This window comes from Periplaneta americana, chromosome 5 (genome assembly GCF_040183065.1).
Source record: "Periplaneta americana isolate PAMFEO1 chromosome 5, P.americana_PAMFEO1_priV1, whole genome shotgun sequence".
NCBI classification, from domain to species: Eukaryota; Metazoa; Arthropoda; class Insecta; order Blattodea; family Blattidae; genus Periplaneta; species Periplaneta americana.
This window is the reverse complement of record NC_091121.1, coordinates 93,018,129-93,162,307: the sequence shown is the minus strand read 5'-3', so window position 1 is coordinate 93,162,307 and position 144,179 is coordinate 93,018,129. Positions and strand designations below refer to the sequence as shown.

The following is a 144,179-nucleotide window of genomic DNA, read 5'->3' as shown; positions in this document are numbered from 1 at the left end:
TCCTTTCAGCCTTAATGTAGGACAAAGAAACGAACTTCACACACACATTTATTAACACTCTTCCCTTAAATACCAGTCCGTAGTCGGCGCTTTGAGGAGCTAAAATCTTGAACTGTGTCTTAAAAATTAAGAGCCAATGAAATGGACTTTTAGAGAAGAGTAGCTAGAAATTCAAGAAGGGAAAAGCTAAGAAATACAGTAATAAGGGAGATAATGAATGTAGGAAAGGAGGTAGTAGAATTTATAAATTAAAAAATGATTACAATTTCACGGGTATGTAATGAAAATGAAACCTGGAAAAATACGGAAGGAAGTGATGCGGTGGGAACCAGAAGGAAAGAATAGGAAAGGAAGACCTACTGAAAAATGGATGGAAGGGGTGAGACGGTGTGTGGTAGCCTTAACTTTGCCACTCTGCCTTTGTGCTTGAAAAAATGCGTATATTGACGAGCGTTTGTCTTGAAACAAACGTCCTTTGTAGAACATCTTAGGTCTGCGTAATAAGATTAACTGTCGAGTTGTGTCTCATACAAATGGCTGTTCGACTTGAAAGACCTTGATCAGAGGCAATCAATTAGGAGAACACAATTTCAATGTGACAGTCGTTTGGCAGAGTGGAAGCATCAGCAACATCCGGAAATGGAGACTGGAACAGATAGCTTGCTTGCTATACGAAGGAAAAGATAACTTTGAATGCGCCTGGTTTCAACAGAAGGACATTTTTTTTTGATTATGCAAATTTTAGATTTTCTCGGAAGACATGACAATCACAATGATAATCAAAGAGGAAAAAAAAATACAGGAAAAGTAAACAAAAAACACGCACATCCTCGTGTTCTTGTAAGGGATCTCGAAGCTGATGCAATATTTGTATCAACTCTATTGGTCACTTGTCTCAATTCAGAGTATGCAGTTCCACTTACAATGCGATACATTTTAGGAAATGAGTCGGAAAAGATTTCTTATAACACAAACCAAAGGAAATATATCTTTGGGGCGCGGTAAAAAAGGCATAAATCAGAAATTGGGTGGTAATGGGTGAATATAAAAATGTACGGTAGACTACTCTTAGACGGTGTAAAGGAACTTCAGGTATAATGATGATGTAAATATTTACTTCGTTATTTTCACGCAGTGAGACGTTTTCAGCGTTCTGAAAATATTTTTCGTCTGTTTTTCGCCAGTCTGTCAGTTCGTGTAAAGCGATTTTTATTACACTGATTTGTTGAAATTCAGTATTATTAGCAATTGTCTGAAATGATGTATATGAAATGTCATTATTTCAACAAAATAATTAATATATTTTTATTGGAAAAATAGTGCAACATGGTAAAATACTGAAATTATAGGTTGTAACTTTTTCCTTCTTTTATAATTTTATATAATACAAAATGATGTATGAACGAATATAACCTACATATATCCAGAATTAGCTGATTCAGAGAAATTAGGTGTTGTGTAATTGGAAATGAAGTAGTACGACACTTTTGTATATATACATTTTTTCTACTAAGAGGTAAGACATTAAAAAGCATCGAATTTGTCAATGACAGGTTATCGTATTTAGTACTTCCCAAGGGTAGATGGTGCGATATAATAGTAATAAATGCTCACGCCCCTAAAGAAGAGAAAGACGACTTTATGAAGTATAGCTTCTGTGAGGAATTGAAATACACTTTTGATCAATTACCTAGATGACTTATCACATAAAAATGTTATGGGGGATTTTATTGCCAAAGTGGGATGAGAGGATATTTTTAAACCTACTATTGCTAAAGAGTGCTTACACGTAACCAGTAATGATAATGGAGTTAGTTTAGTCAATTTTGGCACAAAAAATGTAATTTTGAAAAGAACAGTATTCCCGCATAAGGGTATACATAAATATACTTGGGCCTTTCCAGATAGATTGACACACAACCAAATAGATCACATCTTGATAGATACTACTAATAGTACAGTAGACATTCGATCCTTCAGAGAGCCAGACTATGATTCTGACCATTATAGGCCAGGACGAAATTCAAATATAAACTGCTGCGCCATTTATACCCGAACCTACGCTTTCTGAAGTCGAAATTGATAGAAAAGCTGAAAAGTACAAGTCTCCAGGTATCAATCAAATTCCAGCAGAATTAATACAAGAAAGTGGAAACGCATTATCTAGTGAAATTTATAAGCTAGTACTTGCTATTTGGGGAAAGGAAATTATACCAGAACAATGGAAGGAGTTCATAATTGTACCTATCTTTAAAAAAGGGGAAACTACTACTGTAGCAACTTTCGAGGAATATCACTTTTATTAACGTCGTACAAAATTTTGTCCAATATTCTTTTAAGAAGATTAATTCCATATGTGGAAGAAATTATTTGGAATCATCAATGTGGTTTTAGGCATAATAGATCGACTACTGATAAATTTTTTTTAAAATTCGACAGATACTGGAGAAAAAATGGGAGTGGGCTATAAGGGCACAGTACCATCAGTTATTCATAGGGTAAAAAAAATATGATTCGCTTAAGAGAGAAGTATTATACAGTGTAATATTCTTATGGAATTTTGTATTCCCAAGAAACTAGTTCGATTAATTAAAATGTGTCTCAGTGAAACATACACCAGAGTGCGTACAGGCCAGTTTCTGTCTCACACTATTCCAATTCACTGCAGGCTAAAGCAAGGAGATGCACTATCACCTATACTTTTTAACTTGCTCTAGAATATGCCATTAGGAAAGTCCAGAAAAACAGAGAGTTTGGAATTGAACGTGTTACATCGCTGCTTGTTTATGCGGATGACGTGGATTTGGTAGGAGAAAATTCACAGACTGTTATGAAAAACACGGGAATTTTTAAAAGCAAGTAATGAGATAGGTTTGGAAGTAAATCCCGGAAAAAAGTGAAGAATGTGATTATGTCTCGTGACCAGAACATAGTACGAAATGGAAATACAAATATTAGAAATTTATCTTCTGAAAAGGTGGAAAAATTCAAATACCTTGGAGCAACAGTAACAAATATAGATGGCACTCGAGAAAAAATTAAACACAGAATAAAAATGGGAAATACCTGCTATTATTCGATTGAGAAGCTTTTGCCATCCATCCTGCTCTAAAAAATGAACGTTATAATTTATAAAACAGTTATATTATCGGTTGTTCTGTATGGTTGTGAAACTTGGACTCCCACTTTGAGAGAGAAACAGAGGTTAAGGGTGTTTGAGAATAAGGTATTTAGGAAAATATTTGGGTTTATGAAGGATGAAGTTGCAGAAGAATGGGAAAGATACACAACGCAGATGTTTGTGATGGGCAGAGCATGTAGAGTGTATGGGTGAATCCAAAAATGTATATAGTGTGTTAGTTGGAAGACCTAGGGAAAAAAGAATTTTGGGGAGGCCGAGACGTAGATGGGAGAATAATATTGAAATGGATCAGAGGAATTTGGGACATGATGGTAGGAACTGGATTAATCTTGCTTGGGATAGGGGCCGATGACGGGCTTATGTGATGGCGGCAGTGAACCTCCGAGTTCTTTAAAAGCCATTTGTAAGTAAGTTAATAGTACATTATGCAACGAGCCTATAATGATAGTAATTAAGACGCGAGGGTGTTTATGAAACGAGCGCACGCGAGTTTCATAATTTTCATACGAGCGTCTTAATTACCTTTTTAGGCAAGTTTCATACGACTTTTTATGCTCGACCATATTTCTAACTTGAAATTATTCATAGCTTTCACGTTATCTTATGTGAATGGGAAGGGAACTGACCTTGTGCAATCTCGTGAATTGTGAGATGTGCGCAGACGCGAAAGTATTGATTTTTTCCCAGAAACGAATGTCGACGACCTTGATGTAATCTTGTTAAACTTGATATAACCTTGAAATTGAACTCGACATTGAAAAACAAGATGACAAATTGAATTTATTTGAATATTATTTACAATTAACGCTAATTATTATAGTAACAGAACATAACCTTCTGCGACAGTATTGGATTTCCAGCCTGCGTGACGTTTTGCTAGTTGTCTTTCGATTGCATATCCGAGAATAATCGAAAACCTGAACTTTAATGAATAGGTGTACTTTAATGACATGCATTAAAGGATTGCTACCAGGTGTATAATTACTACATTTCGGCATGGTCGAGCATAAAAGATAGGATATGTTAAGTTCCATATTTTCAGGTAGTGGTAGAGGAGCCGGCTAGGATGTCGGGTGAGGATTGTTAGGCTATTATCTGTTGCAGACTCCTATTATAGAAGCTGAATAGATAATGAATTCCGAGAGCGAATATTTGATTTTGTATAGGCTATAAGGATGCGAAAGTATACGGCCTCGAATAACTTTGCAATTCTTTTACTTAACAGAGTTTTTACTTCAGTATATTTCTACGTGATATGTAGGCTATAATGATACCCATTTTATATGCTTATATTTCGTTGGACGTCGTGTACGCAGTAAATAAAATAACTTCAGTGCTGCGCGGGAACAAAGGTTATAGATTTGAATCCCATTTAAGACATGGATTTTGTTTCAAATTGTAACAACTTTTATTTATTTTTTCGGTTAGTTGGGCTTGAAGCAAAGTCCGGTATCGGACTAGAGAAGAAGAAGAAGATGGCTAAGAATATTCTATTTTATTATGCATCTAAACTTATATTATATACGGTAATATCTTCGTTTGAAAGTCTGTCTTTTTAACTTGTTTTTGGAAGGAAATAATGCTAATATTTTATCTGTATGGGCCTCTGAACTTTTGATAAATATGAAGTATGGTAAGCGATCAACCATAGAGACTGACAATGAAGCAATGATTGCGTAAAATTCCCTAAGTTTGCTAGAGTGAAAAGACTGTGGTGCAGTTCTGATACTGGATGGAATCCACAGTTACCACCGTAGGGCTCTAGTTTCTATGACATACCTTATTTCTTTCCTGGTCTCTTTTTACAAACTTGAGTTAAATGTAACACATTTATAGCTTTTCTGAACACGACTACACGCTCTTTATTGGTCACATAAATGCATATTTTACCATATTTTATATTTTGTTATTTATTATGTCATTGAGCCCAAAAGACTATCGACAAAGTAAATAGTAACAAGTAAAACACAAGGGAAACAATAACAATATTAAAACACTATATTGCCTAAATCATAAAATTAATTAATGTAAAATGCCTTCTGGATCAGACAACCAGAGACAAGTCGTTTAACGGCATTCTTTTCAAAATAAAAAATTTCACTTTGCAGCTTGTTGCATATCGTCGTTGTTCCTGTAATAATTCCTATGAGCAAAATATAAAATTTTTCAGTAGGAAGAAAAAAACAAATTTATTCATTCTATGGCAGTTGTACATAGGAGACTGTGAATTCTTACATTTTCGAAAGAAAAAATATATTTACATACAGAAGATTTTAGTATTTGCTGTATCACTATTTTAGTTATTTAATAGAACAAAAATCTGAAAATCGATAAATATGTCACATAGGAGTTATTGCAGGAACAACGACGATATTCTAAGAGCACTGATCAAATAATTATTCATTGTCTTCGACAGTCTACATTTAGGGATGTCAAAGTATTCCTTCTTCCTAAGATCATAAGAATGTGAACAACTTGTAGCCTCATTAGAATTTATGATTTCCTAGCCATACATGACTGCTTCAAGGATATATAATCCAGTTATTGCCATAATTTTTTCTTTATACTGTTTACTGTGAGCCGTAGAAGATGAACCAGTTATGGCTCTTATTGCCCTTTTTGAACTAAAAACACCTTCTGTATGTGACAACTATTATCCCAGATTAGTAAACCATATTTCATAATGCTCTGAAAATGTGCGAAGTACGTTGTTCTAAGATAATGACGTGGAACATAACGTTTTAAAATTTCTCAATAAATAAACCACCCTTGACAATTTGACAGCAATATAGTTAATCTGTTCTTCCCAGCTTAGTTTGGGGTCAAGATCAATCCCCAACATTTTCAATCTATTAGTTGTATCAATGGATTTCAATGAAAAGTGAAGGATTCAGTTTTGGACTCATTTAGTAAAAACCCATTCGAAGAAAACCAAGATCTGGCCAATGGAAAAGCTATATTTTTTAATTTTCAAATTCATTTTAGTCTTTTGATTTAGGTTTAGTATTAAGTCATATTTGACTAAAGAAATGGTACTGAAGCATATTTCTGATCATATTACAATTGTTTTAACAGTTCTCTGGCGTTATCCCCATGTTCTGTGTCAATAATGGTAAGAGATTTTATTTGCTTTAGGTTATTTAAGAAATATTTGTGGTTAAATTAAGTTTGAAGGTAATTGGATTTACTAGCAGTAAGTTGTCAAAACAAAAAAATCAAAAGAATGTTAGGAATATGGCCAGATTGTTGCTGGTCGCTCTCAACTTCATCCTCTTCACCCTCCCGAAATATGTGATGCTTAAGAGGTTCGAACTTCGCTGTTGCCAGGCAGTAATTCATAGCAGTCAGTGATCCTGTTAATAGGCATATAATTAGTTCACGCAGAGGATAGACGGACATTTTTTTATCTTTTCCGCCTTCTATTTTTATTGGCTGAACAGTGCGCTTTGGCCAACACAAGGAGTTAATATTCAAAAAACAATTTTGTAGATTGGCAAATAAAAAAGTTTTCTAAGTAATTTTTGGACAAAATTTGTTTGGGTCCCGCGCCGTGGCGTCGCGGTCTAAGACATTCCGCCTAGGACTCACGTTACGGAATGCACGCTGCTTCGAGTCCTCATGGGGGAAGAAATTTTCTCATGAAATTCCGGCCAGTGTATGGGACCGGTGCCCACCCAGCATCGTGATGCACTTGGGGAGCTACGATAGGTAGCGAAAATCCGGTTTCGCAAACCAGCTTTAACGGCTGGGGAGATCATCGTGCTAACCACACGATACCTCCAGTCTGGTTGGATTATCATCCACCTTTGCTTCGTCATGTGGACTTGAGGCCAGCAGCCGGCTGGTCGGTCTTGGCCCTGCAAAGGGCTGAAGTGCCATGGATTTTATTAGTTTGTTTGGCGTCATTTTTCCAAGTTGTTATGTCATATTTTGAAATTTTGAGGACATAAATGCAGACAAATTTCCAGAGTTTCTAGATCATAGAAATCCGAGCTGTCTTACGAGTTTAAATACAGTTAAAAAATTGACGTTTGTTTGTTGTCAATTTGACTTCCTGTATGTACTGTCTTAGATGGATATCCTACATGTTTTGTCTATTGAGAAAATTATAGCAATACCATTTATCCTACTTAAAATAATATCAACAATATCGATGGTGAGTGAATCGTCAGATAATTGAAACATATTTTGATGTTTTTTTTACTAGGTTATTTTACGACGCTTTATCAGCATCTTAGGTTATTTAGCGTCTGAATAAGATGAAGGTGATAATGCCTGTGAAATGAGTCCGGGGTCCAGCACTGAAATTTACCCAGCATTTGCTCATATTGGAAAAAAACTCAACCAGATAAATTGCCCCAACCGGGAATCGAACCCGGGCCACCTGGTTTCGCGGCCAGACGCGCTAAACTTTACTCCACAGATGTTGAGTATTATGCTGTCCCCAGCCAATTTGTAGTAAATAAACATTTATGTATGTCAAAAGAAAAGAAGTGCCCAGACAAAAATACGGGAAGTCACGTTTGTGTTCCTGTCATATAGACAGAGAAAACCCCAAAACATAACTGGAGTTAGGCTACATCTCGATGGGGATACAATGTTGTGACTTTTCCGTTGATTGGAGTTTAGAAGTATTGCTACGCGTTTTGCATCTAGCTGCCACGCAATAGTACACTGTATAAATACCTGCACCACGCATTTCATCCGGGAAACACTAAGAATAGAAGCATAATGAAGCCATTCGGATGATGATCACTACGCCCTATCATCAACACACTTTTATGGTAGTCTAAGCTGTTAAGGAAGTTGCTATGACATTGGTCACCCCTATTTGGTGAGGTCGCTACATGTCAATTGTATCTTTGCCCTCTCCTCTGTTCGTTTGTTTACTTCGTTTAAATCTCAGACTGTGAATCCAAAAGGGGCATATATCTTTGTCATGTTAAATTAAATCATACTTCCTCCTCTGTCCGTCAATAGCAGGAACTAGACAGCTGATAACGTCAGTATATTTTTCATTAGGAACATCATTATCATCGACTAACATCTTATACCCGGTTTCTGGTACATCTCAGTTTACAGCGAGTTACGTAAAAGCTGTTATAACTTTAACTGTACTGTTAACTATCAAGAATTTCCAAAAAATTAAATGTATATTTGATCAACGCTTGCAACTAACAGTTCAGATAACGTCATGTTTAATATTTCTCGTCCTCCATAGATGTCTCCATTAATATTTTGTTAATGGTTCTTAGTTATTTTTGTTTCCAGAAGTTTTGTGTACTATCTCAAAGTAATAATGGTAGGCTATTTGGTATTTGACATGAATATCGACTGGAGAAAAGTCTAGACTTCTACTATAGAAATTGTAACCTCAATCAGCTGTGGCGACTGTGGCAGCCATATTGCTAGACATGAGAATGTGTATGTCAGTGCTTTCATTTAGTGTTCAAATGGACTTTTTGGAGTCCGAAACAGTCTTAGCTTAGTAAAGCACTCAATAAAATGTTTCTTGTCTGGTGACAGAGAATGTGGAGTCGATGAAGAAGACGAAGTTGAAGATGATAAATCCAATTTCTCTGTCTGTTCCAATAAATTTTTCCAATGAAATTGTGTTTCTCACTGGCGAACTTATTTTTACGGTCCTCTTAATTGTGGTCGAGTGGCCAAAATTTGTATAAGTACTTCTTTTCACATTATTAACATGTTGAAAGGGGAAAAATAACTTTATCTGCCACCATCAGAATGTTTGCTTGTAAGCCGCTGATACTCTGCTCTTAAATTTATGTAGAAAATTCCTTCCTCATGAGGACTCGAATCAGCTCTCATTTCGTAGCGCGAATCCTAAGCATGATGGCTTAGACCAGTGGTCGTCATCATTCACTGAAACGGGTAACGGGTAAGAGTGTACCGTAATGTGCACCGTCGTGCAGAAGGGAGACGGACCAAGCATACCCGCCAGCAACCACGGATGCACGCTAGTGGAATGTCTTATCCGCGGGTAAGAGACGCTAGCCCGAGTGTGCACTGTGTTGATGACCGCTGAGTAAGACGACGTCACTACAGACGGAACGACTCGGAAGAATATAAGGAGGAAATTTCCAGGCGAGAAAACGTCATTCTGTAAAGATCTTAACAACAAAAGTAGTAGTAGAAATAGTATACCTGCTATTAATGATAGTTTTACTGGTGATACATAGTTAATTTGGCGACGCTTTCAACTGCAGATGTTATTCAGTATCGAAATTCAGCGTGAATGAGAAATAGTCTAGGCCTACTAAATTTTCGTATAAACGCATAGCACTGGCATTCCAGTTTTACTTCTCTCCCAGACGATTTCATCATCCTTTAAAATCCAAGCCCCTCGGTCGAATTTTAACCCGCAAACCCCGGATCCCACTGCCAGCTCGGTAACCGTTAGACCACCTACAAAACAAGCTCGAGCGTATTAGATAATTACCGAAGGCTTATACTGCAGCCTGAGGCTTATTGTGCTTACCACTGTGAATGATATTTTGTCACTGAACGGTCGCGATTTTGTACAAATTATAACACACTGGAAACTTAAGCCTGGCTGCGGTAATGATGATAATGATATGTGAATAAATGACGGCAAAATGAGTCCGAGGTCCAACAGGGAAATTTACCCAGCAATTCTGCTTCAATTGGTTGTGGGAAAATCTCGGAGAAAACTCAACCAGGTAACCTATCCCAAACAGGATCTGAACCCGGACTCGCTCGTTTGACGGTCAGATATACTAACCGTTACTTCACAGCGGTGGACAACATTCTTCCTTAATCCGAGTTAATAATGTGATATTGACTTATGTTGTAATTTTTTATGACTGATGTGCTCAGGAAAATGAAATGTTCTTACCAGATCTTACTGGAACATAACAGGTTCCTTTTCCTAGTTTTAATGGTTTCGTTTCGTTATGATTAACCAAAGTGAGAAAAAATTGAGGAAACAAAAATTTCGAACGTTGCAGACAAAAATTAATGCCGAGATGTTTTATATGTCAACAAAAGTTGTTCGAAATAGACTCCCAGCTTGTAACCTTATTATGAAAGATAGTAAGCGCGAGATTGTAGCATTCAGAACTTCAGCTAATAGAATTTAGTCATGTCGCAAATGTGAACTTATTGAGTAACGATATTTCTTCTCTTAATCAAACTAATAACAAATATCAAAATATGATTAATTATTATTCAGTCAATATGGCTTAAGCATTGCATTACATATGAAATAAAAACATATGAGAAAAATATATTGATGTGTTACATCCTATTTAATCTTGATACAAACGTGTTCGCCCCTAATGGGGCATCTTCAGGTACAAATATAAGTATCATCTAAAATCAATTACAATACAAGCTTACATTTAAAATTACCTTGACTAGAATAAAGTATGACATGGTGACTATGTTATCTATATCAACATTAATTGTCCTGTCAATTGTTGATATAGATAACATACACGAGGCTTAGCTGAACATTTTCCAACGTGAATTGTAAATTAATCAAACTAGGTAAGCACGTTTATAAAGTAAAGACATACGTATACAGGGTGTTAAAAAAGTATCCAATATTTTAGGAGGCGCTAGTATGCATCAAAACAAGAAAATAATGTCTAATAAGCATGGGTCCTATAACACATACTTTCTGAGATCTGAACACTTGTTCATAGGAGGTGTTCATGTGATGTCTATTCATGGCAATGCATTCCTCTGCCCCTCGGCGTAAGTAATCACGCACTCTTTGAAATTTGTTTTAATGCGTTACTAAGAAAGTCCTGATAACGATCCCCAGTTAATCTCTGTGGTAGCACGTATGGCCTTATTAATCTATCACCAAGAACGCCTGCCCATAAGTTGATTGAGAATCGGTGCAGATGCCTTGTCCCTTCAACTGCATGGGGATTTTCATCAGCCTACACATGCTGATTACAAAAATTCACATCATCTCTGCTGAACCACGCTCATATCCGCAACCTGATTTTCGTTTTCAGTATTCCTTGTGACGTATCACTATTCCATGCCAAGGGCGTAAATTACGGTATGATTATCTGGTAGTCTGCTGTATTGTAGGACAGAAAAATGCATTGCCATGAATGGACGTCACATTGAACACCTCCTATGAACAAGTGTTCAGAGCTCAGAAAGTATGTGTCGTAGTACCCATGTTTATTAAACATTATTTGCTTGTTTTGATGCATACTATCACCTCCTAAAATATTGGATACTTTTTAAACCCCTGTATTTTAAGTTAAGTTAAATTTCTATACCCGAAAACTTAGCGAGATCTCTTTATATGCAGGAAGTAATATTTGTATTTCGGTATATGTAGGACAAGAATTGCATTAAAAATTGCCTTTCGTGTGTGTTGGATCTGTAAACATTTTGAATACGGAAACAATATTACCTTCCTAGTAAATAGTTATGAATATAGGCTTATTTGATTATATCCTAAGTAAATATTACTGGTCCACTTGTTTTGGATACTACAGTGGTTTATGTAAGATACATCCGGAAAGTTAGAAGCGTCGTTTTATTATGTATATAGCATACAATAAACGGAAGTTTCGTTGACATTAAAGAAGACCTCGTTACACTTCCGGTTCGTGCACACTACCTGAACCAGATATGACACATTTCCACAATTCCTCGCTTCTTGCGCAAGATTGTCATTTTGAACGGTTTTTGTTTACGGTATGGCTATCTGGGGGTTCTACTGTTATGTAAATTAAATTTTTACTTCGGGAACATGCAATTAGTCTTTAAAGCCAGGAGCGAAGCGTTTTGTTTCGTACAGAGGAGAGCTCGTCCTCTGTACGAATGACTACCATGTTTGTCATTAGAAAGAAGGTGCATAAGTTCAAAAGTAGGGGTCACCTAGGCTCCGGATTGAAGTTATATTTATGTTGCATATAAATAGACATATACAGTGCTCGAAATGCCGGTATAATTTATGAAGATAAACTTAAGTTATACCGTCCTCAGTTACATAGATCTTTGACAGATCTATGTAACAAAATAATATAAACATATACAATATATTGAAATATAGTTGCACTGTACAGCCATACATGCAAGTTTAGGAGCAATGTTTCCTTATAGCTCCTCTTCGTGGTATGTCTTCCGACTTCTTTTTTCAATGAGCCGTCACCTCCCAGTTGTGACATCAGTATGGCGTCTTCCTTTCTCTTTCCAGATCCTTACATGTCCTTCTGGGCGAAAGAGATGGAGGGGGTGTTCATTATTTTGGAGAAATATTAAATTTGGTATGATCTCGAACAATAGATAACTACATCATTCATTCTAATAAATACGCGCTCACATTCTACCGTTGAAATGATCACTGTGTTCACTATATTAGCGTAAGGAAAGATTTCAGATCACTGATTTTGAACTGATGCAGATTGTGGTTCTGAAGACACATCAACATGGAAATCACGAATACATTGCTGTATATCTTTCGGCGTCATGTTGACAATTCTTCCCAGACATGTAATGTAAGTCTCCAGAACAAATATCTGGATCAGTCGGTCATTTTCCATTATCGATAATTTATAGGTTTTCCATAAACTCTCTGAATTTCGTTTCTGTTTCTTTTTCTCAGTTTTAAAGCAATTTGCGACTATTGTTATTGTTTGTATGCGTGTTGCTCCAAGGGAGTGATGGCACTGTATGCAGACATGTGAAGGGCCATCACGACCGATGTAAACTGGTGGAATAAATATATATCATATCATATCATATCATATCATATCATATCATATCATATCATATCATATCATATCATATCATATCATATCATATCATATCATATCATATCATATCATATCATATCATATATCATATCATATCATATATCATATCATATCATATATCATATCATATATCATATCATATCATATCATATCATATCATATCATATCATATCATATCATATCATATCATATCATATCATATCATATCATATCATATCATATCATATCATATCATATCATATGCGTGTTGTCAGACTATTACTGAGAATTCGGTAAAACTGGCCTTCATTACTTTTTCTTTTTCTTCATGTAAGGAAAATTAGACCCATGTTCATTATAAAAAAATGTAAGTCGTCATTTTAAATCCTTTGTAAGTGGTTTTATCTTCACTGTCTCTATTTCGATCATTGTTAGATGTCTCAAGAGCTTCACATTCAGGTCGTACAGCTTGAATAGATACGGCAATTGAAACAATCCACCGAACTCTTAGTACTAGCCGGTAGCTTTTAATCTTACACTTAAAGAACTTCCACATTTCTGCAGTTTATATTGGCCTTTTTTTTCTTCTTTGGTGAGGAGGAATACAAAATGTAAAGTTCGTCCAAAAAATGTTTAATGTGATCAACGTCGTTAATTTATTGAATCAGTCATTGACTGTCAACTCGAAACGATGTTTACCAAAGTACCAGAGCAGGACATCCGGAAACATCTTCAGAAACATTACTGCAGCGCTATTGTTTCTTCTCAACATATTTGAAGCAAACTAATTTATATCGATATGGACAAAAATCACAATCGACTTCAATAGTTACGGAATAAGAGGGTATTAAACATTTGGGGAAAAAATATCAGAAAACTATGAACTTTCCACAATATGGCTATTTGCTCTGAAAATCTCCAGAGTTATTTCACTTCCACTCTGTATTTTTGTTAACATTTGTTAACGAAATAGCATAAGTATTGAGAAACTCTTTAAATATTCTGTCTCTTTTTCATTGTCAAATGATATGAAGCGGAAGAACATACTTCTAATAATACTGTATGTCTGACACACTTCGTCGTACATGATGAAGGCTGACTTAGCATGTATTTCGCAATTACCATATTGGCCCGAATATAAGCCGCACTTTTTAACCAATTTTCAACTGCAAAAAATGAGGGTGCGGCTTATATTCGCTACCTACGCTTTTACATGTCATGTGCTGTTTACAAATTCCGGTATGCCCATTTGCAACAATATAGCTAACGTCTGTAAGCGAAACTGGCGGCATTTCATGATTCAACAATGCGAACTTTTACCTGGCGTTAAAATTATATTTAATTATTGTTTTGTAAGCTTGTATAGTTCAGCTCAGTTTCAGTAAGAAGTTGAATACTGGTAAAAAAGCCTATTTCACGCCGATATGAATGATCATTTAGAGCGAAAAGCATCATTGAGTCAAGGAATTCGGTGTACTTACTGTGCAAGCTTCAAACTTGCAGTTGTGCATTATGCCAAAGCCACAACCAACAGAGAGACCAGAAGAAAATATGGGTTGGACGAATCTAATATGCGATGTTGGGTTGCTTCAGAAGAAAAATGGTAAAAAGCAGTTTCAGCGAGAAAATTGTTTAGGGGATCGAAATATGGCAAATATCCGGAACTTGAAGCTAGGATTCTTTCCTACGTGCAAGATAAGAGGAAAGATGGGATGCCTATCTCACGAGAAATAATTCAACTGAAGAAAATAGTGACAGTGAAAGTGCGAGTAATGAAGTGAATACTGGCAGTGAAGACAGTGAATAAGACAATAATGGTAAATTGTTGGGTGCCAATGTGCTGTACCATACATTAGGAAAAAATGTTTACATGTGAATACAAGAAAATAAATGTTTCTTCCCTTAATCAGGGTGCGGATTATATTCGTGCATAAACCTTTTTTTCCCCGAATATTAAGGGTGCGGCTTATATCCGGGGCGGCTTATTTTCTGGCCAATGCGGTAAATACAGTAAATTATACAGGAACTACGAATGTATACAATGTGTTGCACGTATATATAAACATGTTGTAGTACTTCACAACTTGTGTAGCCTTTTTTCTAAAAAAAATATTTATATGCTAAAAATGTTATATTTTTCCACGTAAAATTATAATGTGCATCTGAATATATTTACAATCAGCATATTTGTGGAAGGATACTGGCTCTAACCCTTACCACAGAGTAGAATGGTCCAGGTTCACTTAACATAATGAGGTAGGGTACCCTTGACCGAGCTCTAGTTATAACTGATTAAATTGGCAAAGCTTTGTATAAGTCACTCTATATTTCTGTCGTCGATTTGCAAAATGGGACATGTAGGGTAAAGTTGCCTATTTCCGTGATACCCCTAATACCGTAAATTGAATGTCAGTCAAAGCTTTGCCGTTCGACTGTAGCGCCAGACATCTTTCTCGAAAGATTGCATCTTTCGCCTACTTTTGAGACATCGGTGAACTTCCTAGCAAGATATCAAATCCCATGACATTCAGTGAAAAAACATATTATGGAATTAGGAATATCATCAAATAGGCAACTTTACTCTATAGAATCACGAAGTGTTGGAAAATCGCAAAAGCTAGGTATAACTAAGATAAAAAATTAAAATGTTCACATATTTTTTTATAATTAGAGCACTATGGATACATACATTCAGGATTCATGGACATTTTAATTGTTTAAGTCTGTTATGGATTTTTTTTTTTGCGATTTTCCAACACTTTGTTATTTTGAATGTGTCCCCTTTTGTAAATCGACGACAGATTTGATATGCATAATTCCGGACAGATTGAGACGTAATTATTGAATATAATAAAATAAGTACAATAATTTAGACGAAATATCTGAACACCAACAGGAGGGTACAGGTATTCCCTTAGACGCATTTTCCGTGTCAGGCATTTTCAAAACATGTTTTCGAGAAAACATCTAAATCTGTTTTTTCCACATTCCAACACTTTTTCCCCATATTCCTTATACAATGAGAAATTAAAAGGAAAGATTTTAAACCAGAACACAAACAGATGAAGAATTCTCGTCAAATAAGTTTGGAATTCGATCTCTGATACATGTTGTGGAAAATCTGCTGTGGGGTTGGCTTACTCAGTGCACTTGGGTTTCCCCAGCTAATCTTATAACAATACTGCATTATTGCTCTATCAACATACGATGCCTCTGAATAGCCTAGTAGTTGTAAAGAGACGTTAAATAAGTACCTAACCACTACGAGCGATCGTGCTTTCGTAAGAACAGAACTCTCAGTGTCACATGAGGAAGGAAGTCGAACTTCGTCAACCTGAACTCACTTCCCTTCTGCGTATGTTATTAATTATTCCAAAGAACTTCCTCGTTGCTGGCATTGATATGCATTGCGCTACATACATCTAACGACAAACTGCAACCTTCACTTCCTAGTTATGTGACAATGCGATTACTCGTGGGAACTTCAAGACTGTAGAGTTAGTGTGTAGCCTGTAGGCAGTTTATATGGCGTTTCTTCAATTAAATTACTGAGACTCTTCGGATGACGATATGATGGAAATACACAAATGATCATGTGAAAGTGAGGGAGGTAATCTAATTAAGAGGGAAACCTAAAACCACCGGCGTGTTATAGACTTAGCAAGCGCCTGGGCCGCGATCGGACTTGGATTCGTATAATCGCAGACATGCGCAGCCGGGGCAGATCTAGGTGCAACAGTGACGTAGAATTTCAAAATACCATGCAGCCATACGCATAAAAGATATTCTACGTCACTGTTGCATCTCGTTTGAAGGCTAGAATTGTCCCGGCTGGGCATGCCTGGTATAGTGCTTGGACTGATCACCTGTTTTTTCTTTCTGAGGTTTTCCCAGCTGTAATGGTCCTCTCACACCTACGCGTCGCGGCAAGTAGCACTGCGCTAATATCATAAATATCATAAATATTTTCTCTAGTCTGTTCGCATTAGAGCGACGCTGTACTGAAAGTCACTGCGTACCTAAACAAAATGGATTACAACTATTTTTAATTGGCTTATTTTACAGCGCTTTATCAACTGCTATAGTTGTCTAGTGCCTGAGTGAAATGAAGGTTAGCGAATGAGTCCAGGGTTCAACACCGAAAGTTACCCAGTATTTGCTCTTAATGGGTTGAGAGAAAACTCCGAAAAAATCTCAATCAGGTAACTTGTCCCAACCAGGATTTGAATCCGGCCCACTCGTTTTACGACTAGACATGCTAACCGTTACTCCACAGCGGTGGACCTTTGAAATAATTGTCTCACTTGTAGTGTTTTCTAGCGTATTTGTTTCTCTCCAGGTATTATCACTATGGGTGCTATGCATAGATATTTCGCTAGCCCGCGCTACGAGCGTGCTAAACTAGCCCCGGCTATCGACTGATTACTTATGAATACGAAAAACGTTAGTTCGCTGATCATCCACCGGAAGCCCGCACTAAGAATGTCTATGAATATGACCCTAGGTTATTAAAATAGTAGTGGGAATACAAGAGTGGTAAAAGGACAGCTGTTCTACGCAAGCGCAGTCTTCCATCACTGTTTTTCATACTCCTCTCTGTATCTCTCTCTCTCTCTCGCACAGAAACTTCAGTCTCGCTTCAGAACTCTCAGTTAAAGTGTCACAAGCTTAGGCCTAATCATTGTAATTAAGTTCTTTTTTTTTTCTTCAACTATTTGAAAATTTCCCCAAGTTAAAGTTTACTTTTGAGATGTACAAGGTAGAAAAGTAATCCAAATATCCTGGAAGAACTGAAGATTAGAATTCGGATAATCATTGTCTCCATTTATCAATGGAACACAAGTGAGTTATATGTAACTTCTTAAACAAGTGTGATACATGTTTGGAAGAAAACATCAGACAGTTTCAGCATCTCCTTCCTAAATTTGGTTGAGGAACTGACAATTTAACTTATTATATTTAATAATATTTCACACTAATAGTCTGAGCGTTATCGGATTACCAATGCTAAGCTGCGTATCACCGATAATAATCTCTCTGCGTAACCCCAGTCTTCAAGCGGCTAAGCTGAGAACCGGATTACCGCGTTGCTGTTTCTCTGCAATCTATTCACTGAGTATACTGTATATATCAAAATATGAATATTTAGAAAAATAATTTCACGAGAGTAATGTTAAAAATTATTGCAGTTCGAAGCATTATACTTCCAAGTATCGCGCACGACATGATCGGAATCTGATAATCTGCAATTAACTATGCATGAGAAAGCAATCTAATTGTTTGCCCTGTGGCTGTTAAAAAATCGTGATTGATTTCCATGGCCCTTTTCAATATTCTCTTTCATTTGAAGGTTTGCATGTGGACCAAAGTTCATAACGTCGGCATCGGCTAAGAATGAAGACCTCATAGGCTATCTCACGAAAACCAAACTTAACAAGAGAAACAAAAAACTGTCTGTAGATTTCATTTTTACATTTTTTAACATAATTGGCCAAATTATCTTTTAAATATGAAAGAGAAACAGTTGTTTTTACACTTTTTACGGATGAGTTACAACATTATCTTCCGATTAAACCAAATAAACATTTTTTGATGAAAATTGAGATACGAGGTTTTCATTCTTAGCCGACGATAGACTGTTTGCTTTTCAAAACCAAGTTTTTGTTTGATGATAAGACAACTTTTCTATAAATTATAACCATATAATCATCATTTATATCTGCCTAGACTCCGTCTGTCTCTAATCCTAACTAATCCATGCGGCTAATATTTAATTTCATCTTAATCTTATTGATGGAGTAATCACTGATGTTTTTGATAATTCAGTGCAATATACCTAGTTTCGTGCTTCTAATATATCATTTAACTTATTGTATTCCATAGATCTTACATTAGCGTTGAAGCTTTAAGTTGTGTGAGCAATTGAATAGCTAGTTACAAACTTTTTTGAGATGAGATGAGATGAGATGTGAATGTTTGTGTTTCTGTTCTACAATATTACGATTGGTTTATAATTTCCAATTTACGTTAAGTTATAGATATTATAAATAAAGTACACTACTTACATAGATAACGTTGTTTATTTGCTCTCACAGCGACATTTTTATTTAACCTGTTGTCTTATTGTTGCTGTATCTAAATAATTAGGTTTTATAACTTTCCCTTTCTCTGATTGAGGTTCTGGCTGATATGTATATCTATTATCAGGCAGTACATCTCACTTGACGATGTGTATCAGAGGAAGAACAATTGTTAGTATGCATCTGAAGTCTGACTATAGCGCTTTCAGAATAAGAAGGCATATGGCCTACGCCAATCGGGTGCTAGCAGCAATACGGCATTGTCACACAGTGCACGGTGTACGAGACGTGGAAGACAGAGACAACAGATAAGGACAGAATATATCAGTATCAGTCGCTGCTGGGTGCAGCGAGCGGACGGGTCGAGACTTGTTCCTTCATTGTGTGTAATGTTTAAATATAATTACTCTTACTGAAGTAATTTTCATCCCAATTTTTTTTATTCTTCGCTTCACAGATCAGTAGATCTTGGAGTTACTAACTTGCGAAATAAAGTGACAGATACGTAGAAATTTACTTTGCTAATGTCAGACGTAGAATGTCTTAATTTAAAAAAGGAATGCTGCATATTGTATTGCACTATCTGACATGTGGAAATTCTCTCCTGAAAAAATTGAGGACGAGAAACTTTACCCAAATGTTCAGACTTCCTTGTACAGCAGTGCTCAATTTATTATTGTTTATTTCTCCGGTGGAAAGATGAGATACAGTTTGTTTGTAGAGGCAGCCTACAAATCTAGCGATAATAAAACGTAAACATGTTTCTAGAAACATAATTTAGTATTGATATTGAAGTTGAAAAGTAATTTATTTTTCCTCTGCTAAATGAAGCCTATATAATTTAATTTAATTTAATTCTCTAGCTTATACCTTACTTAGAGCCCTTACACACGAGCGACTTTTTGCCGCCAAGGTCTACTGCAAAAAGCAGTTGACCTTAGCGGCTTGTCGCCGAGATGGAGTCGGTAATGTATTTAAATGGAAAACGCCGGTTGCTTTACACACGAGCGCTGACCCCGACGGCAGACCGACTGCAGCCGCTGTCTTGCAGTCGGTCCCCGCGACCGGCGGCAGCGTTTTCTGCTTACACACGGACGGCTTTTAGCCGCCAAGGTCGGCGACACGCAATGTTCAAAACATTACATTTAGCTGTATATAATTAATAACTTTTCTCCTATTTAACAGATTATCATGTAACTTTGTACAGTAGTTACAAGTAGTACATTTTTTGTATACAAACTCTTATTACGTTTGTATAAACGAAACTACCCGCTATAAAGGGTGCGTTTAGAGAAAATCAATAACTTTTCTCCTATTTAATAGATATTCATGAAACTTTGTACAGTAGTTACACGTAGTATATTTGTCTTTTATACAAACTTTGATAACGTTTTTATAAGGGAAACTACACCTTATGTATTGCATCTAGAGAAAATTATTAACTTTCTCCTATGTAACAGATTTTCATAAAACTTTGTGCAATAGTTTCAGGTAGTATATTTGTTTTGCATACAAACTGATTATTTTGGTACAAGGGGAACTACACTTACGGGGGATGTATTTAGAGAACAATTAATAAGTTTCCTTCTGTCTATCAGATTTTCATGAAACGTTGTACAGTAGTTATAGGTTGTATATTTGTTTCGTATACAAACTCCGATTACGTTTGTATGAAGGAAACTACCCCTTATAGGTGCTGAATTTATAGAAAAATTAACAACTACTCGTATTATTAACTTTTCTCCTATTTAACAGATTTTCATGAAATTGTGTACAGTAGTTACAGGTAGTATATTTGTTTTGTATATCAACTCTTGTTACGTTTGAGAGAAAGTGGTGCATTTAGAGGAAATTAATAGTCTAACTTTTCTCCTATCTAACAGATTTTCATTAAAATTTGCACAGTAGTTATAGGCAGTATATTTGTTTTGTATACAAACTCTCATTATACTTGTGTAAAAGAAACTGTCCCATTGTAGGGGTGAATTTAGATAAAATTAATACCTTTTCTCATACGAAACAGATTTTCATCAAAATTGTACGGTAGTTAAGGGTAACATATTTGTTTTGTGTACAAGCTCCAATTATATTTGTGCAAAGGAAACTATCCCATTATAGGGGTGAATTTAGACAAATTTAATAAGTTTCCTTCTATCTATCAGATTATGATCAAACTTTGTACAGCAGTTAGAGGTAAAATATATATTTTGCAACAAGAGGCAAAGCTTTCTCAGGAGTTAGTGGAATAGGCTTTATAACAGCTGACATGTACGCTCTTTTTATTTTGTGACACGTTTCGGTGTAGTAATTGTAATTTCCTTCACAAAATTAGCAGCATCTTTCTTTCCCTGATCTGTCAAGCTTATCTGTGTCAGAAAGAGAACTTACTCCTTTTTTGAGACTGCAGTGTGTGTGGTAATTTAACGACGCTGTATCAACCATTAGATATTTTAGAGTCGATAGGATTGGTGATAGATGTTATTTGACGACATGAGACCGAGGATTCGCCATAGATTACCTGACATTCGCCTTACAGTTGAAAAAACCTCGGAAAAAACCCAACCAGGTAATCAGTCCAAGCGGGAATCGAACCCACACCCGAGTGCAACTCCGGAATCGACAGGCGAGCACCTTAGCCGAATGACGCCGGTGGCTTGCAGTATGTTTCTAGCTTTCCTTCTCTCAGACCTCTCAGAAGATTCAGAAAAAATTTTCCAAGGTCTGCATCGTCTGTCACTTTTTCCAACAGATGATCGAATGATAGCCCTGATATTCTGAAGTAGTGAAGAAAATTATCTTCATAGGCACGAAGCTCGTGAAAAAGGCAGTGAAATTGGGGATACTGCGCTCATTGAAAGACAATCCGATGTTTCCAATATTTTCTACATTTAACACGTCTTTTTTCTAGGACGGAGAAGAAATAATACAATTAGTTCTTCCTCGACGTGCATTATTACAATACGAGTGAAAAATGACACACCTTTTGCAGCTCGACTGCCGCCGGAACCGACGACACACACCGCCCGTGTCGACTGCAGAGTCGCCCATGTCGACGGCTTCTGCCGTCGAAAAACCGCTCATGTCGGCGGCAGACCGACTGCTTTTTGCAGTCGACCTTGGCGGCAAAAAGTCGCTCGTGTGTAAGGGCCCTTAGGGTCCAAGATTCTATATCCTGATTATGAATCCGGCTATAATGCAACGTAAGCATAATAATTGTGTATTCATACATAATTCAATAACTTATTCATACTGAAACTGTAGATTATTTTATTTTTCTCTGTAAAACTAAGTCTATCTATTTTAATTTTATTCTCTAACTTTTTCATATCTAGAGGTCCAAGGTTCTATATTCTGGCTAACAATCCGGCTAGAAGAATATAAGCATATCTGTTCCTATGTAAGTCTAATTCAGTACTCATATTGAAATTGAAGATTACTTTCTTTTACTTTGTTAAATCAAGCCTATCTAGTTTAATTTAATCCTCAGGCTTATACCTACCTAGAGGTCTAGGGTTCTATGTTCTATTACTCTGGCCTGTGGCATATCCTACGAGTGAAGGTAGTTATATAGAAGTGAATGTGAAAACCGTAATCCAGTAATATCGTTAATATATTGAAGGTAAATTTGTATATTAGAAAAACGTATAAAATGTAATATATTATATATAATGCGAGGTTTTTAAAATAGAAATTGAGTTTTGGAATTGTAAAAATCTTCTCGTTTCTAGCATGCCTGTATTTATTTTAAAAGTGAAATGTAATCAAATTGCTTATCTTATAAAGTTTTTTAGTACTCTTAAGTAAGAACGTTGTTAATACTCTTCGTATAACTCATCGAAAAATAGGCAAGAGTGTTTATGTTTACAATATCAAACAAATATCTCATACGTTTAAACAATATTTCGTCTTATACCACTTATAATATTCCAATGAAAGGTGAAAATCGTATCTGTGGTTATTCTCAGTTTTCTTCTTGCTTTCCACGTTCTATAATGGCCCTGCTAACACATACTACTACTATAGTCTATTTAAAATATCATACGATGAAGTAATACACGGTTCTGAAAATCGTCCAAATAATTAACACGTTTGTTTTGCGTTATTTTCCAGGAGAGGTAAATACTGGCATACCACCTATTTGAATTGTTTCTTTGCCCTATCCCAGAATACATGATAACGTATGTACTTCTAAACCACACGCCTCTGCAGTCAGATTCTTTTTTTATGAAAAACTGACACGCACTGCATCATAAGTAATATATATATATATACAGAAAATACAACACTCCTTGCCTGTGAGTGTAGAACTATCCCTTTGCGTATAGCAGATGAAACACTAGAGCCACTTGCAATACCTTCAAGAGACATTGTTACGGTAAGTTACACACTATGCAAAAGAAAACAATCCATGTCTGAATTCTAAAATAAACAGAATCTATATTCATTTACAGAGAGGGACTTCAGAGCAAAATATGCTGTATAATGTAGGTTGGATATCTCTGTTTAGTTTTAAAGCGATAACACGCGAACCAGTTGACATACAATTGCCATTCTTGTACAATTGAGTTCAGAATTCGTAGCTCTATCGAATGGCACAGCTTAAAATTCATTCCTAGCCATAAGTATTGTGCGCGCAAGAAAGAAATTAATACGCGACGCTTTAGCGAGACTTCGCGACGATTTAACTAGGCAACACCGCTTCACTGTTACTGGCTAGTCGAGATAGACCGGCCGGAACTAGCTCCGCCTTATATGCCTTCTTATTCTGAAAGCGCTTTAGTGTAATGTCACAGTCTAGTATATACAGTCACGAAGCTTGAGTTGTGAGGGTGCTAGGAATAATAGACTGTGCCGGTACTATTTTGCATTGTCTGTAATGAGGCGATATTAGCGATCCTAGTGGTTAGCAACTATCTATGGATGCATATTTACTACGTATTGAGCTTCGTGAAAGTATAAACTAGACTGTGGTAATATGTAGCTAATCGGCGATGTATGCAATGGAGGGGAAAAGGAACTGGCCACCCTGCCCCATTATCTCCTGACCTAGTTGCCTCATAAGTAGTGTCTTCTTGATATCACTTCTGAGGTTAAGAGTAGTGACAGGTTGACTAAACAATAACGTTTCCTTTTATCCTTGCTTTAGTTTGTTGTTTAACTATTACGCGATCTTTAGCTGCTATTAATGATTTTGTTCTGTTTAATTAAATTTAATGTTTTATTTTTATAATTCTGTTGAATCTGTGAAGTAATAGTTACAACTTAGCTTCCATTTGTGAAATAAATATTTTGTTTCATATTATAGCACACATTTGGATATCTTTGTTTGTCTCAAGGCAAATGGTGAAGACGAATGAACTTAAAGAAATATCTGTAAAGCGTTGTGAAGATTCTTGACTTCTTGAGGTTCCTTTTCTTTGAGATAGACAGATTGAAAGTAAAATTATTTAGATGTCCTTTGAATTTGACTGAAACTACGAGTATTATATATCTAACATAATAATTTCCTTATATAGGCCTATTATTAAGTTTAGCATGCTTCGTTCTTTTTACTGCATTGTTTATAAAATGCAATTAATTGTGTATCTTCTGTGATAATAACCCAACAGATAGTAAAAATACAAAAAAAATCTATTTCTCATACATGACGTCAAAAAAGTCTCATTTAAACTTCAAAAGCAAGTTTAGTGCCACTTCTGGTGAATGAAGTAGACCATGCAGGTTGTGGGTAGTGAACGGATGCAGTTTCCTTCTGCAGGGCAAACCAGGTTACAGCGGAAATTACTTCAACACAAATCATGTTTCGGATAAACACACGGCAGTTGTTATCACGTAGGCCTATGTTACGAAACACTTGCTCTGAAATTCATGGAAAAACCTCTTTCAGGGTTTGGGCTCCATTAAAAGGGGAAGACGGAATAGAAAAGGGAAAGTTCCTCAAAGATTCGACTATTACGCCCAGAGTATGATGTAACATAACCTCAGTGATTCATCTTCGATTATAACTGAAATTGCAACTTTCCCAGAGTACTCCATGCCTCGTGTCTTTTTCCTTATTCCAAAGAAGGAACAGCACTAGGAAGACTCTTTGTCTATTCATTGTTTTACCGGCTGCTCCCTTGATAATAGCCGTGATGGTTGACCGATCTCGTATGCATTATCAAATAACAATGTTTAGATGAACACAACTGCAAGTTGCAGTTACCCATTACGTCATAGCATGGAAATCTCATCAGGCTCATGAAAAAACATGAGCGCTGTTTCCTTACTTCAAATAGCCGGAAAAAAGAGAGTTTCTTACTGAAAGGATCCCAGTTTCGACCGTGGACAGATCCTGTAGAATTCTCGGTGAAGAGACTGTTGGGCAAGTTTCCTCAGTGTATTTTGGTTTCAGCGACCATTTTCATTATATTATTACTTCATTATTACTGTATATAGTCCACCGCTGTGGTCTCATGGAAGCGTCTTCGTTCCCGAATCCAGAATCCAGCGTGCCGGAGTTCGATTCCCCGCTTGGATCAAGTTGCCTGGATAACATTAATTCGGGGTTTTCCCTCACTCCTATGGATAAATATCAGGTAACTTTATCAGGCGCTTGGAACCCCATTCATTCTCGCCACTTCCTTTAATTAGTATTGATGAAATCTCTGATTATTATTTGTGTTAGTGTGAGAAGACTATGCAGACAAAGGTCTAGAGCTGGCGATCTGGACGCATTATTGCAAGACTTGGTTCTAATTTCGATGGAACTGATTACGTTGAATTTTCCCGAGGTTTTCTCTAACTAAAACTCGAATGTGAGGCAATCTTATGACGAATCCTCGGACTCATATCGAAAAATAACATGTTGCTATCCCAATTTCACCTACGTTAGATGACAGCTTAGTTGATACAGATCGTGAAATAACCGATTAGTATGTTGATAGTCAACTACTTTTAACAGATGGAAACCAATACTCCAGAGCGAATTCAACCAGAAAGTATCTACATGAAATATCATAATTTACTAGAAACATAAAAGTAAAACATTAATTTGAAGACTTCTGAATTGAATTGAAACAATAGGGAGTAATTTAATATAGATTACAACAATTTTTGGTACATTATTTGATGTAGAACTACGTCTTTCCTCTCACTAGTTATGGGGGAGGGGGAACCGTCATATAAAAATGCAAAAAAAAAAAAAAAAAAATGCAACAACCATCACTCCTGCTGTCCTAGTATTCCCCTTGTTCTTTTTCTGTTCCCCTTCTTCTCCTTGTCTTTCCCTTGTTCTCACTGTGTTTATCATTTCTCAGATATTCCCCATATTCCCTTTGTGCTATCCTTGTTCTCCTTGTATTCCTCTTTTTCTCCTTGTTTCCTTGTCTTCTTGTACTGCATTCATCTTGTTCGCCTTGTCTTGGTCTTCTTCTCCTCCTCACCTTGTTCTTCTTGCTTTCCAATTGTTCCTCTTGCCTTCCCCTTGTTCTCCTTATATACACCTTATTCTTCTTGTCTTCCCGTTATCTGTGCATTCCTCTTATTCTCTTTGTTTCATTTTTTCGCATAACCTATACGTAGTTCTACGCAAAGATATGCAGCATACAGTAGTAAAGCTATACACCCTTCGATAGGTGATCGTACCCACACGTAGTTTTACATAAAGATACTATGCATAGCAAAGTTATGCACCTGTTGACAGGTGATCTCACACGTAGTTCTATCACAGTATACGTATTCAATACGTATGTTATGGTTTACGTAAAGATATGCAGCATAGAAAAGCTATGCACCTGTCAACTGGTGATCGCGCTCACACGTACACTAGCTGCACGTAAATATATGCAGCATAGTAAAACTATACGCCTGTAGATTTTTCTTACAAAAGAAACCTTGTAGATAGAAAAGTTATAAATATGCTTTATTCAATTAATGTTTATTCTGAATGCTCGGGACGTTACGCTGAATCAATAGGGATCTAGTCGTTTGCAATACAGTTTGTGGCAAGTTCAGGGAAATGCCTTTATGTTACTCGTATTAAGAATTAGGAAGATTACTGTAACTGCACATAATTATGTTGTTAATTACTGTATAACTGTATTGATTATTTAGTTGTGCGACCATGGATTATTTTATATTTGAAAATAGCATGATGTTTAGACCTATAAGGTATGCTAACAAACATTCGACAAAATTTTACTTGTACTACCACAATTAGGCTATGCAATATTGTGTAATATGTTTTAATGAGAAAATGTAAAAAAGTCTATACATTGATGTAACGATGTCGTATTTAATCTTCTTAAATTTCTCTTACGTCTGAATTGGTTAATTCAAGTTGGTTTTCTTATTTATTACAATTTCAGTCATTCTGTCTCGATGTTTTTCTCTAGTTCTCTCTAAATCTCTTGGTAGTTTCTTATATAGTTTATTCCATGGTACAAAATTCCTTTCCTTGTCTAGAGAATTTCATTTTCCAATTTATATTATGGTTCGATATCAATGTGCTGAACGCAACGGATAAGATGTGGAGCTTTAATTATACATAAAAGCCTATGTTGTGAACTACAATTTCTCGTAGAACATAATGATTGTACATTTTAAATTAGATGAGGACAGGCGTTGTTCTGACATCTAGTCTCAAGAGTCTATTTTTCCGGCTATAACAATATATTAGTGCTCAAATTCTCCACGTAACGTAGGTCAAGGCACTATAAGTGTCATAATATAATTAAAAAGAACACTGAATTCTGGATTGTCGCTATGCGTTAATAGTCAAAGTCTATTATACCTGAATGACTACGTGTCTTGCATTAGTATAAGTAAACCTGATGAGAAAGAGTGAATTATACTTTGAAAAAGAATAAAGCCTCTGGAAACTCTATTCATGTGCAGAATCTTGTTTACCACTGATTTAGTGTTCGCTAAAGAAGCGTTAAATTCCCGCATTGTATCGTGTTTTCTTAGAATTGATGATGATGTGTTGTCGTGACCCACTTTAGTGCGACAACCTCATGGAGAGAGCGACACATGATACGGTATGTCGTATGTCTTCTTCTGCTGGATTGGTGTCAACTTAAGTCAATATAGAAGGAACAAAGACGAAGGTAAGTCCAACCTTCCAACCTTCGAAACGTTGTAATATCGTATACAACTTACTAGCAATGAAATACATCTAAGCTATTTTTCTGGATAATCCACCATTTTCTCCGTAATTTACGATTGATTTAAAGGCAATACTAGATAAGATTATAACACATACCTACTCTTTTGTGATAATAGATATTATCACTATAAATGTAGTACATACAGAGAGTTCCTGTGCAGACCGATTCCACTCCAACCTCTATCTAACAAAATCTGGTGTCGGGCGACGGACAGTCGTACGCCGGGGTACGGAAAGTTCCATGCACGCTCCCCTACGCAGACCGCCTCAACTCTACCCCTTACCTCTTAGCTTCCTCGGGACAGTCGCTCCGCAGTATCGTCATTAAGCCGACGGACCATTCAGCGTATTCCGAATCTCAATAACGTCACGCTGCAGCGAAATTGGAACAAAACAGCTGGAAGGTTCAATGGCCATCTTGGCAGCTCTACAATTTGTTGTATGTGCTACGCTAGCAAGATTTTGCGAAATTTCCATACTGTCATCTCGTTCAAAGAAAAGAGAGCATAAGCAATTTATTTCTTGAACCAGTAGAAATAACTGGTCCGTTGACATTTTCGTTCATAAGCCATTAACATGTATTTTTTACGTTATGCTCATTCCATCAATACAGCGGAACACACCGCCATGACACAACAGTGCACGATGTCATTTGTCTGCTAATTCCCGCCCTATACAAGAACCAATCAGATTTACTGATGGCGGCTGATGGATACTGCCACCACCTCTGCAAGCTGATGGAACCTGTACGACACCGGTGGGGCATCAGTGACGTCATCGTTGAAATTCGGAACACCAAGATGCCATCAAATTGCTCAGCGCTGAGATTCGGAATACGCTGATTGCTACCTGGGACCAGTCTGCATAGGAACTCTGTATATTGCAAGGCGTCACGGTAGCTCTGTCGACAGCGTGCGGCTTACGATGATCGTGGATCCGAGTTCAATTCTCGGCGATAGTGGAATTGTATTTGTGGTAGACAAAGCCAAGATTGTGAAGTCTTCGTCTCGTCATTCTACCAACACTTTCTACAATTCCTCTTTCATTAACGTCATCTCGAAAAGTAGGGCACCTCTTCTGTTTGCCTAACGCCGAATCGATCGTCCGCCATGGTGGGTATTTCTCCAGGTTTGTCCAAAGATTGGTGGCTGGTAGTGGTGGTGGATTCTAGACGACTCATAAATTTGCATGAGAAGCACCGAATCCCAGTAGGTATGCCAGATGTAAGTCTTATCACTTTATGTATATAAATATTATTTTAGTTGAATGAACTCGATAGACTGTGTAACATTTCCTTGATAAGCGTATTAGAGTTATCTCTCTGCAGGGATATAGGATATTTTACATATAATAGATGGTTTGTAATTTCTCTTCTTAATTAACATGCTTCGGCCTAGGGACACAGAGTAACCAGTATGAGGTTTAGAGTACACGGAGTATAAATGACGTCATGACCCGTGTGGAGTGACTGCAACAGCACAGGTGGGTCCGTAATGTGCATTATCGTTGTGTGTATTGCTGCTTGCCTGCGGTACGTGTAACAGGCTTCGGCGTAGGGACACCTGATTGAAGGTTACAACTCACGTTAATATTTTAATGGTAGACATTTATTGTCTACACTAGGAATGTACTGTATATACTGCATCTGTACAGGGTGAAATATATTTTGTGCCGTACTGTGACGGACTGTTTACATGTTGAGACACGAAGTAACGGCGCGCTCCATCTCCCAGTCCACCCGACCAACACAACACTGAACGTCCGTGAGTTCTGAACTTCATGCGTTTCTGTGCCCAGGACCGAAGCTTATTAATTACAGATGTTGTAGCCTATAAGTATGTCGTCTATACTATAATTTTATTATGTCCATAGTGTAGGCTAACTGGGTATCCTTTCTTAAGCAATCACATCCAGTTAATGGATGTAATTCATCTATCGCTTTCATATTAGTTTAATTAACGCTAATTCTTTGTGAATTATCTTCAGTTTTATAGACTTCCCCAAAGAAATAATGGGAAGAGGGATAATAGCTACCTATTGCAAGATGGCAAACTGAAATCCAAGAAGGAGAAGTGGAGAAGAAGGCAAAGATGATTATATTGTCTTTATATTTCAATGACTGAGGAAAAGATAATGATCCTGAATATGCAGTAAGAATCCACAGATATCTGACCGTGAAACTAACGGGCCCCGGTTCAAATCCTGATTGGGACAAATTACCTGGTTGAGGCTTTATCTGGGGTTTTCCCTCAATCCGTTGTGAGAAAATGCTGGGTAACTTTCGGCGCTGGTCCCTGGACTCATTTCTCTGGCATATCACCTTCTTCTCATGCAGACGCTAGATAACCATGGCAGTTGGTAAAGCATCGTAAAATAACCCATTAAAAAGGAGCTCCAATTTCCCTTGCAAGGATGCGTTTTCGCATAACTTTTAAATCAGAGGTTCCCAACCTTTTGAATGTCGTCGCTCATATAAACTATTATTAATATTGGAATTAGATTTTCGTAGAGGAGTTGCAAAATATTGATTGTATTTTTTGCGTGTTTTGGTGGTCGTGCGGCTGAAGTGTTTGAGAAATACAGGTATATATTAAGTCCAGTGTTTAATTAACTTTTATAATATAATCACTTTTCATTTGGTGTATTCTTACCCTTTTATAAAGAAAGTGAAAAATCTCTATGAATAATTTTATACCTTCATTGTAATTTACTTACCATTTATCTTGGTCAATCTCAATTCAGGTACGTACACTATGCGGTTTTTTCTTTTGTTAGGAGGGAGGGAGGAAACATTTCACGCACTACGACCTTGAGGTCTATTGTACACCCCTCTATATGGGGGTGATTTACGTGTCTACCGATCCTCTACGTGCACCGATGTAACCACTTTACCTCCTTAACGACCGGTCCCTACAGCCAACAGAGTCATGTGCCACGCCTGCTTTGGCAACCACCGCAAGGCTCCCTTAACGGTCCGAGGCGGAAATTCTCCCCCGAGAAGGTCTGACCCGGGTTCCGTTGCAGAAACTATCCATCATCACTTGAATACAATCCACAGAGGCCGGTCGAGAGAGCTAGCAGCTTCGGAGGGCCGCCTGTAGAGCTATCTGAAAACTAGAAGAACTAACGGGATGATGAATGAAAGCATGATAGGGGAGGGAAGGAAGTGGCGAAGATGAGTGAGATTCCAATCGCCTGATAAAGTTACCTAATATTCATCCATAGGAGTGAGGGAAAAAACCCGAAAAAACCTCACCCAGGCAACTCGTCCCAACCGGGAATCGAATCCCGGTCCGCTGGGTTTGGAGTTAGACTCGCAAACCCCTCAGCCACAACTTGGACACACAATGCGGTTATAATAAATATTCGAAGCTTTATTGACATCATCGGAGGTTATAAACCTAATACAGTTTATTATTTTTTTAGACTTTCTTGATGTTGCTGACCTTTAATTCCCTTTATTACATACCACACTCAACCATGGCGTGTACGATTACAATTTGAGATCCTAGCAAACTACCTTGATTCCAGGCTGTTCAACTGGCCTCTGAAATAAAGTAGTCGTTCTTAGTATCCGAATAAAACAATGAGTAATATTTCTATAGTAACCGTTACGCAGAAACAAAGGCTCATAAATTTTATTCACAGGAAATGCACTTCTAATATATGCAAATCTACGCTTAGAAGTTACGGGCGCTATTCATCCTTTATTACTGAAACAGATGTTAGATTCACTAAAGTAATTCAGACGTTATATTATACTGTGTTCTAAATTACTGTTATGTAACTGGCAGCTCTTTATTTCGCGTTCCTTTTAAAGGGACAACCTTTTCGTTAGTAATACGGCTATATGGAACAATAATTGACTGAAAATAAGAAAGAAAAAGATTGTCATAAGAAAACTTATCCAAAATTTTATCCACCACATATCTCACAGATATTTTGTATCTTACCACGATAATTACTGGTGGGCAGTCCGGTAACTCACGTCTTTTCCTCGTTGTTGTACAGATGTCTTCAAATATGGTCACAACTATCTGGACTCTGGCTAGTCTGCAGTGTTGAATTCCATTTCTGGGATAAGTAGGGATTGAAGGGTTTTTGGAAAAACAACCATAGTCCAAAAACATTAATTTTCAGGGAAACAAAAAACTATCTGGCATGGGGCTGTTGACACTTCAAGTATGCAGTTCATCATGCCATTTCTTAATGTGTTATAGAAACCTGGGAAAACTGAAGTACATTTATATCTTAACATACTCGTATGTAAATGTAGGTACTGTGGACAATAAAACATTTTCTGTTCTGGCTGAAGTGTGCCTCTCCTTTAATCTTCTTTTTATTTATTATATCCTGTTTCTTCTCCTTTCGTTGCCTACATTTCTTCCATGAAGTTATTTCTGTATCTAAAGATGACTCCATAACTAATATAACCAATGTTTTTCTTTCTGGCGAAACGCGCCAGAACGGCGTTCCGGTATATAATTTTTTTGGTATTTTTCATCATGGAACCGAGAAATATGCTAATAATTATGTTTTTAACATGAATTTCGCGTAGGCCTTGAAAGTCTTAAAGTTGGACGAAAAGGAGGTTAAACCGACAAAATTCCCATGCACTGGACATAAATCATCTCCCCATTCACTATAATATTATATTCTATAAGAGTCCCACCACTTTTTTCTTCAGAAGAAAAGCACCGAATACGACAATTGACGAGCTGAAGTATTTTTCTCTGAGGTGGCTCTTGCCGCGTACATAAGAAGCAGTACTGCCAATCAACTAGGGTTTAAAATTGTATGGATAAATGTTTCAAGATGACATGGATGGGATATTTGAGTCATGCATTGAGTATATCCTCACAAGATGTCCCTCACTGTACATTATTGTAGCTGTTTAATCAACTGTCAGAAGACAGGTTTGAACCTCATAAATGCCATCAATAAGACCACTCATGAGGCAACTAAGCTAGAAGATAATGGGGTAGGGTGGCCAGTTCATTTCCCCCTCCATTTCATACATCGCTGACGAGTAACTTATTACCACAGTCTAGTATATACAGTCACGAAGCTTGAGTTGTGAGGGTGCTAGGAACAATAGACTGTCCCGATACTATTTAGCATTGTCTGTAATGAGGCAATATTAGCGATCCTAGTAACCACTATCTATGGATGCATATTTACTACGTATTGAGTTTCGTGACACTATATACTAGACTGTGATATTACAATAATCAGACATCAGAATTATACAAACAATTGTTCTTCCTCGGACGCAATATCATCAAGTGAGATGTACTGCATGCTAGTAGAAATACATATTGGTTGAGAATCTCAATCACAGATAATACATGACTGTATTCTTTTGTTTCTGGCTCAGTGAAAGTGAAGGCCTGATGGCCTTATGGAATGGAATGGAATTTAAGTGAGGGGGGGGGTACGTATGGCCTAGCATTGCGACCTGTTGAGATCTATTGCGCTAACCCTCGATATGGAATGAGTTGCGTGCCACAGATCCCCTACGCGCACCAACCCAATACATGGCTCCCTTAACGACCGGTCCCTACAGCCAACAGAAATTCATATATCACTCCTGCTTCGGCAACTTCCCCCAAGGCCCCCTGTCGGTCCGAGGTGAAACTCCTCCCCCGAGTAGGTCTGCCTCGGGTGCTCGTTGGAGAAGCCAACCAACGTCGCTTAGCTACAATACACGGAGGCCGGTCGAGAAAGCCAGTAGTTCCGGGAGGCCGCCTGTAGAGTGGTCTGAAAAACAAGAAACGGGATGATCAGGAAAGGATGATGGGGGAGTAAAGGAAGTGGCGAAGATGAGTGGGGTTCCAATCGCCTGATAAGGTTACTTGCTATTCATCTATAGCAGTGAGGGAAAAACCCCGGAAAAACCTCACCCAGGCAACTCGTCCTGACCGGCAATCGAACCCGGGACCGCTGGGTTCGAAGTTAGACTCGCTAACACCTCAGCCACAACGGTGGACCCTGACTCCGCCCTAATAAATAAATACCAAACATCTAGATTAAGATGTGAAATATTTAATTTAAAATTTATGTTACTGATTGAAACTGACATGTCGTGGCGTAATAATTATACTGTAAGTGCAGTGGAGATAAACTGACAATAAGTACAGATTAAACATGTTACAAGTTTGTGACAAATTACGTAATGATAAAATTAAGAGTGATTTATGACTAATTCAACATTTGTTACTACGAGCGATGTCTGTTCAGAAAATGTTAACATGTCATTACGTAAAGTACTGCGGTGTTAAACTTATGAATTATAACTTCAGTGGTCCACAATTTCCCTCCAAACAAAAGTTCCTTGCTGTTATTTCGTGCAAAAGTAGTCTTAGGTTGGTGACATACGTAACTATGAAAAGGAGTAATATTGAACTCCAGGAAGATAGGAATCAAGTGTCATTAGAGTTGCACAGAATTGCTGGATGACTATAGCTATCTGTCATTCATTCTCGTTATTATTTTATTTCTCATTATCTGTGTTGTTAGGGAATTTCAAATGCTGGGGAAACCTGACGCATGGCGGAAAATTATAGGACGTTCGCTTTTGTTCGTAATACTGTACAACCTTTGTAAAGTCAAGGACTGGAAATAATGTGTAATTGTTCAGGTGTCAAGTTCATGAAAATTTAACCTTCCTCACTGCATTGTAAATAATAGTTAATAGTCACATTTAAATTTAAAATATGCAGAAAATTTTTATTGGTTTTTAACGCTATTTTTATGCCTGTGACTTTAAATAATATTCTGACAAGTACAAATGTTAACTTATTTTAGCAGACATCGCTTATAGTAACAAGTGTTGAATTAGTCATAAATCACTTTTTATTTTATCATTACGTAAAGTACTGCGATGTTAAAAGTCGATATAGAGATTTTGGCGGAAATACCAATTTTTTTTCATCCTTGATACCGAAAAAATGGCTGAAGGCATGTCGTTTGTCAACCCGTCCATCTGTGTAACCTATGGCAATTCCTGATAATTATTGGACGAATTTTATTCATATTTAGTACAGTACTCAAAGAAATTTGTTGCATATTATTTTATTGAAAACTTATTAAGAAATGTGCAAATTTATTTTTGTGCAAAATATATTAAATGTCTCTTCATAAGTTTGCAATGAACTAAAATGCAACTATTTCTTTGAGCATTGTATATACTAGTAAAATTTTCCGGGAACAATGCACAATAATAGTTTCTGTAAAAAGTTGTCATGACTATTTGAATTCAAAAACATAAATTGGCGAAGAACTCTAAATCGACCCAAAGATTCTATTCATTATTGTTTATCGTAAAAGATGAACAGAAGAGTCAAATGAATAAAAATTAAATATTACAATCATCATTATCCTTCATGCATTAGACATCACTGTCTGTAGCAATTTAAATTATCTTATTCATGTCAGCGTTTTTTGTGTTGACCATTATCTCTTTTACTGTATATGCTGGTTTATAATTTTTAAAATGAAATAGCAGTGTTTCTAGTTTCATGTCTTTGAACCTGGGTTATTAACCTTGTACTATTTTCTTTAATTTTGCCAATCAGATTATATATTCCCGATTCTTCCCTAGTCGTCGTTTCTTTTATGTTTAGTTTTCTTAAACCCTGAAACGTCTATTAAAAACTGTATTTCATTCACCTGAATCGTATTTTTATCTCTTTCTGTCGTGTCCATGTTTTATTTCCATATAATAATAATAATAATAATAATAATAATAATAATAATAATAATAATAATAATAATAATGACACTAGTACTAACTTGTAAAATATGAATAGGCCCATAAAATATAAATATTACTTCATGAAACATAAATAAGTAGGAGAATTTTCTTCCTTTATTTTGTAGAGATTTTCTTATAATTCCATTTACATAATTAAATCTTCCCATCTTTTTTTCGGTCAATTTAGTTTATTTTTTAACCCTTACATCCTAAGCATTTGAATGTATCAATCTGCTCTACAACATTATTCGCAATTTTATTCAGTGCATATGTTGATTTCTGTAATTTGTTTATGAATTAGAAATAATCATGTGATAATTCATTTTTTGTGCAGAAATGAATTAGTCTATATGCAGAATTATTCCTACTTTTCGTTGCGAATTCTGACACAGTTCTAAAAGTTCCCAGGTCTCATCAGATCAACATCTGTTGCCTCTATCCTTAAGGAATTGCGCTTCATTATTATAGTACTGGAATTAAATTTCGGGAGGGATTTACTACGATCCAGCACTGCGACGTTTTAAGATCTATTGCGCTTTAATTGTTAAAGGACTTGTATCCCTTTTTCAAAACACATTTGTTACGAAAGTATTGAGTTGATATTAAATTATTTCAATTATGTATGTGATCTGAATAATACTTAAAAGAATGTATTGTAAACAATATATCATTCGTAACATGGTAAAGGAACTGAATTTGTAGACGCGTAGAAATGAGTTGTAATGAGAAAACGTGCCAAATTCGTGGAAATCATTTTCTGTTATGCTGTGGTATCGAAGGAAAATCATTCTGACATTTTAGATAGAATATTTTAAGATTTCTGATATCGGAAAAGTACACATTTTATTGTCCTGCGTCTATCCAAGAAAAGCTGTATGTATGAATTTTGTTCATACCCATTACTTATGAATGAGTTTATCCTGGAGATTGCGCAAATTATTTTTATTGGAAAAAAAGGTATTGTATTTTAGTCTTTTTTATAGAAAGATAAAGAAATTGTCATTGATGCAGCAATCGAGACACAATCGAAAACAATCTTTTCAAAACAGATAGCCTCGAATAGTTGAGTGTGTTTTCGGCCTGCCTCTTTGTTCTATGGTCTGTATGCAGCATTTTCCCAGCTAGACCTTTGAAGACTTTTGCTCATATTCAGTAGTATGAGTTTTTTTTTGTTAGGAGGAAACATCCCACGCACTACGACCTGAGGTCTATTGTACACACCCCCTATATGGGATGAGTTGCGTGCCCACCGATCCTCTACGCGCACCGACCTAACCACTTGACCCCTCTAACGACCGGTCCCTACAGCCAACAGAGTCCATCTACTACTCCTGCTTCGGCAACCCCCCCCAAGGCCCCCTTAACGATCCGAGGCGGAAGTCCTCCCCCGAGAAAGTCTACTCCGGGTTCCGTTGCAGAAACTATCCATCATCACTTGAATACAATCCACGGAGGCCGGTCGAGAGAACCAGCAGCTTCGGGGTTTCAATCGCCTGATAAAGTTTTACCTGATATTCATCCATAGGAGTGAGGGGAAAAAACCCAAAGAAACCTAACCCAGACAAATCGTCCCGACCGGGAATTGAACCCGGGCCCGCTGGATTCGGAGTTAGACTCGCTAACTCCTCAGCCACAACGGTGGACGGTATTATGAGTTACTGATCCGATATGTACACTACGATAATGAAACAATGTTTACATGAGAATGAGTAAGGAAATGGAAGTGGTCAAAGATAACTGTCTCGCAATCGTTAGGTAATGTGTAGTTCTTGCCTGGGATCGAGCTTATTTCTTGACCCACTTGATACATTTGATGGATAAATGATGAGCTTAAAGAGTTTTAGAATTGTGTTTTCTGTTCATCCACTCTACGGACCTTATTAGTTTGTTATGTGTAAAATACTCAATACTTAAATGAAAAAGAAAGAAGGATATTTATTGTTCAGAATATATAACTCATTATAATTTCACCTGTTATTAACAAACCTGTAGTATTACAACGACACTTTCTCTTAAATCGTTCAGGCACATTCCTGCATAATAATTTACGTGGAAAAATACTAGTCAATATTCTATCCCTTTACTGCAATACAAGCATTAATTATCGCTGAAAGTTTATCTAATCCTTTCTACATTGACTGATTTTGATACCCGAAGAAAGAGTAAGTAGGCCTGCATACTGAAAACAGAGATGTAGTCTCACAATTAAATACAGAATAAAACAAACACTGGCAATTGTCACCTCTATAACTAATATAGTAACAGTTCTATCACCAAATTAGGGGCCCAAGTTTCAATTTTATTATGGACTGGAAAATACACAATTAGATCTCCTTTCGAAGGAACTCAGTCCGTAGCCATTGTTTTAAGCCGTGGTCTTGAGCCAAGTTGGTCACATAACCAAGAAGTCTTGCTGCATGTTGGTTCATATTTCTCATAAGAGGGCTAAAGAACTCAAACTTACAGAGTAAAATAATGACTATTTCATTCATGTAGCCTACCAATGCACCAGTGAATTTAAGATTCAGCTGGATTTCAACCAATCACAGCAGTATTGTCGATTTCATATAATCTATTTCGTCTTGTTGCTGATGATTCGCAATTATTTATATAAATCAACGAGGAACACCTAGGTAACACCAACTCAAATAGGCCTAACAATCAATATAGATTGTCTGAGTATTAAGTACATTCAGTAAACTTATTTTTAGGGAATGCCTATTACATAATTGTAAATTAATTAAATTTTCATCATTAAAGATTTGTATTTACAATGAAGAAGAATATTTCCATTATTTCGTTGTTTGTCATGTAATATAATTAACACTAGATAACTCTAATCGTATTTGTAAATAGCTATTTGAATCAGTAATCAAAAAGGGCTCTAGTCCATTTTTTGATAGAGTCAGTTAAAAACGCAATTGTATTCGTCATACTTGAATACACCTTTCTGTTAAGAAATGGCTTTATTCCATGAATTCATTAAGATGTACAGAAACTGCACAATTTTCACAGCGTATTTGAAAAGACCCCATTGCTAGAATAAAGCCATTTTTATGGATATCAGATTGCTGTTGTGATTTCGGACTAAAAACCTTTCTAAAATGACTGATTTATTTTCATTTATTACGAATAAAAATGAAATATTATACGATATAAGGAAATAGTATGCGTAATTATCTTTATTTTATTAATTAATAATAATAATAATAATAATAATAATATTATTATTATTATTATTATTATTATTATTATTATTATTGTGAAGTATTATTAAACATCACTTGAGGTTGTAATATTCTGTGGATAAATTCACGAGCGATGGCGCTTGTAAATTTATATACAGAATGAAAAGCTCCTGTGATAATTATTATATATGATAACGACAAATTACATCACTGATAATCAGAAATTAAGGAACATTTTTAGCTCATTTTTAAAAGGCAATTCGAGATTGGCTATGCCTCATGGGGTGTGAGTTTGTTATACATTTAATATGTGCAATTATACGTGAAAAGGAAATATTTAACACGATATTGACTCGGAAGTGGGTTATTTATAGTTAGACCTTTTTGAGAGTAGCGTGATTGACAACAGCGGAAGAATTCGTTCATTACAGAATCACTGTGATCATTAAGTTTTCACACCAACAAAGATTGGTAAGAATGATCAGAAACTCATTATGACATTAATTAAACTTATTCATTATTTAGAAGTAGAATGTGAAAGAGATATAGAGTAATTATCTTTCACGCGAGCTGTTGTAGCTTGTACATGATATTGTTATAAATTGACTAATAAATCGTTTGAAACAATGAAGTACAATGTTTTGGTTTTGAAAGTATTGTTTGTGTTTTCTCAAAAAATTTAAGTTAGAGATAAGATTACTAGTGCGATGTTTTGGAGCTTATTTAATGCTAATACATGTTAAAATGTAGGTGTAGTCGTATACTTACTTTTCACATTCTCAATTACAAGTAGCGTTAAAATTCTTAATAGAACACTGGTCTTTACAGACTTGCAAAGAAAAGGCATATTTGATTCACATCAGTCATCCATACACTCTATTATTACCTAGAGTGGACCTAAGGTTCATTCAGCTTTCATCAGAAATGAGTGCCAGGAATATTCTCTTGGGATTAAAAGCATGCAGGACTGATATCCTTACTGATACTACTGCTAATTGTCCAGAAAGATGGAGGCCTTAACCTACCGCAACTCAGCGAGCCTCCATTTTCTGTAGTAGGGTTAACTTTACTATATATATTATCTAGATTAAAATTTGTAATGGAAATTTTTCGAAAACTGCAGGCACTTCTTCGAATTATATCATTTTTCGCGATAAATGAGAAAAATGGTATATTAATTAATTTTTATACTTAAATTTTACATATGTAACCCTCATAATCGCTGTCACTAAACACTATCGCTAAGGCCCTAGTAAACCTATGATCCGTCCCAGGATTGTGGAGTAACTTCGCGCATATGGGGGCGGAGTCTATCTGTGCCGGAGTGTATTGCCGGCAGTATCAGCTCGAGTCCGCTAAGGGTTACCTAAGATGCTCGTAGTAGAACGTAGAGTTCAGAGAGAAATCATCGCCTCCTGCAAGCGATTGTTCGCTTCGTTCTAGCAATGCCTCCCCTCAGAGCAGTCATTGGCCCTAGCCCTCCTACATACCACTTGCGCAGAGGTCTTGTTTCGTGTTTCTATTCCACAGATCCCTGAGATGGACCATTGCTTCCTCATGAAACAAAAGGAGAACTGTAACAACACTTACCAATTATTTTCAACCTTTGTGGTTTTGGAAGTACTTTTGAAGAATATTCATTCTTGTAATAAACACATGACGTTAGACTGATTACAAATATAAACTATGTACCTTATGCAAATGTTTGAGAGTACTTCTTTATTCATATCAGTGCAAATTCAAAGTAAACACATACAGTAGAAACCAGACATATTATTTTAGTTATAGAACGACACTGAATGGTAATGCAACAATGACATCGATGATCAGTGCTATTCAACGACAATTGAAGTTATACGTATTTCATAAGGCTGCTAGTGAGTAAACAAAATGAAGAAGTGTTCAGTTCTTAAATAGAGAGGAAATAATGAAGAAGATATTGGTTTTTAAATATAAGTTGACAGTTGATTAACATACGTGTTATTCAAGGAGTTATTAGATTTGACTTATTTATATTTGATGACTAAATATAGAACACACGACGTTTAAACAAAATTGAAAAATCGTAAAGTTTGAAAAAAATAGTTCTACTTACTGAGCCATGATAGCCCTACATGAGAAATTAACTCTTTTGGTACGAATAAATCTGTGATGTTTGGTCAGAACATAACTACAAAAATGGCCTTTTTTAGCTGAAAGCACAGCCCTATATAAAAACAAGTCCCTTCCGTTTGTAAAGTCATGATATCTCCATATAATCCTACATTATTTTCATTCACATTTGTGTGTAAACTAGAGTTATGATTTGTACAGGAAAAGTGAAAATAAAAGTGCTTGCATCTCAAAACAGGCTTCTGGGAGTTATCGTGTTTTGACCAAACACCACAGAAATAGTTAATTTGTAATTTCTCCTCAGTAATGCGAATTCTCTATAACTATGTATTAATAAACCAATAATTATGTTTAATTTTGTAAAATGCTGAATGTGAATAAGTTTGATTGTGAAATTTTCAAGCCAAAAAACTGAAGTAGCTTTTGTAGCTCTATGGAAAATTAGTCTGTTTCTTAGCTCTTTTGAACGCAGAAGAATGTAGATACAGCCAACATGTCGTGTGCCGCGTATTGAGTTATTAATGGCGAAAATGATATCAAAATATGTTTTGCATGAAGCATCTATTCACTTCAAAAAGTGATCTTAATTTTATTACAATTAGAAGTATACCACCATATCTGTATGAAAAGTAATAAACATCTCATTGCTTCATATTTTTGTCACCTGCAGCGGTTTATTCAGAATAGCATTAAAATAATATTAATTACAGGTAATATTACCTTTAAAGTTCGCATGTTTATGTGGATGAAAGTAAGTGAATTGAATTTATCTGATATATGTAAAGCACGTACGAACTATACACGAAATAAAAAATACGATATTATAAATTTATTACGAGTAACGAATGACACTAAACTAACAAACTTAAAGATGACTATATGAACAATACTATCATTATGCCCATAACAAAGAGAGAAATTAATACTGCTACACCTTACGTATGAATCATATTCGGATGCAGATAATTATTATTTTAAAGCGTTTTCAATTTGGCGGCAACATTATATACACATATATTGTATAATTAAGAATTTGCAGTCTTCAAAGTGGTAAATAGAGTCCGATGACCTCTTAGATCATTTGATTACATCTTTTGTTCGAAATATTACACAATTATGTAGATGGCTCCAAATAATATTTCTTTACTAATTCGATGCAGACAATTGAAGCACATCGCTCGTTGTCAAAATTCGTGTATCAGTCAATCAGATCACCCGAAAGAGCATAAAGTATCATGATTTGAACTCTTTAGAAAGTTTAAAACTTAAAGTAGTGTATACAGGGTGATTCACGAGGATTTACCGTCCCTTACGGAGCTTATTTCAGAAGACATTCTGAACAAAAGTATCATATAAACATTTGCCGTAATCTCAATATTTTCAGAATTACACTAATTTGAAGTTGTTTGTAAAATACCATTATTCTTGAGTTTTAAGGATGAAAGAATATTACAGATAAAGGATGAACTATTCAGGAGTATAATTTCTTTAATGAGCTAATATTTAGAAACTAGAAATGTGTTGTGAATTCCATAGTTAATTCGTACAGATTTTTTTTCGATTTTTAATTACAAAATTACATTTTCTTACGCATTTATCACAACAATTGTTACAAATCGAGCTATTCTTATAAATTCTTTAATACTGTACGTTAGAATACATAATTGAACTGTAAAGAATCAAGTTCCTAAAGTCGTATGATTTGTAACAATTTTTGTGATAAGTGCGTTAGAATGATGTAATTTTTAGTTAAAAATTGAAAAATAAAATCTGTACAAAGCAATTAACAACACATTTTTAGCTTCAGAACATTAGCCAATTAAAGAAATGACACTTCTGAATAGTTCATTCCTTATTTGTAATGTTTTTTACCCTTAAAACTAAAGAAACAAGGTATTTTACTAACAACTTCAAATTAGTGTAACTCTGAAAATATTGAGATTAGGACACATATTCATATGACTTTTTTGCTCAGAATCTCTTCGGAAATAAGCTACATAAGGGACGGTAAATCCTCGTGAATCACTCTGTATAAACAGTGTTAATTTGAACAATTAATCTGGGGAATTTGATGGTCGTAAGATGATCAAGAATTCACTTTGATTAACATTCACTAAAAAAAACAGTATTTTAGTATTTTGATAATGTGAGAGGCTGCGATCACTTAAAGAAACGATCTAGTCGTTTGGTACACAATTTACACCTTCAATTGTGTCAATTTTAACATCCACGTCAATTCAAAAAAACGTTCCTAATATTACTAATCTTAGTTTTTTTTCGGTAGCTTGATGATTCAATCGCCGAGAAGCCAGATGTCAATAGGCATGTGCTTGAGGGCATCGTTCATTATCTCTCTGAACACACTGCTGAAGCTCTCTTCTAATGGTTGTTTCAGTTCATTTACGATCTCCAAAGCATGTTTATTCATGAAAGTGTTCATGGTTCGACCTGGGAAAAAAAAGTAGTGAACGTCAACTGCATTTACAGGGATCACTGAGCTATGAACTTTTGAACTACGTAATCCTCACTCTGAAGTATGAGTTATTATGAACAGTCATACAGTATTTAAAAACTGTTACAAGTTTCAATCATGTTCATATACAGAATTCAACAGTAATTGAAATGTTCTATATCTGTTACTGATATTCTAGTCTTTTCATGTTCATTCATCCTCCATGGACGATTTTAATCGTCACAAGACATGAAGCGCTCAGCGCACAAATGGTTTAACCCACATCATTTGAATATTGAGTTTATGCTTCATAGAGCTCCTGATATTAGGTTTGTTCCAGCAAACAATTCAGAACGCGTTCCGAACTAATACCGAACTTCTTTCGACGCATGCGCCAGTTGTGTACGGTGTCAGAACTAGTTTGGGATTTTACGTTGTTGGAACATTTCTTAAACTCTTCTTTCACGGCCTTCAGAGTTTCTTCTCATATTAAAATTATATTAATCTTCCGAACTTAATTCTTCGTAAAATATATCACTATCACCTTCCAAATCTCTCATGATGGTCTATTTTCTTTATTTTAACCTGCCTAGTCTCGAAGAATTTTAATCATAACATCAGAATAAACCATCTGCGCATGGGTCAGAAGTTCATAATTCCCATTTCCTGCTCTTAATTGAGACCAATTTAACTCGTTTCGAACTAGTTCTAAAGCACGTTGGAACAAGGAACTGGGAATTCAGTATCGGTTGGGAATCAATTCTAGTCTCGTTGGAACGCATATTAAGCTACTGCGCATGAGCAGGCAGTTCAAAATCGATTCTGAATCTAATGTTGTCTTCATAGTGTAATAAATCGGCCTATAATAATTCCCAGTTTTTTCATGGGATTTCAGCACAATTTTCGTTTGTGTATCGCATTTCGCGCCTGTTACAAAGAGGTAAAGTGGAAATATAATTTTCTGATTTGGGGCATTTGTGCACTGAGCGCCTCATATTGAGAAATAGTTTAATTATCTAATGGCGTAGTGAGCATGTACAAGGCCCTTGCTGCTGGAAATAAATGCCGTGAGAGCTGAATTTGTAGCCGGAAGGCCACTACCCGATAAACAACGAAGGATGAGGAGAATTGCGCTAACTTGCATTATTTATACAGAATGAACCATAAGTAATGTCATTATTTTCAGGGGGTTGTTCTTTGATATATTTCAAACAAAAAGGTTTAATATAATTTTGCTCGTTTTTGCTTCCTTTTCGAGATGAAAATAGTTTTATATGAAGATAGCAACTGCTTGAAAGAATTTTAGTTTTGTCTTTTAAATGTACAGAAATATTACGGTATCCGAACAAATGTAATATTGTAAAATTTATTTGCAGAACGAAAAGTTACTAGTCACAAAATGTTAACTTCGTATAGGAGTCATTTTCTCTGTGGTGTTCGGAGTCATTGGTTTACAGAAACATAGAACACCACTAATTGGAGACCAATTGTCATCTACATTAAGAGTGGGAATAAACTATCTGTTTAAGTGTAAGTTCATTTCTTGATCTATCATTGAAGTCTCCAAACCTGACGGCATAGAAGTAATAGCTGCCACTTAATGAAAATAAATACATAGTTATTTTGCTTACATCCCAGTTAACAACATAAATAGGGAACTAACTCTATACAGTTGTTTATCAGGGCTAACGGCTTCAAAGCTGGGTACCTGAATAAATGGAGTGCACCGGTTTTTTAAATTAACATGGGGTATAGGTAAATACCGTGCCTGCCATTACTACTAACTGTTCAGAATTCACCCTGTTTGATTGATTGATTGATTGATTGATTGATTGATTGATTGATTGACATAGAAGTTAATGACATTTCTATCCCGTATTATATCTCTGCCTCTGTGCAACGTAACAGTTCACGGTCAGAGGAAAGAGAGATAACAAGATGCACTTTTTTTATTTTATTTTAGTAGCTTATTTTACGGCGCTTTATCAACATTTTAGATTATTTAGCGTCTGAATGAGATGAAGGTGATAATGCCGGTGAAATGAGTCCGGGGTCCAGCACCGAAAGTTACCCAGTGTTCATATCGGGTTGAGGGAAAACCCTGGAAAAAACCTCATCCAGGTAACTTGATCCGACCGGGAATCGAATCCGGGCCACCTGGTTTCGCGGCTAGACGCGCTAACCGTTACTCCACAGGTGTGGACAAGAGTCGTACTAATCTCTGAGAAAAAGTATGTCTAAACTCTCAAGAAAGCAGTGAGAGAGCGTTGGAATTAAGGTAACCAGATATCTTTTATTTTGATTTTTGGTTCTCTGACACCCACGAGAAAGATAAACCACTTGAAACTCAACCGTCATTCACCGGCAGAGATAAAATACATTTGTACAACGTTGAATTACATAAGATGATTTCACTGTATGACAATTCTTTTAATTTTGTAACACCATGGTTGTAAAATAAGTTAATTTTAACCATATGAAATAAACTATTGTTTCCGGTGTATAACTCACCCAGGATCCTGTTACCGTTGAACAAGTTCTCGAAATGAACGGTCATACCCTGAATGTCGAAATCTACCTTCATGTCGATAATGTGGATGATCTGGCGTCCTTGCAGGCGTGGTAATTCGAATTTCGACGACATGCTCGTCGTTACATTCTCTGTGAAGCATACATCAGTGTCATTACCAGACATTGACATTTTTGCTCATCCTGAAACTATTCATTTCAAAATGAAACAATGTGTCTCATATTTGGAAGACTATCACTGTGGTCAACTAAACTATAATCTTCAATCTGTAATTTCAAGTAAATTATTTCATCATCATTCCTACCTTACTCATACCTTTATAGAAATGTAATCTGTGCACAACATCTTTCCAGCAACGCTGGCACGGATACAGCTTCAAGAGTGTTGTATATCTGATTATAATAATTGACTTTTAAATGAGGACTCAATATAGTAATAGAATATCCACATTGAAATGCTCGAATTTTGTTGTATTTTCAGAAATTAAAAAAAAAATAAACATATACTGTAAAAGCCTTATTGACATATATTTGTCTTAAACATGTGAAATTATGATAAAATAATACATTTTCACTTTCACAGGGCCTGCTCCTTTGAAGTCAGACACGCTAACCGTTACTCTACAGCGGTGTACCCAGAAATCCATCGTTGTAATATCAGTAGAACGTGGAGAGCAAATAAATGGTCCATCTCGTAATTGGACTCTGTGCCGATACGCATGTTAACTGAACGAAAGACTCACAAGTTGAGGCCAATTGAATTTCTTTTATTAAAACTTGATTATATTTAAAACTAACATTTACCAATAAAGTCTTCACACCTTTGTTGTTTGTATCTAGAAACACGGTGTAATCCGGGAGTTTCAATTTAGATATGTGATATTTTCATTTTGCAAGAAGGATAAAGGTAAAGGTATACAGAATGTTTCAGAAATAAGTACCGAATTTTTTAGGGATAATAGGTTGTGCGTAGGTGATTATCTTTCTCATAGGAACATGGTGTCAGCGATGACCCATTCTCTAGCTATCCAATATCAATATGCTGTCTAACCGCCTGAAAGTTAGGTAGCTGACATTGTTTACATTACTACGTCACCTTTCGACTACGTAGTGCTATGTAATGTATCTGCTAACTGCTCTCCAGTTAATATTGTGTTTCTCATTTCGACCGGTGGTGGGCCGGTTCATTGGCCAGCACGGTCACCTGATCTCACGTCTCTTGATTTTTATTTGTGGGTACACATGAAGGCTTTGATATATCAGAACCCGGTAGACACTGAGGAAGACCTACTGGCACTAATTGTCACTGCCGAAGTTCGCGATAAAGCACATGATGTCCAACGGTCCTTGGTCTGACGAATGGAATTGTGTCATCAGGGCAACGATGGACACTTTTAACACCTTCTGAGAGTTACGTTCAAGTAAATGTAAATAAAACTGATCTTCACCTCTCATGTCTTTTCTTCTTAACCAAAGTAGACATCTTCTGCTTCGAACCCCATACCATTGTGAGGTGTTAAAGAACCTACTCTGTACATATTGTTCCCTCTTTCATTCCAGAGAACCTCCGGCTGACTATCCCCCAGGGCACACTAAGCCATTAAGTAGAATAAAGGTGACTAATCAGGGACACCAGATTCCTATCCTTAAAATGAATAACCAGAGCTAACCTATCATCCCTAAAAAAATTGGGTACTTATATCTGAAACACCCTGTATACACCATGAAGGTGTTTGGGGGCAAGGAGGTAGAACTCGATGCTTTATTGACCTTATCTCTAGTAAAAAATGATGTGGTTGGCACAGCGTTTTGACCGTATTTTTTACCTCTGGAAAGAACCGGTACTCAATTTGTTAGGAGACTGGGTGAACCTCGGGCCCACTGTGGAAGTTTTGGCATTTAGAAAATCCGTCATTCGGAATTGAACGCAGGACCTTCCAGTTCGTAGCCAGTTGCTCTACCACCTGAGCTACTCGGCGGCCATTTAAATTTTGTTAATATATAAAATAATATTAGTATTAATGTGGAGTTTACTTTAACTATGAAAGGTGATACGTAATGAATTGGAAATGAATCCTGCGTCACTTACTGAGGTGAACTCTGGCGGGTCCATTACCCACTAGAGGAAGGATAAGTACTTTTCCTTGTAGATCATAGTCCGCTTCAATACGAATGTCCGGTAAATAGGCCCCTAAGCCGAATACTCCATTTTTCATATCAATTCTGTAACAAATGTAACAATAGATAGATAGGTTTATTGATATTAGTTCACAAAAGTACAAACTTAATAATTTAAAAATGATCTATATACAAAAAGTAGTTATACATAATAAATAAACAATTTCCTAAACTACTTAATCTATCGTAAATCTCGGTAATTTATTGGTTCAAACTTGCGCTTAAGTCTGGTTTTAAATTTAACAATAATAACTTATTGCAAATATCAATCAAACTATTTCTCAGAACTATTCGGTCATAGCAATTTTTCTTTGGTTGTGGCAATCTTTCTGCGGCACTTGTCATTTTCATACGATCAACATTGTTTTCAAAATTTTTTCTGTGCTTCTCTACCAATCTCTGATATTTATAACGTGCAGTGCTTACCTTATACAGGATGTTTCTAAATTAGACCAACAAACTTTTGGATTGGATGGATAACCTTCTTTCAAACATATTTCGTTAAGGAACCCATGGGCTTGGACGCTTCGTTTCAGTGTAAGAGCGGTTTAATGCTACCACCCAGTTTGTTTACTCCGTCAGCACAGTATCATTCTTCGATCCAGTTTGTTTATTCCCTGAGCTTGGTATCAAGTATTAACCAATTTGATTACTATCTGTGGTTTATGAAACCCCTGTTGACTCTGAAGAAGATGTTGAAATACGCATTGCCTGCGCAGTAGCTGAAATCAGGGAAATGCCTGGCGTCTTTGAAAAGATATGACAAAGTATGGCACGTCAACGCAGTGCTTGTATGGAAGTCACTGGACGTGTGTTCCAGCACTTGTAGTGATGAAACAGTAAAGCAATGGAGCCATCCTTCTAATTTAATATTGAAGTGAGTGTTTTTCCTTTACATTCAGTTTATCTGTATTTTGGGGTCAATAAATTGTACCTTTAACATTAATGATTTATTTATTCACTTTTCAAGTAACTAATTACTTCGATTCCTTCCTGTATGATCGAACCATGTAATGGGATAAACCTCTCTTGCTCTAAAAGAAAGAAAATTCCTAAACAAAAACTGTTTGAAAGAAGGTTATCTATCTGATCCCAAAATTTGTCGGTCTAATTTATAAACACCCTGTATTATAATATCATTAAGTTTCCTGTGTAGCTAAGTGAAACGTAGCTCTTGCAGGTGACTCATTTTTAGATTATTGTATTCTTCTTAACTAATTCTCTCTAGTGTCCATGATTAGCGATCATGTAATGTGTATTATTAATAAATCTGTAATCAAAATTTTTCTGGTAATTTTCGATTTTTCGAGAATAATTATTGGTGTTAACATGTATAATTAATTATACTGAGACAAAAAACCGAGTTGTTGAAATTGTTTGTATGTCTGTATGCCTGTCTGTCTGGATGTTTGTTACCTTTCACGCGATAATAGCTAAACCGATTTCTATGAAAACTGGAATATAAAATAAGTTTGTTCTAACTTAGATTTTAGGCTATATGGCACTCAAAATACTTTATTTAAAAGGGGGATTATAAGGGGGTCTCAATTAAATAAATCGAAATATCTCGCCTATTATTGATTCTTATGAAAAATATTACATATCAAAAGTTGAATAATTTCGAAGGAAAATTGTTCCGGGGACGGGTATCGAACCCGGGACCTTTGGTTAAACGTACCAACGCTCTACCAACTGAGCTACCCGGGAACTCTATCAGACACCGATCCAATTTTTCCCTCTGTATCCACAGACCTCAAAGTGGGCTGACAACCGTCAAGCAACCAACATTGAGTACAAATTATTCGAATCAACTTTAGAGGGAGTTATACCTGAAAGCTTGATTTGCATAACAAAAGTTTCTTTAAAAACGATTTCCGATAAGTTTTATTCTATAAAAAATTTTGATAGGACTGATATTTAACGAGATACACGAGTTTTAAAATGACAATGTAAGCACATTTTAGCGCCGTCTCAGACTAATAGGCTATAATAAAATGAAAACAAATGACTGCGTCTATAAGGGGCCTTGCACAACAACAACAACAACCGGAAGCTATTAATTTAACACTATTTTATAGGGATATAATAATTTGTATGATGGGAATATATGAATGTTTATCAATTTTAACATACTGAGAATGTTTGTGTTTGTATGAAGTAATCTCAGAAGCTACTTAACCGATTTGTATAATATTATTGTGTGATTTCTCTAAATGGACATAATGTGTATGCTATTACGGTAACTCCTGAGTGAATCGAGCACAGAAAACTTTAAAATATAAACAATATTATATTACTTGATTATTTAAACTTTATTTGGTCCACATAAAATAGGCTACTGTGATTGAAGACTCGAGAGTAAATAATGATAACCCTCACGTTTTATATTTTCAGTGTTTTAGGTGCAAACAGTTATTCTCAATTTGTTTAGAATTATATTCATTTCAAATGGATTAGTTACTTTATAATAACCCAAATTATGAGTAATTTGAAAGTGAATTAACTAAATATCACCAACAAATGTAATCACAAAATGATTCCTACTTTTTGAGATATTTGATTACTGACTGAATCTGAAAACATTTTGAGTCATATAAGCTATCACCAAAAAATCTAAATTTGATAATGATCTGTAGTTTGTAAGCCAAGAATGCCTAACTTCAGATTGGAAAGTCTCTTGGTAAAGGGTCGTCAAAAAAAAATACAAATTGTTTGTTATTCATATAAAGAAACAACTACATTTAGTGACATCTCTATTCAAAATTAATGCCGATGACAAAATTATATGTCTCGCAGGGAAATGGAATTGTACCTACTTTATTGGGTCTGAGAGTGTGTCCCTTGTAGTATATTTATCATGTATTATTTTAAATCAGTATTTTTCTCCTTAAAAACCAGAAGATTAGAGAGTCCCAGTACGTTTCAATATCAATGACTGAATAGGAAACTTGGTTCAATCTTTGAATAGACTAATGATGCTAATAGGCTCAAATCTGAATTCTGCTAACTTACGAAGCAAAGGTGGCCGTGGCATTGCTGGGCCCGTGGGCCAGTATGTTGTAGAAGCTGCCCGATATGGTGACCGGGCCGTGTCCTTTAGCAAGGCCAAGCTTGGGCAGGTACAGAGGCTCGAAGCGTTCCACGTTGATCTCCGGGATACCTGCAACATTTCAGTTTGAATGCAGATTTTTCGTTTAATATTCCTATCACTTTTAAATTATGATTTTCTTAAATAGAAAAAGAATATTAGAAATTATCACAGTGTACCCAATATACATGTGTTAAACCATTTTATGCAATGGAATGGGTGTTTTCTGGGCTAAGAGGCCGTGATCTGCTGGCGATGTTACGTCCAAACGTTTCATCTACAGCTGCGGTAGACATTTTCAGTGACGAGGAATTCGAGGGCGTAGCGATCTCTTCTGTGTGCCAGGGACACTTGTAGATGTCTTTTGTCCATTCCTTCTACCTGTTCATACAATACGCTTTTTATTTCTCTCGTACGGATGAGGGACCCGAAGGCTTACACTGCAGCCTGAGGCTTATTATGCTTACCACTCCTATTGTTGTGAATGATAGGGTAGTTGAACGGCCGCGCTCTTGTACAAGTACAGCACGCCGCACCATGAACTTAACCCGGGCTATTGTATGGATGATGATGATGATATATGAATTAATAATGGCGAAATGAGTCCGAGGTCCAACACCGAAAATTACCCAGCAATTATGCTTCAATTGGTTGAGGGAAAACCCCGGAAAAACTCCAACCAGGTAATTTGTCCCAACCAGGATTTGAACCTGGCCCCGGATCGTTGCATACCCAGACGTGCTGACCATTACTTCACAGCGGTGGAAACAATACGCCCTTAGAAAATACAGGAGTGTTGATTCCGTATAGGTACCTGGCGAGGCAATCATATTGTGCAGTACAAGTGATTGGCAAAGAGACAGGAATGATATTATGTTATCACGGTGGGAGAGCTTAGTATCCTAGTGACTCAGAGGTATGAATTCAGATACGCGAGAAAAGGTAATAGAAACATTAATATATTTTATCGATGTCATTTTTAAGGAGACAGAATCAAATTCTAAAGAAAAATATCTAAAGAAATTTTATTTGTACGGTATCACAATTGCGACACATACTTTTTTTCCATGAGCCACCTCTACAAGTGTAGGTGAGTTCACACTGTTTTATTTTTAGAATAAATCTGATCAGTAGATCTCCTGCTTTAGCTAAGCGTCATTGAATCCAACATTCATTTTCACATTAAAAATGTATGGAATGGGTTTCAATCAAATACCATACATTCCAACGAAGTATCCAAACATATTCACACACTTTTCTTGAATATTAAAATTAGTAATATAGCCCTATATATAATTTATTGAATTCAGCAGCTGTACACATTTGAATGCGTTTGAGTCTAAACTAAAGAAAGCAGCAAAAGAGTAGAGCGAGAATCCAAACCACCGCATACCAGTAAGGCATCATGTCACAAACACGTTCACGTCTGAATATTTCTGATAAAGTAAATACAGTACTTATTATTCAACACCTTGAAAACGGCGCAAATATTAAGGATATATCGCTGGAGAGTTTAAGGTAATACCTATTTCTTTCTTTCTTTCTTTCTTTCTTTCTTTCTTTCTTTCTTTCTTTCTTTCTTTCTTTCTTTCTTTCTTTCTTTCTTTCTTTCTTTTTCTTTATTTATTTATATATTTCCTTAGTTATTTGTTTGTTTCTTTATTCATTATTATTATTATTATTATTATTATTATTATTATTATTATTATTATTATTATTATTATTATATTTTATAGATATATTCTAGGAAATAAAATTAATTTGCATTAAAGTTGTATCAGATTCAGTTTTTTTAAACGAATTAACAACTCTTAAAAATCGATACACATTCCTGTATGATCGATTTTTTACTGTTCATAATATTGCTGGATTTTCATGCTGTACTTGACCATGATGCTTGCCGATTGTAGGGGACTTGCTCCGTGTGTTGAATCTAAGTAGGTAAACATTGGCTTTCTCCTATATCGATGGAGCAGTGTACTTCATAGAGTAACAATGGAATAGCCACTGCTCACAATAGTTTACTTCTGCTTCATGGTCCAATGTTTATTATGTTAACATAATCGTAACCTGTTACAATGAAACTTTACTTATTCAGTAATTTCAGTAAACAGACGATGTTGATCTCTGTCTCTGTTTCGGTACTACTTGAAACTCACCAGAAGCCAATGCTGGGAACATGTGCTGGAAGGTATCCTTGAGGCAGCTGTTCAGGTTGGGATCTTTCAACCTGCATGGTTTCAGCCATTGAGCTGTAACATGTCGAATGTTATTGAAATTAGTTCAACGCTGTATGGTTGATATACAGGGCATAAAATATATAAACTACTGAACTTAGAGGTAGTACGAGTAGTACGAAGAATAAACCGGGAAAATATAAACGTGTTGCACACTACTGTTTGCATAATTATTTAATAACAGATAAGTCTACTTTTTTGGAATCATGCATAATATTAACATTACATAAATAATACAATAATAACAGGTAGCTCATTTTGTTCAGATCCTAAAATATTAATATAAATTAACAGTATTCTTCAAAATATTCATGACTGTACACAGCTCCACAGAATGATACTATGAAGTGAACTGCGTTTCGTCTGTAGCCAGATTACTCCTCGCTGTACTCAACTGAAATCTACTGTTTTGGTACGAACTTCCTACCTATGCTGATCACAAATAGAATCATCATTCTGAGGTTGATGTGCCCCCACAAAATTAAATGCTAAATTAACAGGTCTGAAGTGATTAATATTTAACTGTACCTACAAGAAGCAGACAGAAATGAAAAATGAAAAAGGAGGATGTGATTTATATATCACGTTAGAATTATGGGAACAACCTCAGACGTAACGCTTATAAGTCTTATAACTGAGCGAAAACCATTTAGAATTTGGGAATCATTTCGTACTCGCTCGTAAATTTACGCAACACAATGATCTTAGGTCTAAGATTCTACAAGGAGAGTGTACATTGGCGCCAACTGTTGGAAAACATTGGATGGCTCAAACACTTGAGATATACAAAAATATCATAAATAATAATGATAATAATAAGTTAGTAGCAACACGATAGTGGGCTCGGGCCCCATGAGTCCATGTAAGTGTATGTTCTAAATGATAAATCTGTTCCGGACCACTCTTCGCATTTATAGCATCACTTGGTGCACATTCCTGCAAAGCTGGAGCGTGAAGTGTAGTATCGGCTTCATATCTGACAAGAAATTGAGGAGAATACGGATTAAGGAGAAGCAGAGAAAATATATTGGGACTATTAGTCATAATATATGACTAGATCTAATAATTTAATTTAATTTACTTTATATTTTCCCAGAAGTAATTTCACTGAAACTCATTGACTATATTGGTTCAATAGGCCTAACTTATTACAAAAATAATAATAATAATAATAATAATAATAATAATAATAATAATAATAATAATAATAATATGTGTTCGTAGTGGGATACAGTTTTTTTTGGAATGTAGCCTATATTCTTTTAAATAGTTCTCTTTATTTTCTAATGAAGAAAAAGTTCAAACATATTACCTGTTCATAAGAACGATTTGTGATTTACAATCTTGTGGCAAGACAATATATCCAAAGTTTTGCAGCTAGTCACAGATTCATTCGTCAGAGTCGTGTCACTCATAACTAAAGTCCTGCGTTTGGTTACCTAGAGTCACCAAGCAACCCGTATCTTTGTAGTTGTGTATAGAATATAGATCAATGGCATTGAACCCCACACAGTTCAGGTCTGTTTTCAGTGGGTAAGGCAGTCAACATGCCGAAACAAAAGCAAGTAGTCAATGGAAATAATTTTATGATGAAGGATGATTGGAGCAGAGAAAAATTCTCTCCGGCACCGGGATTTGAACCCGGCTCTACGTGCTGATGCTCTATCCACTAAGCCACACCGGATTTCCATCCCGATGTCGGATTGAATCCTCTCAGTTTAAGTTCCACCTCTTTGGTTCCCTTTAGTGGCCTACCCTCATGCACTACGTCATAGATGTATGACGTGGCACAATGTCTATACATGTACAGAGGTGCACGTAAATATCATATGTACTACGGTACATCATAATAATATAGGAAATAATTTTGTTTTTACTGGAATTTCATTTATCACTTAAATTTCGAAATTTTATTTCGATTAATTAATTCATTAATTCATTTATATATGTACATACATAGGTCTGTGTCTAATTTGTTCACGTGAAAAACTAATATTCATAATTAACTTCTACAATCTGACATTGGAGACGGTAATACAAGCAGAAAAAAATACAAATATTTATAAATTAAATAACGTTGAAAAATCTAAGCCGAAGTACATTTCATATATTTCAACATTAATTCATTTTCGATTGTGAATATCAGTTCCTTTTATAAATTATCATATTATTTACTCCTAAACTCATTTTCGCTTTGATAAAATATAGCTATTTCTATTAAAAAGTGGAATTTAAATATTCAGGACTCTGTTAATAGGAGAAAAATAATGATCATTTGTTTTTATTTTTTGGATGAAAAATATATTATGAAACAGAAAATATAGGCTATCTACAATGTAGATGCATTTTACTTATTGTGACAATATCTTCTGTTTCCCATAAGGTGACTTAATTTAAATATTTAGTTTGTTATTAAATTCACGTGATAGAATATTTTCTACGTGAGTACTATTCTCAGTGTTCAGTCGCTATACAGGCAAACACGCGAATAAACAGACGTAAACACACGAAACGGAGCGAGGAGACAGCCTGAACAGGTCTGACTCGCAGAGCGAAGCTAGTACTATAAATAATCTGTGTACACATAACTTGCACTCAAAGTAACCAAACGGAGGACTCTACTCTTAACCATGCCCCGGATTTTTCCCTTTTAAAATACTACATTAGGTTTTTTCAACCCATGTTTTAGGAATTTTTTTTTTAATCTTTTATTAAGGAATTTATAGGTTTTGCGAAAAAAATAAATATAAACAACATACTATTAATGCATCCCGATAAGTAACAGACTTACATGAAAATACTCGTTATTATAAGTGCAACAAGTAACCTGATGAGTCACCTGGTCATGATGAAGTATCTTATGGAACTGTTTACCAATATTAATACTTATTAATAGTCTATTATGTTTACAAAACTGTATCTTTATTAAATTATTACACCCGCAAACCACTCATTCTAATAATAATTTTTCCTTTCAGCCATTTAGATTTTATGTTATTTAAAACTAATACCGCGAAAATACGACAAGAGACGGACTATCATCCAGTAATGAAGTAACTGTAAAGTACGTTAAATTTTTTCCAGGAGTCTTTTCTTTTAGGCTTCAGGTTCGAGCATGAAATTTCAGAATGGTTAAAAATCCTCACAGAGGACCATTGCATAAGATTTTTCCGCACTGAAAAATCTATACCCCTTAGCCGGATCTGACCCTGCTAATTTTGCCAGGTGACAGGTGTGTTACAATTTTTTGTATTAATAGAAACATTTGACGTTAGATAGCAGTAACACTAAAGCCAAAAATTAGTGGCTTTCGTGTTAAAATGCTGTGTTAAAAATGCTATAATATTAGAAAATATATTGTTAATTTGTTGCAGTAGATGCAGACATTTACGATAATTCAGTAAGGGATCTGCATAAACTGAAACGATTTAAAAACGAAGGCATTAAAAAAGAACTTGGTATATATCCATTAACAGGAAAAAATACTGAATGTTGAAACAACCGAAAATTGCATATAGAAACAATAAATTATAGAAGAAGAAAAAATACCGAAAACAGAAAATGGAACATAACCTGGAGAGAATGGTCTTTTGGTGGCTACAGAAAACATATTGCAGAAATATAAAATCAAAGTGGAAATCTGCACATCGCACTGAATAATATTATTGCCTATTATTTTGGTAATTTTATTTTATGATTAAAACATGCGTTTTCATTTAAAATGATTTTGTCTGTAGCAAATTGTGTTTTGTTTTTGCTTTGTCGAGTTTCTTCCTTTAAAAGCCATTATTTCAGATTTAATCGACTATATTAAAAGAATATATGGGTAGATGTACAAAATTAATGTCAATATAATTTTGTATGAATCGTCAATGTGTAAACTATTTAGTTTTTTTTTAAGTTAATCCATTTCGTTTTCTGCTACAGTTTAAAGACACAAACAATAACTGTCTCGATTCTTTCGCAGTTAAGAGTCCATTATTTCAATTAATTTATTAAAAAGAGCTGAAAGATTTATTTAGTTCTTTGTCCAGAGGAATGAAACCAGGTCATAAATACATTTTATGTAACTGCAAACATAATTGCACGGAGTTACTCAATAATAGACCAACCGACAATTAAAAAAAAAAAATTAGACATTTGCACAGATCTATTGAGGGCAGGCTAATTTAAATCGGAAAAAGTCAAGAATGCGATATCTGAATTTTGCTGCTGTTCATAAGTAAAAATTCGTCTATTGCATAAAATTCACTTACCACTTTATTTTGCTTTGATTCAACGGCTGGTATCTTATTAAAAATCCGTTAGCCTTTTTTTTTTTTGGTATTATTTGTGCTATTTTTGTAACAGTATACATTTTATAATACTTCTTGCATAAAATGTTTTATAAAAAAAAAAACAGATTTATTTCAACGGCCAATATCTCGAAACAGGTTTTGGCGCTTGGTCTCTTATTGCGTAACTCCGTCGAATTTATGCTTAGCAAAGCCGTGTTTATAATTATTTAACTATTCGCAAATAAGTTTCTCGGAGTATTTGCCAAGTTCCTTTCCGCACGATTAAACCATAAAGCGGAAACTAAATAGTGAACATGTAAAATCGAAAGCAAAGTGTTTCGGTGAGAGACAGCAGCGGCATGTGGCTCATTTACATTTCTGCTTAAGGCTGACAATGTAGCGTAGTATGTCAGTTCTTGCATAGCCTTGTAGAAGTGGAATGAAATGGAGAGTGGTGAAAGTATTTTCTCTTTCTTCGCCTCTTCTTCCTTGTCATTAAACTCTTGTTTCTTTTTATCTGTTTATCTAGCGACTCTAAGTGACCCTATTACAAGTTATGTAACATACTCGACTGCCAGGTATGACATCACTGTAATATTTCCTTGCGGAATAGAGAGATGGGCTTGTTACGTGACATAAGAACAATAAAGCGTGTAAATTGTAAGCGTGAGTAGAAAGAAAAGCAGTCTTAAGGTTACACTTGCTGCATATAAAGACATTTCAGAGGTTAGGCAAAATAAATCTCGGCAAATGAATGGAAAATAGAAAGTGAGCTGTGCCATTAACGTTAAGTACTTCTGTTTTAAATCTTATAATCTGACTTCATCTAATGTGGCTGGCGTATATGAAGCGCGTACTAAGTTTCCGAGATGTTTCGCAGAGAGGAATGGTAAAACGGAACACTTACTCATGATTAGGGAACGAAGTTGGGACACCAAAACATTGCCTAGAAGCGGCTACAGGTATGAGATTCATATCTACCCTCTTGCAGTTTTTACCAAAAATTTAAAAACTCTCTTTTCCTTGATTACTTTAAACATAATTAAGGATTTTCACACAAAATAAACCCCTCAAATATTTTTGGGAGGGCAGGAGGGCAATTTTTTAAAGCGAGAACTGAAATTTGTTTGTTTTAGTCCTTGGCTCACAGTTTTTATGTTAGAACAAAATTTATTTCACTCTCTTACTCCTAAAACAACACAGAATAAGCTGTGAAAACAGTTTTTATCATTGTATTATCCCATTAAGGAAAAATTCAATTTTATTTTTTGGAAATATCAAACATAAAAATAAAAATTTAAGATCTTGGAGTTCTAAATTAACTTTCTTAAGCAGTAGGACACTGTTTGGAGTTTGGCATTTAGCTACGTTAATCAGCATCATTTTGGTGCAAGAATGATAAAAACACCTCAATCCCAAGTGCACTTTGTGTTAACATTAATGTTTAAAATGACGTAAGATGAACATGGAGAAAAATCATCTACATCCTGAGAGTATGATAAATTGTAAAATCAAACACACAGCTTCCTGACTGTATGAAAAAATAATACAAACTCTACCGCCAAATTCGAATTGTTATTACACGAAAAATATATAAAATTGGTAGAATGTGACAGATTGACACTTGCAGAACTTCACTTCCGGTTTAAAGAAAGGGTGTTCCGGTCAATAAAAAGTCAGGTTTAACCAAACATTTTAGAGACAAAATTGATATATTTTTTATAACTAGCAATTCCAAGCTTTCAGATGACATAAAAATCACAAAACCCATTTTTTCAAGGAAAATTGAAAATTTAGGATACCTTAAGGAACACAGGATACAGGATGACGTTAGCTGTTTACTTTACTGATGTACCTTCAGATTCGTATGCAAAATGAAAGACGTCACGTGAAGGGAGCTCTATTCATTCGGAGTTTAATTGGTGCAGGTTTTGTATTTTTTACTGCATTCTAATAGGTTGTTTCGGCTTGTTTCGGCACAGTAAATCTATTTTCTGTTTAAAAGTAAACCTTTGTCAGGAGTTCAGTTGTGATCTAGTAAAGGTACTGTGAAAATGTATTAAAATGGCGCCAATAAAATCTGTAACTTTGACTATGCTTGTAAAAGAGTCCGGATATGATTATTTTTCAGCCAAGGACGAAAATATATTATGGTATAAAGTGTGTAAGTTGGACGTAAAAGTTAAAAAGCGTCATGATTTACAAAAACATAGTGGTTTTATAAGACATCTGAATTTTTAGTGATTCGATTGGGATCAGTTCACTTTTTATTATGATGTTAATACTTGCGAATATTCCGTTCCATAATATTTGGTTGAAAAGTATACGTTCAGAATATTGCCGACTCCAAGAATCATGCGTACACAATACTTGCCCTTGTGTTATGAAAGAATTTTAAATTCTATACGATCAGCTGTCTATAATAATAAAAGAGTTAAACTGAAAGTGAAGAGTATTCTTGAAAATATTCTGCATATTCCAAACACTGTGAAGTGCAATATGAATTAAACAGTGGACAGGCACAAGACAATACAGAACACATTATAATAAATATAAACTAATTAAAATTTGCAACACTAACATCGTGTGTTGTCGAAAGAATATTTTCTTAGTACAATGGTACAACGGATGGTATGCGAAACAATTAGAAGTATATTTCCTGTAACACTCGTGAATATTGTTAATTGTAACATGAATCCTCTGACGACATTTCTCGTGTATCTCATACGACAGTAAGATAAGTTGCAAAAGTAGAGGTAGAAGTGTTAAATCAGATGAAACATAGAATATTCCTAACACTTTAGCATAAATATGCTACGTGCCGATTGTGCTGTCCGGCTAACCTGGCTCAATCATCCGCCATACCACGCATTCCTCTTCAGCCATCACATCCTCATACAATACCTTTGGTGACTGTCTACGATACCTCACTGATCTACATGAGTCGTCATGTCGCATCAGGAGAGGAAGAAGCTCATGGCTCCGAAGTCTCTTGTGCTTATTTGTTACTCTTCTAGAATCCACCATTACTGCCATCGACCAGCCTTTGTATAAACCACGAGGGAACACCCATCGTTGGTGGATGGTCAGTTCCGTGTCACGCCATATTTTTCGAGATAGACACGATAATGAAAGGGGAATTGTGGAAAATGTCAGTAGAATGAATAGAGAAAAACAGGAGAATCCAGAGAAAACCCTCACAACTTTGATTTTGTCAACCACAAATACAATCTGGCCATCACCGAGATTTTACTCGTTTTTGAAGTAGTCGTAAATGACTTCTCTGCTAAATGAGGTTCCAATGCGGCTAAGATAGGTTGCAGAGTTACTAACTTACAACTTAGAAAATTAATAATGAAAAACGAAACAATGACGGGCTGCTTAAGCCTCAAGTGATGGGGTGACTTCAAGAGGAAGGTAAATTTCCTAATTGAGGAATGAAGAAGAACCCTGTTATAAAAATAAGCATTATTTTTAAAACATAAACTGCAGGTGATGAAAGTAGTAAATTAATAGGTGAATTCAGATATGAAGTTGGTTCAGGTATGAAACTTCTTCTCTGTACAACAGGGCCTGATTTAGGCAGGAGTCTATAGTATCGCTGCTCAGAGCCTCATGGTCTTGGGGGCCTCAAAATTCGGGAACAAACTTTTTTAAAATGAATTATGCAAATCAAGTAGACAACAACTCTGTCAACTGAAAATCAGAATTGAGAAAATGAGTAATTACATAATGAATTATTATGTTAGAAAACGTATCAAAATTCACTTTATTGTTTTAAGTTTAGAGTCATAAGTTGATTGAAGAGTTTCCGTTAAACTTGTAAAAGTTGGCTACCATGTACAGCTTATTCAAATTGTAATGGCCTATTTAAATAATGAATAATGAATTGAGCAGCCAAAGCCAACAACATTGTCAGTTCTCATTGCATTGAGTGTTAAACCAAGCGCATAGTGCTTGTGTTCCTTGCAGCTTGTATAATTTCTGTTGGTATAGGACCATTATATGTAGTGGTCGTGTTAAAGTGCTTTAACCCCTTCAGGCCCGATGTATATTTATAGTGTACATAGTTTCTTTTTTTCCTTTTTTGGAATGTCTTCGATAATTTTAAATATTTTGAAAAATTCATTGTGATAGAAATGGAGAATATTATTTTTGAAAAGTTTCTATACCTGAATTAGACATAAAATTTAAAATTTTGGAGCCCCAGGAGTCAAAATTGTCCCCAAATTTTGATTTTCTGTGAAGACTTAATGTGGGAATTTTGGATCCCCAGAATGGTTATATGACCATTTTTTTTTTCAATTTTTTTAACATAAATCCAGGTCTGAAGAGGTTAAGAATGAAATTCCCAAGGAAATCTGAGTTAGAAGCCAATAAAAGAAAACGGAAAGCTATCCTAATCTTATCAATTCTGTAGTTCTAGTATTAAATTTAAAAAGTTATGTATGGATTTTATAAAAATTGAAAAATTGTAAATTTAAATTTATATATTCTTATTGCGTAATAGATATAAGACAAACTGTATTATATACTTCTTAATTTAAATTCAGGAATCCGCCCCTGAGCACGAGTTCTACTCTTTCAGGGTGAGCTAAAGCTTTTCTGTTAATTGTAACATGAAATACAATATAATTAGATAAATAAATAAATAAATAAATAAATAAATAAATAAATAAATAAACAAACAAATAAATAAATAAATAAATGAAATTCAACAATAGAAAAAACAACGCTGATCATTGAGCAAGCATGTTCGTTCATGTGTTACTAGTAGTAATCCTTTACACACAGAGACCTCCAGTTTAAAAAAGTTAAGATTGTTTTAACACAGACTAATGAAGACTTTGGCATACAGAGACAACGATCTGCCACAGCTACTAAATTGTGAAAAGCCAAGGTATTTTTGTATAAGTCTAAGCATTGCTTTCAAACTCCTGAATTACTTCACTAGAGGAAACTAGGGATAGTAGCCTACTGGTACAACCAATGCAGTCAGCTCTGACCCTGTCTTGTGGCCACACAACACTGATACCTTATTGGACCACTTTATTTTTAATCGTTCTCCTCAAAATGGAGAATTAATAAAACAACTCTGTGAAATAAAATAAATAGTACATTAGGTGACAGAATTTAAATGAAATAAAATAGTTATCATATATGAAAAGAAGGGCCCTCATAACAAAATTAAGCCCCGGGCCTCTGAAATTGTAATCAGGCCCTGTGTACAACGTCGATTTGTAAACAGCAAATGAGCAGAAAAAGAAATGTTGCTTATGTAAATGAGAACTACTTGAAATATTGGTAGAAAGAGTTGCTGACAAAAATAAACATTCAAGGTGCTGAAGTGACTTACGAGCTTCTTGGAGCAGCTTGATGGGCTGGGGGTCCTCTTCCCTTCCTTCCGAGGGCTGGAACCCGCACAACAATACGCAAAGGGATATTGCCGCGACTGTTCCAGCCATCGTCTTCGCTGAAGAGCTCGATCCGCTTCCGCTGGCCTCTGAGAAATGAAATATTTAAGAAGAAAGCAATCGGTACTGCGGCCGCACGATTGGAGAAAGTGTTTTTTGAGGAGGGAGCTGAGAAAGAAGACTTACCGGTTTCCACTATTTCGTCTACGCTTCTGTTGTTGGTTCGTGAGGTGGCAATGTTTTGATGCTAGTGCGAAATATAAATTCCTTCTGCATCTTCTTTTATCATTCAAATGTTATGTTGGCCACTTGGCAACGCTTTCTTCTTCCACGGTTAAAAACCATTAACAGAACAGAGGAAGAGCGGCTCATGTTTCGACTATACGCTAAGAAAAGTAAAAGTTTAACCATAATTATTCACCTCGTCTTGAAAGTGTTTTGTTTTTACAACCGAAAATAAAAGAAAAAAGACGTAATACTTCGTGGCAGGTATTCCATCAAGAAACCACAGCGCCCACAGTAAAAAAATAAAAAAAAAAGTTTATATCGTTGCTATATAGGTAGACCTACATACATAATTTAACAGGTGCCTGCGGTATACGCAATATTTAAATCATGTGATACTAACGGTCGTTAGTTCAAATCCAACTACACCATAAATATTAGTCCGTTGTTGATATTATGTCTCAGAATGTCTTAGGTGGAAGCTCATAGTCATGCTGAACTCATATCAAGGGAATCTCGCTGATTTTTCATCTAGAAACAAGTTGTAAAATTCCAAATACGGGTCTAGAATAAACCCACAACGGTTGGTAGACAGATCCCTAGTAGATAGATAGGTGAATAGACAGACATACAGACCGACAGACAAAGTTGCAGATAGGCACACAGATGGATAAAGAAAAATGTTCATTCATTCATTTAGTGTTCTGTTCATTGGCAAGTCTTTCACTGCAACTCCAGCCTTCTCCAATCTTTCTGATTTTCTGTCTTTCTCTTCGTTTCCTCATATGATCCATATATCTTAATGTCGTCTATGATCTGATATATTCTTCTATCCCGAACTCTTCTCCCGTTCACCATTCCTTCCAGTGCATCCTTCAGTAGGTAGTTTCTTCTCAGCCGGTGACCCAACCAATTCCTTTTCCTCTTCCTGATCAGTTTCAGCATCATTCTTTCATCACCCACTCTTTCCAAACCAACTTCATTTCTTATTCTGTCTGTCCACACGTTCCATTCTTCTCCATACCCAATTTCAAATGCTTCTATTCGCTTCTCTTCACTTCGTCGTAATGTCCATGTTTCTGCCCCCGTATACAATGCCGCACTCCGTACAAAGCACTTCACTAGTCTCTTCCTTACTTATTTTTCCAGAGGTTCGCAGAAAGGCTATGCTAACAAAATAATCTACTACTCGCATCAGGGACGTACGCAAGGAGGGATTACTGGGTTTGAACTCCCTACTTGATCTTAAAAATAAATATTTCAACATATTTGATTGTTTCCATGAATTTTACTGTTATGCATGACACGAATTTACGAGGGGGAATGGGGGGATTTCCTCCCCTGTTGAAAAATGATCCCCCTTTCATAAATTCATATTAACATCCCTGTCAAGGATAACTTTTATCCCCCCTCACAAAATATGATTATTTTATTACGAGTATAGACATTACTTTAAAACAAAGAAAATAATATTGATGTACTATCATCACCGGCAAGTTGACAACAATCAATAACTTAGGAATTACACATCTTATCTTAAGCCTGCTCATGGATATAATTATTATTATGATCAAGATGGGAGATAAGCAACTCAGTGCGTCCAAGCGTTCAGGCGTATCGAATGAGGATAATTTTATGTATGGTATTCTCTATCTAGGACTCTAGGATTTTATCCTCCTCATTAGAAATCTTAATTCGCACCCTGCTGTAATGTGTCTTACCTATCATGTACAAATAACTGTTGATAAAATATATAGGCCTATATAATTATTGTGTAAGAGTAATAATGACAGAAGCATTTTTTTATTATACACAATTAAACAGAAGTTAAAATTTGTTAAAAATTGGATGACTGTGAAAAAATTACGTTTGATAGATTTATAAGAATATTCGTGAATAGGTCTGTGTCCTATTAGAACATAGTATAATGGTAATGAATATTCTGTAACATAAAATAATAATAATAATAATAATAATAATAATAATAATAATAATAATAATGCTCAACTATTGAAATACCGATAATATAAATTGTAAACAATTTTAATAATAACCTCTCTTGACAAAATTCTCCGTATACCACTGACTCGCACGAAGTTTCCTCTGCCAGTAATCGGAAAGTACCTATCTAAAAGAAGCTATTACATTAAAAACAGACATGACATCAGGAAAACCGAGGCTTATTGGTAACTACAATGATGATCCTAAGTGCTGATATTGTAAAAATGGCGAAGAGACCACGAGAAAAAACTATATTCCTGGAGTGTAAGGCTCCTGAGAATTAAAACGATGGATAGAGTCTCGGTCGCCAGGAAAAAATGTTACCTATATCCTAGCAAAGAAACATATTTGTACAATATTCCAAAAACAGAACTAGAATAACAATGCCTTAGCTACAGAAGACGAAGAAGCCGTATCAAAAAATGAAAAAGGATTTTATATTTTAAAGGAAGAAGTTGAACTAGCGCTTAAGGAAATGAAGAAAGGAGAAAGCAACAGGAGTTGATGGAATCCCCATTGAATTAGTGAAATCCTTGGGTGAAGACAAGAAAGAAATTCTATCATTATGCAACGAATCTACTGGCCTGAAGATTTTACGGACACATTGTTGTTTCCAATACCGAAGAAAAATAATGCCAAGAAATGTAGGGAGTTCGGGACTATCAGCCTGATATCGCACTCGGCGAAGATTCTCCTGCAAATAAGAATCGACGTTTATGTTATAAGATGGAAGAACAGTTGGAAGAAGAGCACATTGGCTTCAGGAAGGGAAAAGGTACGATAGATGCAATTGGACTGCTACGAACAGTCAGCGAAAGATACATAGAGATAGAAATAAAATTACAGATACAAATACAAAAAGCACAAATGCATAAAGAATGAGAGAAATAATATATATATATATATATATATATATATATATATATATATATATATATATATACATACTAAGAGGAAGCTAAGATCACAATGAGCACAAAAAAGTAGTAATAAAGTATACAGTATTGACTACCTAATATATTAGTGATTAAGAAAAATTGATTAAATATCTAGACGTAAGTAGCTGACTGTGCAAATATAAAGCGGAACAAAACAGTAACAATTTCGAAACATTTGCAATAAGTTAGAATAGGCTACTCAGTTTACTGCATTGCACTCTACGCAGTAAGACAATGCTTAATGAGTTTGTTTTTGAACACTCTTAAATTCCGACAGTCTCTGATGTCATTGGTAGGGTATTCCACAAGCGCAATAGCGAGATTGTGTGTATGATGATAAATACGATGATGTCTTACGTGTTGGTACGGCTAGTATGCGGCTGTTTTGCGTGCGTGTGAAGAGATTGTGATATGATGACAGGTTACTGAGACGGGAGGCGAGGTAGGTAGGTGTAGAAGTGTGAAGTATTTGGAAAAGGAGAACTAGGGAATGAACATTTCTACGTTCGTTAAGCCGTAGCCAGTTTAGAGTTTAGAAGGATGGAGCAATGTGTTCAGCGCGACGGACATAGCAGACGAAGCGAACACAAGAATTATGGACACGTAATCTTTGCAACTGGTTGACATTAAGGTCAGTCAGTAAAAAATCACAATAATCAAACTGGGGCATTACTAGTGTTTCCATTAATATTTTTTTTTTTTTAGTGATTGCGGGAGAAATTTTCGATTTAATTTTATAATTCTTCTGAAATTGATATAATCTTTCCCGAAATTGAGTTTACTTTCTCTGAATTATAATTTACTTTTCCGAAATTAATTGACTTTTCCTAAATTTAAGTGAGATTTTAAAAATATACTGTAAGCTTACTTTCTCCGAAAATGAAGTTGAAAAGATGTAGATACTGAGGCGTGTATAAATACCAAAGTGCCTGGTGTACATAAATGTTAGAACTTAATTTAGTTAAGTAAATATAATTCATTCAACTGATGCTTTAGTTTCCATGCCGGAGACCATTGCTCAAATCCTGATCTATCTAAGTGAAATTTGTAGTGGCCAAGGATGATGATTGATGATGATGATGTTGGTGTATTAAGTTTCCACAGACACTCTCCATGCCATAGAAGAACACAGTGTTGCTTATAAAAGTCACATATTATCACCAATTAAAACGGAATACCATATAACAAATAATAATAATATGATTAAGTCACATCATACTGTCGCTCCAGCACATCAGATTATCAATTGATCAGATAATCGTTATTGTCCTCTTCGTCACCGTAACCTGTTTGTTTCGTGGTAACTAGTTCAATGAAGTGAACGTTTCTCTAGTACCGCAACATTTATGTCAGTTCTTTGTAACGGGAAGCACGATCTCGCCACTACTTCACTTGATCACGTACCAGGGGAGTGGAGTAACATCAACATGTTTGCCTAATAGAAGAATCATGCACTGGCATGTTGTGATTGTCGGTTTTATGGGTGTTTTTATTACACTCAGGTCAAGGAAATTGCATTGTGTTTGGACTCATGCAGGTGTTTCAACTTCACTGTTGCATACGAGTGAGTACACTACTGTTTATAAACAGTTTCACTCATATTGTGTCATTATATGGTTTATCTATTTAAAGACGAAATAGACTACCTTAAAATGCATGAAAGAATAATATTTGCTTAAATATTTGTTTAAAATTGATCTAAAATGCATGTAAACATTTGGGTATTACGTTGTCTATAGAGTGGTCCAAAAACCCTGCACCATAGGCAGGTACATCATTGGCTGAATGAGAACTCCCGTCAAACTGCAAATAATGCTCATGGCTTGTCAGTATATTTTTAGTTAATAATCTTCCTCGTATGTTATCCTGAAAACTTTATAACTAATTCAACAGTTCATAGAACAAATACGCGTAAAAATGACTTTCAGACTCCATCGGCAGTAAAAGTTTTTATTAGCCTCCCTATGGATATAAAAATGAAACTCAAAACGTAAGATTATTTAGGGCCAAATTAAAGAAGTATCTAATTTCTCACACTTTTTATTCTGTAGGTGAATTCATGATATTCAACAACGCTTCATGAATATTTCTGTGTTGTATTAAGTACTGATACTAAAACTTTGTGTTGTACTGGTAGATTACATTGTAAAACTCTTTGGTATATATTTCAATTAAACTGTAACTATAATTAAGACTTTATAGTACTAAAGTAAGATTTTTTTTGTTTTTGTTTGACATGTTCCATATTCTAGCTGAGAAGCGTTGTACGAATACCATGAAATGTAATTAAATACAATATAATACAATGGCTTGATCGTAGGGAACACTTAGACTGGACTTCCTGATCCCCGGATTTGAATCCAATATATTTTTCATTGTGAGGCTACCTCAAAGGAAAAATGTAGGCCTACGGTGTGAAAATCAAGGATATACAGCATCTGCGTGATCAAATTGCTTCTGAGTGCCATGTTTTTCCGTCGGACTTTGTGACCCACATCCTGTAAGATATGGGTGTACGTCTACACTGTCTACAGTAAAGTTGTGTTTTGACACTGGTTGAACAAATATAATCCAACTATGATGCGGGACTTTTGGACCATTCTGTAGAAGCAATAGTTTCCTCATAATATGATTGTAATTCCAAGGGGTAGGTATTTATGGAGATTAATTTTATCATTTGTATTTTTTAATATTTTTTTTTTATTTTATTTTCTAATGGTTTATTTTAACTGGCAGAGTTAAGGCCATTCCGTCTTCTCTTCCACTCAACCAGTATGATACAAAATTACTATATTGCTATAAACAAAACATAATTAATACAATACAGTACACAATTAATATAATACTAGTGACAATTCTTCTTATCTTTCCAACACACCAGTAAAATAATTATGTAATAATAATAATAATAATAATAATACTAATAATAATAGTCATACCTAAATATAATTAAATTATTAAACTTGATTATGATTATAATTATAACTTCAATTTGACTGCATCCGTAAGAAATCGGTTAGCCTTTGCTTGAAAGTAGTTCTTGTCTGGCAGCCCCTAATCTTCTGAGGTAGAGAATTCCATTCGTGAGGGACTGAGACAGTAAAAGAGGAATATTGGTGTCGGTGGAGATTGATTTGTACTATTGGCGGAGATTAATGGGAATTTTGAAAAACACAATTATTTTAGAATTGGAGTATTAATTCAATATATTACTTTCCAAATAAATAACATTAAAGGTTCGTTGGATTCTGATAAAGATGCGGTATAGCCAATAGACAAATATTGTTGGATTGAGACTGTATTTAACACACATTCATTAAAAACGAAAAAAACTTGCAGCCCTCAAATTAACACTTTCAAATTATTAGTGAAATGTTGAATTCTCTGTCTTTTGAGTTTACTCATGTAATCAGAACACCTGGAATACCATGTAATGCAGCCTACTTGGATATAGAAAAAATTCAAGTGGAAAAAAAAATCCGAAAAAAAAAACTCAGAATATGAAATTCGCTATAAAACGACGCTATAGTAATAATTCGAGAATATGTTGATATTTCGCTATTATAATTCTATTTGGCGATTTGTCGCGATTGTTTTATCCGCATATTTTATTAATCAGAGTCACTTAATTTGCGAAGATTAGTAAAAATATATTGTATATCTATTAGTCGTGATTTTCGAGATCTCCATAAATACCCGGTCCTGTTAATTCCCCTTCTCCCATATTTTGTCTCCAATATAAACTTGTTGTATTCGTTAACATGTGTCACTATTGCACGGAGTTAGGTATGTTCATGCAGGTTATGTGGGTTACTGCGATTGAATGTTCCTTTCTGCCTTTCTTTTATCTACGTACACATTTATCAGCTATTTCTTGTTTACCTCTTGTGTACAACCTTCTCTACATAGAGAAATCACGCTCATGCAAACCAAACATGTAGTGGAAACCAATAAGTAGGGCCTAGTAATGTCTATTGAAGTTACATAACTGCGAATCGAGCTTTATTTCCTACTGGTAGGCTATAGCTGTCGTAGGTTAAGAAACTGAATTTGTCATTTATTGTGCAGACCACACGTTGCAGTGTGTATCCCTCAAGTAGCTCATTTATAGAGCGCATGCTTATTACAAATAAGCAAACTCGATGTTGACTGAGTGATATTTGAGGATGAGAACTTTTCATGAGGTCCCTAATTCCTTGAGCATTTCAGATTTCACTCGACCAACACTCTCCATCTCAAGTTATGGCGTATTCTTCCCTTTTTGATATCATTTCATGCTGTAGCAGCCATAATTACATCGGCCGTAGGACCTTTGTAGAAAGGTTTCTTCTACAGAGCCTTCAGTTAGGAATGCGAATGGACTCGAGTTAACCCATGAACGGGAATCGAGCTAGAACATACAAAGGCCGTGCGGATGTCCAGTCGCGTTCCTAATGGAAGACTATATAAACATACACGTCGATGCGAGATTTTTTTTTTGACACTGATAGCTTGCCGCAATGGCTCAGTTGCAAAAATGGATCCTTAACCAAGGAACTGTATTTCCCAAAATGTATTTGACCGACTTGACAAGAATAACTTATCACGTAATTTCATAGGACAATGGAAGTTCGGAAGCTATTTTCAGGCATTTAAAATAAATAGAATTATAATAGAGATAGGACATCAATGTGTATGCGAAGAAACTTAACAAAGAGTGGAATATCATTTGTTTAACTGCGAAGTGTTTGAACATAAAACATTTGCGTTAACATCACACCTCTCAGAATGTAATATTGTTTTTCTGTCCTCTGCCGCAATTATTTTGCAAACCACGAAGCTGCAAAGAATTTGTTAATTTTTTTAAGATTCATTTCTTTTTAAGATTGTAGATATTTGTTTTGGTAACTTGGCCTTTGAAGACATTAGGCCTATTAATAAATATTTCTAGAATTAATATTGTACACATCATTATCATAGTGTATTAGCCTATATGCTAGTTATAGGCTATGTATTCTTAGGTTTTACCTGTGTATCAAACTTCAACCCTAACACATCTCATGATGAAATACTTTCTTTTTAACTGATGGCGGGTACTTGACTTTTCGTCAATCATACATATGAAGCCAATTGTGTAGAGGGTCATTCCATATCAAATCAACAAGGCACTCAACCCGACCAACTCAGATTTCTTTCAAATTTTGACGGTTTGTTTGACCTGCCGCGCTAACTAAAACTGCCGAGTTTCGTATGTCCTGTGCTTTTCGTTTTCTGTCAGTGGCGTTTCAAACATGAAGACAAATCACATTTTTGTAAGCACGCCGCTTCAATTAAAATTATATATCTCAACAACGTCTCCAGATAAATTTACAAAAATTGGGTGATACATTCTTAATATGTGACAGTTTTTATTACTTATATTGTTTTCTGCATGTATTCAATTACACTAAAAAAACATGGTGAAGCAATTTTCATATATTCATATTTAAAAATACGGGGGTTCTATTTTAATGAAAAAAATATATAGTACGCCTCAATTAGTGATATAATGAACTGATAAGTTTCAACTTGGAATCTTCATAGGTTATAAAGATAAAAATTATTATGTCACAGCAAGCGTAAGCTAACCGTCGCGATAATTATGTCCCACACATTCATTGTATTTAATTATATTTGATCATATTCTTGAATGTCGCTATGTAATTTAACATGTAGTACATAATTCGAATTTTTTAAATTATTACCTGAAATAAATTATTGTCACATGGATTTTGTTAAACTTGAAGTTCTGTAAGAAATGCTTACCTTTCATTGCTGAGATGAAATAGCCTGATCATCTTTCCAGACAGGATGCTGCGTTGTTTCAACTGCATTTTAAAACTGCTCAGCAAGTATAATACCCATCTTAAATAGCAGGACTGTATGAACTTGTGTTCCAGGCACTGCGGTGGATTTTGCAAATCGAAGAGCAAGCATTTTTTTCTCTTCAGTATAGCCTTTTTTAGTCACATAAACGGTATTCATGTTTGGGAGATGATGCCTTGTCCAGTCGTACAATTCCCTAGGTGTAACTATTTGTTTATCGGATGGTCTCTGCAAACTAGCACAAGCCGCAAACCTTTCAAGTGTCCCACCTACAACGTGGCATGCTCTTTTGCCATGCGATATGCAAAAATAATGCAATTCTGTTGGAAATCCAAAATCTTCTTCATGTAATGTGAGGTTCAGGAATTTTTTTTTCTATTTTTATACTGAGCAGAGAATCCATCGGAGAAATACATAATTTTTGTGGTGAATTACAGATATTTGTTTTAATGACTCCATTAGATATTTTTGAAACAGATGTACAGCTGTAGTGTCATATTTCGGGCAGTGTGAAATTATTACCGGATTTTTAATAGAGACTGTATCGGATGACGATTAGTTATGATATATTACGAAAGTATGAATGGTTGTCTGCACATTAGTCCTGTGATATGACTGAATTTCATCTTGGATTACGAAATAATAGTTTTCAGCGAAGTCGCATAACACAACAAGCAGGCATGGCTGTAGAAATGATTTCATATCACGTAGAAACTTACTTTGTTCAGATGATATAAATGAGTGAGTCAGTAAATCACCAAGTTTCTTCAAGTGACAGTCGAAAAATTTGTCTGTGGGTTTCATTATAGTCTCAAGCGTTGATCGGTCAGTCGTCCTCCACTGCTTGTAGGTCACTGATTCACTGCAGTTTTTTACGAAACATTACTCTAAACCCTCTCTTATTTTGAATGGTTCAGGACATCCTGTACATTTCCTGAACAAGCAATTTATATGAGGAGGATTGCACACCATAATAGCCAAGAAATGTTAAGTTGGAAAGTATAAAGAAAAATTTTCTTGAAATCCACGTAGACCTGAAACTTCAATAAATTGCTTCCGGCATAAGTTTTACATTCTGATAGGACACAAACACAGACAGTATAGTCCACTAACTCCAACTAGAATACAATTTCTTGGTCAGGGTTAGAATTTTTAAACACTGCATATAATTAATTTCTGCTCATGTGATTTACTCCCTGATTCTTTAATCACAACAAATATTTCTTACCAGGCATCATTCTTCTTATCTCGCCAGAACAACAGAATTCTTTAACTTTACCGGCAACAGCCGCGAGCAAGGGTTTTCTAGGTTTCGGTTTTGGTGAACACAAAATTCCCTTTCCCTTTGCCAGGACTTTGGCTTTCCGAATTATGTATTCGAAAGCTGAAAGAAACACTTTTTTATATTATTTACGCTGCAGCTTTTAGGTAGTAGTGTTAAAATGGTGATTTTCTCACTTTTACCTGAATTTTGAAAATTTTCCTGCAACTGAGACAAAATTTCAGAATCAGAAAGGTCCTGGTTTCTCGGCATCTTTATATCGAAGACTTTGTCTTTTACAATATTTTCAAATTTCTGTCTCTTATATTTCTCTTGTTGTAGCCTTTCTTGTTTAATAAGGAACACACCTTGGTCAAAAAGACTTGTATTTAATGAACTTACATTTGCTGTAGAGTCGACGTATTCTTCATTGCTAGAGTCATTATGAGGATTCTGCATAATAGCATCATATTATATTTTTTATTTCTTTGCGACACATAGCGCACACCTTTGGTTCCTGTCTTAAATCAGGAAATACATTAAGCATCCACGATATAACACTTCTTAAATTTTTCCTCTAATTACAGTGCCCTGATTTCTCGAAGGGATTGCAGCAAACATAGGCCTATAACTTAAAATGCGACTCCATTACATCGCACAAAACTACCACATACTACGAAAACTAACGACACTGCACTTGAAACAGATTGCACGTTTTGTATAAAATGAAGACTGTATAAACTGCCACTCATGACGGCCTGACAGATCGATGACGCAGACAAGTACGAACTCGTGCGCATGCAGTGTTGGTGTAAGACGGGGTTAAGTGCTACAAACCAATACATTGATATATTTTTTTACTGATATTCCTGAAACGTTTCAAAAATGAAACTTACACCAAGGGGAGAATACTCTTACCTCTATAACATACATTTTTCGCGAAATAATTTATGTCCCGCATTTATAGATATTCAATTTTAAAATGTGTTTCACGTGACCATTCAATAAAGAATTCAATACTTTGATGCAAACCTATTTTTATTGAAACGTATGATCCATTAGCTTTAAAATAAGCCCAAGTTTAAGATTCTATCTCAATTAGGAGAGAAGTTATGAATTATTTTTGTTGATATAGTATGCGGCATTTTTACATTTTTTCTCGTATTGACAGAATTGCTGTAGGGATATCGTGCATTATTGAGGGCTAAAATTTTACATAATTACTTAACTTAAGGTTCTTTACCATCCTTCAAAATTTAATGAAAATCTGAGGTGGTCGGGTTGAAAAGTCCACTCTTTTGTGTTGATTTGACATGGAATGCCCCTAGACCAATTTACCGACAGAGTCGTTGCTCAGGGTGCGCCATAGGAGGCTGGTCTGCGCAACACCCGCGATGAGATGAATATGGAAATTTTTTGGGATGCCACAGGGGAACCGAGCTCCCGGAGAAAACCCATGTGTTACAGGATTGTAAGCCCAGCTCTCTAGCCACTAGACCACCGTGGCGGCTCATGGTGAAATACGATTTCTCTGTTTTTGGAGATCAAATTTTACTCATACTTCCCGCTTACAGAATGCTGTTGTAGTGAATGGAGACTGTGTAAATGAAAACGAAAATACTGCAGATATACCGATTATGAAGTGTGTGTGTGTGTTATTCTTTAGTCAACTGTCCGAAGATAGGTCTGAACCTCACAAATTATACCAACAAGGTACTATTTACGAGGCAACAGGCCAGAAGATAATTGGTTAGGGTGGCCAGTTTCTTTCCCCCCTCTATTGCAGACATCGCCGATTAGCTACATATTACACTAATCAGACTTGAGATGTATACAAACAATTGTTCTTCCTCTGACACATATCGTCAAGTGAGATGTACTACCTGATAATAGACGTAGTCTACATATCAGCCAGAACCTCAGTCAGAGGCAGCATGTGTGTGTGTGTGTGTGTGTGTGTGTGTGTGTGTGTGTGTGTGTGTGGTTAGAAATTTTTCTTTGGTATGTATGGCCTGGCTTCATGTGTTGTCCTTAGTTTTAAGTCAGATTTAGGTAGATACGAGGGAGGATCGAAATGTAATGCACAACAACTTTTTGTGGCAACATATTTAATAGGTAAGCAAAACGAAATAATGCAGAAAAAACTACAGATTTTACCTATTTTTCAACGCAGGAACCAAGTCTCTCGGCACATTTTCCCCATCGTGACACCAGATTCAGTACACCTCGTTTATAAAACTCCCTTTTATGGGGGTATAATCACCTGCGCACGACTGATTTCACTTCTTTATCCGAACCAAGCCGTTGGCCTCCTAGGATTTTTTTCATTGGTCCGAAGAGATGAAACTCAGACAGTGCGAGGTCTGGGCTGTAGGGTGGGTGACTACCGCCTCAATGCCTCTGAGACATTGGGTGGTGTTGCAGCGGTCACTGGTCGGCAGGAACGTGTTTCGTCGGTAATATTTATTAGGCCCTCTTCGAAGAATCTGCACCACCTGGAAATGTTGCTACGGTCCATACAATCAGCACCATACACCTCCAACATTTCTCTTTGGATTTCATTCAAACGTTTTTGTTTTGCTCAGAGAAAACGGACTACACCTCGCTGCTTCTCACAAGTAGACACTGCTAAGTTCAGAAGGAATGCAAATTGTGAATACAAGCGGAATGAAGGGAAGCAAATGGAAATAACTCCAGGAGACATCCCCAACGCCTCCTTACACTTGACGTCACCGGATTTGAACTTCTGTTTCAAGCCGGCACCATAAATACTCGAGTAATGGTGTAGTTTGTTTTCGTTTTAAGTGATATACAAGAAAACTGTTCAATATTAACGGGATAAACGGCATTTCAAATATTAACTTATTACTCATAAAGTCATGAGGTTTGTAATCAGGGGTTAGGAGTAGAAAGTCAACGTTATGCGATGACCACATTCGCATCTCCTGCCTAAGAATCTTGGGATTTCTACAGACAACTAACAAGCAAACATTCTGATGGGGGCAGATAAAAATGTTAATTTTTTCCCTTCACCATATTAATAATGACAAAAGAAGTGTTTATACAAATTTTGGCCACTCGACCACAATTACGAGGGCCGTAAAAATAAGTTCGCCAGGGATCGTTAACAGAAAGAAAACACAATTTCATTTGAAAAAGTTATTGGAACAGATACAGCAATTGTTGAGCTATTTTTCAACATATTCCCCACCGAAATTCAGACATTTGTCATATCATGGGATCGACAGAGAGGTACAGACGGCTGTCAAACGCTGGTTCCGATCCCAGACGACTGACTTCTACTACACAAGGATACTAAAATTGATCCCATGGTATGACAAATGCCTCAATTCCAGTGGAAAATATGTTGACAAATAGCCCAACAATTGCTATATCTGTTTCAGTAAATCTTTCCATGTAATTGTGCTTCTTTCTGTAAATGGCCACAGGGAAAATCATTTTCTGGACGGCCTCATAATTGCGTTTTAGTGGTCAACATTTTTATAAACACTTCTTTTGATATTATTAACATGGTAGAAGAAAAAAATTTAACTTTTTTATCTGCTCCCATCATAATGTTTGCTTGTATGCGGGAGCCACTTTATGCTTCCTGAGTATATTAACTGTTATTTTTACGCCTTAATATTAAGTTAATTGCTAGCTCTGCTACGTGTTATTAAATTTGTTCCTATCGTGATCCTGATTACAGTAATTTCATGAGGCAAGTACATAGCATACACTAATTACGTATTTCAGCTGTATATTTACTTTTTTCATACACATCATAAGCTCGTAATTTTATATGTTATATTTGAATTGTAATTTCCTTTCGATTCTTTAAATAGAGATCATAATTATGTGTTTATACATTTAAAAGAAACTTCAGAACAATGTTAAATTGCGATTCAACAGGAAGTTAATTATTAATTACATCATTAACGATTTTGCATTACATTAACTCGATATGAGGCTGCGTTCGGACATGAGTTCGATTTCCGCTTGGTCTCATTATTTGGTTGTGTTTTTTTCCCGAGATTTCCCTAACTATACGACTAATGTAAAGTAATCCCATGGTAAATCATGGGATTCATCTCGCAAAAATATAATTTCGCTATTAGGAATTCCACCGACGCTATATAATAAAGCATTTGATGCAACGTCATTACATTTAATAACGGAATGACTAGATGAAAGGGTAAAAAAATGAATGACTAAACTGGAGAAATTATGTCCAGTGTATGCCAGATACCAGAATAAAAGACTGTCTTTCAATAAGTCCTATAGGAAAGAAATGTTTGGGTCAACCCTTGAAGAGATAGCGTGAACAATAATTTTGAGATGGAACAGATCGAAAGATCAATACATTAGTCGTCAGCACTCGCTGAAATGGGTAGAGTGCATGGAGGGTAAGGAAATATGCTCCGTCGTGCACAAGGGATAGAGAGACAGCATAGTTACCAGCAACCACGAATGCACGCTAGAGCAATGTCTTGTGCGCGGGTAAGAGGCGCTAGCCCGAAAGTGCAGTGTTCTGATGACCGCTGGTCTAATACTTGATGATGATGATGATGATGATGATGATGATGATGATGATGATGATGATGATGGTGGTGGTGGTGGTGGTGGTGGTGGTGTTGGTGGTGGTGGTGATGGTGGTGGTGACTTAATAAGACTGATTGTCAAATAAAGGTAAAGATAACTCTTCCACATGCTATGGTGGACATGAAGATAGAACTGCATGATTTCATGTCCTTGGCACTAGAATGAGGTAATGAGGACTGCTCCACTTTCCGACCGTCTTGGAAGTTTAGGAACTAGAAAAGTTCTCCCACCATCCGACACCTTCCAGACACAAACGGCCAGCATGCATGGAGCTCACATATTCAGTTTTCTCAAGCCCAGTCTCCTTTGAAAGGACGCGTTTCGCGTTTCTTTTAAGTGTTTCTCCTTCCATTTCCCTCATTTACATTAGTATTGAGCTTTCAGTCCGCAGTCAGTGGCTCTGCTAAGTGAGTTACCCGACTGATAAATGCTGATGATTTAGTTAGGAATGTGAACTGCAAATCAGTAGAGAACTTGTAGGAAAATATAATCCTGACATAATCTTTATCATTGCCATTATCATGGATACACGAATCACTCCATCTTTGGGAACTTCCTATGCTATACCACAAGATTCTCCTGATCTTTCCATTGCTGTTCCGGTCCTCTAAATCTCTGGAGGAGCTGGAGTTGCTCGTTATGATCAGAATCTCTATGCGAATTGCGCGTACTAATAAATTGCGCGAAGCGGTTACGAAAAGTGAATACTGCAAACTGAAGCAATTTATCCTTCATACTCAATCAAGTACTGATTTATATATAAATGTTTACTTAGAGCTTTTAGGCTTAGAACTAGCAGTTACATGTAAATAATACATTTACAAAAAACTGACGTTCTTACTGGTTTTAATTTGAATGCAGTCCATAGCTTGATGCACATGTTGTGGGTTTTTGATACTCTAGGTAAACTGACTTCTCTTTGTGGAGAAGTCTAGACAGATGCATTCGAGTGCATAATCAACATTTTGAGCACCTGCTATAAAATTCTAGTGTTAGCATGTTCATATTGCACTGTACCTTGTTTATCAATAAACTTCACTGTCGTTTGAACAAAAAGTTTCTTTTGTGTATTTTCGATCACATTTCTGTGGTGTTGAAGCTAAAATTATTAATTTTACTATCTCGTGATGGATAAATTTAAAAAAAATTGTCATAACATTTGTTGGAATTAGTACCGTAATTTCCCATAACTATTGTCCTGGAACACAACTATGGTCCATGATACAACCACTCAAAGTTTGTACTCCATAACGTAGTACCTCGTTTATCTATATTTTTACTGTACTGTAGTTTGAAGTCAAGTCACTGCAGCTATCTACGAACGGTCTATGTTATTTCTATAATGCTCTTTGAATGATTGTACCGTGAACCGTAGTTGTGTTCCAGGACCATAGTTATGGGAAATGACGATACTTAATATTCAGTGGGCCCCAACCAGCACAAAATGGCATTATCTCGTAAACGATTAATTTGCGGAACCGTGTTTACTGGAACGTCTTGGCTTCTCTTTTGTTTTTACTTCTCATCTCTAAATTTTTACCATCACTTTTGAAACACTCTGTATAAAGAAAGCTTTATACCCAGTTTAGACGATATTTTGCCGGAACCTTGCAAAGTACGAAACACTACAAATTAAAATTTCACGTTCCTCATTGCTTTCAAGCTATTGGATTCTAGTACAGTGGAAACGAACACAATAATACATATTTAATGGAACGTGGCGATATTGTCCTTGACGCAATGAATCTTTAATAACAATAAGAACAATTAGAGAATTAGGAAGTCCTATAATATTTTTGGGTGAAATTATTTTTAGTGTAGTTCTGTATTTTGAGTTCATATATTCTGTTAATCCTCTGATTGAGGTTCTGGCTGATATGTACAATAGTATATCTATTATCAGGCAGTACATCTCACTTGACGATATGTGTTAGAGGAAGAACATTTGTTTGTATGCATCTGAAGTATGATTAGTGTAACATATAGCTAATCGGCGATGTATGCAATGGAGGGGGAAAAGGAACTGGCCACCCTACCCCATTATCTACTTGCCTAGTTGCTTCATAAGTGGTGCCTTCTTGGTATCACTTATGAGGTTCAGACCTGTCTTCGGACAGTTGACTAAACAACAACAATATTCCTTTAGTTAAATTTGTTTTTGTTAACTTAGTTCTGAAACGTCCTAGACAGTCTGCAGTCAGACCGTTTAAAATTGTAGCGGGAAGTTTCCTTTTGCATAATAAAAACAGAGTGTATAGCGAAAGTCCACATAATGCGTTTAAAATATACTGTTGTGAATTAATGAATGAACGATTGAATCAGTGATAAAGAAAAATAAAGGTAAATCAATAATGAGAAGTAGCGCGATTCACACACGGTTGCAAGGGTTCAAGGAAGTGACTAAATTGGCTATGTGAACCCTACATTTATCACACTCCGGAATTCACTCCCCAGAGCGACTTCTCAATAAGAATAGGACTGTAAATGATTATGTCATCTGGATGGAGTGGGCAAAGATGTAATTATGGGACACAAATTGCATAGGAAAAAGTCGAGTCAGAGATACGAGAACAGATATGAGAGTATGAAAGCCTAGAAACCGGTTGAGGCGCGGCCGGAACTAAATAGAACTGCTTGGAGAAGTTATGAGTAAGACGAAATGAACTTATCGCTATACTCCCGGAAATCGGAACTAGGTGAACCCGAAATACGGAAACATTAAGTGAAATGAAACACTAATTGCTATTAATTCTTTATTTGAACTTCCCTTTATTGTAGACAGAGCGATTAAAATGATACATCACTATGCGTGAAAAGTCATGGATATGACTCAAATCTACAGACAACGTACTTAGAGTTTGTTCGTTTTAATGCGATTTTCTATGTCGTTTTAAGTAGAAATCCTGCATCACTGTAACCACTGATTACTGATTAGTAGGGGCCGGAAGTTGATAAGTATTATCTTTTTCCTTAGACATCACAGACAATGCACGATGCAATACAAACTCGTTTCACTTCAACACGAACTAATAAACTATAGCCTACTTTTATTTTGCATTTTTTGCATTTTCGGTATTTTATTGTCTATTAGTCATTTTTAGGAAATGTTCTACTTTTTGTTGCATTTTTACTCTTTTCTGCTTATGAACGGACATTTCATACGGTGTAGTCATAGTCTATATTCGACAACCTACTGCACATTGCTTACGCAGTTCGATTGCGTCTTACAAGAATTTTCCTTATGGTTGCAACAGCCTCGACTCCTGATCACTTGTGTTACATGCTTCCCCCATTCAACGCAACAGAACAAATACTGCAGCCGCAGTGCCCACAGTCAGCATATTGTAGCACACAAGTGAAAGTAAAACAAAGCAGATAAAATTTTTGCGACAGTTAGTGACTGAGTTTGGTGACAATGTATTTTCCACAGATGGAAGTATACTATTTTATTTGTGATGAAGGATCGGTGGAGCGGAGAAAAATTCTCTCCGGCACCGGAATTCGAACCCGGGTTTTCAGCTCTACGTGCTGACGCTCTGTCCACTAAGCCACACCGGATTCCAATTCCGATGTCGGATTGAATCATCTCAGTTTAATAATTAATAAGTATTTAATGAATTTCAATCTTAAGGCATATAAACTTGCAAATGTTTATTTGCTATTTAATAACAATATATGAACGTTTTCGCCGTTTAGGGCATCTTCAGATATAACAAAACATGTTATCTGGACCTATAATAGTATATTATGCAAATAACAAGGAAAATAGAGAACAATATATGTGATACATGAAATTCATGAGCTTTATGTAGATATAACATGATACAGGATGAATATTGAGATAATCTTTGAATTTGAACTTAGACTGGACGAATGTTTTATTTTATACATATAGCTCATGTTACAATTAATATACAATGTTTAAAATTTGTCAATGATGTTATTTTTAAAATTTACAATGATGATAATAAAATATTTAAAGTAATCATGGCTGAAAGTTGTCGTAAGTTACAAGATAGTATGCGTAGTTAATGTTCGTGTGTTTTGTAATTATTTCACTTAGAGAGGCCGTTGGCATTTGAATGAATGTTGTTTGACGTTGATGACTACTTTACAATTGATATACAGTGATTAAATTAGTCAATGTTAAAATTTAAATTTTATAATGAAGATAATAAAATATTTAGAGTAATCATGGCTGAGAATTGTGAAACAATTACAAAACATACAACATCAACTACGAGAACTATCTTGAACTTACGACAATTCTCAGCCATGATTACTCTAAATATTTTATTATCTTCATTATAAAATTTAAATTTTAACATTGACTAATTTAATCACTGTATATCAATTGTAAAGTAGTCATCAACGTCAAACAACATTCATTCAAATGCCAACGGCCTCTCTAAGTGAAATAATTACAAAACACACGAACATTAACTACGCATACTATCTTGTAACTTACGACAACTTTCAGCCATGATTACTTTAAATATTTTATTATCATCATTGTAAATTTAAAAAATAACATCATTGACAAATTTTAAACATTGTATATTAATTGTAACATGAGCTATATGTATAAAATAAAACATTCGTCCAGTCTAAGTTCAAATTCAAAGATTATCTCAATATTCATCCTGTATCATGTTATATCTACGTAAAGCTCATGAATTTCATGTATCATATATATTGTTCTCTATTATCCTTGTTATTTGCATAATATACTATTATAGGTCCAGATAACATGTTTTGTTATATCTGAAGATGCCCTAAACGGCGAAAACGTTCATATATTGTTATTAAATAGCAAATAAACATTTGCAAGTTTATATGCCTTAAGATTGAAATTCATTAAATACTTATTAATAATTTACCAGGCATATTGATATATTAAAATGAATTGTAAATTACTCTCAGTTTAAGCTTCACCTCTTAGTTTTCCTTTAGTGGCCAACCCTCATGCACTGTGTCACAGATGTGTGACAGTCCAACACACTAATGTGCAGAGGTGCACTCATTAGTCACTCGTAAAATTACAGTATCATAAAAAGAAGATAAATAAACCTACTCAATTAAAGTCGAGGGTCCGTTACAGAAGACAAACCCACGTTACCCGCCATGTTCTTTGGCTGCCAGGTCGCTGAGCTAAGCCATCCGTCTTCTTCGGAAACCCAAGAGTAAGAGACCGTTTCCTCCACTGAACCAAATACACATTGGTGATCAATCCTCTATTTCTAACCCAGTCCGAGGGAAAGAATATATTGACCCTCTCCTCCAACTCATATTGTAGGAAAAACATAATTATAAGCAGACGTCACAGAGTACACCGTTGTGGAGTAACAGTTAGCGTGTCTGAACGTGAAAGTAGCGGGTCCGAGTTCAAATCCTGGTTGGGACAAGTTACCTGGTTGAGATTTTTCCGAGGTTTCCCTCAACCAACTGAAGTGGATTTGCCTTTGGACCTCGGCCTCATTTCGCCATCATAATTACACTTCCCATCTTTCATCATCATCTCTGATTCTTTCCCATATTTCGGTCTCGCTCCGATGCAGAGTCGGCTGCGGGCCGCCATCGAACTTGAATCCCATGGTAAGTGGTCATTAGTTACTGGTGGTAGTACTGTGTACCATGGATTCTCCCCTGAATTCATGGTACCTCATGGAACCGGGGTTGAGAGGCCGCGGTGATGCCTACGCGGAAAGGTAAAATGATTCTGCAGGATGTAAGGGAGTTAGAGGTGCCTGTAGAGGGATCTTAGGAGCGAGAGGGCCTTAGAGCACGCACATTATTCTATCCCGGGTAGCACAATGGCTCACCCAAAAGGCAATCCCAGCCCGAGCCCTTCCTCTTAAGTGGGAGTAATGTAGTAGGGTAAACATTGGTAATTTCGTGGCAGTGGTTATTTCGTGATACTTTTTCTTTGCTCTTTCGTGAACTAACCAATGGTGTTACGAGATTCAAATTTCTGCCAAGGGATTGAATATGTTGTCCAGTTTCCAGAAACATACAGCTACGCTTTGTGTGACTATTGTAGCTGCTTCAGTAAGCTTTTATGTTTGGAGAGAGCAAGTTAGCGTCGACTTCTCAGGCGTACTAATTTTGTGAATGTTTGTAATTACATTACAGGCTTATTACTAAAGGTAAGCATATGATATTTGGTACAAAGATTTATTGCATCTTCATGAAATTTTAGGAAATGTTTTTGGAATTTCAGATACAGCTGTAGTCGCCATATAGGCTTAGCTTTACTGATAGAAATCTTAGCTGTTTGAGGCGAAATTTTGTTGAGCATTAAGCGTTACATTTTATACTATTTTAAAAATTGTATTACAATACGAATTTTAGAAATCTGGAGATAAGATGTGATAACAAAAAAGAAAAGGGAGACGCAATGGGGTCAGTGTAGCTTCTGTTTGGTTTGATATCATGCTAAGTGCCTATGATAAGTGCTAGATGACTTACGTGCAAGAATTGTGACAGAAGATAAAACATGGCTCCACCATTTTGGACCGGAGACAGAGGCAGACAATGGAGTGGTATCATGCAAATTCACCAAAGAAATAGAAATTCAAAAGTACACCTTCGGCAGGAAAAGTTATGGCTACTGTGTTTTTCGATTCAGAAAGACTCTTGCTTGTGGACATCATGCCACACGGAACCACCATTAATTCTGACGCGTATGTGGCAACTCTCAAGAAACTTCAAGCCCGACTGAGTCGTGTTCGACGACATCGGGAGAAGCAGAATGTTCTGCTATTGCACGACAACGCACAGCCATATGTCAGTCATAAGACCACAGACCAGATCAGAAAATTCGTATAGACAACACTGAAACACCCGCCTTACAATCCTGAACTGGCACCGTGCGATTACCACCTCTTTGGTAAACTGAAGGATCCCTTCGCGAAACGAGGTTAGAAGATGACTCCCTTGTGCACGCTGCTAAAGCGTGGCTCAGACGTGTTGGGCCAGACTTTTACCGTGCTGGTCTACAGGCCCTCGTTCCTAGGTTACGTAAGACAGTTGAAAGGGACGGGGATTATGTGGAAAAGTGGCATTTTGTTCCTAAAGGATGCATCTACATTCTGTGAAAATAGCAAAGCTGTAGGATAAAAATATAATTTTTTAAACAAATGCTATGCATTACTTTTGTAGTTACTCTAGTAATATAGGCTATAGTAAAATCCGTAATAAAAGTGTTCACCCTTTCAGGGCAAAGAAGATCCCTATTCAATTTCAATTTTTACTTTGATTTCATTCTTATTATGTGTAGATATTATTTATATGTTTTCTTGCTATGAATATTAGACAGAATTACTATGTTTGAAGTCTTGTAACAATAAATGAGAATTTCATTTGACTTTAATGAATTTTTCCACAATTCTTCTACCTCTCACGGAATTAGCAATGTAATATCACGAAATTACCAAGGTTATCACGAAATAACCAACCTTTTAGCTTAATTGTAAAAGTGGTTTTGGCACTTGTTCAAGAACGTGTCCAATCTTTTATGTCTTCAGATTTGTACAGCAAATTATCGTCTTTGAGATGAAAAAATCGGAATAAGGATATATTTACACATTTGCATTTTAAATTAATTTTCATGAAATTATCACGAAATTACCAATGTTTACCCTATAGCTTCATTTTCTTAATTTAGATTCCACATTTTTACCTGTTATCTCATATTATCAATTAGTATCTTATCTCTGAAAGTATATTCAGCCATAGGTCTCAGAAATCTCATTTCAGCTGTTTCATCACCCTTTTACCAGTTTCAATTTATGATCTATGTTTCAGATCTATAATATGTTAATGCAGATAAAATTTCAGTTTCGTATATTCTCTTATTTTTTTAAAGTTCTCTTTATTCTACAGAGTAGGTAATTGATAGCTATATATATTTTTGGTTTAAATGTCTATTCCAGTTAAAAGTTGCTTCACATCCTAAATCCAAAGTTTTAAAAAAGTAATGCAACCTTATGGGGAAATACATGGTTATATTTGATAACAAATTCTGAAAATATCCGCCATTATATACAGATGTGTGCAAATTATTATACTCAAACGATAATATATATATATATATATATATATATATATATATATATATATATATATATATATGATTCAAGTAACATTTATTCTACAAAACTAATTTATTACACACTGTTTGCAACAATTAATATTTAGTATGAAACCCTTTGTTTTTTATGATCAATTTTATGCGGTTTGGCATGGTATTCATGCGATTTTCACATTGTTTCTTGATGTCTTCATTCCTGTGCATATTTCGATAAGTGCTTCTATGAGGTCCACCTTGGTGGTAATCATAGTTTTTTTTTAGTTTTCTCTTTACGATAGACCAAAGATTTTCAAATTGATTTGCGTCTGGGCTGTTATCTGGCCAGGCAAGGACGTATACATTATTTTCAACCAGAAAATTAGTTAAACCTGGCTTTGGGACAAGGTGCTCCTTTCTGCATGAAGACACATTCACCATCAGGGAACCAGTCCCTCATTTGTGGAAAAATTCGGGTTTCTAGGACTTTTTTGTACTGACACTGTCGTATAGAGTCCTATAGAATTATCTTGTGGGTAGTAATTCATGATAATTATGAAAATGTAAAAAAATGTGGTGCTGAGTCTAATAATTTGCACACGTTTGTATTTCACACACACAGTAAGTACACGACGAATTATGTTTGCAAATCTATTTACAATGTTTCAGTTGATATATTGGTGTGACAGTCTAATGTTGGTCTCCAGCTCTTCAATTGTGTGAGGATGATTTCAATATCGGAGTCCTTGAGATATCCCCAAAAGAACAATTCTGTAGAAATTAAGTCAGGGGAGTGCGCGGCCACAAATGTTTTAAAATTAGTCGTACTGGAAACATTCCTTCAATGCTATCCATTGTCGCCATGGTAATATGGGTTGTTGGATTGTGTGTTGTTGTTGTTGTGTGTTTTTCCATCACTGTAACCACAAATTGCTCCATCATCGTGTTTACCGATTTGTGAAAAAAAAGTCATAAACCATTCTTTCCGGTGGCATTGAGCACAACGCACAAATTTTCTGAGAGTAAAGAGGCATCTTATAACACATGAAAAAATTTTTGGTTCATACTTTAGACCTCTGCTTCCTCTTCCCAACATTAGCCATCAAGCTCTTCTCCGCCAGTTAATAAATTAATGGGTGAATAAATAAATAAATAAATAAATAAATAAATAAATAAATAAATAAATAAAAAAATAAAAAAATAAATAAATAAGGTGGTAATGTAATTTTGCAATTAAGTTTGTTGGTTCATTATATAATTTTATTAACGAATTTGTTTCATTTAATGGTATATAAATATTTTCATGAAGTATTATCTCTGTAGGCCTATTGTTAGTTATTGGATTTATGTTATTAAGAAATATTATTAATGATGTAATCATAATTATTAATATTTTATTCTTGAACAAAGTACTTCGTTTGAAGCTAATCTTGTTACCTAAATAAACACAATTTAATTTTCACCGGGAAAGATAAGGATTTCATAATTGAAGGGCCCAGTGGAAAAGGAATCCATACCACGTTCCTGTTGATTTTTAGTTTCTTCAATATTCCAACAGATCTTGCCATCTAGGACTTGTTTTATGAACTTCCAGTCTTGTGTAATGTGTCATGACATACATACATACATACATACATACAAACATACATACATACATACATACATACATACATACATACATACATACATACATACATACATACATACATACATACTGATACATACACGTGATTTGTTAAATGAAGAGTGCATCATTAGCTGGTAAAGAACAGTTGTTCTGTCTCAGCTGTTTCGAAAATTTTTCACAAAGCTTATTCATAGTCTTCGTGTGAAAATTGATCAAATTTTTCCCACACACGAATACAGGCCTATTGGGTAGTCCACTGTAGTACAATACATAAAATAAGCAAATACAAAAAGACCATGAGAAAACATGAGCGTAACGGCAAATTAATATGAATTGTCATTGTGTCAACCGAAGCGTATAAAACAATGGATGACAGACATCTAGTTCCACTACCGATTTGAGGGATGCATAGTCACGAAATTATTCTTAGTCAGCTGAAATTATTCTTAGTCAGCTGCGGTTTTTTTCCTACTTGTGTACTCTACAATTTGTAATTTAAGAAGAGGGGAGGTTGTCCTCTAAGTATAAAACTGAACACAAGGGGAAGACCTCTAGTTATGCAACCTCACATACATGCAAAGAACTCCTCCTTGGCTAACTTCCATTTGCTTCTTTCCACTTGACTGTGGTGTTGTGTCGAGATGAGGGCGTTGAGGTTTGTGGTGACTGTGTTGTGCTTTGGTGCGGTGTTGTGTTACATTAAGGAAAAACGTGAGTACTGACAGGGTAATTCTAACTATTGAGGACTGTTCATACCATTAGCGGGTTTACCAAAGTTACATATTTTTGGACTTCGTATTAGAAGAATACAGGACGTTAAATTGATATAATGCTGTTTCCATCTAATACAGCACGATTTATCACATTGAAAAAAATAAAAATTTATGTTCCACGCGAAAATCAAATCAAGAGGAGTTTCAATTATGGAACATCAAAAGGTCAATGATGGAACTGAACAATGGCATATCATGCACGTCGGGAAAATGTTTCTATCTTGGGGGTTTGAATAAAATTATTTTCACGGCAAGTACTGCTTCTCCAAAAGTAGTCACTGTTCACGACCGTGACTTCCACGGAATGTCAAAAGGATTGCGTGTACTGCAATCGACAATAATGAAATTAAGTGGGTAACTAACAAATAATGTGTGTGGTTGTTTGATTTCCACATCGACTATATTGAAATTCATATGTTGAACCTTTACTAGGCGTAAGGGTAAAGAATTGCTAAATGACATTAATATATAATGCCATTTTTAAGCTATGCAACAGTATATCAGCAGACAGCACAGCGGTGAGGACTGTTCCGCCTCCGCGGCACATATGATACACCTTCAATAATGAAACTTATCTCTATCGTACATACGTTTAAGGAAACTTTTCGTTTTTTATGTTTTATTTAACGACGCTCGCAACTGCCGAGGTTAAATCAGCGTCGCCGGTGTGCCGGAATTTTGTCCCGTAGGAGTTATTTTACATGTCAGTAAATCTGCTGGCTAAATGCCATCGACTTGAACCGGAATCGAACCCGCGACCTCGGACACAGAAGGCCAGAACTATACTGACTGCGCCACCCAAGCCGACCCCGTTTTCTTAAATCACGTGGAATTAAATTTATTGTTGCAATGATTAGTGTTATATCGGTGCAGAAAACAGTTGACAACACAGCTACTGGGTTTTCCTTCTCTCTGTGAGACCGGGAGGGGAACATCCCCGTGCACCGCGATCTGAGGTCTATTGAGCGCCCCTGAAATGAGTTGCATGCCCACCGTCCGCATCCACGCCGAACCGACCTAACCGCCAACACACTAACGACCAGTCCTGCCATCTTTCCAAATCCGTATACCATTCCCCCCCAACAACCCTTACATTCTCCCCTCAAACGGTCTGAGGTGTACGCCACCCCTCCCCTCTCCTTAACGGTCTGAAATGTAGGCCACTCCTACCGTCGGGAGGGGAGTGAGTTCCGCCGCTGGGTAACCAACTACCATGCTTTGACATATCCATGGAGGCCGGTCGAGAGAGCTAGCAGTTTCAGAGGGCCGCTCGCAGTCGCGATCTGAAAACCAAGGAAGACAACCGGAAAGATGAGGGAAGGATGATAAGGGGGGAAAGGAAGTGGCGAGAATAAGTGGGGTTCCATACGCCTGATAAAGTTACCTCATATTCATCCATAGGAGTGAGGGAAAAATCCCGAAAAAACCTCACCCAGGCAACTCGTCCCAAGCGGGGAATCGAATCCCGGCCAGCTGAGTTCGGGAGCGAACACGCTACCACGATACCACAGCGGTGGACCAGTTAGTGAGTTACTGAGTATAATGCGTTAAACACTAGAATAATGATTATTCATTTAAGATACTTAAGTGAAAATTATACTATCGCAGATCAAAAATATTTCACAAAAAGTGTCTGATATCGCCATTCCCAACAGGATCTCAACATAATAGAAAAACTGCAAATAAAACAAAATTATAGGCCTACGTATAGGAATTCGTAAAAAAAAAACACAATTTAGAAGTTAGATGGAATTGGAAATTCCTCTCCCTCCTGTCGATGGCTGCACCTTGAATTTAGGGGTCGGTGAACCGTTATGTTTCACTCCATATTGTGAATTTTGGTTTCAGGGTGATGCTGATGAACCCAGGTCTCATCCATAGTCATGTATCATTCAAGTTTTTTTTTTTTTTTTTTTTCCCGAAGATTAGTTAAATGCTTCTCGCAGAGCACTGCTCTTTGTCGTTTCAGCGTCCGCGTTAACATTCGAGGCACCCACCATGCAGTTATTTTTTTCATTCCCAATTTGTTGACTAAAATATTGTGCACACTACCGTATGAGAAGCTGGTTCTTCTACTAAATCTCTGATGGTAACTGTCGGTCTTGCAGCACTAAATCATGCACTTTATTGATGTTTTCTGGTGTGGTGCCAGTTCTCCCACATTTAAACATTCGATACAACCTTTTACTACACCATAAGATAAATTACAGTAGGTACCTGTCATATTTTGGTGAATTCCATTCTTTTCTAGGTGTTTAATCACAGCTCTTTGTTCAACAGACTCTATACAGTATCTTTACTGACGCAGCACCTCCGGCCACTTTAACATCTGCTACGAACCAATGCGGACATGCACAGACTTGCAACTTGGCATGTAGCCGTAACACTTTTCTGTCATTTGTGTGTCACAAAATAGAAATTTTAGTTCAACTAGAAATAGGTCAGGGCTACTGCATAGGGATCAACCTTTGTCTCAAGATGGAAGTAAAGATGGTTGTTCCTTGTAGGTAATTCCCACGTAGAAAGAACCCTAATGCTTAATAACATGGCTGCGAGCGTAATTCACTTCTCGTTCTAGGATATTTTAAAATTCAACCCTGCTTGTTATCATTGGATAAATCCAATAAAAATAAATAAAAAGAAATAAAATAAAAAATGAAAACTTTCTTTGCCTGAAAACAATTGCTTATCGAGCGAAATGTCTCGGTGCCAAAACACTAACCTTGCATTCAGGAAGTCTTACGTCGAAATATCGGAATAGGCCAATCTTGTCATGTGCTTTAATTATTTTCTTCGTCATAAATTCTTAGAACTCAAGTTATTTATAATTTCTACTGAAATTGTGTATTCCGTTAAGTTACGTTTTATTCATTTATTTATATTTTATATAATTTCGTCGTTAACTTATCAAATGTGTTTACATCCTTTTACATTTATTTATGACATTAGACTAAAATTTTCTATCTTTTATTTGAGCATTTTAAGGTCTAATGTATACTTGAACACTTGTAGCATGGTAAAAGTTACAGTTGTCAACATCTCTGGTCGGATCATGAAATGAGCGGGTTCGGGTCTAAATCCTGGTTAGGAAAAGTTACCCGCTTGAGGTTTTTTCCGGGATTTTTTCCGTAATCCATTAAGTGCAAACGCTAGGTAAGTGTCGACGTTGAATCCTGGACTCATTTCTCTGACATTATCATCTACATCTCACTCAGACACTAGATAACCATAGCAGTTAATAAAGCGTCGTAAAATAAACCAGATAAAAGTAATAAGAAGTTACACGAGTATGTACAAGACGTACAAGATATAAGATGTTTAAAATGATCATGCAATTACAAAGTACATAAAAGATAAAAAACGTTTAAACCAGGTTAAAATTCTAAAGTTCAATATAGCCTAAGTCTAAAGAGCATTAAAAGCAGGTTATATTGTAATTTTAAAAGCATGTTGGATCCGTTAAGTATAGTATCAATCAAATAGTGTAAGTTCTTACAGTCAATTACTTAACAATATTACATGCATTGAACCTTCATGTTATTACATAATACTATTTCATGTAATAACATAAAGGTTCAATGCATGTAATATTGTTAAGTAATTGACTGTAAGAACTTACACTATTTGATTGAGGTTATATTGTATTGCGCTGGTACGATGTTCGTTCTGTTACATTTTCTCAGATTTACCGTAGTACCTTTGTTGTTATTTAGTCAACTGTCCAAAGACGGGTTTGAATCTCATAAGTGATATCAATAAGCCATCACTCATGAGACAATTAAGCCAGAAGATAATTGGGTAGTGTGGCGAGTTCCTTTCCCCCTACTTGCATACACTGCTGACTTCTTCAGTTGCATACAAACAATTGAAGAGTACACGAGAAAAACAATAAAAGTCACAATTCTCGGTATATATTAGTGAAAAATGTAAGTGTTTTTTTTATCAAAACTGATAAAGGAGAATTATCACCAGGATACAGTCATCCTTTCCTTCTTTTTCATTAGGAACAGCAATAGATTTTGCAGTAATATACTGAATTAGAAGATGACATCACCCTTAAGAGAATTATGACTTCGATTGTTTTTCTCCTGTACTCTTCAATTGTTCTTTTTCTAACACATATTTTGAAGTGAGTTGTACTGTCTGATAATAGATGGACATGTAAAAAATAAGCTACTGCTATTAATAATAGGGCCTATTATTTAAAACTACTACCACCACTACTACTGATATCACTACTACTACTACTACTACTACTACTACTACTAGGGGAGAGTCGGGTAGTATCGGACATCGGGTAATATCGGACAGTGCGTTTCTTTCATCTACCACCATATGGTAGTACCTGAATGACATGGTTACGTTTCTCTATGCGACATCACAGAAACGTAACCATGTCAATCAGGTACTATCATCGTGTGGTAGATGAAAGAAACTCACTGTCCGATATTACCCGGTGTCCGATACTACCCGACTCTCCCCTACTACTACTACTACTACTACTACTACTACTACTACTACTACTACTACTACTACTACTACTGATACTATTGCTTTCTGAGGATTTTCACTATTTGAAAGTATCTTACTTGCTCCCAACTCTTCAGAAAACTGTATTTTTGAACACTTGTAACTTGTTAGAAGACTTTTCTCTCTCATATAACACTACATTTGAATATGGTCGTGTGCACAGAACAAGACCATAAATACATACATACATACATACATACATACATACATACATACATACATACATACATACATACATACATACATATATAAGTGTTCTCCTCATGGGCAGGTCTTTCACTGCAAACCCAGCAGTCTTCAGTCTTTCCTTTTTTCTGTTTTCCTCTTAGTCTCCGCATATGATCCAGATATCTCAATGTCGTCTATCATCTGATATCTTTTTCTGCCTAGAATACTATTGTTATATATTTCATTTCCAGGCGTCTCATAAGAACTAATCAATAAATTACATGAAGGATAAGAATAGGAGTGTCTATCGCTTATGGCTAAAACGGAAGAGTTTCTAACTAGAAATCCAATGAAATGAATTCTATTCCCAATAAGAAAGTTAAAATTGATCTCCTTCTCGTCCGAACTGGTGTCTGTCTTCTGCTGTTTTAAGCAATGACTTGCGGCATGCCGACCACATGACTAAAGAGTCCGTTACATATACTTTCTTCCTATTTCCTTATTATCGAAACAGCCGTTCTTTATATTTCGTAATTGTTCTCTTTCTCTTTAAAGTTTTGATCATGCAGAATATATTAAAGAGCATCACTGCGAAACCATGTCACCACTTTATGACCTAATGCGGTTTTTTTGTTGTTATGGAATATGGTTAAAAACGGACAGTACAATCGAAACTTCACTGAGAAGTTTCGGCAGAAAACCAAGAATAAATAATATCCTTTGTAAATTTCTTGTGTCGTCTTCTTACTTAGCACGATGAAAAGTCTCACTCCGCACAAGACACTCTTGAGGTGCTTCGATGCTTCAAGTGTTAGCCCCTTTTCCGATCACCCCACTTAATAGTTCCAGGCGGGTTCCCAGCGATTACCACCTTTTCTTCTCATATAAAACAGCTTGTGTAAGTACGAGCAAGTTCACAGAATTTGTGAACGATGAAAAACTGAAAGTATCGGCGAAGAAATAGCTGTCTACATTGACGGCAAATTTATTTGATGAAGGCAGAGTGTCGTACCACGCTGCGACAAATGTCTCACTTCTTACCATGAAATTCATAGGAAAATAAATAATTACTGTTAGTAAAACTGAGATATAATGGATTATTCATGTTCCTTCTTGTTTCAGTTTAATGATGACAGGCCCTTCTTCCTAATATCGTGTTACTAACAGTAATTTATGGTAATAATACAACGTGAGGAAGAGTGATAAGTAGATTGCGGATTTTTAGACTATATTATCACTATTAGGCCTACTTGTAACAATCCATGAAACATGCTAATACAGCTTAATGTGGATCTATTTCTTTAGAATGAATGAATGAAGTGCATTTATTGATACACATTTATACAAACTCATGTACACAAGATCCTTTGCACGAGCCCGTACGGCCATTCGTGCTATAACTATGCACAGTTTGAATCTTCAAAGAAAACAAAAATACTACTACTAAGAATAAAATAGTAAAACAAGAGTTATTGTTATTACTACCGTTATCATTAATTAGCACAATTACAACTAATCTAACTCATACCAAATTTCACAAAAATAATGAAAATAAAATAAATGTAAGACATGAAAGAAAAAAAAAACACAGTGAAAAACACACACACACAGATATATATATATATATATATATATATATATATATATATATATATATATATATATATATATATATGTTTCACTATTTTTATTACTTGGATTACTTACATATAAAACATATACATATACAATACATACGCAATAAAAAAAAACAAATACATAGAAAAAACCCACAATAAGTACAAAAGTAACATTATCTCCTAATTAGCCTATCTCATTCGCTCAGTGTTAATACAAATCATTACAACACTAATAAATAACTCTTCCCCTTATTTCCTCGGCCCCCTCTCCCTCGACCAGTTCCACCCTCAGTTGTCGAACTTTTGCCATAAATTTTCCCACACTCTCACAGAATTTAGCGTTATTTAATATATCGTATATGCCAAGTGCCTCCTGCTAAATGTAATGAAGGACTCTGGCAGGATTCGTTTCCTCAGGGCTCCTGTGGCTTCACACTCCGATACAAAATAGATTTTTACCTAAAATCCGATGTCTAGTAATAACATATCCCTAGTAATAATATATAGCTAATTGATATTTGAGTGCTCAGAAATTTCATCATGCGTTGCCTTACATCTCTTTCAGCCGAATTTTTGAAGACTTGCTGGAAAAATGACCCGGAATTTGACAAATGCTCAACTCGTCAAGTGCAGGAGATCTTCGATAACATCCAACATGGTAAGTCCACTTCTAAAACTAAACACATGACATATTTTCAATGCCATTAATGTAAGTTACACTTTTGTTATTGTAGTGTAGTCCTATAGCATTTTATTTGTTGAGTGACGAATGATTGTAGACTGGTACTCATAGGCCATAAGATTTGCATCGTAAGATCAATGCGATACACGACTTTGATCTTCAGATAAATTTGCTGCACACCAAAACGATATGATCTTTCCTCAAGAGCCATTATTTCGAGTCAGTTACAGTCTTAAGCACTTCGAGTGAAGATGTTTTTGAATTATCGTGCGATACGAAGCGAAGAGACCAGCAAAGCATGTCTCTCAATACACAATATATCTTACGATAGATGTTGTCATCGTTCTGGTGTGGTTACTTCAACACAGTTTTAACGAGCACAAGTGATACCTATCGTCTAAGACGGTAGTCAGCAAAGATGACGTCATCTAAAATACAGCCCGCAAAACACAGCAACAGTGAAGGTGGAAGGAGGGAAATATAAGAGGAGTCGCGGAACATCTTCACTATTGCAAGTTTTGCGTGCGCAGAGACGGACAGTGAACATACCAAACTATGGAAAAGTTCAATTAAATTAATGTCATTAAATATTTGTTTATTTCTTTTTAATTTTTGTATGATTTGATTTTTTATACACAATTTGAATATTCAGATGGACGTGTAATTAACTTATTAGAATTAAAAGTCAAGCTGTATGTAGCGAATTTTAACTGAGCAACGAGATTTTCGTCTATCATACGCGAAATTCTTTTTGATTTTACAACTAATCCTGTCGTGTTTACTTGAACACTGCGTAACTTTGAATGAACAAGTGATGGCTAAGGGGAGGGAGGGAGATCATGCCTTACCACTCCACACCTGCTTGTGTGCTGAGGGGTTGATTTGCGAGACAAGAAATGCCGACCACTGGTCTAAGACATTATAGCTTATCACTTACGACTTTTTATGCATCGTATCATCCTAGTTTGTAGCCCATCTTACAGGAACAAGATAATTTTCTCTTTACCGATAGAATTCACCGTCGGAATTCTTATCAACAGATTCCAGATTTGTATGTAATATATTCTCTTTCTTCTCATCTACAGATCTAGAAAACATTATTTTAGAATTTAATATTAATATTATATGCCAATATTTAACTGTGTATAATTTTATATTCATAGACTTACTGAAAAAAAGTTGGTAACTAATACGTAGGAAAGCAATGAAACTTACAAACTTTTGCCTGCAAGCCCACGATATTTAACACAAATTATAAATTTATAAGAACATATTTTGATTTCGAGTGTCTTGTTGGTTTTAAGAACTAAACGTAGTTAATTTTGTAATGAAAACCATTCCAGTGAACATACAATTTTAATTATACAGTAGAAGAAACAAAAGTAAGTTTTGAACTTTACTCTTTAGAACCCTCACTTAACTCAAGATTTCGTATGAAGAAGGATGGATAGAACAAAGAAAAATTCTCTCCGGCACCGTGTCTCGAACCCAGGTTTTCAGCTCTACGTGCTGGCACTTCTTCGACTAAGCCACACCGGATTCCAGTTCCGATGCCGGATCGAATCCCCTCAGTTTAAGTTCTACCTCTCAATTTTCCCTTTGATGGCCTACCCTCATGTACTGTCACAGAATATGTGACAGTGGCACAATGTCCAACACACTATGCACAGAGGTGCACTCATTACGAGTGACTAAGTGGCCGGGATCCGACGGTATGAGCACCGTCCTGAATCACTACGTGATTACTTACGCATATCATATTATTATGATGTACCGATGTGCCACTGTCACATATTCTGTGACACAGTACATGAGGGTAGGCCACCAAAGGGAAAATTGAGAGGTAGAACTTAAACTGAGGGGATTCGATCCGGCATTAGAACTGGAATCCGGTGTGGCTTAGTGGATAAAGCGTCAGCATGTAGAGCTGAAAACCCGAGTTCGAGTCCCGGTGCCAGAGAGAATTTTTCTCTGTTCTATCCATTCTTCATCATATGCTAACGTAGAATTCCTGCACGGAAATATCATATCGTCGTTGTTCCTGCAATATGTGACATATTTATCGATTTTAAGATTTTTGCTCTATTAAATAATGATAGAGCAAATAATAAAATCTCCTATATGTAATTATATTTCTTTGTTTCGAGAATGTAAGAATTTACAGTCTCCTATGGACAGTTGTCAAAAGAAAAAGTGGCCGCTCTCTAGACACAGAGTTCCCTTCGGGTATCTTCGCTACAATTCGGAGACAGGTGATGTTACATGTTGTTGGACCACGTGGCCTGATATCTACAGTCAGAGCTTAATGAATAGAAAGAAGTAGTGGTCGCACTCTGTTAATTCAAACGGCCGATACCGCGCGGCGCTAGTGCAGAGTTCGCTCAGTCTGTTCAGTGTGTAAGTACGAAAATACATTTAACGTAAGTTGCACTGTTTACCATTCGCTCCATATACGTACGTAACTGGCATTGTACTTAAACTATTTGAAAGAAAAACACATTCATATACATCACACTGTAAAACAAATAATAGTTTAATATGTAGAACTTAACTTAGGCCTACTTGTAGGCGTGCAATATGTATTCATCAACAGTTACTTGTCCGACACTTTGGAGAATTTACGAGATGATTTGTCTGCTCTCGGAGCTTGGAGTTCTCGTCGGATTTGTTTCGTCCGAAAGAAGAACCGACATTTCATATAGTGAAAAATTAGTTTCGGTATGATATCCATGGCATGATCCAAGCAGCATCCTGTTCCCGGTGGCTTAATTACAATTGAGGTAATACTGTCTATGCACTCGTGAAATATGCCGCCCCACATTCCATCGCTCAATTTTTCTTTTATTGCCTTTTCTGTTTGCATAAGCATATGAAACACGCTCTTCGAAGGATGAGTCAGGGAGGAGATGTCACGATCAGATCCTTAATAATTTATTTCTGTAAGTGCGGAATACGGTGATTTGTGTCCATGATGACGGAGGGAGCGAGCACATTGGTTACATTGAATAAATTTAGAACTATTTTTCACCACGTATCCAGCCAGTGATATATCAAGCATTTCTCTGCGAGAGTAGATGAATTTTCTAATTCTGGAATAGCACTTTCCCAATGTTGAAATTCGGAATCATGTTGAAGGACAATTTTTTGTTTAAGATTTTTTTCCGTCGATGTTTTTATTTCTTTATTACGCTGTTCTACATTTCGGACTAGTAAACGCATTTGGTTCACGAAAGATGTCAAGGGCGCATCCGATTTTGGTTCGCAATTCCCCCCAGATGACAGGCCTGTTTTATAGGGACGTAAATGCATTGCAACATATGTAATTGGAGGAAATCAATAGTTGAAGGATGGTCGTCGCAGCCCAATGATCGCATGATTCCAAAATGGCGTTCCAGGGGATCTTGATGTAATTTTGCAGTTAACACATATCGGAACCCTTTGCTCCAAAGAAATTCACACAATTCCAGTGTACTTTGAAGAGAAACTCTCAAAGATTCCATGGTTCTGTCAGATGCGAAAGTATTGTTTGTAGTGTTGATGGAATGAAGAAAATTGATGAGGACGGTGTGAGAATTCGAACCTTTATAGAGACCTTTAATGAGAATACTTGAATTTAAGCAATCTGCAACTTTATTTAAATCCCTTGTAAATTGTTCAGTACTTTCGCTGCCTTCGAAACCTGATGTACAAATTTCTCAATAAAATTTCAAGCCGTTGGCTACACTGTTGCTGAAGATCTGAAAGGCTAGACTTGCACTCATTTTTTGAAAGAAAGAGGGTTCTATATGTGCTGAAGACAGTTTAGGACATACTTTAAGCCCTTTAGATGCTGAAGAATCTTCATTATACAGAAATTCATAAAAACTTAAGTATATTAATTCGTTCTTATAATAAACGACGTTTTTACAATTAAAATTGTTTCGTGTACATTTTAAGTTATGAACGAAGTCAGAAAATGCCCACAATTTCCTTTCATTGTCTGCAGGATTTAAAATAAAACACTTAGACTGACCTTTCTTTCCACTTATGCCTAACGATTTCCAAGCTTTCTTATTTGTTTGGTTTCCATCACATGTAGAGCCTACAACTCTTGCTCCTGCTTTCTCCAGTTGCAAAATTACTTGGATGAATATTTTTGCAAGAATATCCCCAGGTGCAGCATTCCTACTGGCATAAATCGCGACGGGTTGCACCCAGCTTTGCAAGAAGGGAATAAACATGAACACCAAAGCGTGGTTTGCCAGTTTATGTTTATGAGTGTCTGGTGTTAAATCCCCGAAATCAAAGAAGCCATCTACTTGAAGTGTTGCATTATTAAACTGAATTTCTTCCCTAAGTTTCACTTCATCGAATATTAATACACCGTATTTATTATTTTCGTCTTCATCTTTGTAGCACTGTGCAATAGCATCAATGGCGTGTGGATTTACCCCATAGGGGCATTTAAGTCCCTTACATAATTTTCTTAGGTGTTTTTCAGAAGGGAGTGGTAGCAATTCATGTTGTAAACAATGTCTGTATCCTTTAGGTGATTTTGTTTTAAGCAATAAACTTTCTAGAATGAATTCACTGCTGTACCTCATTCCATTAGGATTCTTAATATTATATTTTTTTAACATGGTATCTACTACTATTTTCTGCTTTTTACTGAGACCTGCAGTGTCCTTATAATGCAATTCTGTACTTTTAACTTCGCTTTCTAAAGCGCTGATTCTAGCTTTGGCTGATGACAGACAGACCTTAGCGCGCGTTAACTTCCGATTTACTTATCTCAGTTGGTTTTTCAGATATGCTGTTTTTTTCTGAAGATCAGAAGCTACAGTTAGTTCTTTATAAGTAGTAGTAGTAGTAGTAGTAGTAGCAGTAGCAGCAGCAGCAGTAGCAGTAGCAGTAGTAGTAGTAGTAGAAGATTGAATATCAACATAATTTGGTTCACCTCTTGTTTCCGCAATATCTGTCATGCTTCTCTCAGGAAGATAATCTTCATCCTTCCTCTTTCTTTTACGAGGAGTTGTGGATTCTTGAATTTTCCGTATTGGTCGTTTTCGGGATTTGATAGGCGTTGAGAGGTACTTGGGCAGGTTCGGAAAAATATTAGGAACTACACCTGGTTTTAATTTCCACTTCAGTCTCGGCAATTCAACTTTTTCGTTATTCACAACGAACGCGTCTACTTTAACAATAAAATCGTCTGAGAAATGAGAGTCACAAATAGAACTTGTTCGCGACAATGGCCTGTCTTTTCAAGTATCGCCCTTGACCATTTATAAAATTCGTCCTTGTCCTTGGGAGGGGTGAAAAAGTGTTTATTGGCTGCCTTTCCGCCATATCCAACAAATTCACGAGAAATAATTACAATTCTAAAGCAATTAAAGTCTAAAAATTCCTCGGGATATGATGAAATTACTAGTAAAATATTAAAAGCCAGTTCACAAATAATAGCCAAGCCCCTGTCTTATTTATGTAACTTTTCAATGTTTAATGGTGTAGTTCCAGAGCTACTGAAATATTCAGTTGTTATTCCTTTATTCAAGAAAGGGGACAGAACCTCGCCCGAAAACTACAGGCCCATATCCCTTCTACCAGTCTTCTCAAAGGTCTTCGAAAAAGTTATATATAAAAGAGTATATCATCATCATCTTGATAGATACAACATTCTCATTCCGGAACAATTTGGATTCAGAAAGAATAAATCAACTGAGCAAGCGACGTTTAATTTAACTGATAAAATTCTGGAAGCTATTAATAAAAAATTACAAGTAGGAGGGATATTCTGTGATCTCTCCAAAGCTTTTGATTGTATTAACCATAAAATTGTACTACAAAAATTAGAATACTATGGTATTAAAGGCATAGCATATCAGTGGTTTGAGTCATATCTCCTAAACAGAAAACAAAAAGTAGAAATCAACGCATTTAATAACTCCTTTAAATCTACTTCAACATGGGGAAATGTTCATACAGGGGTCCCACAGGGATCTATATTAGGGCCTCTTCTTTTTTTAATTTTTATAAATGACCTTGGCCCCATAATAAAAGGAATAGATTATCCTATACTATTTGCAGATGACACAAGTATCATAATTACAGACAATAACTTTGTCACATTCAAATATAAAACAGAAACAATTCTCCTTAAAATTTATGACTGGTTTACAAGCAATAAACTAGCATTAAACATTAATAAAACTAATATAATTCAATTTAAAGCCACTTCAAATTTAATCTCTGAAACATTGGACACAACTATCAACAATATACCTCTACTAGAAACATCAACAACCAAATTTCTTGGTTTGCATATTAATAATACAATAAATTGGAAAATCATATCAAAGAAATAACCCCCAAACTTAGCTCAGCATGCTTCGCAATTAGGTCGTTACAACAATTTCTAAACAGCAGTATCTTAAAGACAATATATTTTGTCTATTTTCATTCCATTATGTCCTACGGAATAATATTTTGGGGAATTTCTGTAGATAGTAAAAATATATTCTTATTACAAAAAAGAGCCATTACAATAATAGTTGGAGCAAAGGCTAGAGAATCATGTAGACTATTTAAAAAAAATTAGATATTCTAACCTTAACAAATCAATACATGTACTCTACAATAAATTTCCTCTTATGTAATAAAGAAAATTTTCCAACTAACTCAGCCATACATAGCATAAATACCCGCAGAAGGAATGATTTTCATACGCCATCATCAAATTTATCATGCTTTCAAAGGGGAGTACGTTACATGGCGATAAAATTGTTCAATAGTCTTCCTGAAGACATTAAGAATCATAGCCAAAACCCTGCATTATTTAAGACAAAACTAAAAAATTACTTAATATCTCACACTTTCTATTCTGTAGATGAATTCTTGACATTTCACAGTACTGTGTAAATATTATAATAATATTAAATGGTAAACATATTACATTGTATAAAATATTATTGTTATTAAGGTATTAATTCTGTACATATTTCATATTTGCATATTATATGTATTGCATTTTATTGTTAAACGTAAGAATTGGACATGTTCTTTATTCTATGCTGTAAAGCAAATGTAAGAATATTATGGAACAAATAAATCTATCTATCTATCTATCTATCTATCTATCTATCTATCTATCTATCTATCTATCTATCTATCTATCTATCTATCTATCTATCTATCTATCTATCTATCTATCTATCTATCTATCTCTCTGTCTGTCTGTCTGTCTGTCTGTCTGTCTGTCTGTCTGTCTGTCTGTCTGTCTGTCTGTCTGTCTGTCTGTCTGTCTGTCTGCCTGCCTGCCTGCCTGCCTGCCTGCCTGCCTGCCTGCCTGCCTGCCTGCCTGCCTGCCTGCCTGCCTGCCTGCCTGCCTGCCTATCTATCTATCTATCTATCTATCTATCTATCTATCTATGTATCTATCTATCTATGTATCTATCTATCTATGTATCTATCTATCTATCTATCTATCTATCTATCTATCTATCTATCTATCTATCTATCTATCTATCTATCTATGTAACTATCTATGTATCTATCTATCTATCTATCTATCTATCTATCTATCTATCTATCTATCTATCTATCTATCTATCTATCTATCTATCTATCTATCTATCTATCTATCTATCTAACTGTCTGTCTGTCTGTCTGTCTGTCTATCTCTCTATCTATCTATCTATCTATCTATCTATCTATCTATCTATCTATCTATCTATCTATCTATCTAACTGTCTGTCTGTCTGTCTGTCTGTCTATCTCTCTATCTATCTATCTATCTATCTATCTATCTATCTATCTATCTATCTATCTATCTATCTATCTATCTATCTATCTATCTATCTATCTATCTATCTATCTATCTATCTATCTATCTATCTATCTATCTATCTATCTATCTATCTATCTATCTATCTATCTATCTATCTATCTATCTATCTATCTATCTATCTATCTATCTATCTATCTATCTATCTATCTATCTATCTATCTATCTATCTATCTATCTATCCATCCTTCCATCCCTCCATCCATCCATCCATCCATCCATCCATCCATCCATCCATCCATCCATCCATCCATCCATCCATCCATCCATCCATCTATCACCCGGAACAAATCACGAAGGCATTGCTTCATATATAATACTAGAAAAACATAATAATCTCGTCCTTTAATAAATAAATCGTGAGAGCTACTCACTTGTCACTCGTGTACGAATAATTGCAGATTAGTTTATTGGCACTTAAAGTATTTAACGTACTTAATTACACTAAAAAAGCAAACGAAATTAACAAACACTCTACTGCTTCTTTTATGGATATTCGCTTCCAACTGAGAAATACCGATCGCAGCGCCACTAATTCGCTTGGTCACCGTCGACAATGCTGAACAGATAGGAGTGCGCACACTTATGGTCAGAGTGAAAGTTTTTGCGTGTAAATCTGTAGCGTAATGGTAGCGTTTCGGGCAAATGTTTGTAAGGTCGTGCGTTCGAACACAACCTAATGCTTTTTATGTTTTTTTAGGAGAGAGAGAAAATATAATTGTTTCTGTTTCTTTTATGATTGTTTTAGTAATTAACATCAGGTTCATGAATGTATTATGCCATGACTATGTCATTATTTATTATGACATTATGGCAGCAAATGGAAAGAAAGATTATATTCTCAACAAAAATATCTTTAGTGGCGTAAACAAAACAGACTAACAGACATCTGCCTTAAAAAAATTAAAACAATTAGAAGTAAAAAAAAAAAACACAAAAGAACAAAAAGCCACGATTTAATATTTAATCCATCTTCCTCCCATCTCGATCATATCTTGCAGTCGAGTGGGCATGGAATCGACTAGTGTTTTCAAATACCGACTGTTCTCAGTCACGGCATCCCAGACCATGGACGAGCTTCCACAAATCATCAGGGCGTCTTGGAGGGGGATTGGGCCAATTTTTCCGCATATGCTTCTTTACTCGTGCCTACATATTCTCTAAAGGGTTCAAGTCCGGAGAGCGACGAGGCCAGTCTATCAATTCAATATCCTGTCTCCTCGCAAACCAGTCCCGAATCAATTGAGATGTGTGGACTGGATGATTATCCTGCTGAAATTGAAGAATTCCAACACGACACAGATACTCTACCACTGCGGGCACGCATGGTAGCGTATCTGTGGTCGAATCGGGTACCTAGAGGACGATATACAAGAGTAGGTCCTTCCTTTGTAGTAGAAAAGGTGACTTCATCAGAAAAGATTACTCTTCTCCAATGCCGATCACCATTTCTCACTGCAAAGACTAAACGCTCCACTATATGCTCTTCCTTATGAACTTCCCTAGGAATAGCATGTCGAGATCTCAAATTGGCGGCCCTTAAACGATTTCTCACGGTCTGGTCGTGGCCCGGGAAATTAACAACTGCCTTCAAAGTAGCAGCGGTATGAAAGGGATTCCTTTCAACCTCTGCCACTAATCTGGCGTCCTGTTGTGGTGTTGAAATTTTCCTTCTACCACTCCCAGATTTTCGGCCAAAAATTGCCGAGCGTTGATAATTTTGCATCCATCTCCGGGCTGTCCTTTCTGAAATGTTGAAACGCCTACCTGCCTCGGATGCCGAAAAACCAAGATGAACCACAGCCCGTATTATACTTTCATTCGTTCCTGCACCTCTTTGTGGAGCCATGTCAGTCAAAGTCACAGGCAGAAATGGCGTCGTGGTTTCCTCAGAGAATTAGCCTCTACCTAGGTCTTAAAATAACAGCAAAACATTCATTATACTAAAAATATATATTCAATTAGGAAATAATAATATAAATACTTGTTAGAGTCTTATTAATAACTATATTATTTTCAAACATAAAGTCCAGAGAGTTAAGAACAATATAATTATTTTATAATCTCGACCTCAGTGTCGTAATTTTGTTTTCGAAAGATCTGTATTGATCTGTATCCACGTAATACGTCCTTAATCATTGCTGTTGTTAACACTGCTGCTGTTGCAGTTGGTATTACAACTATAAATATTATTGTCATAAACGTAACCTTTTTATATCAGTATTAAATATTCAGAATATAATTGAAATGAATGTTCAGTTGTAGTGTTTCTGACAATGCGCTGAATTACGTCAATACCAGGTAAATGACAAAGCTCAGTAGGAAGAACGTAGGAACGTCGGACGTCGCGAAATTCGGAATTGAAATGTCAACGTATTAGGCTCAAATCCTCGTGACACCTTTCCAATTTATTATGTTACAGGATAGTATAATGTAATAATATAACAGTATAAGAAGAAAAAACTAACACTCGTATTAGGCAGCTGTATTGTTCTAAACCTAACATTAAATGTATATTACTTTTATCGCTAACGAACGATAACAGAATACAAATGATAATTTGAATATTATTTATATCGCTAACGAACGATAACAGAATACAAATGATAATTTGAATATTATTCACGTCGCTAAAGAACGATAACAGAATATAAAAAAATATAACTTGAATATTATATATATATATGTATATCGCTAAAGGAACGATAAAATATAAATAACTTGAATATTATTAATATCGATAAAGAACGATGACAGAATATAAATGCTAATTTGAATAATGCAGTATTTATATCGCTGAAGAATGATTAAAAAATAAAATGAAAACTTGAACAAGGCGCGAACTCACAACCTTCAAATCATTAAACGAGCTTTCTACCGCTAGTCTACGAGGCGCAAATATGGAATGATTTCATAGTTCCGGAACTGCTTCTAAAAGCACATGCATCGTGTAACATCGCCGTGACCAGAAGTTGACTTTGAAAATACTCGCTGTTCACGAGTGCGGCCACTTTTTTTTTTGACAACTGTACGGCTGCCATAGGATAAATAAATGTTTTTTCTTCCTATTGAAAAATTTTATATTTTGCACATAGGCGTTATTGCAGAAACAACGACGATACGTATTTCGGTACATCATAATAATATTAAGATTTCGTGCTTTAAAATATTTTATGCTCGACCATGCCGAAATGTAGTAATTATACACCTGGTAGCAGTCCTTTAATGCATGTCATTAAAGTACACCTACTCATTAAAGTACAGGTGTTCAGCCAATGACAACTCAGCTTACAGGTGTTCAGCCAATGACAAGTCAGCTTTGTACCGTTATAAAACCGCAAGTATCGATTATTCTCGGATATGCAATCGAAAGAGAATTAGCGAAAAGTCACGGAGGTTGGAAATCCAATACTATCGCAGAAGGTTATGTTCTGTTACTATAATAATTAGCGTTAATTGTAAATGATATTTAAATAAATTCAATTTGTCAACTCGTTTTTCAATGTTGAATTCAATAATCAAGGTTGTATCAAGTTTAACGGGATTACATCAAGGTCAATGACATTATTGTTTCTCGGAAAAAATCAATACTTTCGCGTCTGCGCACATCTCACAATTCACGACCTAGAACAAGGTCACTTCCGATCTTGTCAGATGCAAATAAAATGTATACGCCTGAATAATTTCAAGTTAAAAATATGGTCGAGCATAAAAAGTCGTATGAAACTCGAATATAATGTTAATTAAGAAGCTCGTATGAAAATTATGAAACTCGCTTGCGCTCGTTTCATAAACATCCATACTCGCTTCTTAATTACTATCATTATAGGCTCGTTGCATAATGTACTATTTTTCAATCTGGAAAAAAGCAATGATTAACTTAAAATAATTAGAAAATATGAAGTAGGCCTAAGTGAAAAATGGAATATTGACGTTGACAAGTATGGTTATGGAGAAAATTTCCACTCTTGATAAATACATCAAACATTACGTTATTATAGTAGGAAGTAGGCCTAAACGTCTTTGCCACGTGTAGCAGAAATTATTGTGCAGGTCAATTCTAATGACGAAGTAACTAGAATGCCATTTTCAATAACCACATTTAATAATAAAATAAAATTAAACTACGTTAGAAACTGAAAAAAAAATATATTTATAATGTTAATCAGAACGTTAGGGATTTGGGTACATTTATATTGCTATAATTAAACATCAATAAATTCTATTACCTAATCATAAAAATTAAGATTTCTTCTTTTTAGTTTTAATCGACTTTGAAAACTTCACCTCTTTAAGAGTGCTTAATTATACTTAATTATATGCATTTTACAAATTGACATTACGAATTTAATTTAATTTTTTTTAGAGAATTTTCCATATAAATTTATTTACGTACTTGTTTCAGAATACAATACTCTATACAGACATTAAACATGCCATCATGAATACAATTTCTAATCGAAAAGTATACCATAATAGTAATAATAATAGTATTATTAAAATAATTATGTAGTTATTATTATTATTATTATTATTATTATTATTATTCAAATATTAATGTATTAAATACTTTGTCGAACATTATTTCAAAATTCTTAATGGAGACTGAGTATTTACAAACTGTCAAACTTTCTCATTATGTGGTCTGTAAGAGACGTTAGGCCACACTTAAAACGACATAAGAAAAAAATACAAATACAGCAAGCACATCATGTCTTTGAAAAGGAGACACCTTCCTTTTTCTGTTTAAATCGATCCTGACACAGATGGAACGTAACAGCGTAATCATTTCGGAGCAAAAAATTTAATTAATGAGGATCTTCATTTAGCACTAAATAATAATGATTATGCTGATGCAATAATAACAGTGACCGATTTGTTATGCAGTAAGTATCTATACTATAACATACAATGACAGTCCTGATGAAATTCTGAACTGTTGTTTCTTCAGGGTTAGGGAACCGAACCGAGTACGTGACATTGCACATGTACGTCACGAAAGTTATCATTATCATTTTTACCCAACCGTTTGTTAAAGGACAATCTCCAATGCGTGAAGTTTAAGTTTACGCAAATACAAGACCTTAATAAAGATCCAAGCTAACTAGTTGTTGTTTATTAATATTTAATATTATGGAAAGTGTGGCTTATTCATATCTTGAGCAAATTATCCTTAAAATTTTACTGTATTCGAAATTTGGAAACTAGATGTTAGAAATTGCTGCTATTTTATCATATAATGAAAATAATTTCAATATTAATTTATTTAGTTGGAAGAGATAATAGACTAGACCTTTAGAAATTTTATCCGAACAAATGTAATATTTTAAATTCTCCTCAGAACAAAAAGTTACATTAGTTCGGAATTTCTGCACATTTAAAGGACAGAACTAAAATTCTTTCAATAATTTATTATCGTAATACAGTGCTGTCTTAAACTGACTGAGCATATTGGGAATTAAATCAATGGCTTTCCCAAAACACGCTATAAAATGTTTAGTATATATATATATATATATATATTTTTTTTTTCTCGAAATGAAAAAAATGAGCATAGTTATATTAAACTCTTTTGATTGAAGTATCTCAAAGAATAACCCCCTGAAATTAATGACATTACTTACCGTTTACTCTATATAAATTCAGTATATATAATAGTACAATGCGTGGCGACTAGATTTTGAAAAGAAAATCAACACATTAATCTGATTGAAATTGTTGCTTTTATTGTTTCAGCCTTAAATTTATTATTTTTCGTCCATAATGATTTGTAAGTGAGAAAACTGTTTCCACCCTACATTACTTACTATAGGCCTACACAAGCGAAAAAGTAAATTCAACAACGAATGATTCACCTTTGAAAGTAACGTTTGAGTATGTTATGCCACTCTTCTCTCAGACACGGGTCTGAATCACCTTTTTTCATTTAAATCATATTTAACAGATTTTACATGTTTTGAATCAGTCTTTTCAGAGTCTTTAGCTGAATCAAATTAAATAGTTTTAGTGACTGAAATGTATGCATATATTTTTCTATGTTTCCACTCACTCATAAAACATATTGACTCTCTGTATATGTAGTTTCTTTTACGGGCTTTCCTTCTACTAATGGCTTTATTTGTATTGCATGAAACATTTATTTCATACGCTTTATTTTATCAACTGAAATTCAAGCTGTTTTCTAGTTTCATTTGCACTTATGCTTTAAATATTTTGTGGTTGAACTGCATAAAAATGAGCCACTGCAAAGAACAGGGTACCCTCTTCTGTGACATAAAATTTCAGTCCATCATAGAGTATTATGATTCGATCGACACATTTTCTTTTATTTAACTTTGTATAGATATTTGGCATCTAACCGGACAATTGTTCCAGGCTAAATGCCACAATTTTCTTTACGTTTGTTAGTTCGTAGGTTTTGTCATATATGTTTTACAAAGATTTTCCTGGGCTCCGCTATTCTAACACTGAGAAGAAATTCATTTTTGAGATGAAGAAACCTTTGAGGTGAAATTCAGTACAATCAGTGATGGTAATATGTGACCATGATGCTAGGAAAGATGGACTTTGAAGCGAGCGACAAATAGACGATATATTTTTGTTTCTTGTGGAGTAAATATATGAATATATGAGACTGAAAGACGCCACTCTAGGAACTTCTATTACCCTTGATCGTATCTGAGCTAACGAACCTAGAGTCCAGTTGTTGTAAATACTGTTACCAGTCGGTCATTTAGGACGATTTCGATTTGTTTGTGAATATCGGAAAATTATATTTAGAAGTATTCTATTTTTCTGCAGTGCAATATTAACATATAACATGAGCCTGGCATTATATTGCTGAGCATATAGTGCGAACTTACATTAAATCAAATAAAATATTACTGTTAACTGTTACAGGTTTTCCTTCGCTCGGAATGATGTCTCTGGAGCCTTTACATATTCCAGAAGTCAAACTCTTGCAGGGAGGCGACGGCCCTGTCTCACTCAACGCTTCAATGGTGGACGTCAAGGTCACCGGACTTTCCAAAGTCACCATAATTTGTAACAAGTGCGTTTCATAATGACGATGACTGAGTGCAGGCATTGACCATAACTAATTTCGTGTCATAATATTATGGACTTACAATATTACAAGGCGACCAGGAAAAATCTTATGGATGATACACACGTGCATCCCGACGTTCGTAGAATTTTCTTTACATTGTAATTAGTTCTTGAATTTTAAAGTGGATGACAAATGGCTTTTAAATATTTCCAGATGCAATCTTTCGACTGTCGTTAAACAATAGCACGGATCTCCGAATTGTAACTCTCTACCGGATAGAATTCTATCATTCTTATAATGCATCGCACTTAGCCTAATGTGAACACATTCTATATAACACTAAGCCTAGTAACCACAACCTTAACTTCATCAACAAAATTAGTCCCTTATCAGTGAAATGAAAGCAAATGGCTGCACTTCAATATAACTACTTCTATTGACTGAACCCAGCCGTAGCTCAGCTGTCGACTTCTTTTAAATGCCAAGGGTTTGTTTCCGTCTTATTCCGTGAGACTTGTAACTGGTATATAAAGCATATTTTCTATTATGTTTCCCCTGTCGTTTAGAATTCACCATTGTTTGATATCGTCATATTATTTCATCGTCGCTGAGTGACCTTTATACAGTAGTTGAGTTGGAACGCTAAAGAAGGGATAGAAACTAGAATTCGAAACTAATTAGTTATTTAAACTGGGAAGCTTTGAAATGAAGGTCCTATATGTTATATGTATGTTTCGTTTCTATTGACTTATTGTTTCCATTGTATTATGATTATCTCTTTCAATTTTTAAATACCACATTTGGTGTATATATAATATTCTTTGTATCGTAGTTTCACTCCTGGTTGAGTGTTAGGGAAGGCCTAAGGCCTTAACTCTGCCGAGTTAAATAAAACCATTATTATTATTATTATTATTATTATTATTATTATTATTATTATTATTATTTTAAACGTAAATTTTTAATATTAAAATATTGTATAATATATATACCATTCTGAGTGCCAGGTTTCTACAGCTTGTCATAGATGTAGCAATATCCAACCTTTCTGAAGCTGTTGGTGCAGTCCAGGGAAGAAGCTCTTGGTAATAGAGACAACAGATATAAGTTACACCTTTTCCCTGGCTTTCATGATAATGAAGTCTACGTGTAGCTCCGAAACGCTGGAGATCTGCAAATCTATGACACTGTGTAAAAACCCAACTCTCTCTGCACCACGCAGAACAATTTGAATATCTGAATTCGCAGTATACACTATTTATTTCCTAGCTTTATTTAAATAAAGTGAAAGAGATTGGAACAAAGGTAGAACGAAAATGACAGGATAGCTTGTAGTACTTGAAGGAAACCTAACCAAATCTACTCCATATCCGCACTTTCCACTAGAAATCTTGTAGAATCTTCCGGAAGTTCAACTTTTTATAATCTGTAGTGAGGTGCCGTCACCTCGACTGACTGTGCTAGTGTTCTACGATTCAGACAGAGACATCTGAAAGAAAGTGTGAAGCTCTGTTCTTTACCATTTGTCTTGATATTATCCTCCACCTTGGAAGACGATATTACGCAGTAGGAAGTTGAAAGTTTAACTTATTGGATGTTCTTAGGAAGAAAGTGGAGTGAAAGTACTCTGAGGAAAAAGATACGGGGTGTGTTACAGACGGAATTCATCCTTGTATCTTTGTCTTCATGACCTTTGTACGATTGTAGCATTACGAGTGAACAGATTTGATAATGCATAATAAACACCTAGTCTAGTGAAAGATGAGGAAGTGCAGCGCATGTCGTGAGAGCTGTAATTAGGACCTCTACTCTGGGCGGGAAGCTTCCCCATTCTTATTGGTTTGCATATTTAGAGTTATTTTATTTTTATAACAATTTTCTAATGTTCAGACTAAATTAAAAATCGAATCTGACTTTTCCCAGGATACACAAGTATCCAGAATTGGTGGCAACAAAATTGTGTTTCTTTGTGTGCTATATTTTTCTATGCGTTCGTTCGTTTGTGTCAAATGTTTTTCTAATTAAACTTCATATATTCAATGCAGATAGGTCTCGCAAGCAGGGAATACGTAGGGAAAGAATGCGAATGAAACAATGCGATAAGGAAGAGCGGGTAGTTTGTTCCATTGCATGTGAATACGTGTCTTGTACCGCTCGGTATCGTTATTTCATTCGTAAACATATGTTGCGCGTTTAATTAGCTTCGAATTGTTTTCTTGCTATGTTCTTTATTTCCACAGCGATGTCCTCATTTCTTCATTTCTTCATTTCTTGGAAGAAACAGTATTTCCATCGGCTCGCACCCCTCGCCCTCTTGGCGTGCCTACATACACACGTCAAAACAGACAGCAACGCCACCATTGCTTTTCGGTAATCGTTTCTTGCGCGAGTTATACCTGTCAATTGAGACTACAGTGAATCACAATTTTGAAAGAGTGCTCTATTGACATAATAATAAATATAACAACATAATAAAATATTAATAAAAATAATAGGATGCTGATTCATGTACAATGTTAGAGATAAATGTCTTTTAATTCTTAAATTTTGTTTGTGTGTGCAGAGTGAACTTCGAGACGTATGGCTTTACAACAGAACTGCAAATTCCACGATTAAGGATAGAGGGTGTGTACACTTTGAACGGTAAAATTCTGGTACTCCCCTTGACTGGACATGGCGATGCATGGCTGGAGCCAGGTGAGTGAAATTAATATTTAATTCATATGAATAATCAGTAAGTGATATTGTGATTTTCTTTGACATGTTTGCCTTTCTTAATGACACAGTATCTAACGAATAGCGAACTTTGCACACCAACGACGTAGATTCAAATCCTAATTCGAAATAGACTTAATATTGTTGGTAATGGTGCTGTTGGAGATGAAGTTCTCAACTTACTTCTCTGTTTCCTGTTAGCTTTCTAATAGTTCCACATAGTCATCGCATTGAGATAGTCCTACAAGGAGTTTCCGGTCTCGTTTTTTTTCCTTTCCCCCCCCCCTTTTCCTTTCTCTTTTTCTGTTTTCTGTTTTCTGCTTTCTTAGACTAGTACGTACACAACACCCATTCCCAAGGCGGGACTCGAACCCACAACCTTTCGGACCAAGCGATAGAGACATGCCGTGCCCCTACCGCTTGAGCCATCCAGACTGGCGTTGTTGGTTAACATAGGCGTAATAACATAAAATTCTCTCGTGGAAAGAAAAAGATGAGTCAAATTAGCTCAATCAATAGAGTTTCTCTGTAGAGCTGAAATGCTCAGATATAATCTTGTTGGAGACAAACACATTTTGTCTCCATTGTGATAAATCAAAATGTTTTGACGTCCACTTAGCCTCTTATCAAGTGACTAAATATTATTTTTTGCTCGACCATACTATAAAACGCTCATTACATGTGACGTAACTGTATCTTAATGACATACATTAAAGTACTGCTATTCATTATGTTACTGCCAATTGAACTTACTCGATATTGATTAATATCGTACGCGCAACATCCCGCAAGCCTTGAGAACACCTCTACTGCATTTTCTTATTGCATGGTCAAAAATTACCTTGAATTTGAAGGGTAATATAGAGAATTTCATTTAATAGGAAAACTCATATGTGGTACAAAGTTTCCTCGAATAGCTATGTAACTTTGTACCACCATTAAATGTCAAAACTCACCTATTTAAATATTATTTTTATGTTTATTATGTCTGAATCAATAAAATAAGTACTTTTCTTAAATAATTTACTTTTAAACATCAATTTCAATAGACACTATTTTAGATAAGTATAAAAATATGATAGAAGTGGTACAGCTCGATTCAGCGTTGGTTGTTTGGCTAGTGAGGGAGCTGTGTGTTGCGTCATAAGAAATAAATTTGTTCACAAATGTGCATAGGAGGAGAAGAGGAAAGAGGAAGAATGAAAATAATATCTATGCTCGAAGCCGAGGGACACTCATGTCAAGAAAATGTAAGTCATCATGACATTGTTTAGTAGTGGTTAGATGTAGTGGTTAGTAACGGGATGTGTGGAAGAATATTGTGTTTTATGATGGCGTGTACCGCGACATGATAAGAAAGAAGTGTTCGGCGTTATGACTGCGCCGGCTGACCTGTAGTGATTAGTAACTTGCTCTTAATCTATCTACTTTTTGCAGGGGCCAAAATCTGAATCAAGCTGTACAAAGTTGCCCCAAATGATTGTATTATTCTGCTACACATGTGAGTAAAACATTTATTCATCGTAGATAAGACAGAGAAAACTCAAAACTAGAGGAAAATGGATCTATACTGACTTCATCGAACACTAATATGGAAAACAGGAGCCTTTGAGTCATCTGTCTGAAGGAGGAAACGTCCGACGTACCACAAGGCCGCGTGATCCTCTCTAAGCATCTATTACATTGCGCGATGACTGGCATTACTACGAGACTTGGGGCGGGAAATGATACAGGAAGCGGAAACTTTGCAGACAGATGAATAATGTAACGAAAAGAAGATGTAAATAAGTGCAATTCAGCACGATGTTTTACGAAAAAAACAATTTATACACAATATCATTACGTGTAATGAGAAACGATATTCCGCATTTAATTCTACAGAATGAGAAACTTAAAACAAGGTCACTGTGCACAACTACGTACAGAATATAAATTAAAACGCAATTAGCCCTCTTCATTAATCCCATTCTACTCTTACAAAATCGATTGGAAATAAGCTGAATAACGATTCGTTCGAAATGTGAGGACTTGTTTCTTAAACTTTATTTTTGAAGAAGCCTCACAGATAAAAAAAACACATGTATACAAATCCGGGGAACGTTTAGGCTACAAACATTTACTGACATTTCGTTCAGTGAAAAATGAACGCCTGTGAATCGCGAGACCTGTGACATGTTGCCGAGCGTATAGCCAGCCCAAACCGCCGACTTCAATTCTTGTGACTTTTATTGGTGGGAAATATTAAACGGCAGAATGAGTAAGTCAATTTCGCACATCGAGGTAGAATTTAAAAATATTCGCCACAAATTTCCATCAATTTCTGAGAACAAATTGCGCCGAGTCAACGGGAACTTTATTCGTAGATGTCAGCAGTGCAGCCATACATAAACCGAGGGGAAAAAGTGAATATATGTAACAATTACGATATTGAGAAATGCTATGGTCTGTAATTTTATTGTACAGTGATTATTAATTTAATTTTATAATAATACATAAAACCAATAATACAGTTGTATTTTATGCTCGGTTAACCGGTTATTATTTTTTTTAACATTTTAAAGTCAGCAAATGAGTCAGAAAAACAAAATGAGAAGTTATTTGCAATAGGCATCAAAGTCCACACCTGTGGAGTAATGGTTAGCGCGTCTGGTCGCGAAACCAAGTGGCCCGGGTTCGATTTCCGGTCGGGGCAAGTTACCTGGTTGAGGTTTTTTCCAGGGTTTTCCCTCAACCCAATATGAGCAAATTCTGGGTAATTATCGGTGCTGGACCTCGGACTCATTTCACCGGCATTATCACCGTCTCATTCAGGCGCTAAATAACCTAAGATGTTGATAAAGCGTCGTAAAATAACCTACTAAAAATAGACATCAAAGAAATTTGCAATCAACAGTAAACCAACGAGAAGGTAGTTAAAAGAAGTCATTAGATGCTGAAGGTTATCAGTGACGTACCTAAACAAAATACAAAAAATAATTAAATGGAACTTCATAACACTTTTTAATTACTTTAATCACATCAGGTTTATGGGTAAGATACATAAAAATAACACTTATTGCGTAATTTTTATAATAATGATCTTGATTATGATGCATTCTCCTATAACCAATAAATACTCAAGTCAAAAGTTTTCGCCGTATGGACAGAGAACATCTACGACAATGTCCATCCCTGAAGTTCACTGTGAATGTGATCGCTATTAGGAAACTAGAGACCTAATGGGGCAGTGATAATATAACAGTATCATTATACCATGCCATTAGAAGGAGAAAAAGAGTTTATCGCCATTTAAAATGCTCCAATACCAGCATGTGTGTGTGTGTGTGTATATATATATATATATATATATATGTACTTACATCATAAGCCAATCAGAGAAAGTCAGTGATTAAGATAGGTATATATTATTGACAATGATTCGAAGTCGGAACTTATTTTACCATAAGACAAGTGAAGTAAGTAAAGTAGTAACCTATACCCCATGTAGGAATGGCCCATGAGGCAATTTGTATAAAGGGTTGATTACATAGAATACAAAATAATAAGAAGAAACGTTGTTCTACTGGCATTAGATTTGAAATAAATTCAAACTACATTTCATTCGGTGTACGTAGCCTATATTTAAAAAAAATAACCGGTCGTTCGGTTGGGTAGGCGGAAACTGCACACCGCTTTTCGAGGGACCCACTAATCCTACCTGGATCCTGCACACTGATTCACGAGGGTTTTAGTAATCTTACCCGGAAACTGCACAATTTACAAAATATGTTTCTTTTGCATTTTCAATTTAATATGCTAATGTCCACCAGATGTCATGCTCACCGCGTTCTCTAATAATTTTCATATTGTTCAGACAAGCTATAAATTTTCGCTATGCATTTTCTAACAAACACCTCCACATTACTTCATAGTTTTTCAATTCCTTGCTTTTATAAAGTTTACAGTAATCGTATAATAATAATAATAATAATAATCCGTGGCGCTACAGCCCGTGAAGGGCCTAGACCGACGAGCCGGCTGCTGGCCTCACGCCCACATGTCGAAGCAGAGGTGGACGATCATCCAACCAGAATGGAGGTATCGTGTGGTTAGCACGATGATCCCCCCAGCCGTTATAGCAACCGGATTTCGCTACCTATCGTAGCTCCCCAAGTGCATCACGATGCTGGGTGGGCACCGGTCCCATACACTGGCCGAAATTTCATGAGAAAATTTCTTCCCCCACGAGGACTCGAACCAGCGCGCATTCCGTAACGCGAGTCCTAGGCGGGATGCCTTAGACCGCGACGCCACGGCGCGGGACACAGTAGTCGTATACCAGTATTAAATTTCCCCGTTCACTTTCCGATGTTAACAAACGCTCCATTTCGAACAAAATTAAAACAGTTTGGTAAATTAAAACTATGTATAGTATTTAAAGCAGATAGAAGACATTTTGGTGTGCAGTTTCCATATGGCGTAATCCAGGTAGAAAATGTTGGTGTGCAGTTCCTATATGACCAAAATCCAGGTAGAAAATTTTGGTGTGCAGTTTCCAACGCCCGGTTTGGTTATTAAAGAAAATAACCGGTTATCAGGTTAAACCGGCAAGCAAAAATAACCAGTAATTAACCAGTTCAATCTATGAAAATAACCGGTTATTTTTGCCCATCCCTAGCTCAGTGTCAACTACGCACGGAAAACAGCTGGGCACAGAGGGCTCGACCGTGAGAAAGCGGGCCGCGAAATGTTCGCACCATTTACCTCAATTCACTCCGTAGATCTAATTTTAAGACATATTTTTCAGTCACTATATCGTCCAACTCGATTGAATTCGATTCCTTATTTCCAAATAATCTTCAATGATTTTTCAGAGGACTTGGATATTATGGCTTACGTTGATGTAACCAGGAGGGAGGAGGATGGAGTCCAGTTCTTCAAAATAAACAAAGTTGGCGTCCAATTCACGATTGGGAAGCTAGCTCTAAGACTTAATAACCTATACAACGGCCTCAAGACTTTGGGTATGTTTTTGTACAAAAATTAGTTTTAGTCTGTGAACTGAAGTTAATACATTAGCTTGTTGCAATGTGTTTTGTTAGTGATATTGGATATAAGTTAATTACACACGAATATAATTTATGTATAAGTTAAGCCAACTGGTAAATACGGCATTGGTAACAGCAGATGCATCAGTAAAAATTGTGAGAAATTCGATATATTTCATTATACTGTACAGTAGTTGCACAGAAGTTTCAATTTATAAAATTTGAATTTTACCGATAAAATGTCAATGTTACCGATAAAATTTTAATTTATTTCTATTAATAAAATTCTTAACGACAAATATACATTTTATAATTTTCTACATTATTGAACAATTTCATTGTTTCCTTATTTACTTTCTTGAATTTCCTTCAAGTTCAGATGCAGTTTAAAGCCAGGTTACATCTAGTAATTTTTAACTGCACGGTGCAATTAATTTCCGTTTACTTTCTTCCCGTTTTCTGTATATTTATCATCCGCCATAACTTTATTATTTTGTTACATATATTTTTTCATTTTTCATGATATTATGTTTAATAGATCTCAGGCTTGCTTGTTGTTCACTTTCAACTTGCATGTGTCCATTAATTTAGTTTTTCCCGGGACAGTCTTCCAAGTGTCCCGCTTTCATGCGATGATGATTTGCCAATGTATTTTACGTTTTGTTGTGTTTTAGCTTGTAGTTTACTGTACAATTATAATTGTGAATACTAGGAATACTAGTGTATTCTTCACCTGACATAATTAGGAACATTAAATCCAGACGTTTGAAATGGGCTGGGCATGTAGCACATATGGGCGAATCCAGAAATGCATATAAGGTGTTAGTTGGGAGACCGGAGGGAAAAAGACTTTTGGGAAGGCCGAGACGTAGATGGGAGGATAGTATTAAAATGGATTTGAGGGTAGTGGGATATGATGATAGAGAGTGGATTAATCTTGCACAGGATAAGGACCGATAGTGGGCTAATGTGAGGGCGGCAATGAACCTGTGGGTTCCTTAAAAGCCAGTAAGTAAGTAAGTAAGTAAGTAAGTAAGTAAGTAAGTAAGTAAGTAAGTAAGTAAGTAAGTAAGTAAGTAAGTAAGTAAGTAAGTAAGGAAGTAAGTAAGTAAGGAAGCGCCATTTGTAAGACCACGAAGAACTATTTGGTTTATAATATTTTTCTTTTATTGTAATATGTCAGTAGTGGGTGGTAGCACTAGTACGTTTTTCAGTTGTCGATCCGATTGTAAATTATGCTGTGGAAGGTGTTTTTCCATAGTAAACTCTTTATGACCCAATAAAAAAATAAAATAGAGTGAAGGCCTTGCTCATTGCCCACCCGTTATGTCGAAGTGAAGTTTCGAAAATATTATCAATGATTATTTATTTTATTTCACACCAAATATTTATGTAACGTAATGGTTCCCAAAGTGGGGGTCATGACGCTTTGGAGGTCGCGAGTTTATTTATAGAATAAAGCCAAAAATATCTTATTAACGTACAGCTGTCAAAAGAAAAAGTGGCCGCTCTCCTGAAACAAATTTCCCTTCGGGTATCTTCGCTACAATTCGGAGACAGGCGATGTTACATGTTGTTGGACCACGTTGCCTGATATCTACAGTTATAATTGAAGTATTCTATGTGCTATTCGATAGCGTAATGGTAGCATTCAGGCCTCTTATTCATGAGGTCCTGCGTGTCTACTACAACCTCGTGCTTTTTATGTTCTTTTTTGTTTTGTTTTTGAGAGAGACAAACTATACATAATGGCTCCTTTCTCTTTTACGATTATTTTAGTAATTAACATCAGGTTCATTAATATATTATGCCATGACTTTATCATTATGATATCGTGGCTGCAAATGGAAATAAAAAATATTTTATTCTCAATAAAAATATCTTTCGTGGCATAAACAAAACAAATTTACTGGCGTCGGCCTTAAAACATTCGAACAATTAAGCGTTCAAAAAACAAAACAAAAAGCCACAATTCAATATTTAGTCTATCTTCCTCTTATCTCGATCATCTTGCAGTCGAGTGGGCATGGAATTGACTAGTCTTTGCAAATAGCGACTGTTCTTAGACACGATATTCCAGGCATTCTGAACATACATACATAAGTGTTCTGTCCATGGGCAGGTCTTTCATTGCAAACCCAGCAATATCCAATCTTTCCTATTTTCTGCCTTCCTCTTAGCCTCCGCATATGATCCACATATCCTAATGTCGTCTATTATTCTTTTCAACCAGAGACCCAACCAATTACTTTTTATCTTTCTAATCAGTTTCAGCATCATTCTTTCTTCACTCACTTTTTCAAACACAATTTTATTTCTTATTCTGTCTGTCCACTTCACACGCACCATTCTTCTCCACATCCACATTTCAAATGCTTCAATTCGTTTCTCTTCATTTCGTCGTAATGTCCATGTTCCTTCCCCATACAATGCCACACTCCACACAAAGTACTTCACTAGTCTCTTCTTCAGTTGTTTTTCCAGATGTCCGCAGAAGATCCTTCTTCTTCTATTAAAAGCTTCCTTTGTTCATGTTTGCAGTTTTTCTTGGGAAGGATAGGCCTAAATGCGGTAACATCCCGTTGCTTTCCGCACGCCACTATCTTTTTCGCATCTTATTAGATTATTAGATCATTAGAGGAGAGTGGATTTGACTAATTGGGCCCTCAGGACTTCACCGAAAGTCAGGGCAAGGGTTAAATATTAATTCTATCAGGATGTTTGACCCGATCAGAGACCGGGAAATCTCAATTAGCCTTTGCCCCCCGCATCCTGTACTAGCTTCTACGAATCATCAGAAAATCTTAGAGTGTGATTGGGCCAATTTTTCCGAAAATGTTTCCACACTTTTGCCCTCGTAGCTCAGCTGACGAACGTCGGAATTTAGATGTCAACGTCTCAGGTTCAATTCCTCGTTACTCCTTTTAATTTTATTGTGGTTCAAGATAGTATAATGTAATAATACAAAAAGAAAAACTAATAGCAGTATTATGCAACTGGATTTTTCCAAACCAAATTTTAAATTTATGTTATTTATATCGCTAAAGAACGATTACAATATAAATAACTTGAATATTATTTATACAGCATCACTAAAGAACAATAACAGAATACAAATGATGAATATAGTTTTTTTTAGTTAATATAAGATATTATATAATACGTAGGCCTATTTAATTATCTAAATAAAATAACATATTTTACAAAGAAAGATGTTTATTTGTGTTATAATAATTACAGATTATTTATATTGCGAAAGAACAATAACAATATAAATAACTTGAATATTATTTTATAATGCTAATGAAGGAAAACAGAATATAAATGATAACTTGAATATTATTTATATCGCTAAAGAATGATAACAATATAAAAAACGTGAATATTATTCATATCGGAATTTCACAGGTTTATTACAGATTTATTTAAGAAATTGTAGAAGAATAGTCATTAGTTACAGTGTCCTATTTATTCTTCTTGGAGCCAAGTTTGTAACTTTTAAAAGTGTGGTTACTATGTTGAAGTGTATGTGTTGCAACGGATGCTTGATTTGTTATGTATGTGAGTTAGTTATGGGATGCTTGATGTCGTCGCAATGTCGTAATTATAGTTTGATTGTGTTTGTGTGACTATTGTGTATTAATTTATGATGTATGGTACGGAAAGCTGCATATTTGTGTTACAGAAGTGTTACGTATGTGTGTTGTTAATGTTTTTGTATGTTTCAAATTGATACCTGATATTTGTTTTGCAATCGCAATGCCTAATTTACGGATTGTGTATGTTTTGTTTACATCGCGTAAGCTAATTTAATTTTCTTTTCCATTTCTCTTTATGCTTATCTTTTTTTTTGTGTATAAAACTATAGCCCTAACATACATATGTAAAATAGGGCTAACCCCCATTGGAGATACAATAATTATTATTATTCATATCGTTATAAAACGATAACAGAATACAAATGATGACTTGCATTTTATTCATATCTCTAAAGAACGATAACAAATTATAAATAATGTGATATCCATAAAGAACGATAACTGGATATAAATGATAATTTGAATATCATTTACATCGCTAAAGAACGATTAAAAAATAAAATGGAAACTTGAAGAAGGCCCGAACCCACAACCTTTGAATCATTAAACAAGCACTCTACCGCTGGTCTACGAGGCGCAGATGTGGAACATTTTCATTGTTCCGGAACTGCTTGTACAAGCACATGCATCGTGTAACATCGCCGCGACCCGAAGTGGACTTTGAAAATATTCGCTGTTCACGAGTGCGGCCACTTTTTTTTTTTTTTGACAACTGTACATTAGTTTCGAATTTAGAAATGTAGACATAAACATCGTTGAATGTAAATATCAAGAAAGTTCAAGAAAAAATAATTAATGAAATAAACATGCCCGTTCTTCAGAAGGTAGCTTCTCAAATCTGAACTCTATAGTCGACACACACACACAATGATAATTTTAAGTTCAAATAGATTTCTTGCTTTTGTTGTGAGCTAATCATAGACGAGAAACTTACTTGGTATAAATATAGGGTTACAAATATTACAAACAAATTTAAGAGCTTCTTTTAATAGCTTGAGGTATTTTACCATTCTTCGAAATCTGGTCCACGCTGTGCGAAGAAATGTCTTAGTTTCAACATTTTATCAGTAGGTATAGGCCTATATGTCGATAAGTTTATTCATTTTAATTTAATTTAATTTTATTTTTTTATTTATTTTTTTTTTCAGACAGCTGAACACAACTGTCGAAAAGCAGATTCAGTATCCGTTTGTGACTGTCATAATTGTTTTGAATTTCTTTCAGAAATACTCAAAAAGCTGTTGTTTAAAACTGCGCAAACTTTGTTGCTTGTCCGCAAAAACAAACTCAATATTTGCCGTAGTAAAATTTTTCATGAGTTTCTTAATCAACTGTAATGAATAAAAGTCTTTTGTCAAACGATGTCAACCAGAAATCAAGTTTCCTTATAAATTCATCAATTTTATCTGTGGCTGTTATTATGCTAACATCTCGGCCTTGCAAGCTACTATTCAAAATGTGTTCGAAAAATATATCAGCAAGAAAGGTTTTTCTTAGGAGCCAAAGAGAGATGGAAAATAGATCTGCACATCTCATCTTGCAAGTACCGCTACGTCAGAAGTTGGGCGGTATCCACTGGTTTTGAGTAAAATGTATAGATTTACAGGGATTTGTATTTTTCGAATGTGGTTAGGGCCTAAGTACTGGTACGGTAGTGGAAGGTCGCAAGCAAATGTCTTTCCCAAAAGTGAGTCGCGCCTTCAAAAAGTTTGGGAATCACTGCTTTAGATGATCAAGTCAGTTTTATTTCAATTGTGAAGATATACAAGTCCTTTTTTCTTTCGGAAGATATTCTAAATATTGGTTATCATTCTCCTGAATCGAACACTAAACATACACACATATACAGTATATATGTACGCGCATGTGTTTTTGTGTGTTTATGTGTAACGGAGATAAAGGCCTACATGTCAAACATTCCATGCACCTATTAATAGAAAAATAAGTTTATAATAAATTTAATATTTGCTGCGACAAACTCGTGCTTCAGAAAATGTTATAATTGAAATATTATAATAAATTCCAGCCTGCTGAGGTCTATGTGGTAAAGGTGATTTCATTTCTTTACAGAGGACAGCACGAACGAGTACTTGAACAAGAATTGGCGCCCAGTGGCGGACTCCTTGAAGCCCATCCTGTCTCGCACTGTGTCAGATATTCTCTTAGATATTCTCAGCAAAGTGTTCGACAACATACCGGCTAAATATTTCCTCGGCGACCTTGAAAACACACCTCTATAAACAAGAAGTTCGTATGAGTGTTTCATTTTGTTAAGAAAGTGACACCCATTTTCATGATTATCTGTGATTGTACAGAACTGTGAAGTTATAAGAATTGCCATTAAATATGCCACTTGTTATTAAAGCTGAATACATTGAAAAATTCAATTACAATCGACCTACAATGCAAGTGATGAACTGGATCATCACCAGACAGCGGATTTTCGGTCCCGATACTAAACGTTAGGTGCAAGGAGATCATTGAATTTAATGCTACACTCCTTCCGTACTCCAAGGGAGGCGACAGAGACTGAAAATCCGCTATCTGAATTCATCATCATCATTAAATCCCGTACGGATTAGACCATTGTACCTGTTCCATCTCGGTTTCTGTTAATTCCAACGTTTCGTCGGTCTGTCTGAATTACATTTTACCTTCGGTGTGTGATCTAGAAGGTACTGTGTTTTATGTGGATGCATTCTTATCACATAATCATACCAATTATTCGTGTAGTTATCAACGGTGGTGACGATGTTTTGCATGTGTAGCTTATTGCGGATGTCTTCTTTTCGTTTCCGGTCGAGGAGTGAACATCCAGACAGTGGTCTCAGAAGTCTCATCTATGCCGCTTCTAATCTTTTCGTCTGTAATGACATATTTCAATCCATATGATCATCATGATGTGATCAGTGTTTCGTAAAATTTCAAGGTAGTTACTTTTCGGAGTTTCTTAAGAAGAATCCTTGTAGTTATGTCTCTTAATTATTGGTTATGCAGCTAGTTTCTTAATCAAAATCCTTAAAAAAGCACGAGAAGAATTGTATCCCAAATAACCGAATGAATTAACGTGTTTTAATATCTGATTGCTTGTTACAACTTTTGTTCTGATGAAAATTTTTCCTGCAAAGTAGAGTTGAACAACGATCGAGAAAGCAAGACTAACAGCGCCCGCAAAGCCGAAAACCTGCACGACAGTATTATCTATGTAGTTGTCTGCTTGTGAGTTAATCAAGTGAACGTCCAAGACATCGGGAGTGCTGAACTATCGAACGTCAAGCAGCCTTGAATCGTCACAGTTGTTTATACCAGACTAAACTTTCATCAGTTTTGGCAACTGTTATTGGACCGCAATCGAACTCTCAACCTCGAGCACAGAAGACTGCGCTACCCAGGCCGACCCCCGGTATGTGTGTGTGTGTGTGTGTGTGTATGTGTGTGTGTATGTGTGTGTGTGTATATATATATATATATATATATATATATATATATATATATATACACACACACACACACACACACACACACAAACAATCAAATAGCCTACTTGAAATATCATCTCTACCTTTCAGTGTATAAAATTCCGTTCCCCAATCTTTATTTAATTACTAGGCCCTTATTAAAAGGCTAGGATTTTTTTTCTCGTATGTTTGAGATCAAGTGTACAATCTCAAGTAAAAAAAAAAAACATTAACGCTTTATTTAACGTTATATTTTATGTTTCTTAGAAATGCAAAATTATTTGAAATTTTTTTATATTGGTGACACCAGTGATTATATAGAATGGACACAGCAAATTTTTTTGTTCTGTTTTTCTGTGCTCATGCGCTCCGTCGGCATTTCAAGAGCTAGGGATTAGTGTAATCGAGCACATGCCAGAGTCCGTGGAATGTGGATACCCAGAGTACGGCAATCCTTGCGCCGGAAATGCCGACAAACCAGCCATTGTTATTCCAGCGTGCGCTGTTTGCCATACAGTAAATACAATTGTCTAAGAAATTAATGTAGCCTAAATTAGAATCAAATGTATTTTTAATTTTAAGCGCTACGGATAATGGCCTAAATTGAGTTTTATTTTAAATGTTCCTATCCCAAACGCAGAATAAATATGGGAAATGCCTATTAGTATTCGGTTGAGAAGATTTTGTCATCTAGTTTGCTGTCAAAAAATCTGAAAGTTAGAATTTATAAAACAGTTATATTACCGGTTGTTCTGTATGGTTGTGAAACTTGGACTCTCACTTTGAGAGAGGAACAGAGATTAAGGATGTTTGAGAATAAGATTCTTAGGAAAATATTTGGGGCTAAGAGAGATGAAGTTACAGGAGAATGGAGGACGTTACACAACGCAGAACTGCACGCATTGTTTTCTTCACCTGACATGATTAGGAACATTGAATCCAGACGTTTGAGATGGGCAGCGCATGTAGCACGTATGGGCGAATCCAGAAATGCATATAGAGTGCACAGAATAGGAACCGATGACGGGCTTATGTGAGGCGGCAATGAACCTGCGGGGTTGCTTAAAAACTATTTGTAAGTAAGTTCCTATCCCAAGCGTGTTTAGATCATACGTAAACGGTTTAGAGTGGATGTGGAGGTAAAAGGAGTATTAGCAGATTATTATATCAATGTACATTTCAGTGTATATTTATTAAAAGTGTTACAGTTGTAATATGGACTGAACATTTCATTTTCACAGTCTTTTTTTTATCAAGAAGAATGTTGGCACTCCTTCATATGTTAAAACTTAGAGGGACATATCAACGGACATATTCAACAGTTGAGCCGAGCAGAATATTAGCTTATTTATATAAAAATAACACCTGCTGAACTTGACTACACTTTTGAAATATTCACAACACTAAAAACTTTGTCATCGTAATAATATGAACAAAACAGCTGATAAATACACTGGAAAAAGAAATGAACTATGGATAATTTGACGGTCATACTAGTAGGCCTACAACTTTTTGTTTCCACCGTTTCAAGCTTATGGCTCAGGGTTGGTTGAGACCAAGAGGACTTAATATATATATATATATATATATATATATATATATATATATATATATAGTACTCTTGGTTGAGACATGATTCAAAAATCGCCTGCCTTGTTGCATAATCCAGTAACGGCTTTGCTTCCAATAAATTCAAGTTAACAGCTTTTCCTTATTTCTCAGTGATAATTATTTTTATATTTTATACTAGCTGTACCCGTGCGCTCCTCTGCACTTGTTAGAAATAAATATAAAGTAATTACATAATTAAAATAGGACATCTGGTCCAGGGAACATTCGTGTTTGATAGAAGGATAAATCGTTTAATGTCACTTAATTTAAATTGTATTTAAATAATTAAAATGCGGTCATTTTGGTCCAGAGACCACTCATTTAGTGCAATGATAATCCCTTTAACATATTTCTTAATTATTATTACATGCAAATAATTAAAATATGATCATTTGCTTCAGAGAACATCCGTTTTTGGAACAATTTGGTTCCATCAAAATTTTGCTTGGAATGAAACGTATCGGAAATCATTTTTAAAGAAACTTTCTTTTGTTATGCAACATTTTTCACAAAAATCAATAATAAGCGAGATATTTCGGTTTATTTAATTCAGACCCCCTTATAACCTTCCTTTTAAATAAAGTATTTTGAATGCCATATAGCCTAACCTAAAATCTAAGTTACAACGAACTTAATTTATATTTCAATTTTCATATACTGTAAATCGGTTCAGCCATTATCGCGTGAAAAGGTAACAAACATCCAGACAGACAGACAGACATACAAACAAAAATTTCAAAAAACCGATTTTCGGTTTCAGGATGGTTAATTATATACATGTTAACACCAATTATTTTTGGAAAATCGAAAATTACCAGAAAAATTTTGGCTACAGATTTATTATTACTATAGATAACATTATATTATATTATATTATATTATATTATATTATATTATATTATATTATATTATATTATATTATACTATATTATATTATAATACATTACAAAATTATGTATCAAATTCATTTAATATATTTTATATACAATATAATAGGTGTATGGTTTTATTTCTCATAGGAGTTTTGTTTTTCCATTTTCAGTGCTATCAAATCTTTACATATTTTAATTGTTGATGGGGGTCAACGTCTCAACTCTCATTATAAGGAACTCTAGAGTCTAGACATTACAGATAATGACGGATTTATTATTTCATCGGTAAAATTTATTCTATTTGAGTAGGCCTACATAATGTACCTAGATGTATTAATTGTATGTCTAACAATTCCGCTGTGTCGACTGCTAGCTGATGTGATGTCAGCGCCAACTCTAGAGAAAAAGCAGACTCTCACTCTCAAGGAGGTTCAGCTGGTTTGAAGGTAATTGAAATCAGTCACTGCTACATTACAGGTACCGATGCGCAGTGTTCATACTTATAACTCCCTATACGCTGGTGACACGTGGGGCAAGTGTGGGTCTCGAAATACATCCAGAACCTGAGCAGATATACAGTAATTGAGGGAATTTGGTAGTAGTATTATTTGAGGCATATTATAATGCTTGTAGAGGCGGCCGTATGAAAGTTCAGGGATTGGCAACATTGGGCTACAGTAACGCCTCAATACGGTGACTTGACTTAAAAATCTGACCACCCTGGTCTATAAGATTTTATGGAATGTGGATTTCAATAAAATAGGTATGTTTAGTTGATTTCGGAGAACTGTCAGGGTTGTCGACTATGCTAGACTTCATGGGAAAAATTAATGGTAATTTTATCGGCTTAGATGCATGATAGGTATCGCCAGCCTATTTGATAATATCGATTCATATTCTTATCTGGAAATGTATATTATCGATTGTTATTCTAATATAGCCAACTTAACAAAATTAATTCATTTTTTGATATATTTCAGTAATACTGTACCATGACGAATAGAACGTTATTCGTTATGACTGTACGTAATGTCAAACTTTATATACGTTAAATGTATTTACGTACTTACACACGGAACAGACTGAGCAAATTTTTTCCTGGATCTTGTAGTGTGTAAATACCCACCATGGTGACATGTAAATAAACAAAACTTTGGTTCTCAATTATTCAAACAATATGTATCGATAATTTCATTCATCGAACTGCTACTTCCATTGACCTTTTTTATAGAAGATATAGTAATTGGCGGTACCTATAATACATCTTTTCCATTTTATCCATACTTGTAAGTTAATATGTTACGGTTGTATTTGCATGTGTTATGCACCGAAAGTAGTAATTGTAGCTTAATACCTAAGAAAAATACCTTTAGAGAGATGGTACATTTTGTTTCCTGTAATATGTGAGTATGAGGACATCATATTTTTTTCTCGTTTCTTAAATGTTGCGGAGTTCAAGAATAATTACTAATCATTTTCATAAATGTGATATGATAAATACCCTAATATTCAAATTAGATAACTTCTTTATTTTATTACTGAACAATTTTTATTCTGGCAGAAATGTAGGTTAAGTTATAATTTTGGTCAAAAATATATAAGAAAAGAAAAACCACCTAGGAGTCTACTTTTTGCACCGTACTTTTAGTTCTGCAGAATGACACAATACCACTAGTTTCGGACACAATTATGTATAAAATAAAATTATCTTCTTGAAATTGTTTCGAAACTTCTATAGTGGGATGCCAAGTAACAAAGTTATTCTATAGACTACCTTTTTTATTAGGCTTATTTATACAAATAAGCTAAACATTGGTTGAAACTCTAACCTATCCTGAGTCCTTGCTCTAATTCACTGCCTTGCAAAAAACCTGTTTTTTTTTTCATAGAAAGCCCATTTAAATGTGGAAGAATTAAATTTTCTTTTACTGTATCATCACAGAATTATAAAAGAATAATTTCCACACTGATTCTGAGCTTTAACAATGCTTACATAGATGTAATGTAACGTTACAAAAAATGGCATTATTTATAACCTCATTCCTTGCCTCATTGTTTTCGAACCCTAGCGTGCTAGAACTTAAAAGCATTGTTGTGAGGTATTGTTGCGTTATCGATGTTCAGCGTTAATGTGGACATTCTCTGAAGAAGTTTAAGAGAGAAGTACACATAAGGATGCCTCTAAGCCCTGAGGATTTGGCGATAGCAGTCGTACTTTCAATAAAATTATTGAAGGCCGTAGCTATCTCTACGTTGCACAGTGGTCCAGAATGCAAATTTAGCGGGACAAACAAATAACTTTTCAGCTACCTAACAGATTTTTATGAAATTTTACACAGTAGTTGCAGGTAGCATATATGTTTTGTATACCAGTTCTCGTTACGTTGGTATAAGGGGAACTACCCCTTATATGGGGGTGCAATTAGACAAAATTAGTAACTTTTCTCCCATCTCAATGAGTTTTATGAAATTTTACACAGTGGTTACAAGTAGCATATATGTTTTATATACAAACTCTGATTACGTTGGTATAAGGGAAACTACCCCTTTTAGGGGTCGCAATTAGACAAAATTAGTAACTTTTCTCATAAGTGACAGATTTTTATGAAATTTTACACAATAGTTACGGGTAGCATATATGTTTTGTATACAAGCTCCCATTACGTTGGTATAAAGGGAACTACCCCTTATATGGGGCGCAATTAGACAAAATCAGTAACTTTTCTCCTATCTTTTATGAAACTTTACACAGTTGTTACAGGTAGCATATATGTTTTATATACAAACTCTGATTACGTTGGTATAAGGGAAACTACCCCTTATAAGGGGCGCAATTAGACAAAATTAGTAACTTTTCTCCTATCTATCATATTTTTATGAAATTTTACACATTAGTTACGGGTAGCATATATGTTTTGTACACAAGCTCTCATTACGTTGCTCTAAGGGGAACTACTCCTTATAGGGGGGCGCAATTAGACAAAATTAGTAACTTTTCTTTTATCTAACATATTTTTATGAAATTATACACAGCAGTTACGGTAGCATATATGTTTTGTATACAAGCTCTCATTACGTTGGTATAAAGGGAACTACCCCTTATAGGGGGCGCAATTAGACAAAATTAGTAACTTTTCTCCTATTTAACATAATTTTATGACATTTTACACAGCAGTTACAGGTAGCATGTATGTTTTGTATACAAGCTCTCATTACGTTGGTCTAAGTGGAACTACCCCTTATAGGGGGGCGCAATTAGACAAAATTAGTAACTTTTCTCCTATCTAACAGATATTTATGAAATTTTACACAGTAGTTACACATAGTACATTTGTTTTGTATACAAACTCTGATTATGTTGAAATAAGAGGAACTGCCCCTTACAGGGGGATGCATTTAAACAAAATTAGTAACTTTTCTTCTGTCTAACAGATTTTCATGAAAATTCATACAGTAGTTACAGGTAGTAAACTTGTTTTGTATACAAGCTCTAATTCTCTGGATTGTTTTTGTTTCGACCTCATACTTGCTATAATGGAAAAGCTTTCTTGGGCAGCCACGATTTTTTCCAAGGGTAAGTTTTCTCTAAATTTTCATTACTATCACGATGAGAACCTAATTTAATAAGTAGTTCGCTAAGACAATGTTCATTTCATTAAAAAGAAAACTCATATTCTTTATCCTCTTGCTCTCCAACGATAAATTATCTTATGGGAAAAATGTATCATTTTAGGTAATGTTGCACTTTTTGGGCACTCGGGAAGCTTATTTGATACATAATTAACAAGCTGCAACCTAGAATTCCTTAAATTTTACTTCGGAAGCAGATTAATTTCACAGATATTTAAATAACTGTAATCGAGAAAAATTGCACTCCTACACCTGGAAAGAAGAGTGCGCATAGTTTATTACTTCCGCAAATCTGCGCACCTTAAGACTGCATTTAAAATAGAGTTAAATACTCGAGGAAGTGAAAAGGGTTTTTTTTTCTCTACCTTAGTCAAGTCTGCACTCAATGGTTACATTTATATTTTGTCCCGTGTCCATTCATGCTAATTTTACATGCTATAATAACATTAAATGTAACAAAAATAAACAGTGTTACATACCTAAAGAACTACTTGACATGTCGATACCAAATATGAATGGAATCGACCACTTACAACAGAGTTACAGCACAAAGAAAACGAGAGACTCGCGGCACTTGCTGAGTAAGAATGCTGGGTGGCGAAATGTGGCATGTTACCGGCTTCTTATCTCGCTATGCAGCCACCTCCGCTGATTAAGATTATCAATTGAGTGTTTCTCAGTTATATAGGAAAAATAATTTAAGGGTTTTATTTCTCTTTTTTACATGCCATTTTTCTACTTTTGTCCTCCTAAATATGGATTCTGGACCACTGTTTAACATAACAATTTCTTAGAAAAGAGGGAAATTTTACTGCAAATCTCCTCTTCCTTAATTTGAGGAACTCTCGATGTTATGAAGTGCACCACTTGCTTCTTTACATCAATAGTATTTGCTCGAGAAAGAAAACTTCCGTTGAAAAGGAATTCAAACATGTCCATTCGGTCACTATCTGACTCATGCCTGGCAACGTAAACATAAAAAATAGTTACCTTCCGCAGACCCACGCACATTAAGAGGGGTCTTATTACATAGATAAGGGTGTAATGAAGAATATTAAACAATCTTTAGCCCGAAAGAAAGGGGGTTATTTTTTTCCATCCTGTTGAATTTAGTTCTAAACTCGCTGAGACGCATTTTATCTCTTAATCCAAAAATGAATTGTATTATAGTGCTAGAATCAAAAGATATTGATAAAAAATAGTACATAATTTACCTGAAGGACCAGCAGCCATGATGACACTCAAATATTCACAATATACTACAGTAAGCACTTGCTATAAGAAAACGAAAAACCAACTGAAAGCGCTGACAATCAGCGACTGACGACTGTGTATATTTTGCTCCGTTTAACGGTGTTGTTATTGGTCTCTTATCTCCGCTGATTCTATTAAAAGGTACGTAGAAGAGCTACGCAACTATCTGGCTCCATTTCTACGTCAGTGTTTTACAATTTGAGCAGGTTGAATTTTAGGGCAAATGTCCCCGTAAAAGTGAGAAATAGACCACTGTGCGTTGGTGAGATCCTGGCTACGTCCCGCAGTAGTATCCTTCGAACTCAAAAACGTTTCCAGGAACTCAATATTCTTCAGTGGGAACCCAGATCAGGCCTTCCATGTTGCACTTCGGCCAGGGAAGGCGTTTCTTGAAGATGCAAGTCCTGCGAAACTGACATTTCCGTGTTATTGAGGCATGAAATCGCCTGATAAAAATCCACAATGCAACTGTAAGTGAGAATATACAGTAGTGAGGAAGAGGCTACGTGAGACAGACCTAGCCTCAAGGATATTTGCTACAAGCCCAGAGCTTAATCCAGAACACCGAATGTCTCGTCTACGATTTGCGCAAAAACATGATCACTGGATTGAGAAGCAGTGGAGCCAAGTGCTTTTCAATGACGAGTCTAGAATCTATCAAAGGTAACCAGACAGAAGGGAAAGGGTGTGGAGAAGGCCTGGAGAGTACTTTCCGCCTTGTACCTTCTCCAAAAGGACGAAAACTTTGCTTTTGTGCACGGCAACGTACGTCCCCATGCTGCTTGGTGTGTGACGGACTACCTCCAGAAGGTCGGCATTTCAACTTTGAATTGGCCAGAAAAGAGTCCCGACTTGGGCGCTGTTAAGCATGTGTGGGACATGCTTGGACGTCATATCCGGACCCGAGTTTTCACGATTCCAGTCGAAGTACGGGAGACACTATAGAAAGAATGTCAGGAAATACCACAGGAGGACATCCAGGCTTTGGTCAGAAGCAGTAATAAATGCAAGATGTGAGAATACTGGGTATTGATCGCAAAATGAACAATTTTGAAGTTTTGAAAGTATTGTTTCAAATTTATGATCAGTAAATTCTCTGTTTTCGTGTATGCCAAAACACGTCTATATGTTTTTTTTTCTAATTTTCAATAGGAACATTAAATTTATGTTAGCATTCGTAAGCTCTAAATATATGCGAAAATAATTTTAAATTTATATAGTTGAAACAAATTCAACTTTTCCACATTCAGAGATGGTTTTTATTGAAAAAACTGTCACCGTTATTTTTAGAGGGCAGTGTATTACTTCATACATTTCCGTTTTTACCTTTCTGATTTGACATTTTTTACATTACATACACAAAACTCGTCTCTTAGCGTGCGTAATAGCTGCCATAATAATAGCGTAATATTGTCGCTGCAAACATTGCTGGGATCCTTCAAGTTAAATTGTAAATAGCCGGACGTTTTTCTATTCACACAAAGAGCTTCTCAGTATCACACTTCATTTAAAAATTAGTTTATTTTACGTCAGATGGAAAAGTTCAATTTGTTACAGTAAGCTACGTATCTGATGATATTCACTTTTGTTTCCATAATTATGTTAACGCAATAACTATTTTATTGGTGTATGTATAATATTGGACAGTATATATATATAAAGTCCGTAATTTTGTTATTTCAGGTTTCTAAACTAATAAATCATTTGTGAAATATACGTAACTTGTAGTAAGATTGTAATTAACGAATCGATATAGAAAACCCATAATTTTCATAAACTTTCGATTCCTTGCTACCGAGATATTTCCATATACACTGTAGCAAACAATTCACACAGTGAGCTGGAAATATGTTTCTTTATGATTGCTGCAAACAAGTAGACATGAAACAACGCCCGAGTCTCTCTGCTTGGAAAAAAACAAAACGTTTCATCTGCTTCGGTTCACACGAGCGGAATGTCTGCGGAACGGCGAACGTGCGACTGCCGCACCATTTTCTATGAGACACTAATTTAAATGTAGCAGTTCACATAGGATGGAGAGTTTGAGGCAGCAGAACGTCTCCGCATGTCAGCCGCATCACCCATAGCGGAACGGACGTCGCACAGCGACCGCAAGTTTGCTATGGGTTATTTCTTTATATTGCATCAATCACACGAGCGGACGCGGCAGTTGGGCGGCGAGCATCCAGACGACATATTTTGGCTTGACTTGGCTTTTGCGAGAGCTGTTCATGTGCCTATACATGTCATGATTGCTCTAGTCCGACAGATGGCCTCGGTGACATCCGTGAATTCGATGCTGACAGTTAGACCATCCTGCCTCAGCCTCTGATAGAGCCGGCTCCCGTTTCGCGGGCGAGTAGCCTGATAAGCCCCAGGGACCGAAGCCCCAAGCTCTTCCTGCCATTGTCAGCTGATAGGATTTTAATATATTGACTATTTCATATAGGTGAATCTATATTTAGTATAATTAATGGTATATTGGGTTTATTAATTATGGCCATCCTGCCTCAGCCCCTGATAGTGCCAGATTCCGTCCGAGTACCTAATAAGCTCCAGGCCTGGAGTCTCAAGGCCTTTTAATATTTCACGCCAACCGAACATAGAGAAATGGAAGTACCCTAAGGAAAACAATCTGCAACCTCTACCTTGTTTATCACAAATCCCGCTCACGTGGTTTTTTACGTCTCGAGTACTGAGTATGTCGCACCTGATGGCATCCTTATTTCAACTCTACTCCATAAAACTTGTATATAGAGTGAACCGTAAGTAATGTCATTATTTTCGGAGGGTTATTCTTAAGATATTTCAAACAAAAAAAGTTTAATACAATTATTTTGCTCGTTTTTGCTTCCTTTTCGAGAAAACAAAATTGTTTTATATGAAACATTTTATAGCATTGATTTAATTCCCAATATGCTCAGTCAATTTAAGATAGCAGTGTATTATAGTAATAAATATTGTTGTTTAGTCAACTGTCCGAAGACAGGTCTGGACCCCACAAGTGACACCAATAAGGCATCACTCATAAGGCAACTAGGCCAGGAGATAATGGGGTAGGGTGGCCAGTTCCTTTCTCCCTCCATTGCATACAATCGCCAAATAGATACATATTACACTAATCAGGCATCAGATGCATACAAACAATTGTTCTTCCTCTAACACATATCGTCAAGTGAGATGTACTGCCTGATAATAGATGTACATATCAGCCAGAACCTCAATCAGAGGTAGATAGTAAATTATGGAAAGAATAATTTTAGTTTTGTTCTTTAAATATGCAGAAATTTCATCGAAACAAATGTAACATTTTAAAATTCTTTTTCAGAACAAAAAGTTATATTTGTTTAGATCAAATTTCTGCACATATAAGTTAAAGGACAAAATTAGAAATCTCCCATTTATTTGTTATCATAATACACTGCTCTCTTAAATTGACTGAGCATATTGGGAATTAAATCAATGGCTTCCCCAATATATGCTATGAAATGTTTCATATAAAACAATTACCTCGAAAAGGAAGCAAAAAGAAACAAAATTATGTTAAACTTTTTTGTTTGAAATGTCTAAAAGAATAACTCCCTGAAACTAATGACATTACTTATGGTTCACTGTGTATAATCTTATTTTGTAGAAGATGCTAGAAATGACATCCTCCCTTGGCTAAACAGTGTTGTATCGGGAATACACATTTTGATTGACATGACTAAGTTCAGCCACTGTAATAATTCCCATTTCATTTCTAATGTTTTTCTTATTTCTTCCAAGTGTGAGAATTTGTTTTCTAAACTGTGTGATTTTGTTGACTTACTTTCAAAATTGTATCCAATTTCCCTCTTAAAACTGTATGTTTTAGCTTGTGCTTTTTGTTTTACATTGAACCAGTAGATTAAAATTTTTGCACAATATCTAGATTCAACTGTCTAAGCATCTTCGTGAGTGGATTTTACTGTTGTGAGAGTTGTGAGACAGTCCGGGTATAGGTTCAGGCATGAATTGTTTGGCAGCAAGGAGGGGGAGCGGAATTAAACTAAGAGAGAGGTATGTGAATTATAGCCAAGACATAAAACGCCGAATAAATATAAATAAAATCCTGAATTTTATGTTCATTGTAAAATTTTGAGGTAGCGCACATCTACATAAGCTATATTTCTGATTGTAGAACAGTGGATCAGACTGTCTAGCTAACCCTATTTTACCCCCTTTCTGATTCTTACTGAAGAGCATTAGGTCAACTGTAGAGAAAAGGAGGAAGGTCACAGGTGCCAGAATTCAAAGACGGAATAAAATATAAGGAATCATAGAAAAAAGTAAGACATTAAAATATTGAATTGAAGCCATAATTATTTCAAGAATTCAAGGTTACCGGTAACAAGTTTAATGTAATGATTAAACCATACAAAAATAAGAGAGCATATTAGATAGTTTTAAACTACAGACCTAAATGCAAAAGAGATTGGGGACAGTTGTATGAAAACGTATTGAACAATATTCAACCCTTCACTATAATACACTGCTTGCAATCCTCTATCAGGGATGAGGCTCTTTCACATGTCGCTAATTACGATGGAAGCCTTCCAGGTAAGGATTTTATTGTCTCAGACTGTCTTTTTAATCCACTAATCTTGGATCAAACAGGAAGCTGAGGATGGCTGATGCTGGTATTGTTTCAGGACGCCTCTGGTTGTTTTCATGTTGGTGGTGTTCTAGTGCTGGTGGTGGTAGTTTAATTTTAGTGGTATTCGAGGACATCTGGTACTTGTGGTAGTAGTTTAATTTTTGTATTGTTCTAGAACGTCTGGTGCCAATGATGGTTGTTTGATATTGTCATTGTTTGAGGACAGCTGGTGGTGGTGGTTGGTTGATGATGTTGTGCGAGGAAGTCTGATGTTGGTGATACTTTTATGTTGGAAGACATCTGGAGCTGGTGGTATTTTTCTATGTTGGATGTTGCTCGAGAATGTTCGATGCTAGTGGTTATTGCTTAATGTTGGTGTTGTTCGAGGACGGCTATGGTGGTGTTTTTTTATGTGTTCGAGAACAGCTGGTGCTGGTTGTGTTTGTTCTTATATTGTTCGAGGACGACTGGTGCTGGTGGTGATTGTTCAATTTTCGTTTTTTTCGACGACATCTGATGGTGGTGGTAGTTGTTTAATATTGATATTGTTCAAGGACATCTTGCGCTGGAGGTGGCTGTTTAATATCAGTATTGTGCTGGTGATGGTTGTTTGATGCTGATATTGTTCAAGGATGGCTGATACTGGTGATTATTTGATGTTGGTGTTGATCGAGGACTCATGGTTCTGGTAATCTGGTGATTATTTGATGTTTGTGTTCGAGAACGTCTGATGCTGGAAGTGATTGCTGTTGGTATTGTTCGAGGATGGCTGATACTGGTGATGGTTGTTTGTTGTTGCCAGTGTTTTTCTAGGATGTCTGGTGCTGGTGGTGGTTTTTGATGTTGATGTTGAGGACGTTTGGTGCTGATGATGGCTGTTTGATACTGTTGATACTGTGATTGGTGACAAGGTTATTGGCTGTTTCCACTGTTATTATTATTGTTTGTTATTGATGATGATGTTAATGTTTTTGTTTGCAGATATGTAATGTAATGAGGCCGGACTTTATATTGCTGGTTAATATATTGAAAATTCATACAGGTAAGGTACAGTGAACACGTTTAACATTTAACTTACTAAAATTCTACATAATTATAACCAAAGGCTCTCCGTCTGCTCTGTTAAACAATAATTAATTAGAAGTGAATTTCGATTCACTCAGAAGCGATATGATGAAAATATTATTTAAGGTAAGAAATGGAATATTACTTAACTAGTTAACTAATCTTGGAGTAAGACCCCAAAAATCATGAAAATTCGCAGTTGCAATGTTCAGACTATGGACATGCCACAACAGCTTAGCACACCACCTTCACGGGATAGGGATTTACAACACACCATATTGTATTCTGTACAATTCAAATGAAATAATGAATCTGGACCATTGTAAGAGATACACAACCCTAGTCATGCACGATATCTTTCTTAAAAATATTGGAGTGCAAGAAAACTATTGGCTTTATTGTATTTAGGCATTAGACCAAAACTAAATATTTATTAATAAAACGCGCTATTTCTTGTCTTCCTTGCAACGTAAATAAAATGTATGCACTATCTTCCGTCATGTACTTTGTAGTAATGGATGGAAGTTCCTAATTAAGTTATGAAAGAAGAGGTTATACAGAATGGAAGTGAAGTAATCCTGCAGATTGAAAGGGCCAGTAGGGTACACTTAGAAAACCTATATTACGTTTTATGATTAAATGCACGGTTAATTAGAAAATTGAGTTGGAAGTTTCAGTAGTGTGACAACATCGCCCCTAACACACTGGTCTTTCTTCTCATAATACAGATGTAAGAAGTCAACGAACTTAAATCTGCCTGCCATAGTGAACTACCTCCCATCTCCCTTTCTGACTACAATGTTGCAAACTGGTTGCATCGGTCAGTGGCTTCAAATTTGTGGTTTTCAAATTAATTTTACACAAAACCAGTCCACGATATTGAAATATGTCAGAAGGATAAAATATTCTTTATTAGATTTTCTATCGTTATGGACAAAAATCACAATCCTGTTGGCAATACTGTAGTTATCGAATAACTGGGTGTTAAACATTTGAAAAAATAAATAAATACAATTTTTTCTCAGGAAACCATGGAATTTCTACCAATATGATATTTCACTTGTTTGTTAAATACAACGGAAGCTATTCACTCTGAAAACCTGCAGAGTTATTTCACTTCCACTCTGTATATATTATAGTTACAATTATATCATGTTCGAAATTCGATTCACTGTTGAATAAAAAACGTGTAAAACAGTGGTCGTCAGCACTTGCTGAAATATGTAAAGGGTAAGCGGTGCCGTCCCGTGTGCACCGTCGTGCAGCAGGAAGAGGTAGAGAGCATACCCGCTAGCAGCTATGAGTGCACCATGGTGCACTGTGTTTTCTGCGGGTAAGAGACGCTAGCCCCAGGGTGCTCTGTGCTGAGGACCGCTGATCTAAAACGTATTCAACGTATTTTAACTCGTAGTATTAACATTAATTCAGATCTCATAACAGCTTGTTTTAGCCATCGCAGATATTGAGAGCTGTACTGTTAAATGTAGTTCTAATCCACATTAACATTTCAGGTCTCAGCTTGTGGTGTTACGAGTGCTACACTCTAGACAGATCTGACTGTGTAGGTCCTTTAATAGGCGAGGAATTCGCAAAAGATTGTACGTTCTATTCATACTATGATGAGATGTTTTGTTATGTATTCGCAAGAACTAGTAAGTATGTAAATAATTAATAACATTTTTACTCGTATATTATTATTTCTGGAAGCATTTCTGATTAAAAATACTACGACTACTACTACTACTACTACTACTACTACTGCTGCTGCTGCTGCTGCTGCTGCTGTGAAACAAGTGGGCCTGGGTTCAAATCCTGATTGTGACAAGTTACCTGGTTGAGGTTTTTTTTCCGGAGTTTTCCCTCAACCATTAAAAGTAAATGTTGGGTAACTTTCGGTGCTAGACCCTGGACTCACTTCGCCGCCATTATAACCTTCATCTCACTCAGATGCCAGGTAACTACAGCAGTTGATGAAGCATCGTAAAATAACCCACTAAAACAACAACAACTACTACTACTACTACTACTACTACTACTACTATACTACTACTACTACTACTACTACTACTACTGTGTGTACAGCTAATCCCTCCGCAGGTCAAGTGTAGTGCTTAAGATAAATTTTCATGTGTTCGCGCTGCCTTGTCTAGTCCTTCACCATTGTAGGATAGAAGGCATGACAGTAGTTATTCCATCATAACTGAGCTACTGATCTGATACATATTTTCCCCACAGAGTACCGTGTAATGTTTGAAAATGATTCTTCTAACAGTTAATAGCCAACACTTACAAAGTTAGTTAGAGAGAGGGACAAACTTGCAACCCCTTTCATTTTAATGTGATGCTCATATAGTGACCAGCACCAGGTTTAAAAGGCTTCATACTGTTCTAGTACCCTCTTTACAACAACGTTAATTGACAACCATCTTATACGAGTTGATTAGAGAAAGTTCTATGATTTGACATTCAAATGTAATGTAAGAATTCTGTTTGCCTCTTAAAGTTATGCTGAAAAATAATTATACCGGTTTATGATTCGAAGAACAAAATTCTCTACTTGAGCAGATACTTTCTGATAAGTATATGTAGCATAAAGTGCTAACGAATTGCTAAAAGCCTTGGAACATCCTCTTTTAACATTGCCTTAACATAATTATTTTTACCAATGCTAATTATAGACTCATATCATTCCTAACAACATTCTCAAAAGTGTTTGAGAAAGTTATGTATAATAGATTATATCGTTATCCAAAAATATATTAGTTTTAGAGCAGTTTGGATTTAAAAAAAAAATCGACAGAGAATGCTGCTTCTAGGTTGGTGAATGAAGTACTGGTACTAAATTTTTTAAATTCAAAATTACATGTCAGAGAGATTTTTTGTGACTTGGCTAAAGCATTTGATTTTGTAGATCATAATAGGTAAAAAATATATTGGTAAAAAAATTAAATTTTTATGTTATTAAAGACGAAATGTTAGATTGGTTTACATCTTACTTATGAAATATAAAACAAAGTAGAAATAAATACTATATCAAATACTATAGTCACAAAGTTATTTATTCAGAATTCAGAAATATTAAACATGAAGTTCCCCAGGGATCAATTTTAGGTCCATTATTGTTTCTAGTTTATATTAATGTTTTAGCCTTAACCATAAATAATTTATCCCATATAATTTTATTTGCAGATGAAACAAGTGTGATTATTTCAAGCAAACAATACAGTCACTTTATAAACACTTCTAATACAGTGCTGAATCTAATGAATGAATTAATTAATTAATGATATCGTGCAAATTTTATAATCACTTAATATTGATAAAACCAGTGTAGTAGATTTAGTACACACAATAGTACTCAGTTTTTTTTTTTACAAAATTAGATTAAATGGAACTCGTCTCAAAGAATTTATAAGCACAAAGTTTCTTGGTTTAGAGTTGGATAATCACTTGAACTGGAAAACACACATAGAACGTATTACTCCTAAATTGAGCTCTGCCTGTTATACATTAAGATTCTTATCTTCTATTAGCGATATGAACACACTTAAAATGTCATACTTTGCATACTTTCTGTAATGAAATATGGATTAAAGTTTTGGGACAGCTCGTCTGGAGCTAAACGCATTTTTGTTTTACAAAAGAAAGCTATAAAAATAATGGCTAGTGTGCATAAAAGAACATTATATAAAAAGATTTTCCAGAATTTAGAAATCTTGACCTTACCTTGTGAGAGCATTCTTTCTCTAATAATGTTTTATATTAAAAACCAAGCTATATTTAGTATTAATCAAGACATTCATAATTTTAATACTTATTTACTTATGGCTTTTAAGGAACCCGAAGGTTCATTGCTGCCCTCACATAAGCCTGCCATCGGTCCCTGTCCTGAGCAAGATTAATCCAGTCTCTAACATCATATTCCACCTTTCTCAAATCCATTTTAATATTATTTTCCCATCTACGTCTTGGCCTCCCCAAAGGTCTTTTTCCCTTCGGCCTCCCAACTAACACTCTATATGCATTTCTGGATTCCCCCATACGTGCTACATGCCCTGCCCATCTCAAACGTCTGGATTTAATGTCCCTAATTAAGTTATGTCAGGTGAAAAATCAAATGCATGCAGTTCTGCATTGTGTAACTTTCTCCATTCTCCTGTAAAAATATGCTTGTATATTGAATTAATCTGTTTACTATGTACCTTGTATATTTTTGTACAGCTTAACTCATGAATTATATATACTGTAAATTGAATAGTAATCTGTATAACTCAACTAATGTATTGTTTATGCTTGTAAATTGAAGTAATTTGCATGATATGTATCATTTATTTTTGTATATATCTAACTGCTAATTGAATTGTTTATGCTTTTAAATTGAATTAATATACTTGCTATGTATTATATTTTATACTTCAACTGATGAGTAATTGTTAAGGTTTGTAAATTGAATCATCTGTTTTCTATGTATTGTATATTTTTTGTAGAGCCACCAATGTAGCTCAGTTGGGAGATTCTCTAACCTGCTGATATGGAGCTACGCTCGGGCTTGGGTTAGATTCCGGTTTGGGCTGATTACCTGGTTGGGACTTTTCCGAGGTTTTCCCCAACAATAAGGCGAATGCCAGGTAATCTACGGCAAATTCTCGACCTCACTTCATCTTGCCAAAAAATTGTAATCTTGTAAAATCTTGACTGGTTCCACATCTTAAAGCTTCAATGCTAATATTAGATCTATCGAATACAATAAATGAAATGAAATGAAAAATGATATGGCAATGTTGGCTTTGTCTGCTGCAGAGTCTATCAAAATTTTGTTTATACAGTGTATTATGGCCATTGAAGAATTAAATAATTCACATCATGCACTTTAGTTGCAGATGTATTAGTTTTATAGTATACAAGACAAAGAAACTCATGTTAAAGTTTTCATAACATGCATATATAGCCAAAAATTTTCAGAAATTATTGATTCATTACCATTACTGAATATTTATGTCTTTCAGTTTTCACATTATATGGCAAAATTTGTCACCCCTTTTACATTTTTCTACATAGTTGTGCTATTTTTCTGTTACAAGACAATTTTTCAATAGCTTATGGCTCCAAATTAAAATCCCATATGAGCATAACTGAAATTTAGTTCTGCATCCACATGCACATAATTTTCATTTATCTCTTTATCATTTGGGGTATCATTTTATAACATTCTTCTTCTGCTCCCAACGTTTCTTAGCTAATCCTATAGCTCTAAGCTTCTTTTTTACTTAACCTACTTATTTTAGGGTATGTTTGAAATTAATTTTATTCATTTTCACTCAACACTATTCATAAAAACTTCACAAATCACCGCAGTTCACAAAAACCTCACAACTCACAGCAGCTCACTTTTATCTTTGGAAGTAAACAAAACTATGTGGATATCTAGCTAGTGAAAATTCTATTCTATGAGATTTCGAAAATTTTAATTAGTGCTATTATATTGCATATTTTATTAGATAGGCTTTGATGGAATAAAATAAAAAATTGCGATAATCGGCTGATTTTCTACACTTACTTGTCATTATATTTTATTATTTAATCAAATGCTCAGATATCTGGTACAGTGCTATTTTGTCTTCTGAGGCCTGTTTAAGTAGTGTAGATTCATAATTTAGACTGCTAAAACTAAAAACTTGTTTCATAAAAATAGCAGTGTAAAATAGTACTCCAGTAGTTAGCAGTTTTCTTATTACTCATATTTATTAATATTACTTAGTAGTATAGCAACAA

At 35.5% G+C, this 144,179-nt stretch overlaps 2 protein-coding genes and 1 long non-coding RNA gene across 4 annotated transcripts in view; 2 read left to right on the top strand and 1 right to left on the bottom strand.

Annotated features, from left to right (window-relative positions):
* Window positions 1–40,756: 40,756 nt before the first annotated feature.
* On the bottom strand, window positions 40,757–63,601 carry LOC138700002 (protein takeout-like). The gene is made up of 7 exons (XM_069826269.1): window positions 63,537–63,601; window positions 63,293–63,439; window positions 53,582–53,674; window positions 51,347–51,494; window positions 48,246–48,379; window positions 46,139–46,288; window positions 40,757–43,623 (listed from the first exon to the last, which is right to left on the bottom strand). The coding sequence occupies exons 2-7, from the start codon at window positions 63,399–63,401 to the stop codon at window positions 43,469–43,471; spliced, it is 789 nt and encodes a 262-aa protein (XP_069682370.1). The 5' UTR covers window positions 63,402–63,439; window positions 63,537–63,601; the 3' UTR covers window positions 40,757–43,468.
* A 4,371-nt stretch (window positions 63,602–67,972) lies between these two features.
* On the top strand, window positions 67,973–124,263 carry LOC138700003 (circadian clock-controlled protein daywake-like). Of its 2 annotated transcripts, none has more exons than XM_069826270.1 (6): window positions 67,973–68,078; window positions 95,572–95,664; window positions 110,411–110,561; window positions 113,122–113,255; window positions 118,127–118,276; window positions 123,970–124,263. In XM_069826270.1, the coding sequence occupies exons 1-6, from the start codon at window positions 67,994–67,996 to the stop codon at window positions 124,137–124,139; spliced, it is 783 nt and encodes a 260-aa protein (XP_069682371.1). In that variant the 5' UTR covers window positions 67,973–67,993; the 3' UTR covers window positions 124,140–124,263. The 2 variants fall into 2 exon arrangements, with proteins under 2 accessions (XP_069682371.1, XP_069682372.1); XM_069826271.1 differs by lacking the exon at window positions 67,973–68,078 and adding an exon at window positions 88,473–88,627.
* A 14,052-nt stretch (window positions 124,264–138,315) lies between these two features.
* Window positions 138,316–144,179, top strand: part of LOC138700001 (uncharacterized) — an 18,289-nt gene continuing 12,425 nt past the window's right edge. The window contains exons 1-3 of the long non-coding RNA XR_011332141.1: window positions 138,316–138,384; window positions 139,919–140,059; window positions 142,895–143,035. This is a non-coding gene — a long non-coding RNA (uncharacterized lncRNA). The remainder of the gene's footprint in view (window positions 138,385–139,918; window positions 140,060–142,894; window positions 143,036–144,179) is intronic.

What these genes read in the sequence shown, in the direction of transcription:
- LOC138700002 (XM_069826269.1), bottom strand. Translation starts at nt 63,401, where the DNA reads ATGGCTGGAACAGTCGCGGCAATATCCCTTTGCGTATTGTTGTGCGGG. An exon ending in GTTCCCAGCATTGGCTTCTG is followed by an intron (nt 51,495 to 53,581) that starts GTGAGTTTCAAG and finishes GAAATGTTGCAG; the next exon opens with GTATCCCGGAGATCAACGTG. An exon ending in ACCCGCCAGAGTTCACCTCA is followed by an intron (nt 46,289 to 48,245) that starts GTAAGTGACGCA and finishes TATGCTTCACAG; the next exon opens with AGAATGTAACGACGAGCATG.
- LOC138700003 (XM_069826270.1), top strand. Translation starts at nt 67,994, where the DNA reads ATGGGTGTTTTTATTACACTCAGGTCAAGGAAATTGCATTGTGTTTGG. An exon ending in AACTTCACTGTTGCATACGA is followed by an intron (nt 68,079 to 95,571) that starts GTGAGTACACTA and finishes CATCTCTTTCAG; the next exon opens with CCGAATTTTTGAAGACTTGC. An exon ending in CTTCGATAACATCCAACATG is followed by an intron (nt 95,665 to 110,410) that starts GTAAGTCCACTT and finishes TAACTGTTACAG; the next exon opens with GTTTTCCTTCGCTCGGAATG.